This window comes from Prinia subflava, chromosome 3 (assembly GCF_021018805.1).
Source record: "Prinia subflava isolate CZ2003 ecotype Zambia chromosome 3, Cam_Psub_1.2, whole genome shotgun sequence".
Taxonomy (NCBI): domain Eukaryota; kingdom Metazoa; phylum Chordata; class Aves; order Passeriformes; family Cisticolidae; genus Prinia; species Prinia subflava.
The window spans coordinates 68060246-68195360 of record NC_086249.1 but is presented as its reverse complement, the minus strand read 5'-3'; the positions used below and the strand labels follow the sequence as shown (position 1 = coordinate 68195360).

General features: G+C 41.1%; 4 protein-coding genes across 5 annotated transcripts; 3 read left to right on the top strand and 1 right to left on the bottom strand.

The window, feature by feature from the left end:
• The first annotated feature begins 33700 nt into the window (after positions 1-33700).
• On the top strand, positions 33701-37656 carry LOC134548043 (G-protein coupled receptor 183-like). The gene is made up of 2 exons (XM_063392353.1): positions 33701-33824; positions 34907-37656. Exon 2 carries the CDS (start codon positions 34940-34942, stop codon positions 36014-36016), a length of 1077 nt encoding a protein of 358 aa, XP_063248423.1. The 5' UTR covers positions 33701-33824; positions 34907-34939; the 3' UTR covers positions 36017-37656.
• Positions 37657-42572: 4916 nt separating this feature from the next.
• On the bottom strand, positions 42573-130850 carry UBAC2 (UBA domain containing 2). The gene is made up of 9 exons (XM_063392352.1): positions 130677-130850; positions 120990-121117; positions 117698-117817; positions 117154-117260; positions 73415-73538; positions 71507-71554; positions 60524-60769; positions 47315-47437; positions 42573-45166 (listed from the first exon to the last, which is right to left on the bottom strand). Exons 1-9 carry the CDS (start codon positions 130705-130707, stop codon positions 45059-45061), a joined length of 1035 nt encoding a protein of 344 aa, XP_063248422.1. The 5' UTR covers positions 130708-130850; the 3' UTR covers positions 42573-45058.
• Positions 80629-91226, top strand: LOC134548646 (G-protein coupled receptor 183-like). The gene is made up of 2 exons (XM_063393544.1): positions 80629-80714; positions 88224-91226. Coding segments are annotated over exons 1-2 (1107 nt in total). The 5' UTR covers positions 80629-80712; the 3' UTR covers positions 89329-91226.
• GPR18 (G protein-coupled receptor 18) lies at positions 110938-116198 on the top strand. 2 transcript variants are annotated; one of them, XM_063393542.1, is made up of 3 exons: positions 110938-111213; positions 113525-113653; positions 114548-116198. In XM_063393542.1, exon 3 carries the CDS (start codon positions 114592-114594, stop codon positions 115555-115557), a length of 966 nt encoding a protein of 321 aa, XP_063249612.1. In that variant the 5' UTR covers positions 110938-111213; positions 113525-113653; positions 114548-114591; the 3' UTR covers positions 115558-116198. The 2 variants fall into 2 exon arrangements, with proteins under 2 accessions (XP_063249612.1, XP_063249613.1); XM_063393543.1 differs by lacking the exon at positions 113525-113653.
• Positions 130851-135115: the final 4265 nt, after the last annotated feature.

The following is a 135115-nucleotide window of genomic DNA, read 5'->3' as shown; positions in this document are numbered from 1 at the left end:
TCTGGGGTGATCCTGCCTGAGCACGGAGGTCGGACCGGATGTCCCACTGCGGTTCCGTCCAACCTGTCCCGTTCAGTGATCCTGTGAATGTCCACAGGTGATAGGTAGGAATGGTGCTCAGCTGCCATTTGGGGCCCCCGCACCTGGGCAGTCAATCCCAGCAAAGCCTGGGTCCACTGATCCCCGTCAGGCTGCACTGGCTTCATGCCTGTCCTGCAGTCCTTGCTTTTCGAAAAATAAATTTTGTCTTTTCAAAAAAATATATTTTTTAAAAATAAATTTTGTCTGGGTTGGGTGTTTTTGTGTGGTTTTTCTTAATTCTCAAGGGTTTCGCTGGGAGGAGGGAACTGCTATGCCCAGACCCTCTTACCAACACCCTTAAATTCCCAATAGTTTTCAGTTCAAGAGTTCCTAAGTGAGGAAGGGGTTATTAGAATATCATTTCAAAGCACTGAAACAAAACAAGAGCTTCTTCTGGATGCAGCAGAATGTGGTTCTCATTGGAAGAGGCGGTGGGGGGGAGAGTGAGGCTCTTTTCTTTTTACAAAAATATGAAAAAAATCATGCAAAATATAATCTCTTCAAAGTAGAAAATCCAGTCTTTATTCCTCACTTGTCTTCCCATTGGCTCTTGTGGGGAATTAATGACGACACAGCTAGGCAGGGAGCAGTCACCCCTGAAGGCTGGATGGTCAAGGAGGCAGGATGGCCTCTAGACTGAGGTGTCTCATGTGTGAGCATGGCATGATGCTGCCCATACCAGAACCCAGAGCAAACAACATCTCTGTCTGGTTTTGGTCTTTTTAATTCTCATGGGGTTTCAGGTTTTTAATTCTTATGGGTGGACAACTCTTCACGGTTTTCAAACCAAATTCTCAGGGTGAGTCATACTGCTGGCTGAGCAGAGCTGGGGAGGAGGCAGGCAGGTGGACAGACAGACACACAGATGTTGGCTGAGGTGGCTGTCCATCGCAGCTGAGCGTTCAGAACAATCCGTGTCCCCACTCTCTCCACATCACCAATGGCTGCTGTAGCACTGACAAAAATCTATTGAAAGTAATCCCCACCAAAAAAACCCACCCTGTAAGAGATGCAGACATAAAAAGTCTCTTTTGATAATGTAGGAGAAGACATTGCCCAGATAATCATTTTACTTTTCCCTGCTTCCTAAAGCATTCCATCAGTTTGGGTTTGTGCAGCTTGAGAAACTCCAAACACCCTGTCATGAAAAACTATTTTTGTAAATGCTGCAGCATTTCCACTAATTGCCTTGGTTCTCACAGGATCTCTTATTTCAGTTTTGCTTTTTATTACAGGCTTGGGGGAAACACAATCCTACAGTAGCCAACCTGTCTAGGGCAGGATGAGGGTTCAGGTGGGTCAATTCACACAGCATCTGACCAGATACAGGGTTGAGCATCTAAACTCAAGAGCACATAATATACCTTAAGTAAGGTTATTTTAATATTTTTAATGAATTTTCAACATTACACAAACCATTCTTCAAGTTTGAGATGAATGCATGTTAATTTATAGCATATACATTAGATATTTTTGAACTCTCCATATATTTCAAATATAAGTTGTTCATCTACCTTTCTCATTCCAATTCCTACTTGTCTCATCCTGTAGATATCCTAAGAGCACAATTATAAGATCAAGCCTTATGACAAGCACAGCTGGAGAAGAAATCCCAGTTCCCTCTTTTTATTTAAAATTACTCATCGTTAAGATAATCAGGTTGTAAATGACCCAAGTTCAGTTTCTTTTCTGCCACAAGGGAGTTCAAACATATCTCCCATTTCCCAGGTTAATATTCCAAGCAAATTACTTTTGTGGGCCTAATTCCATCCCTTCACATGAGAGAATATTTAAAAGCCTTTGCCCATCTAGTCCTCCTCTTCCTTGAGAACGCTCTGAAAGCTGTGCCGTGAGTAGGAGTTGTGGTGTGTGCATAGATGCTTTGTGATCTGCTTAGATCTCTGCTCTTGCTCTGCCTTCGTGACTGCAAAACCTGCTGACTCAGAGCTATTTTAAGGACTGCTCTGTCAGTTGGTCCAAACAGGATTGCTGTGGATGTGGTGCCATATACTATGATGCTGTCTCCTCATTGCTCTGCAAAGGTGATATGGAAAAACAGTTTGTAGTCTGTTATTCTGGAACAACTACAACCATGGGTTACAGTCCCAGGAATGGCCGTGGTCCTTGAGATCCAGTTTGACGCTGGGCAAAACCCATCCTCTCTAATTTAATGAGAAAGTCAGTGGGAACTTGCTTGATAATTTGTCTTGAATTTCCCTGCTACGAGTTTTATAGCTATAGGTTACAGTTCAAGAGGTGTGGTTTTAGTACTGGAAGAACAAGTATCATAGGTTTACCATCAGAAATTTCAAGGTTGTGCAAGAATGTGAAATAAAATGCAAGAAAAAATACTGTTGCAGAGACTAATGAACCAACAGAAGACAATGCAAAAAGCGCATTCTGGTTTTTGTCTTGGTAAATTATTGTCATAAGAAAATACCAAGATAAGAATACAGAGCAGTTGGAAACTTCTGGGGACATAAGTGTCACTCCTTGAAAAGTGTTACCACTTCTTTTTATCAGAAAGTGTTGTGAATAACTTTTGCTGTTCTTGTGGTGGTTCTCCCATTTTGCTGCTCACGTCTGGGCTCCAAGGGGTGCCTTCTTCATCTGAGTATTTATAGTTCCCACAGTTTAACTCTTCATTGCAGAAACAAAGTCCTAAAAGTCCCTCATATCCTATAGCTCAGTGTTTAATGCCTTCTCCTAGCACATTCCCTCCTTTGCTTGAGTGCCTTAGCAGCCAAGCTGTGAGGCTGTTCCACTTGCTGCGGAACAAATAGTCCTTGCTGTGGCAGGTGCAAGCACACAGTTGTTTCCCCCACTACAGGTTACAGTTCTACTCCAATTTTAGTGCCAGAAGGCAAAATAATGCTATGTTGAGTAATGTTTAGGGTGCTAACTGGATACAACTAATGTCCATTTTGCTGCTAATTGTTGTTTCAACTTCTATTTTTTTTTTTTAACTTTAATATAAACTATCTGTTTGCAGCCTGGAACCCAAAGCTCCCCTAGCAACTAAAATACAGAGTTTTGTAAATAAATGCATTCTTTTTCTCTCCCAAGGCAACCAGCACTAACAATGACAAATTTCATATTTGTCGTTCATATTTTGGGGGGAAATCCTGTGCTATTAAGAAGCCCCTACACTGGTAGGTTGGCCATTTTTCTATAAAATGAGAAGCAATGGTGAAGACTTCATCAGGGCTTGTTGGCATGCGAGGTGTGCTTCTCCTTCAGGTCCATGTAGAGCCACAGACTCTCAGGAAAAACGTGTCCTTTCGAACAGAAGCCACAACATTACCTGAGTAAACAAGGCAGTGTTCTGAGTAGTCACAAGGTGTGTAGAAACTCATCTGGTTGTGCCACTGCTGATTTTGTTTGGCTTTTATGACTTGCAAGTCTGGTTTTGTGGCACTTTTTTTTTTTTTAATCTGTGTTCAGGCATTAGATTCAGCACTTCCTGTGATTTTATGGCCAATTTCAAATTAATATTTAACATAAATCCTTTCAGGCTTTTGATATGCTATGGAGGCCTATGTCCTTTTTCCCTCTGTTGCACGGGGCACTAGAAATATGCAATCAGTCCAATGCCTAACTCTCTAAGTTAAAAAGAGAAAGGAGTGACTGAATAAGACAGGCAAAGAAGAGCTCTGTCAGGTAAAAACAGCTAATGAATTACATCTAGAAAGAAAACGCTGAGACAATTACAGTATATTTAAAGCTAAATTCAGCTCAGCTGACTCCTTTGCCTGAACAACGGGGTAGGGCCTTTGGAGAAATGAGTGCCAAGAGGGACGTGGTGATGCCTTGCAGCCAACACAAGCCAGACTCCTCTGGGAGGGAGAGGGGACACGTGGTGCCAGCCAGAGCAGCCTGCACTCTCTGGGCCTTGGGAGCAGCTACGTTTATAGCACGTTTCAGCTGTTGCTGTTGGTAAGGTTTCTGTGAGGCCCCTGGTGAGTTTTAAACCAGCACTAAAGGAAGTGTGGGAACATTGCTGCCTGCCTGGCTCACATCTCCTGTGTTTGGAGCAGGTCTGGTTCAGGCTGCACCAATTAGTGTGTAAAAATATAACACCATTAACATCAGTATGAATTACAGAGACTAAAAAGAAACAAACCCTTATACTGTAATATGTGTGTGGGTAAAACAAAGGGAAATGCTTTCTTTTTATACTCTGTGACCCCCAAATCAGCTGAGCTGGTTACCTGTTCAGCAGTGAGCATGGTCAAGTAATAGTTTTACTGTCAGCTTAAATGCATAGGCTTATTTAAATTTTCAAGCTTAAATCTCTCATAGTGATCACTGATTTCTATCAACTGGGAAAAGGAGAAACTGCTGTAGATTTTTTTTGCTCCAAGAAGAGACTGCTCAGGATCTTTGACAAGAGTTAAACTAGATATTTTTGGGAAAATAATTTTAAAAATATTATAATCTATTTGTAGCTCATAAATGGGAACACACAGAGACCATCTGCTTATTACCAGTTAATCTGTAGTCACATTTCTGAAGTGTTCTGTCCTTGCCCTGTATTCTCCCATAGCATGACAATAATTACCCTTGTAATCAGCCACAGTCATTGATAAATGTCTTTACCCAAGGCCAGTTCCTGGTGGTGAATTGTGCACTTCAGATTGTGAGAAGCCTTCTGGAACAGCACAATAAAGGCTGCAGAGCTGATTTGAGATGCATCTAGTGGAAATCTAGACATGAAGGCATTGAGGCAGTTAAATCCTTCTGAGACTCCTATTTTACCACTAGTTTCAATTGAGAGTTATGTTCTAAATTAGGAGCTGAGTATTCAAGTACATTGAGTTTGCACTGTGCTCCTTAGGTCTTAATTTCAGTCCTTGAATTTTGTGAACGGTATGATGGGTATTTATAGAAAAAATATTTGTAGCAATGATTTCCCCCCACCAGTGCTGCAGGAATTGCTTTGCCACATGTCTGGCACTGCCTGTTATTCAAGTCTCTAACAAGGACTATATAGGACTCCATAAGAAGCATTGTTTAGAAAGGGAGTTTCTCAATAATCCCTTCTGTTCCTGGAATTTTATGCTCTGAAGTATGAGAAAGTGATCTGTTGTAACTTTTAAGCTTGCTTTATCCATGTGATCTAAGTGAACTATGACTATTCTCCTGAAAGACTTAAGCTTTTTTAGATTTCAAGGTATTTTGGTCTTAGGTATAAAATAGTGTAATTACCTTGTTAAATACATTATGAATTATATATGAAAAGTTTGTTTGTTTTTTCCAGATCTGGAGATTCTGAATTTCATCTCCTACTCCTAGTATTGAAAAAAGGGGTAGATGGCAGAGCCCGATTTCCCTACTTTGCATCACCATAATTCTTATAACTACTCCTTACACTAACCTGTTTTAGGAAAAACATCAGCCCTGGTATTTGTCAGGCTCTGAGAAACATTACTATCAAAATAAAAAAAAAATCCTGAGCTGACTAAAATTGTTCTTTAATAAACGAGATTTTCAAATAGTGAAGAAAGCAGGACTGGGGTAAAGCAATGCTGGAGTGACAGTGACAGTGATACCCCCTGGGATCAAAACCTTGTCTTGAAATAAATCCATGGCAACCAGCAGCTAAAATGATGTATAGGTTATCTTAAATGACATCAGGCATCAGGCTGGTACCCTATAGAGATGTTACAGAAACATCTATGAAATGCTTTTGTCCTGCCAGGGAGTTGCAGTGGTGACAGCTCTGTGGGACTGTTGTACTACATGAATTGGTGGGTGGCACTGCAAACATTCTCCTGAGGATCCCCTTGGTGGGAAGGTGGCCTGGGCAGTCCCGTGGCCAGGCCAGCCTGCCGCCAGGTTTTCAACATTTGGAACACTCACCTGGGCTCAGCCCCTGCCTGCAAACACTGGGCTACATGACTGATTCCTGCCTCTCACACTGGGGTCAAAGCAAGCGATGCATGGCAGGAGGTGACTGAAAAGGTCATGAAACAAGCAGCTGTCAACTGGTGACTTGTGCTGGGAGGCAGTAGGCAAGTAACCTTGCTCCATTTTATGGTAGTCCTTCACCTGCAAATGCCCACTGTGAGTGAAATTGCCTGGGCGGGTGCTGTCCTTTATCAATTTCACTCTCAGCAGGCTCTGCAGGTGAAGCATTTCATTGTGGGAGTTGGATTCTGCTTTCTCCTTGACAGCCTGAAATAGAAAGTGGAGAAAGGAAAGTAACTAATAAGCGGAGAAAAGCAAAAGCAAGACAGAGAACCACAAAAAGCAGGATGTGTGTTAAATGGCAATGGTAATGCACTGCAACCAGCCCTTTAAATTGGGGAGAATTTGACACTGGAAGGCATTTTGCTTAGGTCTTGTAAGCTTGGCACTTAGAAGTAAAAGAAGTGAAAGGACATTGCAATTAGAAGCAAAAAATTATGGTGAATAATATTATGTTTAAAATACCATGTAAGATGATGTGGGTAGAACTAAAAGGTAATTTTCTTGATCATCAGCCTAGCAGAGAATTTTTGTGGCTGTTTCTGGGGGAAATCCAGGCAAATTTTTTTTTCTCGCTTTTGTGAATTCTGCATTTCAGATTTATATGCCTTGGTTTTTTTGTGGATTTTGCTAAGGTTTGTTTGTTGCCCTTTCTTAAGACAATGTGTGTGACCTTCAGTGTTGCTGGTTTCCTGAAGTCACTTTCCTTGGCTTCAGAGAGAAATTCAGCAGCTAAGATGAGAACTGCAAAATCAGTATCTGCATCTGAACAACTGACTGCCTGTTACAGGGGAAAGAAGTGCATTGGTTCAGGGATGGGGATGGCAACACAACTTTGAAGTTCCCAGACACATCTTTTTTCCAGTCAGTTACATCCTATGGCTTACTGGGAGAGGGGCACAGCCCAGAGACAAAGCATTTGAGCCAGTTCCTGGCTCCTAGTGGAATTGCTTGCAAGAGACGATTGCAGAGCCACAAGCATCCTTCTTTAACTGCAGTGAGCTTGTACCTTGAACTAGATCCCTGAGTGCAGCAGGGAACATGGGAAAGTGGTGCCTGTAACTCCTGTAGGATACACCCAACAGCATTGGAAACTGTCCTAGATATGTGTTCAGGAGGCAATTACAATGTGTAGCCCATCCCCGAAGTTTTGTGGATAAAGAGCAGCTTTTGCTGGAGTGACATGAGGCGTGTGCAACTGTACCTGGTGGCTTGTGGTTTGCTGCTGGTTAATGTGGGAAAACTGGATGAGAGGCTGCTGCTGCTGAGGAAGGTAATCTGAGTGGAAAAGATCACAAATCAGCAGAACTCTTGAGTTTCAGGAGAGGAGCGAGCAGAAGCAGTGGACTAATGAACTTAAACCAGTAGACTTCAACACACTCAAAGAATTGGTGAATGCAGTCTTGTGGAAAGGAATTTTAATGGGAAAGGGAGCCCTGGAGGACTCTCGGCTCCTAAAAGAGGCGCTGAAGACGAGATGAAAAACTGCTCTGATGCAGGAGGCTCCCGGCAGGAATGGGGCGAGGCCAGTGTGACCACCTAGGAAGATGACCTTCAAAATGACAGTCAAAAAGATGGTATAAAAGGTGGCTTGCAGACAAGCAGTGCAAGGAAGGCTTCTGACGCTGTCCCATGTAACACTGTGATGGATAAACTACAGGGATGTCATCTTCATTAAACTATTGCAGAGTGGGGCAAAAGGAGGCAAGGGATCAGCCAAGTATGTGCAAGACAGAAGAGGAAGAAAGATGTGGGGAGAGAAGGTGGTACAAAATGGAGTAACTTTGTTTCCTCTAAGAATAACAAAATAATGTCCAGACAAAAAACTTAGCACAATATTACAGAATCTAGTGTTGTAGTTTCATGCAAATGCCTTTGCCTTCTCAACAAGGTGTGTGACTGTAAACAGAACAGGATTTGCTGGATCAGTCAATACAAACTTGCCCTAACCAGACAAAAATATTAAGATCCTTTGCATGATGGTTTTTGTTTTTCCAAGTGAGGGAGAAAACAAAGCAAACCTACTGCAACTCCTCCCATAATTCCCTTTTATATTTTAGAGGGTGGCGTCTCTAAGCACCCAAATTTGAATGATTAGAAACAACCAAGAGGTGCATTTTTCTACTGGGTATACTGCAAGAGGTGGTTTTGCCAGCTCCCACACATAAACTGGTTTAATAAGGTTATGCAGCCTCATTTGCAAATAAACTTCTTTCTGAGGTGCCCTCATTACCCTTTTCAAAGTGATGTGTTAAGAGTGCTTAGATATTTCAGGGGAAAGAGTGCATCAGGAGAGGTAGGTCCTCCTATAGATTTTTGTATAAGTTCTCTGCTGAGATAATTTTTACAGCACTACATGCTTTAAAATTTTTTTGTAAATACATCTCTGTCAATAACTGGATGGAGGTTAGTGTAAAAATTAAATTAGCAGTCAATGAGATTAGGATGTCAAAAAATGAGGTAAAACACCAGTTACAGGAATTATTATCTCTGCTATTCTGTATTACGAATTCATTGTAAATCAGAGGAATGCTGAAAATTTTGAATTACATGCTGATTTATGTCTTCCATATCTCACCAAAGATAATAAGATTATGTAAAATACAGATAAATGCAAAACTGCCTCTTCAATTTATGATTGGTGGGAAGAAATTTGACCAGATGGTGAAAAAATCTATGCATGTTATTTACATAGGAAAGAGACAAATTCTTGGGAAGTTCTGGTGAAATGAAGATAGCTCTCTCAGTGACCTTTTCTCTCCGGAAATTACAGTACATTCTCTGGGAGGTTTACTTAACATGGGATGTATGGGTCACTGTGCAAATAGGCAGGAGCAGAAAACACAGACTGTAATGAAAAGTATCACACCTGACATGAATTTGCTAGCAATGCAAATCTCAGGATACCTGTAATGAAAATCATCTCTAAACACTCCTACATGGTGGGTAGGTCTGAAAAGGTTTTGTGGCATTGCTCAGGTGTTTGTTTGCCGTTCTTGGCTTTGGATGAGCAGGAATACAGAGCAGTGCTACAGAGAAAATGGAAAGTAACACAACCCAAAATCTGTCAACACCAAGAATTTTGCAAGTCAGCTTTCTTCTTCAGTTTCAATGGTCTCCTAAATAGCATGACTTTGCAACATGTAGAACAGTTATACTCCTAGATTAAAAGAAAAGAAAATTTAAGTGTGGAAAGGGTAAATTCTATTGTGGTATTACATGGTGCTGTAGATGTATTCACAGATACTGAAACTAGGTGCACTGGCCAGTATGTTGTATGTTAGATGCTTGACAACACTGTTTCAGCAACGTTTGGCTTCTATACTGTTCCTCCTTCAGGTAAATGAGTAAGTGCAGAGTGGTAGTCTGGCAGGCTGATAATGCATTTGACACAGCAATCTATGGATTCATATGGATTGTAAGATCTCCTGGTACTGTATTTGTGTCTGAAGCATGTTGAATGCTTCAGGAGTTTTGCAAGCCAAGAAAAAAAAAGAAAGAGTAATCTGTGTTGACTTGGCCTGCCAAAAATGGTGAATCTAGAAGCAATTACAGAAAATCAACACCTTGGGTGTGGTGCGAAAAGCTTCACGAAGGACACAATTGTATTTGTGTGATCTGGCTGAATGGAAAATACATGCAGCTGAATATGCAGCCTCATTGATTCCGGTTGGGTGACATGTTTGGATTGGAGCAGGTTGTCTATGTAGTGTTGCATTGATTGTTTGCAACTTCTCCTAAAAGTCCATCCATGCTAGTGAAGTAGGCAGTACCTACCCTGCTGACTTTACGTTAAGAAATGAGATTGTAGAAATGTTGGTTGGACGGCACCCTGAAGATTGCCCCACTTGAAGCAGGACTACCACCACTGTTAGGTCAGCTGTGCCTTTGTGCAGCCAAGTAGTGAAAACTCTCCAGGAACTGCCACCACTTCCCTGGAGCATCTGGTAAAGAAAGCTTTCTTAATAGCAAGCCTGAGCCTCCCCACCTGCCATGTGTACCTGTTGCCCCTTGTTACATTCTCTGAAACCACCAAGAATCTGGATCGGTTATCTTTGTACCTCCTTTTCAGGCAGACGTAAGCTGCTGTTGCATCACCATTCGGGCTCCCTTTCACTGGGAAAAACAAGCCCAACTCCCCTGCTCCTCATGCTGCATCTGCACTCCAGACACTGGATCACTGCGGCACCCTTTAGTTGGATCTTTCCAGTTTATTTCACATTCCCCTTGAGACAAGAGTCCCAAATCTGGATGTTGTACTCCACCTGCAGACTTACCAGTGCCGTGCAGATATCCACTTCAATCTGCTGGCCACCCTTCTCCCAGCACTTTGATTATGCAATCTGCAGTTAGTATTTGCAATAAGATCAAATTCTAGTCTCATACTCCTCTTGTCACCCACCACAGTCCCTAGGTCCTTTAAAGTGGAGCTGTTACTTCACAGCTTGAGGTTATTCTGTACCACACACAGAACTTTCTAATGTCTCCTTGTTGAACTTCATAGGATTGCTGAGATTTCTCCTGTGGTAGAGGAACATAGTTCTTGCACTTGCTCTTCTAATTTTTCACATTTTTAGAGAATACTGGTAACGCAGCAACATAGCTCCAGGCACTACCAACTCTTTCAGTTGCTCAGAGCCCCCAGAAGTCTCTTAGCTCCTCTCAGTGACACAACGTACCTTGATCTCACAGGGACACTGAAAATCTATTTTCTTTACTTTCTTGATTTCCCACACCCACCTTCATTTTTCTTAAGCCTCACATATTCATCTTCTTTCATTTCTTTTTTTTATCTAGATGGCTTTTTCCTGAATGGTGCCCACTTCTCTGTGTCACTAGCAAGGAGTATTAGTGCTGAGGGTCCCAGACAAGAGCAGCTCCTATGGGTGGGGGAGTGCCATGGCCATGGCCCACTGTCCTCTCTCCTGCTCTTTGCTCCCTCACTGAGCCAAATAACAAAGCATTTGTTCCTGACAAGTAGATGGGGATGAATTGGCAAGGAGCCCGGATTCCTTATAACTTAATCTCTGTCTACTCAGCTGTAAGTAAAGAGAGTTTTGTCTCAAATGAGCATGATTTCTTTGGCTTTCCCACCAAATATTTGCTCACTGACATATTTTTATTCTCACACTGTTTTCCCGAGAGAAGAAATGGGTAGTTAGATTTCCAGCTACTGTGAAAAATGATCTGCGGGTAAGGGAGGATGGATGAGAGGCCATTCACTAAAAGGCAGGTTACTTCTGATGAACATATTGTGCCAATTACAAGGTTTTTTTGTCTATATAAAATGCTTTCCTACTTCAAATAGTATAACAGAAGGAATTCAAGGCATAGAGGAGCATGGTCTTCCATTTACTCCAAGGAATTCATGTTGAGCTAGATGAGTTGAGGAATTCACACTGAATGACTATGAAGTTTCATGGTAGGCTGCTCTGAGGAGTTTTGGAGAGTACCTAGAATTTTTACTGCATTGTAAAGCCCATTTTGTTAGGAATGGACAAAATTAAATTAAAAAATTAAATTAAGCTGTCAAGTGACATCATATTTCAACGTGCAAGAAGTCATACTCATATTCCTTTACCTAGAATATGGCAACAAAACTTTAAACATACATAACCTCTTTCTTCGTCAGACCAAGTGCAAACAGTTGTTTAGTTTTTCTCTCTTGATCCTCTTTTTCAGTTCTTACAGGACTGGGAGAAGGAATGGGCAAATGTAACTCCTGCAGAAGCTACAGGTGGGATGTAGCCCAAAATCCACCCCGGAACATGAGATGTCTTCCCTCTTCCACAGCTTCCCACTTTTTTGAATAAATTGCTGAGTGAAGGGGTAAGCATTGGCTGGCAGTGAGTAATTGGCAGGTATGAACATTCTACTACCTGCCATCAAGCCAAGCCTGAAGTCAGGAACGTAATCATACAAGTATATCAGATATTCCCAATGTGTCCTGAAAGGTTCCCAGCAAAGGCAATAGTTTCCATTTTACCTGCCTTATAAGATTCAATCTTCCCTTGCCAAGAACAGAGAGCTCCCAATAGACCCATCCTAGGTAATGAGTGAGAACAACTGTAAAAGGAGTCAGGCTTTGAACTCCTGTTGGCTCCACCAGGAGCCTGGTTTCTCCCAGAGAGGAGTGATATATTTTGGTCAGGAGTTGATTCAGGAATGAAGGGGAGGACTGCATGGGGCACTGAGGGCTGGCAGGAGAACGGGAGAAGCTGGCTCCATTCCTGGGACTGCATGTTTTTCCTGTGTGTAGCAGGAAACCTTTGATGTAAATTATCTGTGTGTCCCAGGGCTGAGAGCAGAGGGCACCTTACAAAGTGAAGATCAGGTGCTGGTGCTGCAGGTAGGCAGATAGCAAAGACCCAACCCCAGAGGGCACCCACCATCTCTTGCTGCTGCTAGTCAGGGCTATATTTAGAAGCTTTGGTTAATGAGTAAAAGATATATGAGGAAATAGCTGCTACTTCTGTGCATAGCAATGGTGCTTGGTGGCACTCCTGAGGCCAAGAAGCCACGCCTGAGGCTGTCATGCTCACTTGGTGAGCATGGGCTCCTTGAGTGCTGTGCCCTGGCTGTTCCCTGCTCCAGCACTGCTCTCCTCCACTGCCTCGGCAGCCCCAGCAGAAGGAGAAGGTTTCCCCAGCCAGAGAGCCACCACCCTGCTTTAACCTCGGCGGTGCCCGATCGGAGCGGAGCAGCCGTGCGTGTCCACCCCATGCTACCAAACAAAAGGCTGCCAACCCACTCCGGGCCTTGGGCTGGCCCCTGAAGTGGCTGCTGAACGCTCCCTCACTGCCACTTGATAAGCTTTGGTGCTTTGCAATTCCCCTTTCCAATTACTGGCCCTGCTCTCGGTGCTGGCTGGGCCTGGTGTGTGCCAACAGCCAGGCAGTGACGCAGGGACTGCGGGACTTAGGGTGGAAAGAGACGGGAGAAAAGGTGAGCCAGAGCAGGGACTTGCATCAATCACTGGGAGGGCATCATCTCACAGCTGCCTTTTGCAGAAGCCCTTGGAGGCACCTGCTCAAATAAGGATGGAGTCATCTGGATGAGCCATGTAGAAGCAGCCCTTGTAAGTGTGGGGACAGGGACTTGGTGAGTATCCAGGCAAGGGATGTCGTGGCAAGTGGATGTTGAGGCCAGGTGACACACAGATATCTTTCTGAAGTGGCTTGGGTATAACTGATCATTTTAAAGGCATGGAAACAGAGAGGGTGAGCCCTGCTACCCTTTATCTGCATTGCCATATTGCTAAAAGGAGCTTGGGGGAATTGTCCATATAAATCTAAATGTTCAACAGTTAAATACCAACACTGCTATTGGAGGTATTGTGGGTTTGATGTTTTCCCTTATCGTAGGCACATTGTAATTTCTATAACATCCATGTAAAGTGACCTGAAGCTCCAGAACTGACCTTCTGTGACTCTGAGTCAACAAATAGTGATCCTGCCGTCATCAGCTATCTGCTGGCTCACTTCACAGAGGCACTGACATAAAGCAGTGTGCCCAGTGAGGATGTCTGGTGGAAATTCTGGCTGGCATAAGATTGGAATCCTCCTCTCATCTCCTCCTGAAGCAGGTAGAGCACTGCTCTGTGCCAGACATCCCTATGGCACATTTTGTACCTGAGACTGCTCTGCAAGTAGGACAAATCATGGTGGAGCTCATGCAGCCAGAGTTGCTCACAAGGGATGGATGAGCAACCTGTGGAATGCAGAGGGAAAAAGTGGGGAGTTAGCATCTTCATTTCCCCACTTCCCCAAATTCCCTTTTCCTGGGAGCTGGGCTGCTCACCCAGGCTGGCACTGAGGTTTTATTGGTGTGAGATTGGAATCCAGGTGAGACTGCCACTGCAGGAACTGCTCTTCACAATTAGCTGAGAAGACAGGTCTCCAGAGGGACAAAGGGCTTCTCACCAGGAGAAAGAGCTCTCAAAGTGTCAGCTCAAAAGCAAATCCTAAATTGAGAACAAAGAGACTGCTGATACTGCTGGATGGGTTATGATTTTTAATACTCTAAAGACATAAATTTCTGAAAAGACTTTTTATTAAAAAAAAACAACACAAAAAACCACAAGTGTGAGCAAATCATGAAGATCCAGTCTTGGCCTAGAAAGAAAAGAGGTAACATGCATGGCCCAACAACAATCCTAAAATCCCTGTGGCAAGCAATAATCTTGAAAAAGCCAGTGCAAGCTATGTTTTCAATTTATAAATTAAATGTGTTTAAAATTTATGAACTTTGACTGCATGAGTAACTACTTCATTAGACTTTAGGGCTGCATGTTTCCTTGGCTTTTTTCACGGTAAAGTAAAACACATTTCTAATAAACATGGAAAGAGATTCCAAGCTAGAGTTACTACTTTTATGTAAAGGACCCTCCAGACTCATTAAAAAAGTTTACCACCTAAATAAAGCAAGCACATTGTAATTCTTTAACTCATAAAGTTGGTAATATACACAGAATATTAGGCTACTCTTACATGTACACCGCTTGGTATCGATGAATGACATGCAATAAGGGGTTTACTGTGAGGAAATTAGCATATAAAACTATGTTTGGGTAAGCCTTAGACTGAAAGACGAACTCGAGGAACAAGAGGAGGTAAGTTGGGCTCTGCTCTGATTTGCTGAATAAGCATGGAAAGGTATATACAGATACTGAGCCAAAGCTGTAGCTGTAACCAAAATCACTCTGTTTCTCCTAGTTTATATCAACTGTTTAGTCCCTTTTGGCAGTCAGTGGTGGAAATAGGGATGGAGGTGCAGGGGTGTCTGCACCATGCATTGGCCCACAACACAAGGCTGTGGCTCAAACCTCTGACACCATGCGCTTCCCTTTCCCAGCACTTGTGCATCCACAGCTGGAGTTTTGGGAGTTCTGCCTCAAGGGAATGTGAAAAATCTGGAAAGATCCAGCTAAGGGCTGCCACCCACGGTCCAGTGTCTGGAGTGCAGATGCAACGAGAGAGAGGTGGAAGGAGCTGGGCTTGTTTTTCCCAGTGAAGGGAAACCCAAAGCAGGTCTGCTTGAAGAGCAGGTACAAAAAGGACAAATCCAAACCCTTCTTGGTTATGTCAGGGGACTTAATAAGGGGCAGCAGGCACATGTGGCAGATAGAGATGTTCAGCTTAGCTTTTTCCATCAGATGCTCCAGAGAGTGCTGGTGGCTCCTTGCTTGGAGGCTTTTTATGACTTAGCTAGATAAGGCTAATTTAATGGTATAGTGATTGTGGTAATCCTGTTCTGACAGAAGATTAGACTGAGCTCCAGCAGTCTCATGCAACCAACATTTCTGTGATTCTGTGATTCTTTTTCCCAGAGCAACAGAGAAGCATGTCCCAAACCATCAGCCAGCTCACCTGGTCAGAAGGAGAGGGCACCTCTGCCAGATGCCATCTCCTGAGGGCTGGTCTCAGCCAAGCACTTACAATTAGTCCATGCTGGGGTTCAGAACCAGGATTGCAAACAAACCTGTCAGCCTTAGCTAGCCAGCATCTTAAAGTCATTAATATCTGACTTCCATATGGTTGTGCTTTGCAGTAGTCACAGCTTGTCGTGATTGCGGGGAGAGGTGAATTTTTCCAGGGGGATGTGGGCAGGCCAATCAATGATCAGGTTTTGTGCTGAGACTTGGATTGGCCACTCGGAGGTTTGGACACGCCTCTGAGGACACAAAGAGTTAAAAGCAGGACTCTGGGGGGTTCGGTCTCTTTTAGGTTCCGGTTTCAGCAGAGGAACATCTCTTCTCCCCTGCCCGTAAGCTGGGGCCCCGGGAGAAGAAGAGAAGAGATAAGCTTTGAGTTGAGCTGGCCCCATCCAGGCTAGAGGGGTAGAAAACTGTGGAAGTGCCTTCCTTCCTCCCCCCTCTCCCAGAGAAAGTGCCCAGCTGCCTGAGAGTTGCCGAGCCTGGGAGTGCCTGAGCCTGCAGCCCTGCCGAGAGCTAGAAACTCTTAACCCTTTCTTGGCAGAAAGAAACTTTTCTTAGACATTGATTCTCATGACTGGTAGTTTCAGAAGAGAGAGAGAAACAGCCTGGGACCGAGATGATAAAGCACGATTGAAAAGAACCCGATGGGGAGGGAATTGAAGAAGAGTGGCTTCTGAGCTGGACTTTTCTTGCATAATGTTAGCCATAGACTGAACTCAAGCCTCCTTTGAACATAAACTGCATTTGGGTGGATACAGCTGCCTTTGCTTTTGCTACAGTGACTGGCACTTTAAGAGTAGAGCGAGCAAAGAAGAGAGGGGGAGGGTGTGGTGGTGCCCTCAGAGGAGACCTGCTCTTGGAACCCTCGGCCCCAGGGGAAAAATAGAGAAAGCTCAGCATGCAAGCATCCTTAAAAGAGCCCTATATGCAGCTTCAATCCATGGACAGTGGTGAGAGCACTAGACATGGAAAAGAGAGTGTCACCCTGGCAGACTTCTCCAGGCGGTGCCACGGGTGACATGGAAACACATAAGGGGTGGACCCGTGTTTTCTGAGGAGCAGTCTGTGGTGCGAGAGAGACTCCTCTCTCCCTTGCTGAATTGAAGATTAGGGTGTTTTTTGGGTTTTTTGTTTTGAGTGGTAATTGTTTGATTTAAAACCCAAAGGTTTGGTCTACAGAGAGTAATGTGTGGAGAGGTGGAAACTGGGAGAAGAGAAAAAATGTTCTAAGAAGTTTTTTATTTCTGTCTCTGTGTGTGTTTAAGAGTTTTCTGTCTCTGTTCTTATGTAATGTAATAAAGTTTTGGTTTTTTTGTTTTCAAGATTTAAGCCTGCTCTGCTCTGTTCCTGATCACATCCCACAGTAGTTTTTAAGGAAAAAACATATATTCATGGGTGCATTAACATCTGGCCAGTGCTAACCCATGACACAGCTCAATGTACTTGTGCATGTCAAAGTAGCACACTGGCAGAATCTTGGGTCTTCAAAACTCATCTTTCAGCAAGAAGTCACTATATTTTCAAGTCCAGTGGTGAAAAATCCCTCATCGACTTTTACTCTGCTTCAGCAGACACTTTGGCCTTTATGTGAAGCCTTGTATGTGTAATTTGCACTCAGTTCTTCTCCTGCATTGGAATTAGTCAAATAAGAATCACAGGCTTAGCTTATTCTGCTTAAAACTCTCCTCTACAGAAACCCTTTCCTGGCTGTCCTTAGGAAAGTGTCCTCGGCCCTTCCACAGTCTCAAAGCTGACACAACCAGTTCTCGCCCTACCTCACAGTTTCTCTCCTTTTAGGCTACAGGGGTGCTGAAAATAACACTGGAAATCTCACTTCACAGTTTCTTGCATGACAGCAGGCTACAGAAACCACCCAAAAAGGGCACCTTTTCCTGAGCCAACTCACATGTTTGCAAAAAGGGTGGGGTTGCTGTGCAAACAGACTTGTTCCCTCTCTGATTACTTTGATACTAAGACCATATGGGCCTCCGAGCTGGTACCCAGTCCCTGGAGCTTTTGTTTGTGGATATTGCATGTTCCTTTGGAAAAAAAAACCAAAACCAAACCCCAATGATTTTACTAAGTGAAACAAGCAGGTACAGTAGTGCTGCATATGGTGCTAGTAAAATTGTAATAGTGAAAGTTGGCAAGAGTCAAGCAGCCTTTGTATTAATTCTCTGGAGCTTCAGGTAGAGCCTAATGTAATTACTTGCTTTACTTTGTAGCATTTTAAGAGAGAAGTGTGTATTTTAAAAAGTTATATTTTCAAATAAAGGGGCCAGGTCTGGAGAAGACAAAGTGCCTGATTCTGGTCCCTCTGAATTCAATAGCAAAACTCCCATTGACTTAAATCAAAGCAGGATTATGTCCCAAATCTCAGAAATAACAGCAAACAGACCTGTGCAGTTTTTTTAATTCACTGTCCAGTCTACCAGTTTGTAACTTTTTCCTATTTTTTTTATCCACTTAAGTTCCAGAAGGTTTATCTGTCCTCAGCTCCAGTGTCTGCATCTGAATATTAGACCTGATTTTTTTTTTACATAAAGACAGCTACTTTGCAGACATCTCAGTGTAAGTGGGTGAGTACAGAGATCCTGAATCTCACACACACAAATACAGTGTTTCTTCATTCAAGAAACAATTGTGTCATGCTTTTCATAGACTAATAGAATATCCTGAGTTGGATAGGACCCACAAAGATCATAGAGGCCAACTCCTGACGCTGCTCAGGACAACCCCAAGAATCACACCAGGTGTATGAGAGCAATGTCCAAATGCTCCTTGGATTCTGTCAGGCTGGTGCTGTGACCTCTTCCCCAGAGAGCCCATTCTGGTGTTCAACCACTCCCTGGGTGAAAAAATCTTCCTAAAACCTAACCCAAACCTGCCCTGACACAGCTTCATTCCATTCCCTTGAGTTCTGTCACTGGTCATCAGTGGGAAGAGATCAGTGCCCCTCTGCTTCCCCTTGTGAAAAAGTTGTAGACCACAAAAATGTCCGTTATTTCAAAATTCCCCAATTTGCCAAAATGCCACAAATTTAATTTTCCTTGGTAGATCCAAAAGCCCTAAACACTGAAGTCATTGACATTTCACCAAGAAGAATAAAGTGTTTGAGTGATTGCTGGGAGAAGCTTTTGATTTTTTCTGTTTATTTTTGTGATCAGTTGAAGCATTAACTAGGATTAACTTTCTTGTTGATAGCAAGGTCATGATCTTTAGAACCTAACTCTAATTAATTGAATTCTGTCATTCTATGTTGTTTTCAAACTCTCATCAAAAGTTAGGCAAGGCTGGGTTAGGTCTTATCAGCAGCCTAACCCAAGCTGCAATTGATAATATTAGTAGAGACTGACCATTTGATCACCAAATTAGAAAATAACATGGATCTATTTCTTTTATTTCTTGGGTTTGGTATGTAACATATCAAGACAGCACTGGTGGGAACCATTTTTAACTTGTATGTCCAAAATCATCTTACTGTACATTTTTTTCTTTAACTAGCTTGTCATTTAAAACTTTTTCCACAGTGCCTGCTTTCTGGGTACATGTATGTCTTCCCGATTTTCACTTAATGCCTGAATAACAAGGCTGAAATGCACCAAGATCCTTGCTCTGCCTAAATGTTGGCCTAAGAATTAGTCCTCAGATCCCCCTCTACAATGAATGGTACATGAAGGAGCCTTCCATGGCCATCTGGTGCCAAACAGGCTTCTAGCAGCTGCAGTTCACCTTCTCCTATGGTTCCTATGAGAAATGGATTTTCCAGCACCTCGGCTTGCCCTGTGTTTTCTATTCAAGTGTTTATGGTCTTTAATCAGCACCTAACTTGCCTGTACTGGAGTTTATCCCATAGTTATAGTGGGGTTTTCCTTAGGGCTTCTCCTGGCCTGCTTTCAATCTCTAGGGTCACATGCTTCCAGAGTGAGATGGAAAGCACATGTTATTAAATGGACAAAACCCTCAGTAAAGCTGCACTGGCTTTTGGTAATTTCAGTCCAGTGAACCACAGGGCTTATGATTGAGGTTTTCTTATTGATTCTCTACAGCCTCTGTGGGAGATCCCCTTATAACATGAGGGAGTGTTCTGAGCTTGAGGTGGCACCTGCTCCAGCTGGGACTGGTGGAACCTTCACCTGCCTTGTCTTTGCGTGCCCTATCTACTGAGACCTCCCCCACACCTTAGGAAATGCATCGGCATTGACTCTGGGTGTGACATCTGAGGCTCTGCCACATCACATGGGCTCTAACGACAGATGACACCTTTAAAAGCCAAAACCCCTTAGGTGTCCTCCAGGAACCAGGGCCTCACTGCTCTCAGGGTGTTTTGCTCCCTCCCATTGGTTTCTTTCTTCCCTCTTCTCCACACTTGGCCTTGTGTAAGGAGGACTATCTCTGAAAACAAATTAAACTGCAGCACGTACACCAGTGCCCTTAATTTTACTAGGAAGCAATAGTCACTCCCCTGACGTGTGCCAAGGAGCTGCTGGCAAGCTGGAAGGCTGCACAAGTCCTTGGGACTGCCTGTACAAAAACAAGTTGTGATGATGTGCCTGCAAAAACTTGTGAATATGCTTTGGGAACGTGGAAATTCCTGCTGGTCCCTGGGGTTCAGACAAGTAGAATAGGGGGACATAAGAGTACAAAAATACCCTGCAGCAGCATCCTCCCAGCCAAGCCTTCCACACTGCAGGGCCCTGAACCTCTTTCTGCCTCTCCTCCTGCAAGCCCTGACAGCTGAGTAAGTGTCTGGTAAATAGGAACTTGGTGACCTTTCTACACGGATATATGTAGTATATGAAGTATAGTATATACATATATCTATGTAGTGATAGGACAAGGAGCAATGGCTTTAAACTGAGAGAGGGCAGGTTTGGATTAAATATCAAGAAGAAATTCCTCACTGTGGGGGTGGTGGGACACTAGAACTATCCCCAGAAAAGCTGTGGATGCCCCATCCCTGGAAGTGTTCACACCAGTTTGGATGGGGCCTTGAGCAATCCGGTGTAGCAGAACATGTCCCTTCCCATGGCAGAAAGATGACCTTTAAGGTTCTTTTCATCCCAAACCATTGTGATTCATTCAGTGCTGTTTTACACGCTGCAAAGGGGAAGGATTTGCCTCTACCCGAGGTGCCCACCAGCATTACGGTATCTGCATACAGTGGCAACATCAAGTCAAAACACTTCTGTCAAACCCTTACAGCACAAGGAAAATACATTTTTCTATGGAAAATTTCATGGGAAGAGCTCCTGTGGGCATCACCCTCACAGCCCTGCAGGATGTTGGCTTTCATGAGGAAAGATGTATTATAGTGGCTCCACTGTATTGGCCAGGTTTTGCTCCCTGACACTGCACACACATTACCTTCCACTGGCCAAAAATCACCAGCTCTCCTTGTGTGGTATTTCCCAGTCCAGTGCAGGGCTTTAGGTCCAGGTTCCCCCCAAAAGCAGTGTCACCAGAGCAGCAGCTTGGCAGAGGGTGCAAGTGTGGAAAGTGAGAGTGAGTTTGCTTAATGTCAGTGGTGATTGCTGGCGGCATTTCTGCCAGCTAAATATGGGGGTAGCCACTAAAAACAAATCCTGAAACCGCTGAAATTGGGGGGGGTTTGTCTGGTTTCTAACAGGAGCCATAATTGCCAGCATCAGCTCTGAATAATTTCACGCTAAGTAAAGACGTGCAACAGTCCAAGGTTTGAGAACACGAGTTAGCCCAGAACTTTTTCTCAGTTTTGCTTTGAGGTAAGTTGGTGATTCAGAGCGAAACCTGGCTAAAACCATGATGGTTACTTACTGTTACAAACGCATATTATATAATTGGCTTTTCGCACATATTAAAATGAATATCCCATGTGTTATGTTGGGAAGTTATACTTTATTCATATAGTTTCTTTCAGTAATATGATAAATGTAGTTTTTAGGTTATAGAACAATAGTAAAATAGAAATTATGTTATGTAAAGATGCTTTTGCAATTAGCTCTAGAAATAGAGAAAATAACCAAACAACTTTTTCACAGTATCCTAGCTTGATAAGAGATCGCAGCAATGGCAGCTGCAAAAGGCTCTGAGAAAAGATTTATGACATAGTTCTGTGACCTAACAGTGCCATGAGAAGATCAGATTTATGAATGGAAAGGAGAAAGAGAAGATTGAGGTTAAACAGGAACACCTACGATTTGAAAAGAATGCTTGAATCATATATGTAATGTATGAATATTCAACACGCTAGTGTTTTTAAGGGATGAGTCTTTTGTTAAACCCCCATGGTAAATCGCATGTGAGGGTACCCAGGTGCCTGTAAAAGAATACTTTTGTTCGTATTGTCTCCTGATTGTCTATTTGGATTTTTTATTAAACTTTTAAAATTTTTACTAAGTGAACCTCGTTTTTCACACTTACTTTTAAACATTATCTTAACCAGGAACATTTGAGGCAGGTAAATGAGAGCTCTCTGTGCCCAAAGAGGCTGAAGTTCACTTCAGGCAAGAGAGCAAACAACCAAAGAAGGACATCGGGGAAGCTCTAAGGGAATCGTAGGTATTTCCCTCAGGCAAGTTTAACACCTCATTTTCTTAAATGTCTTTAATTCATACACACTGAGAAGTAAAGATTTTAAACCGAAGATTTTGGTGCAGCAGCTCCCACAGAGCCTGGCTGTGGCTGACACCCCATTTCTGCCCACATCCTCGCTGTTGGGTGGAGGTGAGGAAATGCGAAGTCGTGTTTGATGGAGCTGCTGGTGGGGGACACTCGGCACTGAAGCTTTTGGAAAAAAAAACAGCTTCCAAGCGCTGTGGTAGGGAAGGTTTTGCATAGGACGCTGAGCGCCTTAAAAAAAAAAAAAAAAAAAAAAAAAAAAAAAAAAAAAAAGGCGTTTTCCATCTGATTTCTCTCTCCGTCCTTTACGTGAATGGGCTGTTCTGCCTCCGTCCCCTTGCACAAACCTTTCCCGCGTTCTCCAAGGCACGACGGCTGCAGGCGCCTGCCGGTGCCGGTGAGGGCCGGGCGGGGCCGCTCGCTCGTAGTGACGGTGACCTCTAGTGGAGGAGGGCCCGCTCCCTCGGCCACCGACCCCAGGGCTGCCACCACCAACGCAGCCGAGGAAATGACGGTGGAAGCAAAATGGACTCTGGGTCTCGACTTTCTGCACCCAGGTGCGCAGACACCGCGTCCCTGTAATGTGTGGTAGGTATTTAGTGAGTGTCTTTCCCTAATGTTTTAAGCCTGCTTTCCAGGACAGTGGGCAGCAGATTTCACCTCCAGGTATCCTAAAAAATTGCATCTGAGGTTTAAAATCTATTTTTGCCGTGTGTCCTTTTTCCTAATTTCTTGTTGTAAATTCTTGTCTTAAATCAACATTTCCTTGGCATCTCTGGAGAGGATGTGGTTCGGGGCTCAGAAGTTGAGTTCCTCCTGGGACTGGTGGGAACCGTGTCCCCTCCCTGCTCCCGAGAGGCCCAGAAAGGGAAGAGAGTCACCTCCTTCTCCTGCACTTCTTCCTGCTTCTGTCCAGCACCCTGCTGGTGCTTTCACACAAGACCAGACCCTTGGGCAAAACCAAGGGTCTGGTCTGGGCCAGTGAGCTGGTGTACTCAGCCTCATCTCCTGTCTGGGCATCCAGGGGTGAGAAACCAGTGCCATGTGCCCCTGTCCCATCAACATCTTCCACTCAGGGCAAGGAGGTTTCCTGCCTGCCAGGCCAGCTGCCTCACCTCAGCAGCCCCTGTGGTCCCAATGGTGCTGCATGGAGCAATGCCTGAGCTGGCTTTTGCCGCGCTCCATCTGCACCAAGCGGGGCTGTGCTGACTTGTCTCACACCCACAGGTGATCTGGGATGACACATTTTCCCCCCTTACAAAAATCACTTTTCTCCCCTTGAATGTGGGGGGTTTTCACCAACTCCTCATCCTGCCTTGGCTGCGCAGGGCGGGTTCTGTCATGAGCCCCATACAAGGCTTCACAACTGATGTGCAGCAGCAATCCTGCAAAGATGAGAGCAACCACTTCCTCCCTCCACCACCTCTGTGAATCCACAGCAGGACCTGCAGACAGCTGTGCACACCCTCCTCAGCTCAAGCCTGGAGAAACGTCCACCATCAGAAATTCAAAAGTCACTCTCAGCGCTTCTTCCCTGCTGGACCGTGTACACACAGGAGTGACAGCAAAGTGCCTTTTTCCATATGGCCTCTGGAGCATCTTATATTGGGAGCACAGCACCACTATGGCTTTGGTAGGCTGTGGTTCCTTCCTGTGCTTCCTGGAAGCCCTGGAGGTGGCTTCAGCCTGCTCAGGTGCCAAGGCTCTGCAGGTACTCTGCACCCTCAGGAGGGCAGAGAAAGTTAAACACCACCTGAGAAAGGGGAATTTGCACCTTGGCAAGCTCCCTTATTCCAGTAGGACTGTCCCATCCCACTGTGGCATTGCCCCATGCCACCCATCTCCTTACCAGCAGGTAGGACAGCACCTCTCACCCAGCTGCATAGAGGCATGTTAGAGAAGGTCTACTTGGAGGAAACAATCCTTAACATTTAGATTGGTCTAAGGACATGGTTTGCCCCCTCTTGAGCTGAGCGGCTCAGCAGACATCCATTTAACCTGCCCTCTGGACCCAGTCTCCAGGGGCCCAGCAGAGAGCATGATCTGTCTGCTCAGGGTTATTGCTTTCACAGTAGCCCACACTCCGTGCATAAATTTGCATCTAGTTAGCAGCTGCTTAGTGGACCTTACTCAAGGGTCATAATGGGGTACCTTTCTTTTACCTCAGACTGGTTTCTGATAAAAACTGGGTCATCCAAGTGGTAAGCACTGTCAAGCTAATACATTTCACAAGACCTTCTCCTTTCACAAGAACTCCGTGTGAAGGTACCCGAGCCCTTGGCCCAGCCAGCCACAGGGAATCTACCCACAGATATTCTCCACCTCAAAGGACAGGATGAAGACACTCACATCTCAAGAAGAAAATGTGTCCCTGAGCATAAAACCACCTTCCCCCTCATCCTCACTTCAGTCAGCCACTACAAACATTACAAATATTAATCACATTGTCAATACATATCACACCAGAAAAAGTGTTTGTGGTTTTTAAGTAACGGGTCAGCCATACAAATCACATATTTGGAACAACTGTCTGCAAAATAAAAAGCATGCAAGCAGTGAAACTGAGAATGATTCAGGTGTTGGGTGATCCAGCAGCACAAAGCCAGTGGGCAAATGGCCACCCGTGTTGGTGAGTCTGGCTTCAAGCCTGGCTGCTGAGGTGGGTCACCGTGCGTGCAGAGCCTGGAAGTGAAGCACAGATTTGGCTGGTGAGGCGTGGTGAGGCAGTGGGAGCTGAGTGGTGGGAAGCAACGGGAGCCCTGCCTGCCTTTGGCAGGATGGCAGGACTGGCTTCCAGTGGGCCTCCCTCTGGCAGCGAGGCTGGCATGGCTGTGGCCAGACCTTTTGTTCCCTGTTACCAGAAAGAGCTGAAGGCAGAAACTGCTTTTTCACCTCGAGGCATTCTGTCTGCCAGCCACAGCCAGGCTATTAATTCATGAACCAAATGTGGGTGGGGAGTCTTGCATATCCTTATCTACACCTTCCGAGGAGTTATCAAAGTCAAGCAAGTGAAACTACACGGTCTCCATTTCTAGTAAATAACTAATTGTACTCTTCATAGGGGCTGCATTTAAATCAAATTAGAATGATCACCCTATTGTCCTAGAGCACTTGCATGCATTAAAAAAAACACAACCAAAAAAAAAAAAGAAAAAAAATAACCCAACCAAAAAGAAAATCCCACCAAGACCACTGCAAAGAGGTGCCTTTGCTCTGTTTGTGAATTGTGTAATTAATGGTCAAAGCCAACTGAAGTAGTCAGATGACTACCACACTGGAGAGATGGGAAATTACTGGTCTCCCTCAAATTCCCCCCAGGTCTTGAAAAAAAAAAAATCCCCTTTTTTTCTTGCCCTTTTAGAAATATTCTTCCTTATTCCCATTTTCTATCAGCCAAGCTTTAACTCATTCTGACACCAACCATTTGCAGCCACAGCAGTCACTTCCCCTCCGAGCAGGGTCATTCACATGGTTATAGGGAGCCAGGGGTTGAAGGCACATTTAGGAAGAGCGCTGAATTCCTGCTTGCCTGAGGGTAGCCAGCAGTAGATGATGTGATACCAGGAGTGCTGCATGTGATGGTCCTAAAGCACCAGCAGCACTGCTGTAAGAGCTGGGTAAGGAAGGAGACCTGCTCCCACACTTGAAAATGATTTTGAAGTAGCAGGATTTTAGACATCTTTGAGCTCACACTCTGATCATGGGTGTGAAGAACGAAACACTTCTCTCTGACTGCACATCTCAAGATTACACGTTTTAACAAAACCAAAGTGCCTGGATTGCTGCAGACAATTAGTGCTAGTGGAGAACCAAACAACAACAACAGATTAAAAAATAATCAGAAACTTGTTTCCACAACATGCAAACATCACAAGCAAAATACTAGGGGAATAACAAATGAATTATTTTAACAACCCCTGGATATTTCCAGCATGGCTCACAGGCAAGGTCCCTCTTTGGGATTTCTGATTTCATGATGCTGAACCACACAACTGCAATTCGTAAAAGCACCAATCTATACTATTTAATTCCCTGTCTCAAATCCCTGTTCATGAGATGCAAATCATTCCTCTGCGTCTCATGGCAGAGATAAAATCTGTGCAAAAGCTAGGGTGGTGAGCAGTGGATGCTTTGCCCCTGATGGAGGGGAATTATCCCTGCCTCTGCCTTGGAAGTGCCGGGGCTTCCCACTTGTGCAAAGGCTTCCCAATAGGAAGGAGCTTAGAGCCATGGGGACTTAAAAGCCAAATTTTTTCCCTCTGTGCTGAGGTCAGGCAAGGGCCTCTTTTGGCTTGGCTGAGCTGTGGCTCATGGCTTTGTAGGGTGGCTGAATGGGATGCTGAGCAGGCTCTACTTTTATGTGTAAAGGAGGGGGTTTGTTGTTTCATAGAAGCATCTTCCCTTAAGCTAAGATCTGATTCTAGTTTTTCTTAAAAAAAGCTTTGTTTCAAGGCAAATTTTCTATATCTCCCATGTACATAAAAACTCCCCCAAAGATGCAAATAGCTTGTACCATTTTTTTTTTCTAGTTTTTATGGAGTCCTTAGAAGTCTCTCCACTTGCAATTATGCTGACAGACCAAACTCCTCATGATCACAAATCATTTAAAGCATTAAGCATGAAATGTAGCTACAGAACAGCCCAGAGACTCAAGTGTTTTCAATAAGCATTAGCAGCTAAAATGTTGCAGTCTCCATGAATATATTACAAGTGAGTGAAACCCCAAGATGCAAAATTTCCTCTATGAAGAAATAATTTGGAAAATATATTCCCAGGCGTGTAAGGAAGGAGACCAACCTCAACTTTGACTCAGGAGACAAGACTGGAGAAGCAAAGGCATGTTATAAACACATTAAAACAATATTTAGCCAACAGATCTTGAAAACTATTATTTAAGGTGGAAAGGATCTGTCTGGTCTTAGAAGTAAGCCCTAAAAAGTAAAATTTGATGGCTACAAAATAAATTCTTCTATATAATCCAGACCTTTTCAGCATATCCATCCCATTGAATGCTTAAGTTTAAGTCAATCTGCTTTATGCAGTACATTTTCTTATGTAGACACAAACAGCAAAGAGAAAAGGAGCAGAAGGTGTGGAGGGTTTGGTGAAGTCCCTTGCCTATTGCAAGTGGAATTCAGGGGAGAAGATCTGCTAGGGAAGGGAGCTGCAGAGAAATGTAAACCCAGGCCCTGCACAGGAGAAAAAGCAACACCAAAGAGCCACATAGAAATCTGGCCCTATAAACTGAGACCTTCCTTTAGGAGTGCCTGTCCCAAGCCATCCCAGGTCCCGTGCAGACACACAGCACATGCAGGGGTGTGTGACAGCCTTTGGCTGGGTGACTGCTGACAGCTTCCTCCTGGGACTGCACCCTGCTCATGCTCGGCACCGCGTGGGCCTCTCTGAGGGTGAATCATTTTTGTGATGCTAACAGATTTGTCTTTTTTCTCTGCCTTCACTGAGTCTAGGCAACAATAGCCACAAAAGCCAGACTTCACTCTGGCCACCACTGGTGAGGGAGGCTTTTGTTAAGAAAGGTTTTAATTAATAAATGTTTTTATTCCGCAGCGAGCTGGTCCCACCCTCTCCCAAAAGCCACAGGATTCTGCAGGAATAGGAGGAGGTGGAAACACACAGAGGTGCTGAGTGCTTGGGGCTGGCTCTGCACCTGTTACCAGCACCCTTTGAGCAAGCAAGAACAAACTGCTCTGAAAAAAATCAAATGCCGAGATCTCCAACTATTCACTGCTCACCTGACTTCTCTGAGGTTTCCTTTCCCACAATAAAGCACAGAGCACCCTGCTCTCTTACATGCAAGTGCTGGGTAGATAAATCAGCAGACAAAGCTGGGGCATTGAGGTGGGTTGAAAAGTGCATAGGCAGGCCCAGAGGGTGATGATCAGCAGGACAGGTTCTAGATGGAGGCCAGTTCCTCACTGTATGCCCCAGGGGTCAATACTGGCTCCAGTCCCGTTCAACATGCTCATTAATGACACGGACAGAGTGGCAGAGGGCAACTCCAGAACATTTGCTGGTGACACCAAGCTGGGCAGAGTGGCTGATATGCCACCCTGCTGCCATCCACAGGGACCCTCCTGGGCTGGAGAAATGGGCTGGCAGGAATTTCATCAAGTTCAGTGAGGAGAAATGCAAAATCCTGCACGTACAGAAGAACACCCCAGGCACCAGTACAGGCTGGGGGCCAGCTGGAAAGCAGCTCTGCAGAGGAAAGGACCTCAGGATCCTGGAGGACACCAAGCTGAACACAAGGCACCAGTGTGCCCCTGTGGCAAAGAAGGCCAATGGCATCCTGGGGACCCTTAGGCAGAGTGTTGCCAGCAGGTTTGGGGAGATGATCCTTGTTCTTTGCTCAGCACTGGTGAGGCCACACTTGAAGTCCTGGGTTTGGTTCTGGGCTCCTCTGTACACAGAGACATAGACATACTAGAGAGAGTCCAGCAGAGAGACACAAAGATGATGAGGCGACTGGAGCATCTCTCCTGAGAAGAAAGGCTGAGAGTTGTGACTGTTCAGCCTGGAGAAGAGAAGGCTTGGGAGATCTCACTGATATGTATAAATTACTGCAGGAAGGGTGCAAGCAGGACAGAGCCAGGCTCTGTGTAGTGGTGTCCAACAACAGGACCAGAGGCCACCTGAAACACAGGAGGATCTGTCTGAACATCTGTCTGACATAATTTCACAGTGAGGGCAACTGAGCACTGGCACAGTTGCCCAGACATGTTGTGTCTTGAAGATATTCAGATGTCTCAACACAGTCCTGGGCAGTCAGGTCTGGGTGTCTGCTTTAGCAGTGTGGGCGGATCAGCTGCCCCTCAGAGGCCCCATCCAACCTTCCACTCTGGGATTCTCTGAGGCATTGGTGCATGGAACAGAGTACCCCATGGAAACACTCACAAGGATGCTAATTTTTGCCATAGGATTTACCTGGTATGTGTTAAACATGGCCAAAACCTGGTCATAATGTGGCCTAAACATTGACTGCAAAGAATAAATGGAAAAGACTCACAAGTCACAAAAATATGAGGGTGCCCTGCCAAAGGAAATTGTTGTATGGGATTGTAGAGATCCAGACTGAATTAAGATGTGCATTTTTGGCACTTTCTCTATCACGAACACTCATTTCTGTGTTTCGTGATGATCTTCTGCGTCAGTTGTTTTTGCTCATGTTGTAGCTGTACGTTATGAATTTGTGTGAGCACATGTAGTATTTGTGGCCCTGGCATAAGAAAAAACAGATAAAAATAGGACCTCGGTTCTCCAAACTTGTTTTATGATTGAGTTTTTTTTAATGAGTATTTAAACATTGTTTTTAACCACAGAAATCAGATACCAAGAAAACTTTCATCTTATTCCTGCAAAAGCAAAATGGAGTTTCTAAGTCATAGCACAGCGTGGGAGAAAGTGTGTTTCATCTGGAGGAAGTTATTTCAGAATGTGAATTTCATTGGTATTTCTCCTGCTAAGGTGCCCTGACCCTCTTGACTAAGAGCTGCCCCTGTTAGCACAGCTACCCCCTCTCTGCAGCCAGGCTTAATGAAGGCACAGGCACATGGAAATAGTGATGGTTGTGTGGCCCACACACGGGCCTCATGGCCACATTTTGGGACTGGAGTCAAGGGAATGTGGAAGGAAGCAGCTCCCAAAACTGCTGCCATCTTGTGCTCCAGTGCTCGGGATGTTGAAATGAGCTGTGCCACCCTCTGGCTGTTGTGACTTGGTGCTGCACCATCATTTCCAGAGCTGGTGCTGCGTGTGCAAAAAAAAATCAGTCATATCATGCAGAAGCAGATTTCAGCTGCTTTGTTATTCAGTGTTTCCCACTTAGATTTAGGTTTCAAACACATCGAAACTCCAGTAATTGTTTTCTTCAGATTTTTATCACAAATTGGTAGGAATCTTCAGATTTTTGTTCCTCTACAGCTCCCATCATATCAAGTTAAAGCCTCTAAAACATTGTCCTGCCCATGTAGATGCTGTTGTTGAATGGACAGATGAATGTCAAAATCAGAGATTCTCTTAATTTCTGCTCTACTGCCAGATGAGTAATGGTGATCTGGGATGCAGGGGCTGGTCTGTGGAAAATCCCTGCCTGTTGCATCAAAACTGAAAGCACCTGGAGATTTTTGTGTCTACACGCAAAGCTTCCTGAAAATGTTTTGCACTAGAAGAGAGAAAAGGTAACCAAAGCCAATGGGGAAAGCAAAAAGGGAGACGTGATGATGATACAATGGAAAGAAGAGGCACAAACTTCCTGCTGTCTCTCTGTGAAGGGGCTGTTACCTCATTTGTTGTGCTGCCTTGCCCTCAGAAAGTCCAGCTCCAAATCATCTCTCAACTCTGGGAAATCCCACCAGATGTAAACAACCACCTGAGGGTGGCTTTGCACCCGCAGAAGCAGCCCTGGAGGAAGAGCAGTGATGGATCTGCCAGCACATGCGGGGCACGTGCCTGCAGGTGAGGCTTTTTCTGAGCTTTCCTCACCGGCCGCAGCCACCATCACGGCTGGACCCAGCTGGCGACCTCAAGGACCTGATCCCAGGGGAGCTGCAGCCTGGCTTTTCTGCTGGGCTGGGAAGCAACATCCATGGCAACGCCTCCAGCAGCAAAAGGAGGCTGCAGGGAGCCTTCAGGGGATGGCAGAGAGTTGTGTGCCCTGAGGATGATGTGAGAAGAGCCAGAGTGACTCTGGAGTGCATGTGGTGGCTGACAGGCAGGGACTTGGCTGGAGATATGCCATGGTTAAGGGCCGTGATGCACATTTCAGGAGAGAGACCCTCCATGCCAAGTGTTTGCACAGGAGTCCCCCAGGAGGTGTTCCCTGTGCCCTGGCTGGGCCCCCGGCAGCAGGGACACCCAGGACAGCAGGTCCTGCTCACCCTGGGATAGATACCTGGGCTGTGGGACTCCACTTGTTCCCTACCAAGCCCAAGGAAGTGTATTTATGCAAACATGGACACAACAGAAAAAAGCCTAGACCCAACTTTGAAGTGGAACCTCACTCCTCAAATCCCACACTACATTCCACTGGGTTCAGTAAAGGGCAGTATCTCTTAAATTAGATGGCTGCAAACTAGGGTAGACAAGCCTTCTCTACCCTGTCCGAGGGGAGATCCCACTTCAGCTCATCCAGAGTTGCAGAGGCAGGGAGTGGATCCCCACAGCTGGGCAGAGGAGCTCCTCAGTCCTTGCCCCATCCGAAGGGCCTTGCCTGCTGTGCAGCGTGGGGCGGTGCAGCCGTGCTGGGCTTGCTGGAGCCGTGCAAGCGGGTGGAGCTGGGCTGCACTCCTGTAGCACAGCACCTGCTGCACACAGGGCAGGAGCGTGTTTTGCACAAAAGAAGAAGCCACTTCCTTTGTTCTGCACTGCAAAAAGAAAAATAAAATCAGGCAAAGGGCATTGCTTTCCCTCTGTCTTATTCCCAAGGCCCTGGGCACAGTTGTCACCCTGGACGTGGCTGTCACCCAGAACTTTGGGCTCTTCCATCTGTTTTCGAGGCTGGTGATGCCACTTGGGTCATCTCCCTCTTGTGCACAGGGCTGAGACCCCTCCGTTATCCAGGCCCCCCTTTGACACAGCGGCGGTGCTTCCCGCTGCCCTGGGCTCCCATGACAAGTCCTCCATCCCCAGGCAGGGGCATCAGCACCTGATTCCCCTTCTGGGGTCTGCAGCTCTCTTTTCTGTGCTTGAGCGCAGAGCCCAGGGGACGGCAAGGCTTCTACAAAGGGCCTGTTTGGCTGCTCGGAAAAGCCCCGGGCATAAATTTGCATCACAAACCTCCCCGTCCATCCCTGCCAAGCGCTGGTTCCGAGCGGTCCGAGGCCCCTGGATGGAAACAAATGGCATTTTGCTGAGCTCCATCCAAATGTATTTCCTCGACGGTGTCAATTTGTGGAGATAGAACTCTCACGTGAGAGACTGTAAAGAGGGTGGAAGGGAGCTTTGCCCCGTCCGTGCCACAGGGAGCCCCGAATCAATGTGAGCAGTGCTTGTTTCGGCTGCAGCTCTTTGTCGTGCACTGCTTTAGGGAGATGAAAGGATAGTCCTGGATCCACTTGCTGATGTGGAGTCAGGATTTCTGTAGAGGTAACGCTTGTCTAATGTTGAATGTTTTCACCGTCATGATGAAACAGCTCAAGAACATTTTAGCCCCACACAAGTCTGATTAGCCTGACAGATGTGCAAGTAAAAAATCCCTATTTTACTAGGAAATATTTTTAATAATTTACTCAGCAGCTATTGTTATTAGCAGACCTTTCCCTCCATGTAATATAAACCCTCGAGCAACAGAAGTATCTCCATTAACAGTTAGCCAATTTTCACTATTACTCGTGCTAGGTACCTTCAACTTCTAGTAAATTCATGACAATAATGTGTAATTTCTGTACAAATGACTCACAGTACACGAGTACACAGATTAGTACTGAGTTTAATGTTACTGTTTTAAAACATTAAACATATTATGCAATTAAATAATTAGTTGAGCTTTACTGACCCAGAGGGAAATATGTAAGTTTAGCTTAACTGTAATCTTAACCTTTGTATTTCTTGGCTTTGGTTTTTCAGTAGCATCCTGAACACCCTGTGATGGGAATTTCCTGGTTTATCAGGAATTTTTTCGAGGGATAAAACCAGACACCAGCAAGATCACCACCACCACCACAAAAAAGCCCCAAACCCTAGAACCACTTAAAAAGGCATAAAAATTCCTCTTGGGATTTGAAAACCCTAGTGGTCTCCAGTAAAAAAGTCACCATGGGGAAGGCCATCATGCTGGTCTCAGGGCAGGCTGTGCTTCTGCAAACGCTTTGGGAAGTGCTGGGAAGGCAAGTACTCTCCGTGCTGTATGACACACACATACAGAGCTGAGGGATAAATCACAGCCCTCCACTGCTCAGCACTCCGTGGGCACAGAGCCTGCCGTGAGAGGTCCAGCTGGGACAAGGGGCTTTGCCCCACTTTCACCACACAAGATACCATCTTAATAACAAAAATGTTTTTCAGCTAAGGGCAAATTGTTTCATTCAGCTCAGTCTCTGCCCTAAGAAGCCATGCCTGGTGATATCTGTGTGTGGGTGTGAAAGGCAAATCTGGGTTTCACCACAGGCGCAGCATGGCTTGCACTGGCCACAGGCACAATAAGCTCCTCTGAAGATTTGCCACAACTTTATTATAAAAGCTGCTGTGGTCCGATCGCGCTGCCGCGGCCGTGTGTGTATGCCCGGGGTGAGCACTCTGGACCGCACGTGAACCAGAGCTGAGTTGTTTTCATCGTTCAGTTGCATTTTGCATCCTTGCAGAAGTTTTCAGAGTAAAACCCGAAGTCGGGTTAGATGTCGGGAGCGATTGCCGCGCAGGTAGAGTCATTTATCTTCTCCAGCACAGCCACTACTGAGAATATCCCCCGCGGCGGCAGTGTGCCTCTCACACACCGAAAAAAAAAAAAAAAAAAAAAAAAAAGCCCCACCCAGTACGAACTTAGTTTTACAAAACCTAAGAAAAAAAACCCCCAACAACAAAAACCAGCAAACAAAAAAACCCCCAAACCTCACGACGCTTTCATAATATGAGCGAATCCTGGGAGGCGCTCACACAGCCGAGGAGCCCGAGTGCGGGCAGGAGGCTCCGCGCCCGCCGCTCCCAAAAGTCGAGCGAGAGGAGGAGGAGGAGGAGGAGGAAGAGGAGGAAGAGAAGAAGGCGGCGGCACCGCTTCTCTCAGGTTGGAGCTCCCGATCTCCCTTTCGTGCGTGTGGGTTTTAGCATCCCAACCCCTCGGGGTCCGGGCTGCCCGGAACGAGAGGCAGCGCAGCGCCCGTCCTGCCCCGTCCCGCTCCGTCCCGTCTCGTCCTGCCCGGTCCTGCCCCGTTCTGCCCCGTTCTGTCCCGTCCTGCCCGGTCCTGCCCCGTCCTGCCCCGTCCTGCCCGGTCCTGCCCCGTCCCGTCCGTGCGGCGGTGCTCGGAGCGGAGCCCGGCGGGAGTGCGGCGAGCGGCGGGCGGGGGCGCGTCCCGGGAGCTGCTGCGGCCCCGCAGCCGAGGGGACACCGCTGTCACCAGGCATGAGCGCGGGCCCCGTGCCCAAAGCGGGGCGAGCGGCGGGAGGGAGCGCGGGGAGCGGGGGTTCGGTGCCGGGGTTTTCCCAGCTCCCCGACTGGACGAGCACTGGGCACGCGATTTTTGGGGAAGGTTGGGGTTTTTTTATGGAAGGCCAGGTTTTTCCTCTCTGAATTTCTTCGGTTTTGTTCCTGCTTTGGTCCCGCCCAAGGGTTGCAAAGGTGCTCCTCAGCACTTTTGCCCGCTGGTCCTTCAACCCTCCCGGTCCCCAGCTCCTCCAATTTTCGGGCATTTTCTCAATGAAGCTCCCCATTCCCCTCACAGTAATGAGTAAATGACATCATTGCCACCAGATGAGTTTGGGATCTTCCTTGTGTGACAGGCAAATCCCCCTCACAGTAATGAGTAAATGACATCATTGCCACCAGATGAGTTTGGGACCTTCCTTGTGTGACAGGCAAATCCTCCTTCCAGCAACTCCAGTCCTTTCTCGTTGATTGGATTTGCGAAAAAAACCACCAAAATTAAGAGGAGCTCATGATAAGAAAAGGAGAATGAGTCACAGGCACTTTTGAGGTGCTCTCACCAAAATCTCAAGAGAAGCTTTTTTCCAAATGACTCAAGCTGTGTGCTGCTGAGGGCAGTGGCTGGAGGAGGGCTCAGGGCTTTTGCTTTGTGATGAGGGCCAGCTCTAAGGGTGCCGCTCCTGTTATCAATAAGCTGCAAGTTTCATGTCTGTTCTTATTCCAAGGGAGACAGCAAGAGCTTGTGAGGCACTGTGGAAATGGCTCTTGTGGAGGATGCGATCCTGCCCACCAACCTCACCTCCAGCAACCAGAGCAGCTGCAATGTGCACAACCACCTCTTCTCAACCAAAGTCATCTTCTCCCTTTTCTACATCATCCTGCTGGTGTTCGGTGCCTGTGGGAATGTCCTGGCCCTCTGTATCACCTTCCAGCGCAGGAAGAAGAAACTCAACTCCACCGACCTCTACCTGGTGAACCTGGCCCTCTCCGATGCCCTCTTCACCCTGGCACTCCCGGGCAGGATCGCCTACTACATCCTGGAGTCTGACTGGCCCTTTGGGGACTGGTTCTGCCGGATCACAGCTTTCATTTTCTACATGAACACCTATGTGAGCATCTACTTCATGACCTGTGTGAGCGTGGACCGCTACGTTGCCGTGGTGCGCACCAAGCACCCTGGCAGGGTTCGGAAGATGAGCCGTGCCAGGGGCATCTGTGTCTTCATCTGGTCCTTGGTGTTCCTGCAGACAGCCCTGCTGCTGCTGCGGCCCATGACGCGAAGGATGGGAGACAAGCTGACATGCATGGAGTACTTCAACTTCGAGGAGATCCCCAGTCTGCCCTACCTGCTCCTGGTGGCCTGCGTGCTTGGCTTCTTCCTGCCTGTGGGCATCATCTTGGTGTGCTATGTGAGGATCAACCTCAAGCTCTGCCAGACAGCCAAGGAGAACCCGCTGACAGTCAAGAACGGGCACCACCACCGGGCCTTCACTGTCATCCTGGTGGTGCTACTGGCTGTCCTGCTCTGCTTCAGTCCCTACCACCTCAACATTGTCCAGTTCATGGTCAGGAAGATCCTCTACCAGCCATCCTGCCGTGAGCAGCAAGCCTTCAAGATGTCCCTGCAAGTCACTGTGGCGTTCATGAACTTCAACTGCTGCATTGACCCCATCATCTACTTCTTTGCCTTCCGGGGCTACAAGCGGAGGCTGCTCCGCATCTTCAGGAACAGCGGCTCCCTGGCCACGTCCTCCACTGCCAAGACCCCCTCGGAGAGCAACAGCAACAGCCACAGCCACAGCCACAGCCAGCCGCCTGGCTCTGTCTCTGTCTAGCAGCACAAGCCCCTCCCTTTTGCCCTGGCCTGTGACTTATGGACCATCCCTGATGGCAGGAGGGGGAGTCGAGCTGCAGCACCAGCACCTTCTACAGGCTCCATCGCTCCCCTGCCTGGAGCCAGGGACTCTGGCAAAGCCAACCCGGCAAGGACAAAGCCTTGCCTGGCTCTGCATGCCTGACTCTGTGCTCTGCGCTGCCTGGAGCATAGGGAGGCACCTTTTTATCCCAGCCCCAGAGGAGGCAGCTCGAGCAGCTGCTCTGGCTGGCAAACCCAGCTGGAGGCTCCCCAGCACTGCACTTCACCTCTATCCCATGCCTGTCCACACCCCTCTGGGGCTGGGGTGTGCTGGTAACCACCATGGATGTCCCTCTGCCCCATTCCCCTGCACTGCCCCTGCAGCAGCACTATGGCAGCCTCCCTGCAGGCCTCAGGGCAGACAGCATGGACGAGATGGACTCAGGGCATTTCAGGGAAAGGCTGGGCTGTTATTTGCATGGCCTCCTTCTCCACACCAACAAACAGCGGCTCTGCTCTCTGCCTGCCCCAGCATCCCACTCCTGCACCTGGGCTCTGCATGGGGCAAGCAGTAAGTGTGGGGCGTGTGGGAGATGCTGGAAAAGCCCTCTCCCAAGGAAGAGCTGTGAGGATGTGAATTTGTAGAGCTCCTGGATGTGCTGTTGCCCACATTCAGCATTTGGGTGACTGCTTCTTCCCCAGGGTGCCCTTCCTCACACCTGACAGCACTGCAGTCACCCTGGGACCCGCTGCTGGGAAGGGCATCATGGGGATGGCCTGGATCCCAGCCCAGCTCTAAGGCTGCAAACCTGCCCTGGATGTACTCATGGGACAAACCTTCCCCTTAGCCCTTAATTTGAAGGGAGTAGAGAAACAGGGACAAGAACTGAGGGTGGCCTTATGTGACCTTGACTGACCTTGAAGCTGGTGCCCTGAGGAGTCCTGGAGCCTTGCTAAGGGAGGTTACTTGTGACTATTGCCGGAGTGAGAGGAGGAGCCCTGGGACATCAGGTTCCTGCTGAGGTTTGTGCCTCAGATGAGGAGAGAGTTGGCAGGAGCCTCCTCAGCTCTTTGCTGAAATCACTAGACTGTGATAAAAAACCCACACATAGGATTTCACAGTTCCTGGCATGTCTAGCCTTTTGTTTGAAGTTGGAAAGGACAGACACATACAGAGACACAAAAAGGAAAAAAAAGCTGCTTATTTTACTGAAAAGTATACCTGGAAAAGCTTCATGAACAGATGCTTTTGATTAATACAAATCATTCTTTAAGGTAATAACCTTTTTTATGCCTAGAAAGTTAATAATAGTCACTTGCAGTCCTTCATTGTTTTAAATGCATACGAATGAGCTTTTGGATAGCAATGGTTTTACTTATGGTATGGGTCTGAAGGCTGAAGGCATGCTGAAGGCTGACTAAGAGGGATGCCTAAAATAACTCAGGTGGGAAACAGGCTCCAGTAGGTCCTTTCTGGAAGCTGAACTCTCCTCAAAGCAGGTTTATCCTCAATGCTGACCTGCAGAGAGCCTTTGTCCTGAAAAGCATATTACAGTGGACAAGAAAGAGCTGGGATGCAATAATATGAGGATATCTGTGGTCTGAACACCATTGAAGGAGTCTGGCAGTTGGTATACAGTCACATTGCCACATTAATATGTCTGGGAAGTGATGGCTGGAAGGGAATCTCTGCATCACCTCATCCAGTAGCCCACCCCAAGCAGGACTGTGGTTGGCACAATGTCAGGCTGGACATAGCTTCATCCAGACAAGGCTTGGAAACTCCAGGCAAGGAGTGTCCTCTTGCTGAGGTGACAATTCCCACTCTGCACTGCCCTCTGGATTTCCCCACTGTGGAGTGTGAACCTCCCCATCCACAGCTGGTGGCTGTTGCCCCTAACATCACTTACTCATGCTATGAAGAGCTTGGCTCTGCCTCTTTGTAACTCTAATTCCATAGGACTGTGTTGGGGGCTGCCCGTGGTTCACAGCTATTGGTTTCCATGTGAACACCAGAGCAGGGGTCTGCAGCAGTGGCCAACCCTCCTACTCAAGATCAAGACATTGAGAAGTTTTGCCAAGCTGCAGCCCACAGCTGAGAGAAAGCCAATCTATGACCAAGCCTGCTCAGGAAAAGGTGGAGTATAAACATAACCTCGTTTGCTCCTTATTGGACTCTGTTTTTCTAGAAGTTCTTTATTCAAAGGTACCTCCACCTCTTGCCACCAGTAGGAGCCTTTGGAGTAGGAAACAGCTGAAGAGTTGGGTGTAGTGCTGCAAAATGCAGGAGGGATCTGGCCCTCCTCCTCTGGATGGGCACTAGCCTGGGCTGTTTTCCTTTTGAAAGTACCAATCCGGGGACAGCAGGCAATTAGCTGGAGCTGAGGGAACATCCATGAGATGGAGAAGGAAGAGACTTGGGCAGAGTGGGTCAAGAGGAATCCAGGCAAAGAGAACTCTAAAGAACCCCAGCCTGCCGGCCTGCGGGTGCTCCCTGTGTGCTTGAAAAAGGAGCATTTCCCTAAAACTGAAGAGAAAGCATACACAGCATTCTGTCTAGAGGCACAGTGACATTTTCCTGGACTTTGCCGTTCACCTGTTCGGTCCAAGCTCCTCGCACGATTCTTGCTGTACCCCGCTGGCCCAGCAGCCACCGCGCGTTTTGCCCCACCAGCGATCCCTTGGAACCACAGAAGCACAGAATCATTGAACTTGGAAAGGACGTCTTGAGGCCATTGAGACCAGCCATTAACCCAGCGCTGCCGAGCCAGCGCTAGGCCCCGTCCCCAAGTGCAGCACCTGCACGTCTTTTAAACCCTCTGCGCCGGCTCCGCTCGCCCGCCGCTCCCGCCTCGGCCCCGCAGCCCCGGCTGGGGGTACCGGGCCAGAGGGAGCCCCCGGGGCCTCCGGGCGAGAGGGGCAGCGCCAGTTCCCGCCGAGAGAGGGAGTCGGAACCTTAGCTCCGTGTTAAAAAGACGCCCACGAATGTAAGAAGACGACGACGGGCGAGGCCGGTGCTTCCCCCACGCGTCTGCTGCGCGCAGGAACGTGGCGCCTTCGTACGCCGGTGGCGGTGGCTGTGTGGGGAGCACAGGACAGCACGCTGGGACCCAGGGGTTCCGTGCAGAGCTGTAGCTGCACAGCATGCAGGTAACCCTTGCTTTGCTGCAGCCTATCGCTGCTGGACTGTCTTCTAGGAAGAGAAGATTGCACTTTTATCTGAGGGCAGAGAGTACACTTTGTGGACACACAACAACAGGTAATATGTGCACAGATATAGGACATAGTATATAGTATATACTGTCTGCTCAAAAGAATATCCTGGGCTGCACCAAAAGCAGCATGACCAGCAGATCAAGGGAGATGATTTTGTCCCTATATTTAACTTTGGCGAGATCCCACCTGGAATACTGCATCTGGGGTCCCCAGTACAGGAACAACATGGACCTGTTGGAGCAAGTCCAGAAGAGGGCCACCAAGATAATCCAGCACCTCTCCTTTGAGACAGGATGAGAGACTTGGGGTTGTTCAGGCTGGAGAGGGATCCAGGGACACCCTAGAGCACTGAAAAGTACCTCAAACCTCCAAGGCAGCTGGAGAGGGACTTTTGACAAGGGCCTGTTTTGACAAGAGCCTGTAGTGACAGGACAAGGGGGGAATGTCTTCTTACTGAGAGAGGGCAGGTTTAGATGAGATATTAGGACAAAGTTCTTTACAGGGTAGACACTGGAACAGGTTGCCCAGAGAAGCTGTGGATGACCCATCCCTGGCAGTGTTCAAGGGCTGGGCTGAATGGAGCTTTGAGCAAACTGGTCTAGTGAAAAGTGTCCTTGCCCATGGCAGGGGGGCTGGACAGAGCTCCAACAGAACAGCTTTTTTCCCTTAGCAGTGGTTCCCAGCTTACACACGTCTTCAGTCTGTGCTTCAAAGTGTCCTGAACTGAAATTATTGCATGTGATATATAACATTTGTAAGCCAGTAAAATATTGTAATGTAATAATACACATATCTACTAAAAATAAAAGCTTCTCATGGCCAAGTAACAAGCCCTAGTGTGATTGATCAGGCCAGGAGATGTGGGCAGCTGTTTCCTCCTCAGAGGTGCACATGTGCTTCTGCCCCCTGCCAAGCAAATGACCAGAAGCAGTGAGGGGCAAGCACAAGCCTTCAATCCACTTCCCTCACACGGGTGGTGTGCTCTCGTGGAACACAGAATAATAAATCACCTTCCGTGGGAAAAGCTTTAGGACCTGCGAGGAGTTGTTTCCTTTCTGGAGGAGGTTTCTCCCCAGCTGGCATGGAGAGGTGCCAGGAGAAGTCAGGTTGGCAGGAGTAACTGATTTGGAAGCCAGAAGCATCTGCATTCTCACATATGAGTGGCTCCAGCGTTTGCTGCACTGCCCAGCTGCTGGGATTACACTGCTTGCTCTCTTGCCACATGTACCACCTGCAAAACTGACCAAATAAAATGTGAGGATTCCCTATCACACAACCTTAAAAAAAAAAAAAAAATTAAAAAGTGGATTTTCAGTACAAGATTAGCCACAACCTTGCAAATTTTAATTTTCCACATGAAATCCTGCGAATTCTTTTAAAACTGAACTAAGTGCAATGCAACACTGTCCCCTTTCTCTCAGCAGGTCTTATCTTTCTGTCCGCAGTTCTACTCTGCTCCTCTTTCCTAAACTCTCTGGGTTTGCTCAGTTCCACCTGCCTCATCTCTCTCAAGTCCTTTCCTTTGCTAAACTTAGGTGACACAGTCCCTAGCTATCCTCAGTCAAAAGGTCAGATCCTGCTTTCAGTTCAGCCATGATCCTGGAATTTTTCTCCAATTTTTGCAGTACGTATATTTCTGCTTTCTCCACTGCAATCATTCAGGTTTAGAAACAGCCCCCTACAAACAGGTATGAGTTAAACTAGCTTCTCCTTCCTGTTAAAACTCTCCTTTGGAAAACAAACCATGACAGCTGAACTACCAAAGTGTTGAGATTCTCAACAGTCACACCCATTTGTCTGGTTGTAACATTCCTCTGCTCCCACCACTGGTGTCTCACCTCATATTTGCACCAAACACTGTAGGAAGCACACACCCTCTCTGAGTTTCAGAGTGCACTTTCTGAGGTGAAAGAATCCCCTTACATATGGAAACAGGAGGAATGTAATCCTACTAAAAATTAAACCAGTATTTTTAAAGTAAATGCACACACATTTTACATACATACATAAATATGCATGTGTGCATATATATAAACATACAGTGTTTCTGTGTTTATGTGACTCTGCTAGTAAAACAGTTCATTTCTTCAAAACATGCTCATTTATATAAAATACTGATTGCTGTGGCCACAGTAATCAGAGAAAGCTGATCTTACGTAAGTTTTTCTTGTGAAAGAATACACAAGAATTTAGTTGCACTTTTGTATCAAATCCCTCTCTTAGTTCAAACGACTGCTGTGCATTTATTCATCCAAAACCAGATGCAGTTCCCTCATAGCATGGCAGTTGTAGGTTGGAGTGTTTCTAAAGCTTGGTGCCTTTGCAACTGCACAGATATTCCAAATACACACATTTGAGGGGGGTGGGTGGGGGGTGTCTTTGAATACAGACTTTTAATTTTCTTTAACAAACTCTTAGCTCCACTTAAATTCATTGAGCCAATATATAAATAATCTCACGCTCTGTATATATACACAAGCATACACACACATATGCATATATATAAATCATATATATATATATACACATACAAACAGGAGAGTCAAAAATGCTGCCCTTTGCCCAGTACCTTGCAGTAAGTTTTTCTCGCTCGTTCCACTGTTCCAGACAAAAATAACAAGACCTTTTCTCCACCACATATTCCAAAAGGCACTGCTAAGTGCTAGACAGCACAGGCTGGTGCACAACAGTCCCTGTGCTTGCTCAGTAACAGGCAGCCCTTAACACTTGTTTCGAGGGAGGAAAATGGTTTTGGTAGGTCTTGAGACCAACCAATCTCCATCTTGGCAAAAAGCTGAGGCTTGAGAACCTGAGGCTGGTGGCTTATCAGGTAGATTGGCACAATATCAACCTCACTGTGGGTGTATTTCAAGGTATCACATAACTATCTAGGAAAGTCTCCCAATAAGTTACTCCAGTGCTGTCTCACAAGATGACATTCCAGTCTAGTAGGGGAATTTTCACAGCAGCAATTACTTTTTCAAAACACCAGATCTTGGCTTTACTAGAACTAGAGTGAATTTTCTAGACTTGAAATCCAATACATGGAAAAGTATTCTGCCTTCTTCATGCTGCCCAAAAAATATGGCTTGTGTCCCACGCAGATTAGAAACTGTGATGAGACATTCAAAACTGTGTCAGACAAACCCAGCGTAGGTTGTGAACACGCTCCTCACATTCCCAGAAGTAGTTAATGAAAATTTCACCATCAAGTGGAAACTGAGTTGTTTTCTAGCTTTAATGTGTGAATCTTTCTTCTATAGTTCTTGCATGAAACAGGAACTGTTTTCAGCAGCATCTCAGACCCCTTCTTTTACCACTTCTTCTTTTTTTTTTTTTTTTTTTTTTTTTAATTGGAAATTACAACCCTGGGAGCATTTTGAACACAAACTTTTCTCACAATCAAGTGGAGTTTTCAACTGACATCACCAAGACCTGCATTTTACCCCTTAGGTTTAACCATGTTTTGCAGAACGCCCAGTAAAATGGGATTTCCCAGGCAACCATGACATTTGAATACCCTCTGTACAGGCAACAGTAAGAAAGGATTTAGACTTGAAAAGTACCCACTTACATACCCCATATGCCACTCAATATGTTTTAAAATTCCAAGGAATAAATACTTTTTGTGCTTGTCCCTACCAGTAGGGCAATGTCTGAAAAGGGTGTATTTATTTACTCTGGGACAGGTGGACTTTTATTTCCTACAGACAAAATTTGATTTCTGAAGTAATTTACCAATTTTTATTGCTACTTTTGGTTAAAATATTTGTGAAGGAAGAATCAGTATGTTTCAAAATTAAAACGTGTGCTTGTTTCAAAACATTTAAATAGTCTGCATATACAAATTATGGCAGGACTTCTTTTTCTTACATGTAACCTTTGCTTTCCAAGACATCAGGTTTCCAGAATTCCCTGGGTACAGAAATGTCTGTGGTCTACACACACACATAGCTTCAGCTTCACACAAATAAAACCTTTCATTAAAAAGCAGACCCTCCCTAAATAATATGATCATAGAAACAAGCCAAGCCCTGAAGGAGATTGATCAAAACCCAAAAAAACACATTTTCATTCCAAAACCCCGTTACTTCACCCACTGCAAAATACCAAAGAAATACATACAGAACACTGACTTAATTAAAAACTATGTCATGTGCTGAAAGCTGCACAAATTTGATGCCATTTCTAGATAAGGACTTGTATGCCCAAAGGACTTTTTTCAGTTGTATTAGTCAATTAAAAAAGAAACAGAGAAGTATCTCTCTCCCCCCAAAAATCTTGTCCTGTAATTTCCTGGTACGTTTTCCAGGCTAGGGGAGACTGCACAGATCTGTGCTGTGGTACACAGTGTTCATCTGGATTTCCAAAACATCCCCTATGCACCTGTTATTGCCTCTGTTACGCCTCTTATGACCTATACCTTATTCTAAATGTATGTGTGTATTAAATATGCCTGTGTGTATAGAAATAGACACAAATGCACGTGCTGCACACACACGAGTACACACAGAAACATACGTGAAATGCGTACGATACGTGTGTAGATTGGTTTCACAGAGCTGCACTCTGGAATCTTCTATTCCTTCAGACTGCTTTTATAGGAATGTCTCCCTCTCTGCACCCCACCTCCTGCAACTCCTCAGGTGCTAATACTGAGCACTTCCAACAGTCAAGCCAAGCAAGCTGATTCAGGAATCAACCTGAACTCCAAACCCAGCATGGCACAAACAACTTGGCACTTCTGTCCTGCTGCCTCCTGCGCCAGCCTGGATCATCCCCAATGATAGTGCTCCAGCCTGTGGTCAACACTGAGTTGCTTCAGACAGTGAGGATTCAGCAAATGCAGGGCCATCCTCATCTCTGACAATAGAAAACTAGAATTATATGTAGGAAAGTTTGCTTTTTGTCCTTTAAAGACAGTATGCAGCCAGCTCAAAAAAAATGAAAGCAGCACATAGGACACTGCACACATCCATTGTTACAGAAGTTATCTTTGAGTTAGCCATGGAAGTCATCCACATCATTCCAGTCCTGATCTTATTGCATCATTTGATTCACCTTTATTGCTTCCAGTGAGTATCTTCATGACCCGTATTTGAACAGCAATTCACTCCGTTTGTAAAAATTCAAATTTACAGTGGTCACTTGCCATAGCTCACCATACACACATGAATTTTCTCTCATCCTATCTGTCTACTATGTGCAGAATGACAACTTTTCTTCAAAAAGGAATTTGAGAAATAAAATATTACAGGCATTAATAAAACTTTGCAAAGAATGACATAATAGTCCCATAACCCTTTATTGAGTTGAAAATTAAGTGATCTTCAAACCTCTTATTACTGTAATAAAAAAATCAAGTACTGTAAAATAACATGTAAGCTAGAGAAATTAGACTTGTAAAGGAAGAAAATACGATTTTTCTTGACAGGTAAATCTAGCTGTTGGAGCTGTTGGAGCATTTTTTTCTAGTCGTTAAGTCTGATAACATCTAACAAGGATTTACAAGAAAAACCCCACCTACTTTATTTAAAAATAAATTTAGGTGATATTCAGTAACAAGTAGAAACTAAAGTTACTTTGGGAAGGATAACCAGACTAGAAACCACCAAGTGATCCGAAGGCTTGGGAACAGTTTGCCTCAGTTCTCAGCATCACTCTGAGTCACCCGTCCTGTGGAGCCGCTTCTCCCTTCTGATGCTCTTGCAGGGCCGACCTTGGTGAGTCTGCCCAGCAGGTGGCTTTGATCCTCTCCCAGGCGTGAACAAACCCATTGGGTGAAGTTCCTTCACACAGAAAACCATCAGTGCTGCAGTAGAAAATTAGTGGCTACATTTAAGTCATTATTTGAAGCCCTCAGAGCTTCTAGAGCATCTCCTCTGGAAAACCCCATTTCCATAAGTCGTGCGACCTGGAAAAGAAAGGAAGGAACACCACTTTAAAACTGGAGTTTTATTCCCACTGTGTGCACATTAGTCAATAATGTCAGAAATCACTTTTCCACTGATCAAAGAACTATCTAGGACAGTGTGCTTCATAAGATTGCCACAGAGATGACCACTTTCTGCCACTTAATTCAATGCTGATTGCAGAAAATGCCACACCTCCAAATTTAGTGGCTGGTCCAGTTTTGAAAGAAGAGCAAAATCCAAAGTCTGGTACCAACATGACAGGTGCAGTCTGACCTGGGAGCTTGCTGCTCTCAACAAGAACAGGATCTCAAGAAACCAATGCTGACCAAAATAGAGAATTACAGAGCAGATGAGAAAACCTATCCAGAATGAATCTTTAGCTCTTTTCCTTGAAAAGATCTACTTCTCCAGAGGGCATAAAAATCCCCCTCAAAACTATTCATTCTGGGTGGTGGTGGTTTTTTAATAAACCTTAAAGTTAATCCTAAAGTAGAGGCAGTACAGTACTTTAACTGGTTTAGTAAAACTCTTGGAGGGCTTCTACATATACTCAAAAGAGCTTTTTTTTTCCCAAAAATTTCTGCAAAGCAAAAATCAATGACACCTGATGGAAGAATTAAATGGAAAAGGGCACATCAAGATAGTGATTTTGTTAAATAAATAACAACTTGATCAGCCGTCTTTATAATATCTTGTACTTGACATCTAACATTTGCTCTGTGTTAACAGATATTCAAAGCACCACGTGTAAAAAGACAATGCATGCACAACCAAATTTAAATTATGGTTAAATACTAATTTAAAGAACATTTAAAATCTACAATCTCACTTTGTTATGACTGAAAGTCACAATATAACTCATTTACTTTTATAATTAATGTTTTTGAAGTGAAAAAACAGGGTGTGAGACGGCAGGGAATGGCATGTAAAAGTAACTGTGGCCACTGGCAGCAGCATTCCTCAGCAACAAAGCATTCCTCATCCTGCTTCCAAGGGCCTTATGACCAGACACCACAACTCCTGAACCTGGAAGTCCTGGGCTACAGAAGCTGTCAGAGAGCTACTGCTGCTCCTCCTCTGCTTGCAGTGAGCCTGCAGCAGCAGAGTGAAGCAGGAATGGCTACACACATCTTGAGAAAAATCTTCCCAGGGTGCAAGACCAATGTGCAGCACTAGCACTGAAAGTATTTTTTAAAAGAAGTTGCCATCAAAAGCAGCTTTTCTTTCCTCTAAGACACCTCCAGAACTTTCAGTATTTTTAGTCATCTCTGCTTTGGTGACTTACTGAGAAGTATACAACTGCCAAGTTTTGCCCAGAGGTGTGGGTCCTCCTTTTCTTAACACATCACTACAACACATTTGAGAACAGCTACCTTGGTTGTCAAAACATCAACCTTACAACCCAGAGCCACATTTTTTCACCTTCTTGTAGGGAGAGAAACAAATTGTTATTTTCAACACTTCTGCAACAACAGTTTAGGTCCAAACTCGATTTTGTAATGTGTAACTCTTATTTTTCATCTTAGATTGTGGGGTTTTTTATGAGAAAAAGGGCAGGTAGTGGAATAAAAGCTAACCACAGAAACACACTTCAGAAGTGAAGTTTCTATTGCAGTTGCCATGAATCCTAACTTTAGGAAATGGTGGATGAAATGGCAACGTTTCAATTTGCATAAATATTCATCAAGCAACACGGGGAATAATAACAACAAAAATCTCTTCATCTGAGCGTATTTTAGCCACAGGAAATAAACCAAGCTCCAGGAAACAGGGTGTGAAAAATATGGGATGTTAATTAATAAATAATTAACAATCAAATAATTAAATAATGAAATTTATTTATCATTCTTCTTTCTTTGAAACATTTATTTTATCACATTTGAATAGTTACCACTACTGACACCATCAACATCTTTAAATACAAAGTACAAGCAGTAACACATAAAAGTAGAAACTCCCAAGTAGCTCTGTAACTCTGGTTTGGATGGTAATGACACTACACTGTCTCTCTATTGCGACCATTACCTTATATTCTAATTTTTGCTGCTATAGAAACCATTAGAAAACTGTGTAAACAGATGATAAAAAATAAGTAGAGATTAATCCCTAACAGTTTTTAATGCCATTTTAAAATAGAAAGTGTTTACCTGCTCTTCAGAAACCTCAGTAGGTGGAGGTATGCCTTGTTCAGACGGGTGATGATCTTGATAATTCGCATTATGTCTATGACGTAAAGGAGGAAACAGTCTGTTCCAGTTAATCATCCCACCCTGAAAGCAGACACTACTGTCAGTGTTTGCAAAAAGAACTACAAACATTTTAAACAAAAAGATCATCCGTGCCACACAACATGAAAGCAGATGTTTAAGTAAAATATTTTAAACAACATAAACTGCTGTAGTCTCCTGTGAAGCAAAAATGGGACTCGTTACTGCTTTACTAGTTAATTGAAATAATCACTGCAAACTAAGGAAAAATGCTAACAGAAGGAGGAAAGGGTGTCTCAGATCCATTGGGATAGATCTGGTTTAGTACAGTACTAGGTTTCTTTACTAACAGGGGTTTGCCTGGCAGGAGATGCAACAGCAGGTATTGCAAGCACTTTACAAACTTGCTGCTGAACTGAATGAGAGAAAAAGAGTACAAGAAATGAGTGAGGGGAAAAAGCAAAAGGGGCTTCTCAGTGCATCAGTAAAACCACATCAGGAAACTAAGAATAAATCCAACCTTCAAGACACCTGGGACTTCCATGCAAGTGACTACTTCTGTGACACTGGTGTGACTTGCAGACCCACCACATTTACCTAACTTCCGTGTTTTAAATATTGTTGCAAATCCTGGCCATGTTCCAGTGCCAAAACATCTTGTAACTACATAATAATAATGCAAATACACAGCAGTAACACAGGTATGGTGCAAATCACAGAACTGAAACTTCCTCTTAACAACCAAGCTTCAACTCTGGTAAGAGTAAGACATTTGGAACATAAAGAAGAAATACTAAAATATGAGCTTTATAATTGTCCAGAAATAATCAATCCTCATTTCACTAGTTAAACTGATATTTTTAGGGGTTTTGTATCACACAAGGCCCATAGATCCTGTGAGCAGGTACGAGCAAACCCCAATCTCTCTTTTCTATAGTTTGCTGAAACATCTTTTTTAGTCTGTGTTGTCCTTTCCCTCCTCCCCTGCTCTCCCTGTTACTATGGAGAAGATCTCCCTCCCTTTCTGTATATATAGGACATGGCCTTCCTTCCTCTAGTTGCTCTATTTTAGTTCTATAACGTTGTTTCTCAGAAAGCCTTCCTCTTACAAAAGTTTTTTCTTTTCTTCTCAGAGTGCTCTTCCTGCCTTTATGTACCCTTAGAGGATTAAACCCTCTCTGCTCAATCAGATCAGCAACAGCTAAATGTACTCCCAGACCACAAAAAAAAAAAAAAAAAAAAAATTAGCATTCTTGCCCCTTCCTTGCTGTCCAGAGGAGACCCAACCAGCCCAGACACCACAGGGGGCAGTACAATGGCACACTTAAAAAAGCATTTGAAGAGTAATGTGACTTGAAACATCAGCTTGATAAATATTCTAGTCCCTTCTATACTAGAGTACATTTTTCCCTGTGAAGATGTGAAATAGCCAGAAGCCATGACCCATTTTCAAGACATAGATTCCACTGTTAGTGAATTTGAATTAAAAAAAAGGTGTCCACATTTCCCATACTGTATAAAATATTTGCTTAATATTCATGAGGTTTTGACCAAAGAATTCTGTGTAAGTCTCATTTTAGTCAAACAGCACAGCATAGTAAAAAGGAGAACTGGTTTGGAGAGTAAGCCTAAGGAGAAAGAGGGATCTCAGATCTTCTACTGACACCACTGCACTACCTTGTGGTCTTAGGAAATCGCATTCTGTACTTCCCCACCTATAATTTCCCGTAACTCAGAATTACGTTGAGTTTTAATTCATGAACTTCGAATTTCTCACAGTCTATTAAGCTCTACAGAGAGCCTGCACTAATGCTGCTTCACCTGTTTTTATTATTTAGAGATGATTTGAGGAGGAGAAAGTAAAGCTGCCACAAGTCAATCACATTGGATTGGTAAGAATACCAACAGGACTATGACACATTCCTTAGAAGCACCGTAAGTCATACACAATAATGTATATCAAATATAAAATCTACAATACACATTAATTTACCTGTATCTCAGTGTATCTGAAGACAGAAATATTATAGACATATATAGACAGTACCTTTCCAGCAGTGCCCTGAGCTTCAACACTGAGCTGCCTGTTCCGGTTTGGTTTTGCATCCTCCCTGTCCTGTGCACTCTCACCTAACACTACAGACACACTTGTCTACTTCTTTAACTTAAGCCTACAATACACTTTGCATTATCATACACAGAATTCATTATTTTCAATAAGAACTGCAGTTTCCTTACAAGTATAAATATTTAGTTTAGAAGGTTTACAGCAGATAACAGATGTTGACTGAAGCATTCAGAAGAGTTTCACATGAAGACCCATTCCCAGAGAAAACATACTAGATAAATTAGATCAAAATAGAGTATTTCAATTACCTTTGGAAACTGTGATAAACAAAATCTATCATTTTTTAACTATATTAATGAGGGGAAAATATCCAAAATTTAATGGTATGTGAACACTGATGGTTCGGATTAACGCCAATATTGTGGTCCACTTCTCATCTGTGTAGTACTTTAAACTGCACCAAAACCAGGTGCATTAGGATCCTTTATCTTAACTGCACGAAAATTGTTTCCCTTCCCAGTCTTGCTTCTAATTAGATGACACACATCCTTGGGAATGGTAATGTGGTCAGTCTCATAAAGGTAAGGAAAAATGTGGGAAGTGCAGCTAATGTCTTAAATCCACAGAAAACAGAGATCAAGGCTATGGATTTACAGTATGGATAGTGGCTGTACAAAAACCTTCAGATAACCTTAACTATCACAGCAGAAATACATGAAGATGTTTTAAACTGAGCCATACCAAGCACCAAATAATGTCTTAACATTAAGTACATATCACAAATTCCAGTTAAAAAAATGCACAGGAGATTTCCAGACCAATATTCATTCTAATCTCACAGAATTTATTTTGCAGACATCCCCTTCATAATTTTATGATCATTTCTGTACTGCAGTGGTTTCACAGTGTGCTACCAGACTTACTTGAGAGAAGTCAGGAAGATTTCACATGAAGATATCCAGTCTGATTAATTTATCTAAGTGATGCTTCTAAACTATCTGAGACTCCCTCCTGGGGAATCAGCAAACTATATTTAAGCATTTCACATTATACTTGACCCTCAGCACCAGCACCCAACAGCACAGAGGAGCTCACACCAATCTCCTCACTCTCCACAGAAACCTTTTCTCAGATAACAGAGCTCTCTGGAGTGGTCCAAAACAATAAGCAGTGGGGATGCTCCAGGGTCCACTTCTTAAGCTCCTTTCCTGAGCAGCACTTTCAGTGACAAGTGTGTGCCAGTCTAATCCCTTTGGTGAAATCCAGGCAGTTTTTCTGTGATTCCAGTTGGCAGTTTGTTATAAAATGAATTAAGTTTAACACTACATGGTTTGGGGGCTGAGACATAACATGACTCAGGACTAGGTAGGGAAGATGCCTTAAACCTCTTACATCCAGAGCTAGATTCTACAACTGAGACTGAGTAGATTCTACAACAGAGATTCTACAACTGGGATATCTTGCACTGAGATTATCTCAGGCAATGTTTTTCTTGGTCTTGATCTTTGGTGTCAGGGAGCAGCCAGTACGAGTGTATTGCTAAAGAATGAGCAGCACTGAAAAATTCTAGACTATGATTCATAAAAATGCTGGGCACAATTTGGTGCCTGGGCCCTTATGTCAGTTCACAACTTAGACTTTGACATGTTGTCAGGAAAAAGACTTAACAAAAGCACTACTTCATTAATTATTTAACTAGCAGGGTGATAAGACAAATCAAAGAAAGGCCTATAAGCCTTTCTTTCCCCTTTAATCCTATGCTGTAATTTTTTAGAAAAAGTCAGAAGTTTCCTTTGCTTTAGCAGCACAGACTGGGTGAATCAGTTGATTTTAAGTTCTTTGTTGCTGCCTGATAGGAGACAAACATACCAAGGAAGTAATTTTACTGGTCTCTAATAAATCACTATTGGAAATGGGTTAGGAGAACACTGGAGATGTTGGAATTTCCGTTACAGGAAGACAACAAACTCGTCACAAGTTTAGATGACTAAAGAATGAGATTTAAGAATGGATTGGACTAAAGAAATGGGAAGATAGCAGCTCCTCATTACAGAAAAGGTTTTAAGGAAATGCCATATTGATGATTTACTCCTGGACAGCTGCCAAGGCTTTACATACAGAAACTGTGCCTTCTGAGGTCACATCCTTGATTTTTTTCTTTTTCATTTGGGTTGTTTTTTTCTTTTAGTGGTGCCTGGGACAATTCTGTTTACAAGAAAGAAGTATCCTCCTTTCCTACAAAATAAGGAAGAAATATCTAGAGCTAGCAAATGTCTCTGAGTGTTCAGCCTGCTAAAACCCTAGTTATGCCATTTCTTTTCAGATAATCTCCTTCTTCTCTGTTTGAAAAACAGCTCAACCTGTTTCCCACATACACATCTGCCATGGCATATTTTGTAAAAACACTTTGTATCCAAAGCTTGACAAATAGAAGTGTTGTACTATGGACAATTAACAAATAGCCAGTTATGTTGCTTTCAGATATGCACATATTTTAATTAGATTAATTTCAAAAGCAATTAAAGAAAAGGCTTTATAAAAATCCTCTTGAAAATGATGCATGTAGTTAAGATATTTTGATAATGTTATCTCCTGTACATGGTTAATGCCAACATGTCATCTATTTGCACAAACAGGAAGAACCTCCTGATATGTCCTGTTCACCTTTTTGCAACATAACCACAGTGAAAAAAAGAAAGAGGAAATTGCTTTGCATTTCACCTTTTAAAGTTACATTTGTAAAATCTTCCCCTCTGTATAGAAGCCTTTACTTGATAAAGGCATAAATATTGTCTTACTTTCTTTCATAGAAAGCTTCATTAAAAATTTACTGAAAACAAGAAACATTGACTTGCTTTTCTGGCATAAATCTTTCAACAATGTATTTACTCCAAAGTCCACATACTGATGATATAAACAAACAAACAAACAGCATAGCCTTGGATGACATGATATCTGCTGCTCTAAACATTGCATAAGAGAGAAAAATGTGAAATTTCCAGTACAGTTAGTCAAAGTCTAGCCTGCCTCTTTTTGTGAGGATAAAACTCTTCTGGTTTTGGTTGTTTGGGGAGACTTTTTTTGTGTTTTGTTTTCCTCTTACTTTAATAACTTCCCCCTTTTAAAAGGGGGTAGAAACATAACAGTATTAATGTTGTAAGCATTGTTCTTAACAACAGAAAGAATTTTTCACCAAGTAAAGCAATCTAGCAATTTCTAATGGTATTCTAATTTCCTGGAAATTTATCCTACAGACAAATCTCTTCAGCCAAAAGGCTCTGTCTCCAGCTCTTAGTTTCTGCATCCTGAACTTTGATGCCTGCATTGTCCCTGAGGAGCTCATGTGTCTCACAAGTTCAGAAATCCACATGTGGTCTTTTCTGAAGCCTGATCAGCTATTTCCTTTGAAATCTAGAAGGAACACCTTAATCTGGCTTCTGAAGCTGCCTGAGAGACAATGGAAGGGATTTCAGCACTGGCATGACACTGGGAATGTCTGGTGTTCCAAATGCTGAAGGCAGGTCCACCAGCATGAGCAATGGGGATATGTCCTTCAGGAAGTAACTTTAGCACTGTTTTAGACATTTTGCAAAAAAACAGAGCCAGTTTTAATCCTCATCCCATGGCTCTTTGGATGTGGACTGGTGACACTGAACTGGTATTAAAGCATGATGATTAGACAGATAATTCTACACCCACCTCCTGTGCAAAAAACTTTTCAAAGAGTAATAAGAAATAAGTAGAGATTGGAACCAAAGTGAGAAATCACTTTTAAAATTGTTTTGATTTGACAAGCTGAGACAATGAACTCTTGCCACAAAGGAAACTCAAATCTAAATCCTCCAAAATACTACATAAGAATATTTCATAGTATATAAAAGGCTAGTCTGTGATGACACAGGGAAAAAAACAGATCAGCATCCCATTCTGGGATGTGAAGGTTCAAGTTCTGTCTTAGGCTGCAAACAGGATTAGGTTCTGTTTATTAACATCTCAAAGTCAATACACAAGGTGTCATATGCAACACTTTGCACCCATAGCACCTCTTCAGGTATCTGTCCTGATTTCAGCTGGGATAGAATTCATTTCTTCTCAGTAGCTGGTAGTGCTGTGTTTTGGATTCAGTATAATGTTGGTAACACACCGATATTTTGGGTTTGCTAAGCTGTATTTATCTTAAGTCAAGGACTATTTTTTGTGTGTCATGCTCTGCCAGTGAGGAGGTACACAAAAAAAGAGGCTGGAATATTGCACAGCTGGGACAGGTGAACTGAACTGGACAAAAGGATATCCCACACCATAGAGCACTATGTCCAGTATATAAACTGTGTGAGTTAACCAAAAGGAGGGTTGATCCAGGCTAGGGAATGGACCTCTATCAGCTCGTGGTGAGCAACTGCATTGTGCATCACGTGATTGTGGGGTTTTAAAAATTTATTATTATTACTACTACTACTACTATAATATTTTTCTTTGTTTCAATTATTACACTGTTCTTATCTCAACCTAGTTTTGATTCTCCTTGCCACTCCACCAGGGTGGCAGGGGGAGGTGAGAGTGGCTGTGTGGTGCCTTAGCTGCAGCCACCACAGCAGCACATTAAAGGCACAAGGGCTGGAACCAGCTCGCAGTTGCTATGTGTGAGTATCAGAGTTTAAACCACAAAACCTGAATATTAAGGAGGACCATGTACAATCCGAACTACAGGCTTCTGTTTCACTACATACTATAGAAAATGGCACTCTAGAAGAAGAAATGGCCCATCAAGACTCTCTCAGCGCAGACTGGAAAAACAACAGAAGCAGACCTGGAATGCAATAACTGACTGCCCCCAAAACAGATGTCTTATTTGCCCCATGTTCATTAGAAATGAAGGGACAGATACACCTAAAAAGCCCCTGCCTTCTGTAAACAGGACCTGATCCAACAACAGTGAAATAAATACTCTGTAAAAGTCTGGGGTGATTTGTTACGTCATAAGCTTTTTTATAAGAAATTGCCTCTAGTCAAATTGCCAGAGGAAGGGAATATAGATCAATCACATAAAAGAATAAAAATATTCTACTTCCCAAACAATTTATTTGCTTTGAAATAAAATAGTGTTTTGCTTTAGAAAGTTGTCCAACCACTGCTTCTCTAGGGAAGATGATTACAAATATTAAACCAAATTCAAAGGCTATAGCTCAAAAGCTGAGTCAAAATGGAAGAGAATTTCATAATTCCAGTCCAAGAGAAAAAAGCATTGTTCAATATAGGAGCAGGGTGCTACCAATGACTAGGAGATAGAGAAAGTCAATCTTGTGATTGTGACAGCTGGCTGTTAATGAGACACACTCAGCTTATTCTAATTGTACTAGTATCTGTTGGCTCTAGTTTCTGTCAGCTTGTGGAATTGACAGCTTCCATTAAAAAGATAGAAATCTGAAGTTTCTGTGGTAGTCTGTAGAGGAAATAGTCATAAATTGTTCATTACCCAGATCAGAACTCTGGAAATTCAACATTTTTAATTTCACACCTAGAATCCATGAAAGAAGTTATACAGCAAAATAATCCAGAATGTCTAAATAGCAGTGGGTTATCAGTTGCTGTAAATACATTATTGAAATGAAACAGTTAAAAATCAGAGTTCAGGCTTGCCAACATCAGTAGTAGCATATGCAGTTTCTACATCCAATAAACTCTTGAAATAAATCCAAGTTTTCCACAAAGAAAATAGTATTAAACAATTACAGAGAATAAACACGGCTTGAAAATGCCAAAAGAGCACAAAAAAGCAAAAGATGAGTTTAAGACACACAGGTCTGAAGGAAAAGATATTGTTTACAAAAATTGAAGCTGTCTGCTATTCCAAAATGTGTCCACATGTTTAGAGTGGCATGCAGAGGAAGCAAAGAGTGATGGAATACTGAGTCTAAATTTAGCCACAGTGATTACTGCTGCAGCATACAAGCTTCATTCATGGGCTGAAATGCATCTGTAAATCACTCAGGGGTTAACACAATTCTTTAAAACAATGACATCAAATCCTGTGCACACATATCCCATGAGTCTAGCCACAAAAGCTTTCTTATCCTGTTGGTGCCTTACATATCACTGTCTTTGGAGCTTATGGAAGTGTTGCTAAAGGCAGCTTCTATTCAAATATGTCACAAAACCCCAAAGAAGCTTTAGTAGCACAGACTGATTGGAATGGAAACCTAATTAGAGAAAAGATTTGGTGTGACCTTTGACTGAGAGTCTCACCTATTTATTCAGGTAAAGCAGTCTGGTAGTTTCCTTCCTGACAATGATACATACTTTTGTGGAACAAAATGGAAAAGCTGCTTCCATCCAAAGTCCTGGCTGTGAGAGCAAGGGGTTTTGTGGACTTGGCAATGTATAAAGGTTGCAGAAGGTCCCTTCATGGTTCAACACATCTGTTTGAAGGACTTCTTGTTGGTACTCAAACTTGTGAAGTTATTCAAGAAGACTTCATTGAAGTGCTACCTCAGTGTCAGTAGGGGAGCTAAAAAATATGCCCAGGTCTAGTTCTTCACTTTGAAAAAGTAGAATTGGACTGTCCAGGAGTATATTCGCTGGGGGATTTCTTTTCTACCACCATGAATGAGGATAACATTCCTGAGAAAGAATTCTTGAGCAGGAAAATCTTTGCGCCAATCATCTATTTTTTCCCAAGGTCAGGAGTTTATTGCTTGGATATAACCAGAAGGTAAATTACCAATCTAGTCTCACAGGCCTTAGCTGACAAAATATGAAACTCGCAAATTGCTCAGGATATGAGGCTCCCCATAACAATAAAGACACTCAGTGTGCCTACCCACAGAATATCTCTCCTGTGTCCTGAGAGAGCACAGGAGAAAGACATCTAATGAATGAACAATTAGAGGAAGTCCCTTTGTTATAGAAGTCTGGTCTTTGCAAGCAGCAGAATCTCATATATGATGAAGATGAGATCTACATATGAGATACCAAATGGTATGAATCTAAGGAGAATCTGGCCTCAGTGAAAATGAACGGCAGCTGGAAGAGAAGAACAAAAAGACAGAGAGAAAAGACAATGTAAGCTTGAAGTGGCCAATAGGGTAGAAAGAGAGGGAGTGAAATTAAGATTTTCATAGATGGCTGTAGGCTTGTGACAGTCTGGAGTAACCTGGTGAAGCTCTTCCCTGATCCAAGACACTTAAGAGAAGCCAAGAAGAAGGCAATACGATGTCTTTAACATGCTCAGCAAAAATGCTCTGCAGATACAAACCCCACTTTTTCAAGATGAAGGGACTGAGGTTGATACACTGTTGTCCCGACTGGGCACAGGGAGGAATGCTCCAAGAAGTTGTATTTAGTGCCAACAGAAGGTGCTCCCCACCTTTATGCAATCTTCCACCACCTTCCAAATAACAGTCTGTTGTGACATCAGAGTAGCCAATGCCACCTAGGCAAGGAATCTTCCCTATCTATTTGCAATTTGGTTCTCTGCAAGCCTCCCTTCAAGGTTCTCAATGGGAAGTGAAAGTCAAGTTGACTCCCTGATACTCACACTGGTGCACAGATGCAGCAATTGCTTCCCTTTTCCCACCAGGGTTTTATTTGGGTTACAGAGAGATAAACTTTAGAAAAATGCTGAGAAATAAAAGAGATCTAGAAATAGAAACATCAGGAGAGGAAGACCAAAATTTTTATCAATATTACAGTATCCAAAAGATAAAAGAGCACATGATTACTGGTGGTCAGACATGATGGGAGAAAACTTCCCCCAAAGTGAAGAAGCATTTTATATAGGAGCAAATACAAAGTATGGGAAACGAGAGATGAAGGTAAAGAGGTGATGAAAATGTGGGAGGAAAATGGCACAGTGGGGGATGAAAATGTGACAGTGATGTAAAGGGGAACAGAAGATCAGATAACAGAAAAAAAAGAAAACCAGTACAAACTATTTACAAAATAGGATAGACAAAAGAGTGTGAAAGAAAAGAACTAAGAAAGCGAAGGTTTAAAAGCAGCAACAAAATGGCAAGCTGGTATTTTTAGGGAATCAATACATATGGCACACATTTTATTCTACTGCCTTTATAGGTGAATGTAGATGATGCTAAGTAATTGATTTGGGACAAGATTGTCATTTCTCAGCAATATCCACAGGAGGAATCACAGTAAGATCTAGAAAGTTTTCTAGATAAACACTACCATGTGTTTCAGGGCTGTATCCACAGCAACTAGAAACCAACACAAAACCAGTCACCATTTAACCACACTCCCCTGAGAAACTATCAAAGTAACAGTTTCTAGCAACATACTCAGACACAGTGCCCACTGAATACTTGAGAGCTAAAATGAGGTACATCGAGTAATGAACTTGGTGGGTTTATTTTCAAATTCTACCACACACTCAATCTACTCATTGAAGTCATGGGTGTTTGACAACCCAGCACTCACACACACAGTTCCATGCTTCAGGTTTCTCCAGACCAGAAGATTGCAGCTAGAAAAAGACTAGGAAGGGTAAAGCTCAAAGAATTGCCAGCAAAGAAATTCTGGGGTGACTGTTCTTTGCTTTTCCTTTTTTGTAGAAAGCATCCAAAGTGAATTCTGCTTTGGATAAAGGACTTAGTGAACAGCAGGGAAAAAAAATTATTTACATCTCAGTATCATAGAGGTACACTATAAACAACTTTTGAGAAAGGCTTTTCCCCCAGTTTCTTCCCACCCCATTTTCTAATTTTTTTTTTTAATTTAAACTTTTTATCTTGGTTTGCATAACCTCTCAGGCTCACATTCTTCAGAATTTCTTGTGAAGACTCAAAGAATAAACTTATTACAAAAAGCATCTATTTAAGAGAGGGGCCTCCCTTATGAGAGTCTGCCAACATTGCCCAGACAATGGAGCCTTATGAAAAGCATTGATCTTCTCCTTTGATAATGCTACCAACATCCAGGGAAACTGCATTTTCTCATTTCTCAAACAGATGAACTGAAGAGTAAAGGAGTGGGAGGAATGAGCAGAGCACCTTCTCAAGGAGCAGCTGAATGAAATTGTTGCACTATGCCATAGAGAAGAAAGTTAAAGTTCACCTCCCTCAACAAGCAAAGTGGAAAGTGTGAGAAAAAATGTCAGTTTATCTCACCTATGGCACACTACCTACAGACAGCATATTGGGACTTCAGAAGTCCACACATCATTTACCCAGAATATAATTCAAAGACCTATCTGATGACTGACATGTACTTCACAGCTTTTATTATTTGCAATTTCACAAAAAAACTGTCTAAGAAACTGATCTGCATTCTTTATAGCTTCACTCCCACAGGTAAAATTATCATCTAAATTCCTTTCATCTGCAGCATGATCTGTTCCACTCTTGTCTTCAAATTGCTGCATTACCTTCCTGCATTTTTAAAGGCAAAAAACCTGTCCAAGTACAGCAATCCAGAAAATGGTTTTCAATTTTTCAAGTATTATTTTGAGATTGAAAATAGCCTGTTTTTCATTTTTACCACTACAACGCCACATTTGTGAGTTATGCTTTTTCCGATTTAGCTGATGACCAGTAAATTCTGTGAGTGAGTCATTAAAAACACCAGGTGGATCAAAAGCTTTCATGACACACCTTTTCTGAACAGCCTCTATGAAACATCCATACATTGATCCTATCGCCTTCTGATCACTGGTTTCACAGATTAGCACTACCAGTTAAATAAATGCTGTGCTCAAGTTAAAGGCTAAACATGAAGGTAACTTGAAAGTGTTTCAGCAGCTTATAAAGGGAAGCATCTTACTGATGTTCAAACAGTGTTCCTGCATTTTAGTCAAACCTCTCCACCTTTTTAAAGAATTCTATTTGAAGTCAAACATGAAAAGACACTTTTCCACTTTCATTGTTCATAGCCTAGGGAAAGGACAAGATGAGAAGAAAATGTTATCAACAGATCTTTTATCATTTACCATTCTGAACTTATTTACCACCTTTAGTAATTAAAGCTATATTAGAAAGACTGTCCTTCATAACTGGAAATGGCTTCTTTCTCACATCTGAAGAAACCCAGCCACAGTCTTCCCAGCTGCTTGTAGCCCAACGTACAGTTTCAGTTCATTTTCTAGTACAATGGCAACATTTAAGAATTGAGTAATTTCTAGTTCATTTCTCATGTTAAAACTGATTAGTGTTTGAATAGGAATAGAGAAAGTAGAATAGAAGTTTCTGCTTGAGGAATAATTTCATCATATTGAAATGTTAAGGAATCAAGAAAAACAGAATGATGTTATCAGGGACTGGAAACAAAGATTCATACTCCAGTTTCAGGCCAAAGCTTTATGCCATCACACCTCTAATTCTGGGAATGCATTAAGGGTAACTCAACTATACCTGTTTGTACTACACTAGCCCAAACACAAGAACTTGTGTATCACTACAGAGCTATGTTTCAGGCAAAGAAAACTCAGTGAAGACAGTGAACACATCTAAGATACAGGAATTGAGACACCATTTGCCTTATTTTGCTGCTCTATAACACAAAGTCTGAGAATATTGGGATTTGTTGGCTGGTATAAAACAGAGAAAATAAAAAGACTCTGCCATTCTGTTCAATGAGGAAATAAATTAAGAGGATTAAACATGCCAAATAGAAAATCACTTGTTGTTTACCTCTGTAAGCTGGAGAATTTAGTTTCTGCCCTTAAGAAACAACTATACACCTACAAACAAAGGAATTCCATAGTAAAATTTCAACCTCTCTGAAAATGCTGCTAACCAGATAGATACTCAGAAGAGTAAGGGGCATTTCATTAAAGACCACGAAGAAGCAATCACTTTACCTTTCAGCCTCATTTTTTGTGACAAAATGCCAGGAGTACTGATAGCCCCCCAAGACTGTCTTACATTCTACTCACATCTTGTGAAGCAGTTTTAACATATAAAGCTATGTAAATCACTTAAATGGCTATCAGCAGTACAACAGCATATGAAAGACTGATGGAGAAAAACTTAAAAATGCATTACTTTTAAGAAACAGGAACAATGCAAGATCTGTGAACCAAAAAAAGTGTATTTCTTATAACAATATAATCCCTACAGAATGTGTAGCAATACCTGCTGCTGTCTTTGCCGCCTCATTTGGGCAACCTGAGACATCATGATCTGCCGATCCAGTAACTCCATTCTCTGCTGCCTCTGGATGTCAACCGTTGCTCCCATTCCCACTCGAACTTCATTTGTTGGCTCCGCAGATGAGAAGACTGGTTCAAGAGTCCAAGAAAATACCTTTGCTACCCACCTGGGTACACAAAGAATTCGATGAACTTTCAAGATACTGCTACTGTAGCAAATCCCAGAAATCTAAAATCAAAAACAAAGTGTTAAAAAAATCCTGAAAATCAAAAAACTTAAATACACCACATTTACTTTGAATTTGGCTGCAGGTAACAGTTGGTCTTTCTGGTTTTTAAAGCACTTTTACTCTATTTACTCACAGTTCTCGGTCGGGAATCAAAGAACGAACAGGGGATTTCTTTACTTCCCTACAACTACAAACTTGCTTTCTAAAATCTGTGTGGAGCATTGCCTGTGACTCATAAAGTTGCTTGGGGTTTTTTGTTTGCTTCGGAATTTGAGCCCAAACCAAGTGACCCTTTCTAAAACTGGTCAAAATTAAAATAAAATTTTAATTTCTAGTAAAAGAGCTGGTCAGGGCATGCTGTATGCTGACATGAGAAGACTAAGACTGCTCTTGAGGATGCTGAAGCACTCTAAAAACTCCTTCAAAAAAACCCAAACCCCCTTTTCTGTCCCACCACCCAAGTCTCTCCTTCTAGTAAAAATAAAAGCAAACCAGCAAAACTGAAGTTAAATTTAAGACTATGCACACACTAATTACAAAAGAAGCTCATCTACCTTACAGGAGGGGAAAAAACCATTTAAAAACCAATTAAAACCCCATCACTAAAAACTGTGATACTGAAAAACCCAGTTTTTGAGGCCCTTCTCCTACCCATAAAAAAAGAACACATTCCCTGTGTTTGTGCTTGCCTTGGGGCTTCATTTCATTTTGGATTCCACAGGAGAAAAAGAAATCCATGTACCCCATAAATGGATTTACAGTCATCACTCAGCCATTATTTTGAATGCCATTTTGAAGCCACAGCACTTGAGCCCAAAGTGGTCCCATCTGCATTCTGCTTTATGACACATTTCAGCATTTGTGATTCTTTATTGTCTGTTATGCCACAAGAATTACACTGTCACAGCACATTGAAATGAACAGGAAGAGATCTGAACCTCAAAAAATCTGTAAACATACCCCAGAAATGAAATTATGCCAAAATCAGTGTAGAAACTCTGCATTAAAAGAATTTATTTATTTATTTGGGGCTATTTATTGTATCTCACTGACATTTATATAAAGGTTCTAAATGCATTGCTGAGTATACCAAGGGAGACAGTATAGGAAAAAGCCACATTCTTGAAGAGGGGGGATATTTTTCAGATTATTAACAAGGTTATTGTTAAATATACAATGACGTAGCGAGACTTTTAGCAAAAACACATTCTGCTTTTGGAAACAATGACTTTTGTTTTATTCTACTTTCATTTTATGACTCAGGGTTGGATCTAACACCAAGCATGGGCTGTCTTTCTAAAATGAGAAAGAACAGTTTTAAACTACTCTTAACTTCAGTCTTTCGGTCATGCTACCAGAAAGGAAGTAAATGTTATAAAGGCCATAATCACATCAGACTGAAGGCTGCCTCTAATAAAAATTTTCTGTATTCAAGGAAAGGTCCTAACTGGACAGGGCACTGTAACAGAAGATTTCTCATGAACTCAGATATTCTTTCCACAGCTCTAGTGAAACTGTTCCAGATGACTGTAAACTCATGACTAAAACCTGTGCACATCAACTGGAGACTGAGATATAGCTATAATCACCAAAGAATAAGAGGAAGAAAATTCATATCACTTCTGCAATTCCCCTGGTTTTGGTATGTACTATTTGAGGTGTCTGCCTAGCAAGAAGGTCCCTCAGAAGCTAACACCCTGGTCCTGAGGGAATCAGGTAAATAGGCCCCTCACTCAAGGAAATCTAGATTGCACAGTACCTGAGAAAGCAGTTTTTGGGGAGTGAGAACTACTAAACCAGATTGCAAATATTACATACACATTTAATCTGATGTTTTCTTCAATGCAAAATGCACAAGCAGCACCAGAGCCTACAAAGTATCTTCCTTCCTCACACCTTGTTAGATGTAGGTAGTATCATCAGGCTATGGAGCCAGGACCCCTCTTTTGTTCTAGGGATTCGGCACCCCTGATCGTACAGGTGTTAACTAGGCAGGGAAAGAAGTGCCACTCAAAATACCTTGTCCAACGTCACACTAGCATTCTCTCACTTCTTTCAAATGTCCCTCCTAGATAACGACCTCTGGTCTCTCTTACCGCCTTTGAAAAGGTCTACTGTTTTCAAAAATCTTGCATGGGCTCAAAAAGTCACAAGAACAAAGCAAAACAAGTGGTGATAGGAAAATCTACATCTCCCTGAGTCTATGACAAATCTTGACACGTGTTTGAACATAATAACCACAAACAGAACCATTATTTATCAAGTCAAGATCGAAAACAGAGCAATGAGATAACAGCACCCTATCTTTGGTGACAGTACTTTGGAACTTGTTTGTTGCAGAACGGAAGACATACTGCAAGCACCAATTAGCAGCTGCATCAGTAAAAGCATTTTTGTATTTTTCTTAGCAGAGATGGCTAAGCTGGGCACAGAATTATTTATGTTGGAAAAGACCTTTAAGATCATCAAGTCCAGTTGTTAACCCAGTACTGCCCAGTCCACTATGTCCTTAAGTGCCACATCTACATGTCTTTTAAAAACCTATCGAGATGGTGACTCAACCTCTTTCTGCCCTGGGCAGCCTGTTCCAGTGCTTGAGGAACCTTTTGGTGAGTAATTTTTCCTAATATTCAATCAAAACCTTCCCTGGCACAACTTAAAGGACATTTCCATTTTTCTTACTTGGAAAAAGAGACTGACCCTCATCTCATCACAATCTCCTTTTAGGTAGTTGTAGAGAGCAAGTGATTCCAGAGCACTCAATCAGAAGAAAAGGCTTTATAAGGCTAAAATTTTATGGACATGCTAAAATGAAGAGCTATTATATGGAAGTATAAGAAACTTTAAAACACTGTGGTCAGTCGTAACAAATTTTCAATAAGTTTCAAGTAGTGAGGACGAGATAGCTATTTCCATATTTCCAATAAGCCCAGAATGGAGACACTTGTAGTTAAAAAAGGTCTTGTGATTCAGTCTGGCTCAGTGTCATACTCTCATCTTAATGTCAAGTATTTCCAAAGAACTTCCTCTGTAGCTGGTTCATATGCAGAACTTGATAGATATAATTTTAAAAAACAGAAGCTTTGACAAAGTATAAAGCAACTTTTTACACTGCTTTTGTTACTGACATTGAGTGAATTTCTAGTGTTTAAGATTGCAAAGCAACGCTGTTTATTCAATAAAGATAAGATAATCTCATTATATTCCAACTTCAGCACTGTACATCAGATTAAAGGGCTACTTCCCTAAAACAGAGGAGCCTCCCCTGTATTTTAGCCTCCAAAAGACACCACAAAAAGATGTTGTGGTTATGTTCACACTGTTAAAATGGATAATTTGTGCCTGGCAACATAAGGTACATCCTTATTTGTGTTAGTCACAGCATCATCCACCATATTGTATGTGGCACAGTGCTAAGAAGAGGAAATGGAGGATCCTGGAAACTCTCTGGAACACTGCAGAATAAAAGTGTGCTTATGTATTTTCAGTTTCTTAATACTGTGGCTTACTACTGGTTCTTCACATGAAGTTTTCTAACCTCCTCCTGCCCCCATACAAAGCCTAACTTACCCTCCCCTTCCCTCATGTCCTTCCAAAGTTGTACATTTCTAAGAAAAAAGAAGTAGCTGTAGTTTCTCTGTACATTAGGTAAACCAAACATGGAAGCTCGCCAGTATTTTATACTGTAAAGACACATATGCTCCACAAGTAGCTGGAGTAGTACTTAAAATTTAAATATTTCAATTCACTGTATGATTAACACCAAAAAAGGAAATCAAACAGAAAAAAAGTAAACAGACTGGTGTAGAAAATGATGCTGAAATTTATTTTAACAGAACTTGACATCAAATACTCAATTATTTTCTTTCGAAAAATGTAAATATATTTATCATATGTATTCAACACTTGGCTATTTTCAGATACCAACAAATGAAACACAAATAGTTTCCTTAAGGCGAAGTGACATTTTTATACCTATTTTATCTGCTGAATCCTTAGTATGTTCTGAATTCTATACAACTAGAGTCAAAACATGGGTTAAAGTTTGTGTCAGGATTCTGTATTTATCTTCATTAGAGAAAGCATTTATCAACAAAGAGGGATTGTGTGAAAACCATCCAAGAAACAAAACTACCAAACAAATTAACTGACTACACACTTATTCTCAACTCCTGTTACAGTTCTAACAGGTTATTCTGTTTGGGTTTCCTTTTTGGAAATTGTTGCAAATACTATAAACAGCCTCTTGCAAGAGAGAAAAATACCTTGAGAGAAAAATAAGATTATAGTGATATTAAAATATTTCTCTTCAATTTTATTTCCCATGGATTTGGCTCATAAACTTTCCAGATACCTTGAAACTATTTTTCTTCAGAGTTCATCAGTGCTTCATTGGTCAGACGGAATCATTATCAGCTAAAAAACATTGTGTATGTGCAAGCATTACTGTACTGCCGTTTCAGCACAGTACAGCTAGTCTTAACTTGTACTTCTGTCCTAAGCATAGGTTCCCTTGATCTCTGCCAGCATTGTGTAGGTGATGATTATCATGTTGTTAACTAAATCTGTTTAATTAAAAGATCCGGATTTGATTCACCTGACCCAACACAGACATCTATAATTTAAAAGCCTACTTATGAGTTGGTTGTTTAAAATTGGTGTCATAGTCAACAGAGAGAAATGGGAACTCTTAGGATGTAATTCATCCTTTGGCAGATGTCTCCAAAGTACACACACAGCTGAATTGCTCTCATGGATTCCCTCTCTGAAAAAGGGAAATATTGCTGCCAAAAAACCAAATGTTGATGGAACAACCTAATTCCTAGTGAAACAGTTGTTATAGTTGACCAAATAGACCATATTTTGGACACAGAAACTCTTCTTCAGATCTAAGAGAGAAATTTAGAAGTTAAATACAAACTGAAAACCAATATCCATTTTTCTACAGAAGCCACAGATATTACAAAGTACCTTATGAACATTAACTTTTCCTGCCCTTTCTCACTATTTTCTCCTTCCCGAGTTGGAAACATCTGTATTTCCCTCCTCCCCAGACAATTACAACCTCACTGCCAAACCACCATCCCCTATACTCCAGATGAACCAACTCCTTTTCTTCTCAGATGCATTAACTGAGGCAGGAAAAAGTGCTGGTGGCTTAGTCAGTTGTCATGTGTTCACATCTTGATGTGAGCAAGGTGTCAAAGCTCCCACCACAGCGGGTACTAAGTCAGTAAAGCCAGTAGAACATACTGACACTCATCTCAGATAAGTCACTTAAAATCACTCAGCTGAACACTGAGAATTGTCCAGACACAAATACTTCCCGTTAGTTTTGGGCAGGATTCAGCACATGAGTTAATGCACAAGTGCTACATGTACATTTGCATCTGTCCCGAAGTTAGCAGACAGACAGACAATGCTTCTTTTTCATTTTCCAATCTTTGTTCCTCTATTGCCTTTCCATTTCTTTCTCAGGTCACGCACTTCACAAGCTATGCACTGCTGAGGTTGCAGCTGGAGTACTTAGTTCAGTTCTGTGCTCCATGGCACAGGAGACGTGGACTTGCTGCAGCAAGTCCAATGCAAGGCCACAAAGATGATCAAAGGACTGGGAGTATCTTCCACATGAGGAGAGGCTGACAAAAGTGGGACTGTTTGGCCAGGACAAGAGAAGGCTCAGGGGATTTGATCAAAGTAAAGAAGTGCCTGAAAGGAAATAAGAGGACAAAACCAGGCTTTTCAGTGGTTCCCAGTGACAGGAAAAGAAGCAACGGGCACAAACTGAAACATGGGTGGCTCCCTTTGAGGATCAAGGGAACACTTTTTCACTGAGAGGTTGATTGAACACTAGCACAGGTTGCCCAGGGAGGTGGTAAGTCTCCATCCTTGGAGATACTCAGAAGCCATCAGAACACGGTCCTGGGGCAAGCTGCACTGGGTGGCCCTGCCTGAGTGGGGAGGCTGGACCAGATGTTACCTCAGTGAATTAGGAAAGGGGAATCACATCAGTTACACACAAAACACAGTTTTACTTAGGTATGTAAATTAGCACAGGCAGAATTTTTAATAAGTGAGCAGTCTCACTGATATTAGCAATACTACTGATACTTATGCTGTTAACACCAATGTCAAATATTCAGAAATTAACTAGATCCAACATTTAACTAAAAATTACCTGAATTCACTAACAATCACAGTTACAAAGAGCTAAAAAAATCACTTTGACAAAAGTCCTACATGAGACTAAAAGTGGATGACTGAAGGATATTCAGACTAACCGGAGGATGAAGGATAATGCACAGCAGGACATGAACGTGGAGGTAACTGCATACATCAACAGACTCTGACCAAAGAGTCTCTTTAAGAAAGCACATATTTAATACTAATTTAAAGTATGTTGAAGAGATTATATTTTAAATGTGGAGTAATACAAATGCTTCTGCATTCCCTTCAAAACATTTTTTAAAACAACAAAGAATTCAGCATGAATTGTTCAAAATCACTTAAAAAATATGAAAAGGAAGAAAAACAACAACAAAAAAATCAATGATTCCAAGGTCTGATCAGGTATTAACTATATAATGCTATTTTTAAGACAAGAACTAAAACAATGAAAGTCTGGTTTAATTCTCTTGCTCCCCAAAAAAATCACATTTTACCCTATAAATGTTCCAAAGGACATGAATTCACTATACAATAACACCTCAGCTGAATGAATAACTAACAGAAAGAAAGGATAAAGTTCTTAACAAACAGAACTCAAAAGTACAATTCAAGTACACTTGGGAGCCTTTAACAGCAGATACCAGTAGCCTATGTAAAACTAAATTAGCCCTTTCAAAATTATGAATAATAACTCATGTAATCAAAAAACCAGAACTGAAACATGCACTCAACACTGTCTGAAATTTCTGTCTTAACATTAAACTGTTAAATACGATCTCTAAATTACAGATTCTCTACATTTTCCAATATCTAGATATAAAATCACAACTTTTCATTCCCTCTGAGAAAAGTAAATTGTGTAGCACAGTAACAATGCAGAAAACTGTTGCATTGGGCTTACTGAAATCTCCAAGTCAAGCAGGGGTTTAGAAACTTCTCAGTTTCAGTTTCCTAAAGTTTGAACTGCACTCTACACAAATCCAAGGCAGCTCACAGGAGACTTGGTGGTTCCAAATTTTGAACTTTATGCAGTGCAGGTAATTTGCAAACAAATAAAAAACCAACACGAGGTAAGAAGAAAGGCTACAACACTAAAATCACAGAAAGGGTCTGAAAGATACCTTCCCCTATCAAACTTAGCCCTAAGCTACTCAGAAAACCCATGGTATGTGATGTCTAATGACAACATTATCCTAGAATGTGGAGGGAACTGCATGTCTTCGAGGGACATGTCTTCTGCTGGTCACCAACCTGAGCTTACTTCTTCAAGCAGGTGAGCTCTAGCTATGACTGAGCCTTGACACACCTCTCAAATTTCAATCCTACAAAAGTATAGCATGGAAAAATGCAAAGTGGGAATCCAAGAGATTTTAAAGGGGCGGGGAAAAAAAAGGGAGAGAAGATGTATACATCCAATGAAACATGAATTCCACTTCCTAAGGTGTTTTGACTATTTTAAAGAAAAGAAATAGTGAAGAAACTGTTTCAAGCCTTCACTAAACTGAGTGATATGCACTACATGGAAGCACTTCTGTAAACAACTACAGAATTTAGGGCATCTCTCATATGTTTCCTAACTTTGTGACACAAACCCCAAAAAACTCTTATCATAAGAAACAAATTTGTCTGTATGTAGCAGGCATCATATATTCCTGGCAAAAAAAATCCCAAGAAATTAAATTAGTCTTATCAATCATAAGAAGACTACAGATTACCGATTGCATCAGATTTGTGAATTTCTTTACAGTCTACTTCTTAAATTCTCCCTTCCATGTTTTATACAATATACCAGCAACTGACACACCAAAAGTACAATAACTGATTGTCCAGTTTCATGTGGACAGTAAAGAGAGCCTTTAAGAGTGTATCCCTGTGCTGGTTTAAAATTAGATCCAGCAAGATATGCCTTATCACAAAGACAGACACAGCAGACCTTTTGTATACCAATAACAAAACATGAGTTGTAATTTCTGTACCTGAGAAAAATTCATCATCAAAACTACAAATTGTCAAAAATTCCCTATCACCAGGCACATTACATCAATGCCTACCTCCACACATAGACTCATACACGTATTTCTGTAATGATGGCACACTTCAAACCCCAGAAAACAAGAACTCAAGGCAGTACAGTTCCCAGTACCTCTATACCCTGCCTGGAATTCACACAGAAGTTTAATGATACTAGCAAGGATGTAACTGGAAAGTCAGATCCCATTTAGTCATATTCAAATATAGACTGTGAGGATTTAAATAAACCTAAACCAGGAACACAGTGAAGACAAAGTGGAAACTGACAACTTAGAAATTGTCGGTGCCATCCATTTTAATATTCGACATAAGCAGAAGTGCAACAAAAGCTAAATTACAGAACAGCATCATAATACACTCAATATGAGTGCTTAAGTGATCTTCAGTGCTGAAAATACAGTGAAGTGTCTACCAGGCAATGAACTAGTGACTAAATATGACACCTATCTGACTTGGTGTTCGTGCCTTTACTCATCCTTTTTGTACAAATACCTAAAAATTTGAGTCCACAAAGGTAGTAAGCTAAAAAAAGTCAAGAGTAGTAAGAATTACATAACACAGGCTGTCAGAATGACTTAACATCAATTTGACAATCTATTTCCATAATTGTACATAGACATATGTTATCAACCAACCACACTTGTAGTGCTAAAAGGCACCTTTATAGTGTTGCATATCCTTCTTCAGATTATTTAATATACCATGAAACTTTATTCCTTTATCAAGCTTTCCCAAAATATGCCAAATTATAATTTCTAATAGAGGAGAAAAAGAGACTTCTTTATCACAGAAGTGTGGCAGATATGTTATGCAAAAAAAAAAAAAAAAAACAAAAACAAAACCAACAACAACAACAACAAAAAAAACCCACAAAAAAAACAAAAAAAAGAAAAAAAAAACAAACCACCAAAGAACAACAAAAAAAAACACAACCAAAAAACAAAAAAGCTGAAAATCCTAACATGAATTTCTTTTCAAATTGCAGCACTTATTACAAAGAGTGGTAGAGTGCAGCTCTCTGCTTGCTGCAGAAAAAAGCTGAGACTGAAAACATATCATCATTGATGATGACTTAATTCATGCTGACTGAAGCAATATGAAAACTTGAAATGGTTTTTTAGCCTTCCTGTGACACAGAGGTAACTCAATTTAATCCTATAGATTTACACCTAAGTAAAATATGCTGTCAACCTGAAATTTTTTTTAAAAGCTCATTTATAAAAAAGTTTACTAAGAAAGTTGACCAAGTTTCATTATATAGAAGAATAAAACTTTATATAGATGGGTTAAAATAAGAACTGCATAATGTATTATGATAAAAAAATTGATCTACTCTTTATATGTCTGTATAATCAAGTATACACAGAGCTTCGGTCATCAGGAAAGAGGGAGTTAAAATGCCTTTCCATTTCTTTCCTTTCCTTCCCTCTCTAATGAACACCTGTTTGAAAGGAAGGGCTATTAAAAGAGCCAGCAGAGTAACAGGAAGGGCAGTGCATTTGGAGGAAGTCACAGATCCTTCAGTGGGCACAGGGGCTTGGGCTGATCTCCAGGGGAGATAGATTCTGGTTTGTTAGTTGCACTGCTTTCATCGGTATTTATAGCAAGATCAAATCATGAACAGATGTCACTTTTTGCTGCTCCATCACTCCTGTTATTAGTTATCCTAGAAACTCAGAATATTTTGCAGCAGTCAATGCAAACGGTAGAGAGGAAACTACTAAGTTGTAGCAGCATTTCCCTCTGAGCTCAACCCAAATTCAAATTAGTAGGTTCTGTACAGCAAGGGCATAATTTGAGTTCTCCATCAACTTAATAATGAGCTCTTTTGGAAATGGCACTCCCACTGTTGAAAAAGTTTACAGGTTTTTGGGCCAAGGAATCAGTCTGAGCTCCTAATTTCTAAGCCTGTAAAATTCAACAAGCTTATCAGTATCTAACCATCTGAAAGGTTTAGCACAATCTGTTTCAGCACTAAGTGCCTTAGTACCAAGAACAGAGTCAGAACGGAACAAGACAGATCACACCTCCTTTATCTGACTGATGTGATGAACGTGATTTTGTGCCCTTACTGCCATTGTCATTGTGAGAAACAGCTAAACTACAGATCTCCTAGGAGAATAGCAAAGCATGAAAAACCCTCACAGCAAAGTTATTAAAACCTGAGTTTTGCAATCAAAGCTTAAGCCTTGATGAAAACTGGAAAAACCAAGCCAAATCTGGGGTTTCTACCGTTTCCTCAATAATCTCATTTATAGTTGTGGGTGTAACAGCTATATCCCTGGCAACAAAATTAATTTTATGCAGGGAGCAGTGGCACCCTGCAAATATTAACCACCAATTTTGTTGTCTGTCAGTTTATCACCAGCTAGTCAGTGCTTTACATATTTGGAAGTTGAAGAGGAAAACTTCCTACTTATCAACACAGAATGTTACTTAGTAATTTCTGTTCTTTTTGAGTACAAATATACTGTGCTGATCACATACATAACAGAGTGTTTTAAGCAACACATGATTTTTGTAACAGTAAGACTTACCAATCCACTTAAGGCTAAAATCCAGATGTAGGAACCAGAGGTTAAGAGCTAGAAGACAAGAGCAGGGATTTAAATTTTTATTTTACAAAGTTGTTGCTATATGAACCACTACGTTGCAATATGATTACAGGTTATGCACTCATCATGACAATGGAAGACGTCAGACTCTTACCTCTATTAAAATTCAGTTTAACATTAAAAAAAGAAAGTATTCCAGAAGCAGCAAGGGGAAAAAACACAGGGATCCAACAATTGTTCTTCTTCTACAGAACAATACATTTTATTTTCATATAGCTTACTAAGTGTAACAGGATGTCAGTTATAGGCAGCGCAGAAAAACAGGTCTGAAAGACAGACTGAAGCAAAGGAAATGACTCAGCAGCAACAGGAGAAGTTCCAAGCAGGCAGGCACTCCAAGTGAAGCTCTCAAACACGCAGTCATGGGCAGACTAAACACGAGCATCAAAATTACAGAAACAAAGTTCTTACCCGGGGACATATTTGCTGACATGAAGTCACAGAAATAAGTCAGCGTGAATTTTTTTAAAAATCCTTATAAGCCAACATGGCAGCCCATTGTTTCTAGCAAAGTATGTGACCAATCATCTGGAGAAGGTTATTAGCAACTGGAAAAATGGACTGAAAATGTTTACTAGAATGTTTCTGCATGATGCTGACTGAATGAGAACACCTTCCCTCTACATTTCCGACTATGGAAAGGGTAAGTTGAGATAAGGGCAGAGTTTACAGATGAGGAGAAGGCAAATGAGTCTTCCCTCAGCCTCTGTGTGATGGCAACAACTGTTTGGCACTCAGCAGGGAGAGACCCCGCAGAGATACGGGGCTCAGTGACAGCACTGATCTGCACTGGAGGTGCTGTGTGTACGAAAGCAAAAGGCAAAACAGGTCACACGTTATCACGGCTTTCCCAAAGACTGCAATAATAGTGGAACTGATGAGTTCAGAAGAGAGGAAACAAGAATTCTAAAAGATCAAGAAAATAAGGTGCTGGAGCAGAAAGCGAAGGAAACCAAAGGCTGAACAAGAAAGAGGATGAATGAAATGTTCACATGAAGCTCAAGTCAATATTCTGAAACTGACTACTTATTCTAAAATACTCTCTACCACATTTCACATGACTATGGTGTTTTCCCCATTGCCAGTGCCAGAGATGCTTTTGAATCTCTAGAATATATGAAGTAAACCTAATTTCTCATAAATTTGCTCATCTCCTGTTTCATTCAAGTGGTGACACAAGTGTCCATTCATTTCTAGGCTGCTGGGTTTGGGGGATTTTAATTGTTTTTTGAATAATTACTGGCTTTCTATATCAAGTAGCTATATTTTTCCATTCATATTTCACAAAATACTACATGATATTGCAGTGCTCCATGTTTCAGTATTCTAAATTACCTGTCACGTAGTAATGCATGATATACAAATAGATTAATTTATATAAAAGTGAAATTCAGCCAAAACCTTGATCATTTACTAACGGTCTTACCACAGAAAAATACTGTATTCTACAGCTTTGTTTGAACTCTAATAGGCAAGGGAAAAATAAGCAAATTCAGGAATACAAGCCAACTAGAAAGCTGAAAGACAAAAATGCTTTAGGGATCAGGTTCCATTTGAATCTCTTTTTGTCTAATTCATTTTACCGACCAAAAAAATCAGCTGCAGAATTGTCTATTATATTTTCCCATGTAAGACAAGGGAAGAACAGATCACTTGCTCACCACTTCACTACTAGAAACATGTATCTCTATGTTTTAGCTGAGGGATAGTGACTAGCTAAATGTATGCTGAATCATGCACATGGAAGCATCAAAACTCATAGACAAACACAAATACTAACTACTACATTATTAGTTTATTAAAAGATGAACAAGCAAGTACATACCATACCTGTAAACCCAGTATGTAGACCAGAGACTTGTTTGTGATAGAAAAGTGGCCCAATACTTGTGTCACCTGCACTCTTGGAATGGAGGAATAAAATGGAACAAACAGCGCAAACACAGGACCTAAGCTGCAAAAAGAAAGATACAGATGGTTATAAGAATGATACTAGCAACACTAGTGTCAAACAATCAAAAGGGGTTAATTTTAAGCATAACAATACATAACATTACATAACAATAAAAATGTTACACCACCTTGCAAACAAAGGTCTCCCTTAGGAACCAGCACTAGATAACCTGTGGCATTCTAGGTAACAGATTCATTAGCAAATAAGAACAAGTGACAAAAAGTATTTTATTTCCAAATGTTTAGGACTGGAGGCAGAAGAGAAGGCAACATATTTCATCTAATAGCAGATTCTTTCTATAAAGCACAGCACACAACAAAAACAGCAATAATTTCCTGCATCAGAAAAAAACTTCCATAATTCCAATGGAAAAATGGTAAGGATTTTACCTTTCCCAAAAGGTTACGGAAACCACTTCACTTATGAAGCTAAGATGCTGGTATTTAGCCAGACTTAAGGTGTTAGAGGATTGCCAACAGAGTGCAGTATCTAAGATGGGAATACTGTCATTTTAACGTCACTTTGCCAGTGACTTCCATGGCCCTACAAATAAAACTTCCCTTAGGGTCCTCATCTTAATCACAACACAAGGTGGTTTTTAAGTTTTTAAAGCATCACTGGAAGGAGATTCATAGAATCTGACTTCAAGCCCTTTGTAAAATGACCAGATGCCTAATCTGATCTTGTGAACAAGAACCAGTGCATTTCATTCAGACACCAAATTTTGCATGTAATACTTAATATACAAACAAAATAAATCTGTATAAATGGACATAACATATTCTTGAAATAAACTGAAGTTATTTAAGTTCTAAGAGTCTAAATGTTATAAGAAAGCAACATACAAAAATTATTCTTTATCTGAAGTTATTCCACTGTAGACAATATTCACTGAATAAATCAGGTTTTGTAAGTGAAGACAGAAGAAAACCAAAGAAAAATATATTTTCTCTTCTTAGAATAGTAATTTTAAACTATTTCTTTCTACTCTGACCAAGTTGACTGAGAAAATACCAAAATTGTGGCATGCTTTTCAGGTTTTATTGATCCTGTGATAAACAGTGACTCAGACACAGATTTCACATGCAAGAGTGTACTCAATCATAAGACGGGAAAGTACAAAAAGGAATTTCCCAAGACTGAAAGTGCACTTTAAAAAGAGATGGGAGAATACCAACAGGTTCCCTAAATGCTAGTATTCACCATTTATGTCAACAGAGACCACAGAAAGCACCATCCCAGTTCAGAGTAGTGATTGGCTTAATTCAAAGTCCAGTGTCTGAGACTGCTCAGTACCCAACAACACAGCAGAGGTGGAGGAAACTTAGTCATGAGCCTTTTCTCCTAAAACAGTAAGTTCATAGGCATCACAGAGGTATGCTCCTAAAGGCATCAGTGTTTGGTTTTTAGACAGAGTTCACATCTAATATAAACAGGTATTACACCAATATCCATTCAGATATCTTTTTTTTAACTGTCAAAACTGGTGCCCTTCAAAATGCTCTGTGAAACTCAATAGTACAGGCAGCTCCACATTGTGAAAATTAATTCCGATTACTTTAAACTTTCACCCTCAACTTTCGTTATATAATTCTGTACTTTGAAAATTTCCCTTAATGTTTTCTGTTGCCTTCAGTTCTTTCAATAGTTTACTTTTGCCTGTTTTAGAATATCTATATGGGGATAATGCTTATCTACAGCAGGTCTGTCAGAGAAGTTATCCACACAGCAGTCCTAGAATATGGCTGACACAGTAAAGTACAACAAAAGGATGGTTAAGGAAAATGTGGACCCACTGATAAAAAAGTGAGCCTGTTGACAAAGGACAAGAAAAAAGCCAGGGAACTCAGTGGTTTTTTTGGGTGAGTTTTCACTGGTTAGTTCTGCCCTCAGGCCTTGCAGGTCTCTGAACCTCCTGTGGGACTGGAGCAACACCTGCTGTAAAGGAAGACACTTTGGAGGCTCTTGAGCCCAACTGATCATCCAGGAGGCAAAAGGACCAGATAGGTTGTACCCCAGGGTTCTGAGGGAGCTGGCCAATGCTATGTCACTGAACCATCTCAGTGATTAGGGCAGGTTCCTGATGACTGGTTAATTGCAAATGTCAGACCCATCTTCAAGGAGGGCAAGAAGAAGATCCATGTATCTACAAGCCTCACCTCTATCCCTGGGAAAGTTACAGAGCAAAGCTTCTAGAAGCCATTGCCACTTACATGATGGACAAGGCAGCTGCTAATATCCCATATGGATTTACCAAGAGCGGCTCTGGTGCTGTGGATAAGGAAGGGGAAGATGGCAAATGTTGTACACTCAGATTTCAGGATGGCCTTTGACTTGGTTTCCTCTTCAGCCCTTAAAAAAAAGCAGGGAAGATAGGTATTGTATAAGCAGATTTGAGGGAATCTGCCTGCATTGCTGGACTCAACAGGTTCTGATCAGCAGCACCAACTTTAATGGCAACCGCTTACTTGCAGCTTCCCTCAGGGATCCATACTAGGATGAACACTATTTATTGTCTTTATTAAACCTGGATGACAGGACACAGTGCACTGCTAATAAGCTAATGAGTGAAATCAAATTGGAGGGAGCAGTCAATACTTTGGAGAGCAGGACCACAGTCAGCTATTCCTTGATGGACTTGAGAAAAGAGCTGACATTAGGAATGTAAGGGAGTTCAACAGAAGTAACTGGAGTCTTCCATCTGGGTTGAAACAACCTTGAGCAGTGGCATAGAATGGCTAGAAAACAGATTTGCAGATAAGGAGCTGGAGAATCCTTTGTGTGTTAGTCAGCCTTTGAGTGTCACTTTATCCTTGCAGGAAAGCAAAATTCCATACAGGGCAGCATTAGAAGTGTGTTATCATCAGGCCAGGAGAAGTAATTGCTCAGCACTTCCGAGCCTGAACCTAAATCACTGTGTCCACTTTTGGGCTTCGTGCTTCATGAAAGGTATTAATATACTGGAGCAAATCAAGATGGGGTAATGATGGTTCAGTGTTTTACCAGGCTGCCCAGAGCTACAATCTCCATCCCCAGAGATACACACAGCCCAAAATAACCTGTTCTTGTTGGACATGTTTTGAACCCAAGGTTGAACTACATGACTGACAGAGATCCTGTCAAACCCAAGCTACCCTATTGTTCCACGAATAATCAAAGCCTTACTCCTGAAGCTCATGATCACTGGAGGAATTTCTGTTCCAGTATTTCACTCGACAGGTACAAACACCCATCCACATACTGTAAATAAAAGGACTGGCTCTTAACTCTTTTAGTTATGTTAATTAGTTGTTTAGTAGCATGTATCAGATTCAACATCTACAAGAGGAAAACATATTCTTATTGAAGAACTAATGTTTTCTTTTTCTTCACTTCTTTCTTATCCTCTTGTTTCTGCTTTCCCTCTCATCTCTTTTAGTCGCCTTTCCTGCGCTTTCTCTCTTGCAGAGACCTTTGCCCCAGCTCTTCGTTCATTATACTATGAGAATATCAGGAACATCCTTTCATGTGCCATGATTAACTTCTCCTAGAAATCTGTGGTATCTGTGTGCAAAGAAGGACTATAGACACAAGCATATTCTGACTCTGAACTGAGTTTTTGCCCACTTCATATTTAGGAAGTTAATTTTAGTCATGTGCATTAGAAAATGAAATTTTCAAACAAACCAGAAAACTCTAAAACCTGAAAACTGAATTCTAGAGTTTGAACATTCCACATGGATACCATGTCCATCCCAAAGATGTATTGTTGTAGCCATCTCTACAATAATTACATCCTCATTTTGAAGGGCATGTTAAATTTCAATATTTGAAGTGAAACAGAAACACAGTGACCAGATGGGAACATTCCAGATCATATGAATTGATGAGATTGATTTTGTACAAAGAAAAAAGACATATAGAAACAATATCCTTGAAAAAAAAAATCAGAGATGTAAAAATTACTGTCAGAGAAGAAAAAAATAAGGGGCAGGTATATCTTATAAGAGAAATGCACTATTTAAAGTCTAAAATAGAGACTATTAAATGAAGATTAAAATCAAGCATTAGCACTAACAAATATATGCACAAAACAGAGGGAAAATGGTTCTAAAATGCATGAACTAACGGTTAGAAAACTAAATAAATGTAGCTTCTGCAAAATACTTGCTGTTGTCCATAGAAGTTCTGTGGGATTAAGTTTGCAGAAATAACCTATTTTATTTAGAATGACTCACTACACATACTGCCTGCGGTGATGTGTTTTTCTTCATTCAAGTTCTTCAAAAAACCATTAAACTGACAAAATTCACAACCATGTATTTTTTGGGGGACTAAAAATATCACTTATGAAAACAGCTGCAGATAATACAGGCACGCAAACAGTGCACTTGCAATTCAAGTTACAAAGTAATTTCAGTGACCTGCGTTTCTACAGTCAGTCTAAACACTGCCATATTACAGATAAGATGACGGCCTTTATTCTGAACATGCTGAATATTCACAATAAAATTCCTTAAAATTAAGTAACTCTGTGGAATGTGACCACCCTTGATGGTTGTGTTCCTCTACCTGCTGGAGCCCTGGACTCAAAGGGCCCATCTACTGCACCCAACCCTTTCACTACAGATGAGCAGAACATCCCATTGCCTGAGGTCTCTCAATAGCAGCAAAACCATTAGCAAAACCATTACCCAATACTCACGAGTTAATGCCAATATTTTACAGGAAAGCAGCAAGAATGTAGAGAAAAAATTTAAAAATGCATCTGGAGGTGAAAAGAAAGGTTCCTCCTGTCCATGAATATGCAGTTCATTAAAATTTGAGACTAACCATCTAACCAACACTTCACAATCCCCTCATGAAGGCAGAAGACACCTATCCTAAAGTAAACTTCAGTTTTTAATGCCAAGACTATCCAACAATATATTTTGTAACCTGCTGGGTTCTGTGTTACTCACCTTGCCTGCCAAAAGCTGAACATGGTTTGCGCATATATGGTAAACACAAATGTATGTCTGCACATATGTGGTAAATAAAAACACCTTCTGACACACAGCAATTTTTTCATTTACATGTTCAAATCCTGGAACAGTCAAACAGAATATTGGACCAACAGCAGCTGTATTAGAACAGAAAACAAACCGCTAGAAGAATAAACAGTGAGTGAAAGAATGCAACCTATTACCATTAGCTGTACCATTTAGCGCAAGCATTTAGCATCACATCATGCTAGGCTGGACTGGTAGCTAATACACCAGAGTGACTCAAAGGGTACAGTCTAGTACTGTATCTTAATCAAAGGAAGGCAATATTTTATCAGATCAAAGCAGGAAACACATATTGGCATTGTTTTATAATGGTAACACAATTCTGAAACAAACATTTCTTTTACTAAGAAGCTGGGGTACTAATGTCAGCCCTTGAGCAAAGACATGTCTGCGTATCTCAGAATTTCCCATTTCTACAGCATATTTTAGGTGCTGGACAGGGAACCACACTGTGGTACTACTTTGCGTACATATGAAGCAAGTTCCCTGTGCAATTTCCCTCTAAACAGTCCTGAATTCTCATTACCTCATTTAAAGTGATTTTACTCTCGGACGAAGCTGAATAATTAAAAAAAAAATCAAAAACAAGTAGGGAAAAATGCAGAATAAGTTACCAATTAACTTTGGTAAGTTCTCCCAAAGACCTTCTGAATGTGATGTTGGAAGATGAATGCTCCATTAAGACTAAGGAGCTGAAAGCCCTAGACAGAGCCCTTCAGCTCTTTGGCATCTAAGGGGAATCAAGTCATGTGTACAGTGGGAATTCAACACCAGAAAAATCAGCGTACAGTGTCAACCAAGTGCTCCAAGTAGGTAAAAAAGGAGCTCACATTGCCTTATGTTCTGCTATAGCAAAAACATTTCTTATAATACAAAGTAACTTTGCCATTAGATCTGCATTTATTTGAGGCTTTCTCATGAGATGGACATGTAGAGATCCTACCTTTCTACACACCTTCACCTCTACAATGTCAGCCAACACCTGTGCTGTGAACACAGCCCTAACATTTCTAAAGAGGCATCCTACAATCAGCATGGGTTGGACCTGCCAAAAATAGCCCTATCATGCCTTGTTGGTTGTTTAAAATCAGGCCACTAAATGAGGTCATGACACAGTCCTTTGCAGTCATGAATGATCAGTATCAGTCTCTGGGGAAAATCCCAGGTAACTCTCAACCACAGCCTCTAACAGCAAACGAAAGGATTTTCCATCTATCTCTGATCTCCAAAATCCTCTTAACAAACACACAATTTAACTCCTACATTAAAAGTTCTTCACGTAGAAACAAGGTTATTTCAGGTACAAATGGGTTAACCCACAATTTGACATCCCACTCCCTTCCTACTCCCTAGCCACTCACTCTTGTCAATATTATTTTAGGGGAATCAGATTTGTGCTTTAGAAGCTTTTTATCTTTCATGTACTTACCTTACATTTTTCATTATTAACATTATTGTTACTATTATTATCATTGTCACTGCTTAAAATGTAATAAACAGCTTACAAAGGCAGACATTCTTACTAATCTCCTCAAGTCCCAGAGTTCTTTAACTCCTTCATATATTTTTGAAAGGCATTTCTGTAAATCCTCATCATTATGATACTAAAACCATGCTGGGAATGTCCACGGGCGCATATGGGTATGTCTCACTTTTGAGGTTTCCTCATGCTGCATCAGATCTCATCGGTAAGAAGTTTTAAAGCATGTACTAACCACTCTGCTTTTTGCTGTAAACTAGGGTATTTTTAAATGCAGATGGCATATAAACAAAGTTTTTCACGTATGAGGGATTTTAGTTGGTCAACAATTAGTCAAGTAAACCTCTGGGTAAAGTCCCTTCTGCAAAAGTCAGTAATGCGTAACTTGGGGGGGGGGGAGGTGGAAGTGTTTCTAATTACATTCTTTGAGCAGACTAATTGTAAAACAATCAAAAATAGATGCTTTCACATCCCATAAAACAGCAGCAAATCAAGACCGGCATACAAACAGGCTGGGTTTTTTTTAAGCACTTGAAAAAACCCTACCCCTCCCACAAAAGACTCACGTAATCACTCTTGAGAACAATGTGCAAGAGTAAACCTTCCCAGTCAAGCCATCCTGTTAATGCCCTTAACTGCCTAGAGGATCCAAGAAGCTACAGAGATGTAAGTACCGAAAAAAACTTTTTGCTTTTTTCCTTTACCACTGACCAACAGCAAACAATTCCAAAAATATTCCCTTTTTTGCATTATACTGGATATTTTCATTTGGTATTAAGGATAAATGATCTTTGTATGGGAAAGGCCCATGGAAAAAATTCTCTGATATTTTATATTCCCATATTAATCTGCTGTTAGTTAGTTTCCACTTAAAGGAACTGCTGATCTATAGCATCAACAAGTTACTCCAACCCTTTTCTTACAATACAGCCTTCTGACAATCACAGGGAAACATTTCATACTGCCTTAACTGAGATAATTTTTAGCAACACTAATTTAAATTATACTAATGCAAAAGTAACTACTGTAGAAGTAGCAAGGAAAGCACTGAAACTGTAAAATCACTGAACCTCACAGAATAATAGTAAGAGAGAGCCTTAAAACAAATCCATACTGTGGTTGTGAATGCACAGCCTGCTCTAATCACATGCGTTCCTTGTCTATGAAAACAGTGTTTATTATCAGCTCGAAAACTCCTCACTCTTCTCATGTCTGAATATTGCAACTAAGCATTTTAAGAATTCAAAGCTTTATGAGCTAATTCCTCTTTTAACTTCTAGTGCACACTAATTTCAAGGTTTTTAGGAGGCTTTCTTCTTCTGAATTGCAAAGACCAAGCATCTTTCTCCTTATTACTGATCTTTGTGCCACAAAGCTGAAGAAATATTACAAGTGGTATGATTTTTATATACCTTCCCAATTTAAAAAGATACATTTTTCCTGTTATTCTGGCAAAACAAGACAGACTGTTCAACTCTGAGCAGAGAATACAAGAACTCTGTCTAACGTCAGGCTGCTCCTGAAAAGACAAGGGGATTGAAAATTTACCTGGCAATTAGTCTTTAAGAGCTCAAATCTCATTCATTTTTTGTCAAAAGACTCAGGAGCATGTATAGAAAATAATAAACTTAATACAGAAGTTGTAATTTGAAGCTGTAAACCCTAAAATTAAATACTATACCTGTATGGGTTTCATATAACTCAGAAAAAATGCCCAAACTCAAAAAGGTGTGCATGTCTTCTAGCACTAAAATACAAATCCTCATTTGACTACGTTTTTCTTCTGCTGGGAAGAATGTCATTTTCAGTGGCTCACACTTTTATTTTGCTTATTTGCTCTAGTTTTAGGCTCTCTCCTTTTTACATTTAGTATACTTAAGCAAGCAAACTGAAGAGAAGTTAATCACCTTAGCATCAGCAGACCTCTTCACATTAGTATGTGTTTTTGGCAGATATTATTTATGTTAGATAGTTCTCACTTTTTATAGAACAGATCACCCTTGTAAAGAGAGATCCAACAGATTAGAGCAGGGCGTACCCTTCAAATGACTTCCACTTTTTCTTTAAAAATTTGTGCAACACTTCAACTCAACTCCTTTTATTTCCTTCTCCCTTACTGTAGTTTCTATTATTTTTCAGCACCAAATATAACTGTCATACAACAACTGTCATGCAAAATCTATAGTAATAGACCAAAGCAGGACCATAAAGATCCCACAGACTTGTGCACTTGCATATTCTGTTAAGCAGCTAAAGAATGCTCTAATTCTTTATAGCCACTATTAAGACAATTTAATTAATGAAATACATATTTGGGATTCTCTGATGTGTGCATTGCAAATTTGGGGTTACTGTGCCAACAAATTTGGATCTACACCAAAGAGGGATAAAAGCACTAGCCTAGAAACTCACCAAAATTAGCTGTGAGTTGTGACCTGAGGACTCCATCCTCAGGTCATCAGGCTGACTCACAGGACTTTGAAACACAAAACTCAACAGCTTTTGAAAAAAATCTTAACATAAAGCACTAGAAGCATACGAGTGTTAAAGTATTAGAAAGAAAGAGGAAGCTTTAAGTCATGCCCGTCTGTGCCTGTCTCTCGCCTCAGCTTCTATTAAACAAAGTGCAGTCCCCAGCTGCCAGTCCATACACCCTATTATGTACCTTAGGTATATGTTCTTTCTATTTTGACAAAGCATTCTACTACGCAACTTTTTAATATTAAATATTTTAATATTTAATATTAATACAAAACAACACTCTTTTTAATACTCGTAACTTAGATGAATCAAGACTTTTTCTCAAACAGAGGAAACGCTCTACAATAAAGATCACCCATTCGGTAAAATAGAGATATAAACAGTAAATATGACTGGTCAACAGAAAAAAATAATTTTGAGATTAAGGAAAAAATTAAACCTACAAAAACACAACACTGTATATTTTGCATCTTCTACTGTTCTAAAACAATGTAAGACCTACACAGATTTTATCTATAGAGGACTGTAAGATCAGTGAATCTTGCAGGGAAGAGAAGTCTCTTTCCTGACCACTCCTTTAAAATAATTTATACTCTTTATGAATAGAAAAACAACATTAACCCCCAACATGACTTGTTAAAGAAATATTGTCCATCTCACAGTGATTAAACCATACTATGTATAGAGAGCCAGGAGAGATCTTTCTATCCAAGAATATAATTGGTATCCTTAAATTAGCAACTGGACCAGGGACAAATGGACCAGGGATTCATCTTCAAAGAATAAAAATTATGAAGAGACACAGAAAAATCACGTTAGATTACAATACACAGTAAAAGCCTTCTACATGTCCGCTGTTCTGCAGAAAAGACAGATGGTGCTCCTCAGCAAAAGCAGGAGATGAGAACAAGAAGAAATTTCATTTAGCATATGGAGAGAGCTTTGCACCACTGCTTGCACACAACCCCAACTCAGGTAATCTAAGGTGTAACACTGCAAATGCTGGCTAACAGCTTAAGTCTATGCTGCTTAACAGTTACATGTATGTAATATTATGATACTACATATAAAGCTCATCATACATGAACACGTCTATGAATCAGAGCTTTGGATTACACTGTACTTCCAGACTGGAGTCACCATCCTGTTCATCAAACCCCTTTTGCTGGGGGGATTAAACACAAAACAAATGTATAAACATAAAACAAACGACTAATGCCAGCCAAATGTTTTCACCCAACATAAATCTACACAAGCTGTTTTTCCTTCTTTGTTGAGATTACAATATTGGTTTAGAAAGGCACCTGCACAGATTTCAGACATGCTAGATTTTGTAAGCAGCTTGCCATTGTGCGGTGAATTTTTTCCCCAGATGGATGCTATTGCTGTGAAACATCAAGAAGCACAGAGAACAGACTAGCAGCTGCCTAGCTAACAAATCTCGAGAGGTAATTGACTAAAGGAATTTGCTGGTCAGAAACCAAACATAGGGTGAAGACTTGTAAATGGCAAGGGGAAGAATAATATAGAACAATCTGCACTGGTTGCAAGCCTGGGCATTGTATTTAACAGTAAAATAATTTTAAACTCTCCCAGGCATAACGTCCTCCCAGGTCATAGCAGAGTGCAATGGCCATGCCCTTACACTGGAGATACCTTAAGATAGGGTGAATCACAGGATCATTTCACCTTGTGGTGAAATATTTGAGAAGTTTACCTCAAATTGCCCAAACCATGAGATTGTGTAAAGGTAAAGGGACTCAATGAAAACAGCAATTGCATATCAATTTTAGAGATATTTAAGTAAGAGACACACACTTTCTTTAACAGGGATGTTGACTGACTAAAGACCAGAGTACAAATGGGTAATTTGTTTTCTCTTCAGAGAAATTTTGTCTTCTCTCCAAACAACAGCATCTTAGAAAGTCTGCTTTAAATGAAAAGTTACTAGAATTCATATACAATAACTAAAATAATATAATCTAAACTATACAAAAGATTACATTAAGTGAGTAAGGGGTCTGTGCCACTGAGTGTTTAGAGACTCAGAAAATGTGAAAACCTGAACAACCCTCTTTACAATACAGATATACAGACAGGGAATTTTCAGTACTTTATACCTTAACATTTTGGCATGTAACTTTAAGAAAAAAACCTCTGGTACTGTTTTCTAAAATTATTTAATTGGTAAGGGAAATTAATATTATCTTTCTTCCATGTATATACTTCTAAGTAGTATCACTAATAAACCTGGAAAGCCACCGGAAGGGTCTTTAATCCAACAACGTAGGAGAGCAAAAGTTTTAGTAGGGATTCTAGAGGGTAAATTCATTGGTGCATCTGGATTTCAGACAGTAAATGGCCATGTTCTCATGAGCTATTCAGGCACACAGCTTATTAAAACAGGGTCATGTCCAGCTAGTCTGAGGCTTGCAGCAGTAAGGATGTAAAATTCTCCATTTATTCTCCAACAATGCAAAACTCACAAAAAGTACTCCAAAAATGTCCTTTTTTTAGATACATTCTGTAGAGGATGTCATATGCTGTATGTATAAGAGGTGTCACTCAGGATTGCTGCCAAGAAATAAACAGCAACCTGACATAAGGAATGGGATTTTTTTAAAATGTCTTATCTTAATAGCCTAGACATCTTTCAGGAAGAAAACATTATTTTTAATGAAGCCCTCTCCAAGATTGCCAAGAAAATGTGAAATATTTGCTGAGGTGAATGGAGCTCATCCAACAACAGTTAGAGTTCAGAAGTACAAAGAAGTTACCACAGCTTGGGTGATGCACAGTGTGGTGGATGGTATCAACTTTATTATCTGTTTGGGCCACAAACCAGATAAAATCTCTCTTTTATAATCAGGTGCTGTAGCACCTAAACACCTTGGTGACTCTCAAAAATGCCCATACATACCAACAGGTAGAGAAAACACTAATACTCATCTACAGCATTGTAAAATGTGTTCCCTGCGTTAACAGTCAAAATATTTTGGTGATAACAGAGGATCAAAAAGAATACTTTTTGGCCCTTGGGCTGACTCCCACAGCAGGCAGAAGAGCCTGCCAAAGAGCACAGTTTGGCTGACTGCACACTGCCCTGAAGACCCATCCATGAGCTGTGCTCCTCCAGCTTTCTCCTCATCCATTTGTGGCCAGTTTGTCCTGCCATGGAACTGCTCCCAATATGTATCCATGCTAGCACCGTGTGTCATGTGGATAGACACAAACACTGTCTCAACTAAGACTCTTTCTCCATATAGCCACAGTTACATGTGAAGATGAACATCCTATTTGGAACAAGTTCTAGATTAATTTATTGCATTAAAGTTCCAATTTCACACACAAAATTAGGTAACATGTGATTTATAAAATTCTAATCTTGATGTAAAAACAACATATTTTACTGAATATAGCTTTTTTCCTATTAGTTCAATGTGTTTGTAAATTAGATATTACTACATTTTACAAATGTCTATAGAAAGACATATGAATGGATGTGGCAATTATGTGCAGTATTTTTGAACCAAAACTATTACAAGTTTAAAGCAAAAATAAAATCATGCACTTAATATGCTGTAGCTAGTTACTGCAATTGAATTGTTTATCACAAATCTTAGATTGTCCTTTCCAAAATATGCTGACAAATTATTTTACCTAAATTTCAAGAAAAAGATTAATATAAGATAGACGTGATGCTCAGAGTGTGAACAAGAATTAGAAGCATTTAAATATGAGAAACAAAATACTTCACTGACTCATATACAGGTGCCTACACAAACCCACATCATTTGATGCAAACAGTAGCCTGTTACACTTAGGTAAAACAAAAGCCATCCTAAACACTTCTACAAAGGAAAAGATGAGAGGAAATCATACCAGAACTATCCTCAGGGTAATAATTACTGTATTAATCAATCACTTAACACACTAACACCAAGACAGCAGGAACAATGCGGAATTAACTAATATAAAATTACTGACATTCTTGAATCTGCACTACAGCTGGAATTGTTATTTACCAGATTAGTTCCTTTATTTAAGGCACAGAATTCCCACTTCAGATTTGACATACAACCCTGAACACAGTATTCCCATCTCTTGACAGACAGTACTTACTTCACAAATATCTAAGAATAAGAACATTGTACACCTATCAGTCAGAAATCACTCACCTGTCTTCCCTCCTGTCTATGGAATGCAGCAAACACAGACTTAATGTACTACCTGGAAGTCAAATTTCTACCTTAAACATGTAATGTAACTAATTTACATATTTTAATACACATCATCCACTACCTGCAGGTTTACCATTTACAGAGAACCATTAATGGTAAACACCCTGAAATAAGGAGGACAATCTCCTCAAATCATGAAAGAAAATACTAATTTTAATGCTTCCACAAGTTAATAAAAGGATAATGAATGCTTTCTAAAATGTGTGGTTTAAATCCCTTAAAACTGAGAGGTATTTCCCAGAAAGACATTTTGGAAGTGCAACAGGCTACAGTTCTTTGTAAATATTGTGTATTGAATGACAGATCCTCAGAAATAACATAGACATGTTAATTAAAAGTACAAGACAGACTTAAAATTCCAGTTGCAACAGTTTTTATCTTCAGGTAGTATTCTTTGTTAAAACAGAAGCAATCTTGTTTTGATTGCTGTTTAAATTCATAAATGGTGTCTCTAAGAGGCACCCTTTTGTGGAACAGCTGCCCAAGGAGTAACATGAGATGCTGCATCGTTCCTGAGTTTCATTCTTACACTATACAACTGCCAGGTAACACAGACCTAGGAAATGTTTGCACTGTGAGCAGTATCAACAGGACGGGATTCTTTCCATTTCTGAAATTCTGCTGGATCATTTTAAAATATTTTTAAGCCCTCCAAATCACTGCCACTTTGCAACTTTTCTATGCTACTTATGACTACAGATGTAACAATTTCTAAAATGTATTAAATTGACAAAATGTAAAATAGTTCACCTGCACTTCCCCTCTTTAACAGGGTCAATAAACAGTGATTAAAGTAGTAGTCTTAAGAATTTATGTATGTAACAATATTTGAATTAGATTTCAAAAGCCAATTCTTAAAACTAGAATTAAACAAGTTATTATGGTTGGAATCTATGATCTTAAGGGTCTTTTCCTACCTAAATGAATCTATGATTCTAGTATAATGTCAATATGATAAGAAGAGAAAAAAAGTTTCTCTAAACAAGTTAAAGCATCACTTTGTGAATTGTTAGGAATAAAAATTCCCTTAAAATTAAATAAAATGCATTTAAAACATTTTGTCTGCTTGTCTGATCTCTAGAGATTTTATTTGATGTTTTATCGTGTGGTTTCTTCAGACTCTTTTTCCCTCTCAGTTTGCTTTAAACAGTCTCCCACCTCCTGAGCATCTATAGACTACACTTTCCAAATATATTACATCCATGGTTCATTACATTGGCCCCGTCTGATTTTCTTTATTAAAGAAGCAATTGGGATCAAAACAGAAAAGCCAAAAGGCACCATTTGTTTGTTTGTTTTCAGAGAGAGTCCTAAAGTATTTTACTGCAGCAGTGAAGTCTCATTTCATTTTTAGTCCTATTTTGCAACAGAGGCTGTCCACTGTTATGTAGAAGTAGTTTATCTACATTTCTTACAAAATGTTCCCTTTTGTTGTTTTGTTTTTTCATGTTAGGTCTACTGAGCTTCCTGCAACAACAGTGGTTGCAGAAATGGATCCTTTCACAGCCTCTGAGACCAACATTTCCACCTGTGACTTATACGAGCACAAAGACACTGCGCGGGTATTACTGTCTGTCTTCTACGGCTCCATCTTGATTCTTGGGGTGCTTGGAAACACCATTGCCCTCACCGTCATTTTTAAAAACAGAAAGAAGATCAACTCCACTACCCTCTATTCAACAAATCTCGTCTTCTCCGACCTGCTGTTCTGCATTGCCTTGCCAACCAGGATAGCCTACTACGGCCTGGGATTTCACTGGCCCTTTGGAGAAGCGCTGTGTCGAATCACCGCGCTCCTGTTCTACATCAACACCTACGCAGGTGTAAACTTCATGACGTGCCTGAGCATTGACAGGTTCTTCGCTGTTGTCCACCCCTTCCGATACAAGATCAGAAGGATTAAATATGCCAAGGGCATTTGTGTCTTTGTCTGGTTTCTTGTGTTCAGTCAAACTTTCCCATTACTTATACAGTCCATGTCACAGGAAGAAAATGAAAGGACTACATGTATGGAATATCCAAACTTTGAGAAAATAGAACATCTACCGCTTATACTTCTTGCTGCCTGTTTAATAGGGTACCTTATTCCCCTGGGGATTATTCTATTTTGCTACTCTCAAATCAGCTGCAAACTTTTTCAAACAGCCAAGGAAAACCCACTGACTGAAAAATCAGGGATAAATAAAAAAGCCATCAATACAATCATATTTGTAATTATAGTGTTCGTTATCTGCTTTACTCCTTATCATGTTGCAATCATACAACACATGATTAAGAAACTTCAGCAAGAACCCTTGTGCACCGAAAAGAAAATTTTCCAGAAGTCACTCCATTATACTGTATTTCTGATGAATTTTAACTGCTGCCTAGATCCTTTCATCTATTTCTTTGCATGCAAAGGATACAAGAGAACTGTACTGAAAATACTGAGACGACAAGTGAGTGTATCAATTTCAAGTGCTGCCAGGTCCCATCATGAAGAAAGCTCACGTGATGCAGGAGAAACACAAATGACGGTACTTGCTAAATCTCCCAATGGAAAGCTACCTGAAAAATAAAGTCTGTAGTACACCACAGCGGACCAAGCCTAAAAATGCAGGGTGCACAGCAAAAACTCTTAGTGCTCCCCTACAGTAGCTTAAGTAAAATTCTGTTTCTCAGGATGTCAGGGAATCAAGGAGTGATGGACTGAAAAAGGTTTGTCACAGAACAGCAGGAAAATTCAGCATTATAATCTTCTTGCTGTATCCTACTGACTGATCTCTTATTTTTTTCCAGGAAATATGCACTATTGTGAATGTTTAGATTCCATGCTGCACATACATGTGCCTGGATGTTACTAACTCAAGCAGAGTCAAATCACAGTTTGGATTGAGTACAAATATAGCTTACAATTCAGACCAACTACAACCAGAACATCTGAAAATTTCAAGACTTCTAGCTGAGCTCCAATTACAGCAATGGTTTTGTTTGCCCAGTCACACAAACAGAGGAATTAAAATTTTGAGATAAAATGGAAAACTTCTTTGCTCATTTGACTAGGACAAGTCCTTAGTTTATAGCTCTTTGTAGGTGAAACCGCATTTACAATATTTGGAGCACAAATGCCTTATTGGACAATTCACATAGAAAACATTGTCAAATACAGCACATGAAAAGGTAATGAACTGTTTGGTTCTCCCCAACACTGAACGTCTCCTGTATGTTAAATCACTCATCTTCACAAGGTGTATTATCGCTTTATTCCCTTTCCTAAAGGGAAACTTTCCTTTCTAGTGTGTATTGTAAAAAGTCTCTCTCTCTACTCCTGTTGTATATAGATTATTTATAAACAAAATTTGAAGCAAGAGACTGTAACATGAAAACTGCACCATTTCAGTTAAAAACAGTGATACAGTGTTCTTCAGAACTTCTGCAGAAGTCAGACGTGGACACAAGACAAATGCTTTAGAAACCTGAATAAATGTTCATAGTTGAGACCACCAAAAAGTAAATTAAAGGATTAATTTTGATGGTGTGAGATGACTACCTCTCTTTAAGCACTGTTTACCTGAGAGATCAATAAATGAGACCAGCAGAACTGGCTGGGAAAGAACAAGTTTTCCCATCACACCTTCTGTATATACAGCGTATCTGGGATCCCTTCAGGCATGCTGAAATTGGCTCAGGAAATACACCGAATGACTTAAACACATCCTGCTGGAATCAGCTCAATACCAGCTGAGAATCCAGGATGTAAGCCCTGGGTTCCTGCTGATGTGCCCTTCCGTCACATTTCAGTTTCCTTCCCTACTTTATTCCTGGCCCCTCTATCCTTTCTTTAGTGTTCTATCTTATTAATATGCCTCCACTGGCCAACACAACTTGGTAACTCAACCAGGAGGTTGTGATGGAAAATCAAAGAGTGCCTGATAATCATCAGTAAAAGCTATGCCAGATGTCAGAAGAAAGGTCATTTATTTCAGCTGTATCTCTCTGACATTGAGGCTGTAGTAGAAGTCAAACAAACACATTACATTTGTCATCTTTGAAATTCCTTCTTTCCTCAGATGTTGACCTCTGTCCATCTGCAAACACAGAAGGATCATATCTGAAGAGCAGTACGGAAACATTAAATTAAGAATTACTTTATATGGCAAAGAAACCACAAAACCCCCTATATTCCATACCACTTTGCCAAAATTGAGTTCTGATTTTAAAATACTAATTCTCTCTTTTCTAATTCTAAAAGACACTATGCAGCTTCAGAAAAGCAGCGCAAGAAGAAAAACTTTTATCAAAAGAAGTTCTACTTAATTCTGTATGTTCTAGCGGTTCTGTTCTTGTCAGCTTTTTTAATAAACTATTTTAAAATATTATTTAAGAATGCGTTCCTATTGAATTAAGCAAATGGTAACCAGATAAAATCACAGACAGATCACTCATGAATACCTAGAAGTGGTAGAAATAAAATATAAGTATTGTTAACATCTCACTAGTACAAGCTTATTTTATTCTACTAATGTCTAGGCTTTTTTGGGGTTCTAGTATGCCTTTCATCTGTGACTGTAAAATCTTAAAGACAAGAAGCTATTTTTATATTTGTCTGTAAAATATAACTTAAATGTATATTAAAACACCACATACTGCAGGTAGCTACACTCTTTTAAGTTGAAACAACATGAATATTTCTACTGAACATCTTTCTCTATCCCCACATTAGCAATTATGTCATTTTCAATATTGGATTTTGTTTCTGAATCACATCAGCATTCCCAAACAGCTAACTTTACATCAAAATATTGCTCTAGCGTGAGTCCAGTTAGATATAGGTTTGAGAAAAGCTACTTTTTTCTCATTTTTTAAATGTTTCACAGATGCTGAAGAAAGCAATAAGAACCTTTAAAAGCCAAGATAAGCTTAGTTTCCTGATAAAGGTCCTACAAGCACTGACATACAGATGGACAATGACAACTCATATCTGTGGCAGCTGATGCTACTCCTTGTCAGGATGCACTCGCAGCTCAAGCACACTTGTGTCAATGAGGAGACTCTTCTGTCATCTGCCCAAAGTAGCAGTAGGGGATTCACTTGGCTAGGGACACTGCACTGAAGCAAAACTTTGAGAGAGCATCTGTCCTGTTCCTTGTACCAGCTGTGGCAAGGGCTGGCAGCCATCACCAGAGAGACGGTAACAACCTGCTGCGTGGGATCAAAAGAGAACAGCGAGAGTGGAAATTTACAGCTGTTCTCAAACAACTGGTTTCCTCCATGATGCCCTTATCCAACTTGCGGTTTGAAGTAGTGTGAGCTTTGCAAGAAAAAATAAGCTTTTTCTTTGGGGAAAGCTTTTCATACATTCTAAGCAATGTTCCTTTCTGTGTGAATGGTTGGTAAATGGTCACAGATCTGGGACTCTTTCATGCTTTTCACATACAAATAAAGCAGCTGACAAGTAGCAGGTTCAAACAGCTTGCTCATTGTGAGGATCTGACTGGAGCATTTCAGAAAAACTGGGTCTCTATTTGGAGGGTGAAGTCTAGTCAAGATCTTGAAACACATGTTCTTGAAAAAGACAACAGAATATCTTTGATTTCTACACTTTGGCGTGTCATGCTAGGTGGTTGCTAAGAGGATTCCAACTATGTGGAGTCCCAGTTCCAGTACTAACACTGCATGCCCACATCTCTCTCAAATCTTACCTAGTAGGGAATGTGACTGAGCATATAAGAAGTAAAAATTATGATGGTAGCCAAATGGTACATTTTGGCTGTTTCTATCCAAGTCCAGAAAAGAAAGCTGGACAGACATCTACTATCAAACATATGATCAAGTAAAGGTGCACCATGTGAAAAATCCCAAAACATACACACTTCCAGCAGAAGAGCATCTAGAGTACCTTCATCTTTTCTTTCGCTGAGAACACAACACTAAACAGTAATACTGCAAGTACCCTCAGCTGCCTTGGACTCTAAGGTACTGAAAACTAATTGAAACTGTGGATATAAAGAAGGCAGTCTCCTGTGGCTTACGGTGCCAGCAGAAGAGGACAGGTATTTCTCAGGGGATTGCTGTCTGACTGTGTGGTCTGTGGCTCTGAAAGCTACATAGATGAGGCATTTGTAAGCAGAACGGTCATCTAGCAAAAGACAGGGACAGCAACTGTATGAAGTTGTAAACATGCTACTACAAATAACACAGTTCTTGAAAGTGGTTAGTGGCTCCTCTTAAATCAGCAAACTCACAAACTCATCAGTGTAAAAAAAAAAGGAAGATTTTGAGCTCTTTTAAATAGATAGTCCATTTAAGACTAACATTGTTCTGAAACTTAAAAGCTTTTAGGTAAGCAAGGAATGAAGAGACTCCAATAAAACGATGAGACAGCCTGACACATAGGAAAAATAAATAGTATGCTGCTGAAGAGAAAGAGAAGAAAAGCTTTGCCTTATATTACCACTTCTGGAGGAACTGAAAAGCAGTGACATACTCTGTTCTCTTTTATCACCACGTCTGTGGTACAAAGCAGAGGAACAACTGAAGATAAACTAAGGTTTGTATTCAGCAGTATCCCACTGTGCTGGCTCAATACAGAGCCAGTGTGTCAACAGACACACAAATTACTTGAAAAACAAATTCATCTGAGTGCAATATTTCCTAATACAGTCTTGGCTAATCTGCAGTCTGATGCCACAGACTAAGACTGTGGTACAAAACAAATACAAAAAACCCTGCCAGTCTGTAACCCTTCTCTGAAGAAAAACGGGAATTACTGTTTGTGTAGTAAATGCTAAGATATATTTCCTCAAATTTTTTCTCCTCAGAATACTCCCTTGCCTTCCTGCAATGTCTAACTTTGGACTTCCTGAGGCAGATGTCTCATCTTTGCACACGACAGGCCTCAATCAATGTTTTCTTCCATCAGCCTGTCTGGTCCCTTTTTGAACTCAAATAAAATGTCTGTGACTGCAGTGTTTTGCAGCAAGAAGTTGCACAGAATAACTACCCATGGTGTCTGGAGCCATTTTTGTTCACTTGTGACACCTGTTAGTTTCATCTGAAGTGCCTTGCTTTTTGTACCAGAAACAAGTGAACATGGTGACTCACTATTTACCCTGCCCCCAGTACTTGTGATTTTACAGACCTGCATCAAATCACCTTCCTTCAAGTTATCTTGTCTCTTCTCCTGTGAACAGTCAGATAAAAGCTGTTCCTGTGAACAGTCAGATAAAAGCTGTTCACAACTTCTTTCAAACTCTAAAGGAAGGAAAGAAGGCAAGTGTAAATACAGGATGGGAATCCAGCTGGGTTTGAGCTATGTGGCAGAAGAGAACAGGGTATTTCTATACACACAACAGCACACTGATCTATTTTTCCTACCATATTAGCATAAAGGTTCTCTAAACTAGGATCTTGCCACATGACTGACAAATTTGGATAATCTTGCTCCAAGATACTAAATAAGGAAGAACTGGACCTCAATGGGTTGGAAAAATGGACTCACACAAACCTCATGAAGTTCAGCCACCCAAATGCAGAACTGAGCTACAATAACCCCACACAACAGTGGAGGCTGGGCATCGCCTGGTTAGAAAGCAGATTGGCAAAAAAGTGTGAGTTCCTGGTGGACAAGTTAAAGAAGAGTTAATAGTGTGACCTTACAGCCAAACATGTATGGGATTGTGTTAAAAAGAATCTTCCCCTTTGATTCAGTACTTCTGCGATCATGCCTGGAATTCCATACTAAGTTTTGGGTTTCCTAGTACAAGAAAGATACTTGGCATACTGGAAGAAGCCCAGCGGAGCGCCACCAAAAATGTGGAAGGGACTTACAGCACATGTTACCTGAGGAGAGGCAGAGAAAACCGAGCTGGTTCAGACTGAGAGATGTTATTAGTGCTACTGCTATCTGCAACTGCCTAATGGGGAGGGATACAGAAAAGATGGCAACACCCAGTAACAGGCACAAGTTGCATCAAGGAACAGTTAGACATTAGGGAGCGTTTTTTCATCATGAGGTAAGTCAGACATTGGGAAAGGTTGCACAGAAAGCCTTTGAAATTTCCATCCTTAAAGATATTCCAAACCTGATTTAACACAGCCCTGGTGAAATTGGTACTTCCAGGGCTGGGCAACATAACCCCCAGTGGCTCCTTTCAACCTGCATTCTTTTATGACCAGCAAATTGGTCCAAGTTAGACAGGAAAGCAACATGAAACTCCATGGCCTTGCACTGAAACTAGCAAATTACATAACTTTAAAATCTTCTGGTACTGTCCTCTACTTACGCCCCTATGAAAATGCTGTCATTAGCATCCTCCTAAAATAAAAGTCAAGACATGGCATAGATTTCTTTTCACAAAACTGCATTCATTTTTCCTCACTGCAGAAGTATGAATTTCTCCTCTTCCTCTTTTGTTTTCCTCAGTTGTGACAGATGTTGTGCAAAGGGCTAAACTATAAAAATAAAGTTTTGCACCTGTTGGAAGGCAATATTGTGGTTATCCTATACCCCCAGAAAAGCATGCATTGTCTTATACCATGCAAAGGAGAGCTGTGTTCCTCCTTTTAATCAGCTAAGCCTAGCAGTTTCATCCTTCCTGTGGCATGTAACTTTCGAGGGAAGTTGTGGTTAGTTTAGCTCCAAGGCAGCCTACTTTAAATATAGAGATGCTGAAGACTGATTATTCTCAACTCACCAGTCTGAAGAGCCATCAGATAGTGTTTTATTGGCAACTTCTGATTCTATGGGACCAAGTGCTAGACATCTTAGTATCACAGTTCTGAAGTATGGAAAGTTACAGCAACTGTGTCTAGAAGTAACAGTGACAGATTGTTGTCCTCAGTGGGACAAGGAAAGATGAAGCTCCCCAGCCAGCTGCATGTGTGAGGCACTTTTGACAAAAAGGGGCAACTGAAGTTTCCTTACCAGTAATCAGACTATAAAGATAATTCTGGGTCAATTCTATTTTTTTTTGTCTTTTAAAAAATCAATACAGTGTATTCTTAATGCCAGCTATTCAAAACAGCCTGAACACTCACCAGAACCTTACTTCATACAATCAGATGGGGGCAAATCAACTATTTTAAATGCATAAGGAATAGCTACCAGGATAATCCAGTCATCTGAAATTATTGACATAATAGATTACATTATAATAATTTCATTAAGCAAAGGTGTTTTGCACTTTAACTCCTTTTAAGCCAAAAGCTAGAACAGAAGCTCTAAAACTAACATACTCAGATGCCAGCCTCAAAACTAATCACAAACACCAGGGGTGACTGCAAGATGAGCAGCTCACAACTCCAGGTACAGCCTGGGCACTTCTGCCCCTCCTTGCTGCTCTCCTGCACAACTTCAGCTGTTCAGCCAGCACCCACATCCCAGGCCCTTGGCCATACCCAAGAGCACAGGGAGAGCTGCCCACCACTGGCAAACCTAGAGACCAAGCTCATGGCTGAGAGCAACCAGCTGAGGATCACTGCAGATGGAGAGCCCAGGGTCAGGGAAATGCCTCCTCACGCCTGAATTGGTTTTATTGCCTCCACAAAAGTTCTCTCTACATTTCCTCCACTGCATGAGGAAGCTGAACTTGGAAAAATTAATTCCTCTGGCTACAGCCCTGCCTTCCTAATAGTGTGGCTGCTGGTGGTGTGGAGGCACTTAACTGTACAGCTAAGCATCTTTATTCAAGCAGTCAAGCATGACTGCCATCACAATCCCCTTGCAGCGCTCCTTGTGGTGCAGCTTGCAAATTCCTGCTGAAATTAAGTGATTAATGATCGGATTTGTAATTTTAAAATGCTAACAAAAAAATTTTTAGAACAGGCATCAATAAAGAGTTCGTACCATAATGTATTTTAACTACGGATGAAGTCTCATTTTCATACGGTCCAGATAAGGTCTTCATAACACGAAAAGGAAAAAAATTTCTAAGAAATTTGATTCTAATGCTCTTTCAATAAGTGCCACTTTCTAGTCCCAAACAAAAACAGGAAAGAAGTGTGCCTCACTGGCCGCAGACTTGTGGGTAGAAAAGGGTTTTGCCACTCTTTTCATAGTGTTACTCAACTTTGTAAACATGTCAAAAAAAAGGTCTAAGCGACTAAGAACCAAGACTTATACTCCATTTCATCTGATGATACAACACAACTGCTCACAACAGGATTCCTCCATACACAGGATGCTGACAGCACTGGGCTGGGAAGAATGTCAGGGTATACCAGCAAGACACACCAAGAATTGCAGAGCACCTCAGAAATATAAAGAAAATTTTGTTTAAGTGACCTTTGTTTAGAACAGCAACACTTCAGTTGATAAGAAAACATAAAACCAGATGTACTTTGAACCAAAATGTTGGCAGTTGCAGAAATAACCTTATAAACACCAATTTACCTACCATAGCAGACAGCAGTGGAAGACTATTTTGTGAAGAGGCAGTGACCCACATAACTATTGACAGAGGTGCAGGCATCTGTATCATGCATGCTACATGATCACTACTTAATCAAATGCACCTAACCAATAGTATAATTAATCACTGTATGCACAGTCAATACATAACTCTCCAATGTGTAGTCAATGCACACTTATAATTAAGTATATGTGTATAATGTAATGTCTCATTCATATGAATTATTATATGCAACAGTTTTGTAACTACAGCTTTATTAATGATATAAGAGTGTATATTGTTCAAGGGGTCTTGAAAGCTCTGTCCTTACTCCCTGCTGGTTTCTCTCAGTGACTGATCAATCTGTACTGAGAAGACCCCGGAGGAGGACAAGTGATGTCAGAGCTGGTGAACCTCACCACAAACAGGATCTGCCCCTGACCCGAGGTCCAGCCAGTGCTGTAACATCTCATTGTTCCCAGCACTGGAAAGGAGGTAGAATTTCATAACTTTCTATCAGCTTTTCTAGGCTATTAACAAACAGTTATCTGCCTTGCAAGTGTTTGTGCTTTTCTTACAGGGATCCAGTCCTTTCCTTGGTGCAAAAGACCTTCTCAGTATTTTATTTATCATCTTTCCAACTGTAAATACCAGGAGGATAAAGGATGAGTTGTAATTCTTTTTGTCCAAAAAGTGTTATCAAATCAAAAAGACCAAAGCCACTAAGTTAAAAAAACATAAATAAATTAATTTTTGTTACAAGCAAAGTGAAAAAACAAAGTAATGATAAGGCTTTGTAGGGAATAAAAAAGGAATAAAAACATAAGCAAATTACTAGAAAACCAAACAGTGAGTGATCTTAAACTCACTGAGAGAGAACCAAGCAGCACTCCCTCTGAGAAAAACTGTAATCAAGCAGTGGTTGTAAGAAAACAAGGAATTATAATATGAACTTGATGAACTTGAAAAAATTTCCACCTTTTATGGTGTAGGGATGGCACAAAACACAAAAATAAAACCATCAATTAGTGCTACATGAACTTGGGAAAAAATGGCTAAAATTTTTAGCAATTCCTGTGCTTCATATGTAAGAGCTTAAATACTGGTGTCAAAAAAATCATAAACACCTCAGAAGCTAAATATACTTGTGTTTTATTTGTTCAAAACAAACTGGTGAAAGAAAAAAATCCTTAAATATAAAAATTTAGATTTTACTATTTGAGAACTCTTATCTGTGTTTCCCAAAAAAACCCACTTGCTGGTCTTTGGGAGCAACATGAAGCAAATGAAATACTGTGGGCAACATCACTATTTGCTCTCCCCACTTGGTTTCAGTTTTAAGCTTTTAATACTTTTCAATAAGCAGAGATTGCCAGCAGAGTGGTTAAAATTCTCTTCAAATTAATGTTTTCCACTCCTAATATCTGCCTCTCTCTTACAAAAACTGTCTTTACGGAGAAACAATTTCTGACTAAAACTTCAGGTTTTTCTTTTAAGTATGTTATTGCAGAAAAACAATGTCTACTTTTATTTTTTAAAGTTTTGTTGAAATACAAAAGATAGCAATTTATCTTTTCCCTTCTTTCAATTTTTTTTAATAAGTTCAAAATGGTGGGACATTGTGCAACTCTCAGTAGCAGCATCTTCCCACTCTGGCCAACTCAACCCAAACTTAATTTCCATTTCTGTTGGCTTACGCATAACAAGAAAAAAAAAAAAAAAATCGAAACTGTCTCACCAAAGCACATTTCTTTCTAATCTGAGATTACTACCCTGGTTTTAACAAACGCTAGATCACTCAGAAAGATGCAATATCTCATCACAATATGCCTATTGAGGAGTTTCTTTATAACAACTACTGCTTCTAATAGCCCTTGTTTAAAATTATCCAGTGCAGAAATCCAATTACAGCTCATTTATCTTCAAAAAGAGTTAAGACAGCTGGCATTATTTAGCCAGGTTGGCAGAGACATGTAATGTTTACCTCCATAAGCTGCTTACAGAGTACTGACCACAGAGATTAACCCTGCTGCAGGGCAGACCAGTTTCCAATCAGAATAATTAGTTCTCAGATCTCTAACCATGCTTGGTACTTTCCACTTAAATGCAACTAAACAGTAAGTGTGAAAGTGGTGAGTGCCTGCAATTACAAATGCCACTCAATACTCTGAATTTTAAAAGTACAGCTCATTTCAGTAAAGCCCATCAAAGATGTATCATCTTGCTTCCAGACATATTCAATCATTGGTGATTTGTTTTTTACTTTTTGTCAAATTACCTCCCACTGCTTTCATCCTCTAAATACTGTTACTGAACATGAGTGTGCCTATCTGAGAGGCGCAATAGCAGATAGACTTCACATCCCAACTGCAAGGCAGAGGAAAGTATCCTAATTAATGTGAAAATCAAGCATTGTCACATTTCAAGATCACCCTCAAAATCTTCAGCAGATCTTGACATCAATTTAAAAAAACACCTGATTATGCATTTGTTATTACTTCTGATATCTTGAATGGCAGAACTTTTTATAGGGCACAGCTTCTGGACAATAATGACTCCTTTTAAAATTACTAGAATTGGGGCTGGTGATACACCACAGAGAACCCCAGGTCAGAGGTTATGGTCTTCTGCCCTATTTACTCTCATCCTCTGTCAGGGGTTACGGACTATGTGGCAATGCATGCCTTAACCTCAGGCACCCAAAGCTGGGCTGATGTAATCAACTGTCAATCTTGTGGTACAGAGCAATGGAAAGTCCTCCTGTTCTACCTTGCAGCTACATGTTTCCATCATTTTCCTTGCTCTAGTGTTGGCACGCGTCCACCCCAGAAGTGAGCCAGTTTAAAAATTTAAGCTGGTGGGAAATGATCCCTGAAAAAACATAAGTGTATCTATGTTTTGTTTTCAAACATTATCTCCTGATAACCACTGCCTGTAAGAACGCAGATGACTCGTGCTGCAAGTGGTAGATAGGAAAGTGCAGGTGAGAGCCAATTGGTTGCTCTGCAAGCAGCAGCCTACACCTCAACCAGCTCAACCCTGCTAAAAACCTGCACTTTCAGGAGGTGAAACCAAGCCACATGTGCTTGTCCTTGCTGCCTCCTGTGCAGAGGAGTGAAGAACACGGCTGGGAGCCATGGTTATGGCTTGAATGAGTCTGCTGAATGGGAGTCAGAGCCTTCCGTTCAGGTGCCTCAGACTCTCTTACACTGACCAAGTGTCACTTTGCATTTGATAATGGGTATTTGTTGTCTACCATTCCTCTGTCTCTTCTGCCCCACGTGTTAAGATCTTCCTGCTTCCCTCAAAGTCTAAATATGTCTGGTCTCATTTTCTGATCCTATGCCCTTACTTTTCAGCTCTTTTCACAATCACTCCTATATTAAGTAGAAATTACTTTAAATGAGTCCCTGCTATACATATTTGGTGCAAGAGGGTTTTGGTTTGGGTTTTTTTTTTTGGGTTTTGGTTGGTTGGTTGGTTAGGTTTTTTTGTGGTTTTTTTTTTTTTTTTTTAATGGGATAAATCAGTCACAGTCTGGGAGTGCATTGCTTAAGCACTTAAGGACAAAGACATTTCAGTTTAATGCCAGAAAGATGGACTCTTGATTGTCTACTCCCCTTGTTGTTGAACATAGCGTGGAAGGATTGAAACACATCCTATCTTTGCCATTTGCTTATCTCAAATTTCTGACACACAGAAGGAATTCAGAAGTAGATGTGAAGATACAGATATGCATACAGATAGTACATCCCTGTCTCCAGTTATAAGCAAGATATCCTTTTTTTTCCTTCGAATGGATATTTGCAGGAACATTCACTGGGATTATTGCAAATACTCGCTTCTTTTAACCATAACCCCAAAAAAATTACTTGAAGAAGGAACGTAGTGATTCCACTGAGGGGCCCCAGCCTTGTGTTTGCCCTGAGCTCCCTGGTCACCTGAGTCTGCTGTTTACTACAACAGTCTGTATGGAGACTGTTATTGCACTGAAGAAGTAAGAAACACTCCTGAACAACCTTTAGAAATATAAAAAGAAAAAAGTCCAGGAGGTAAAGATATGCCCCAGTTCTAAAAAAAGAAAGGTTTAAATGAAACATCAGCAGGTTGACTTTCTGACAAGTGATACAGGAGTGTGGGATGAATTCTGAGAAGAATCTTAGAAAAGAGGAAAAGCACAGGATGTTCTACTGTTTCAGCTACACAGGCTTCAATCATCTTTCAAACCTGTGGCAGAGCACACAATGACCAAAACACTATCAGAAGGTGAAAAAAGCTGGTGGCACAGGCTCAAAGAGCTGTAGGGTGAGGAAAGACTGCACCAAACGAACATCTCACTAAGAAAAAGGATCATTAAGTGAAGGCAAAACAAACAAAACCGCCTCTTGTGAAGCCCTTGCTAAAACCCCTGGTGACAAGAAACAGAAAAGCACAGAGATTACTGCTGAGTATCCCTTTATGGAACTGATTTTATTTTCTTAAGACTACAAGACACAGAAACAAGAAGACAAAAAAACTGAACAAAAGTTTTAAAATTGAGAAACAGGTTTTGTCTCATACCAATGGGAAATCAGCTCATTTGCAAACTGCAAGGAAGTAAGTGCTGCTTCTTGACTGTTTCTCACTTAAGGATGTAGTGGACATGCCTTACCAAGCCCAAAAGCTATTCCCAGGACAGAAAAAAATACAAAAATCAAAGAAGTAGATGTGGTGTGACTGCATTGTTAGCTGACATAGTCCTGAACAAAAGCTCCCTCTCAGATGGAATGCTATCATCACAACTAATTCATCTACATCCTGACCAATCTGTCTGTATTCTCAGAAAACTGGAAAAGGTGTCCACATGTCTGACTGGTTCCAGAACAGAGGAAAACATTTTAAAAACAGCTCTGAGAAACCGTCTCAGATTACCTGCTCATGACACACCCAACTTAAGCACTGAAAATCCCACTCAGTAGTTTGTCCATACATAATGTCAGTTCCACCAAATGATCAATATCCCTAAACAAAGCAGGAGGGTGATGTGTCACCCTTCATGCCTGTGTAATACCCCATGGGACTGTACCTTTTGTGAGGCACTCTACTGAATCAAGGAGAGCAGGCAACTTCATTCAAGATAAGCACCTACTTCAAGAGGCCCTCCAGACATACATAACCTCAAAAGTGGAACCTTATACTGGGAATTAGCCAACTTGTAATGGAGATTAGCTTTTAACTCTGAATCTATTCTATGTTTTTACTCTGCAAACTTCTTGCCTTAGAGAAAACACATTTGATAAGTAATGATCCAAGATCTGAGATGTTACACACCTGAATTTCAAGAGTTATAATTTAATTGACTTGCTTTTCAATATTATTAGTTTCATAGCTGTTCTTACTTCACCTGAGAAATATTTTCAAAGCATGCAGACGCTATCTGAACTTAATGGCTCCTGTAACTTCACCTCTTCAATATTTCTGGAGTAAAGGAAGTGCAGAGAAGCACCTGGGTAGCATCAGTCTCCCAGAACCCTTTGCATGGAAAATTGTGGCTGTGCTGGGGAGGGAGAGATGGGCACCACACACGAATGAGAACTGTGGCCTTTCCTACCATCTCCTGATATCTGATCCTCCACTGCACTATGAGCTCCAACATTTCAGCACAGAAATCCTGCTTCTCTCCACCCTGCTGATCCCACAAATGGCCCAGATCATCCAGTCCACACTTCACTATGTGTCGAAGAGGGATGAAGAGGGTCTTCACTCCCAGCTCCCATCTGATACAAACATTAAATTATCTTATTAGGATCTGTATTTAGCATAATAGTTGGGTAGAGTGGAGCCAAAGGATGGCAATTAATGTTGACCTACGTGGCAAAGCACACAAGTTATTTTTGCCTCATTTGTTATGACCTATTTTCATGGTAGACACAATAAGTTGGAGCTAAATACAGAATGTGACTCATATATCCCCTGTTCAAGATTTTAAGCATAATTCTGTAGAACAGTTGAGTTATTGGCTACTCCTCAGTCCTCTTCTACAACAAATATTATTGGTAAATGTTGTGCTATTTTTTGGCTGAGCCCTTTTTTTAACTAGTTTTAGATTCTTGGTAAAAAAAATCAAACTCCTAACTGCATTATGATAAGGATATTGTAGGATTATGATAAGGATAACAGACATCGTAATATATCTTCAAAGGCTGAAGACTAGTAAAGGAAGGTTTTAATATTTATCTTATTCACACAGTTTGGCTTACTTCACAATACTTGAACATTAAAATGTTTCCCACCATTTTAGGGCTTTTTGGTCAAAAGACCATTCACACCTCCTTGTGATTCAAGGCTATAGTTCCACTTTTCCAGTGATTAAGTACTGTAAGCCACAAGTTGCTGGCAGGAAACTCTTTAGCTTGTTCATGATAAAACAGAAACAAAATAGAAAAGCTGTAGCAGAGAAGTGATTTCTTTGCAAAACAAACTTCCGCATTAGGACCACCATATAACCCTTTTTCTTAACTACAGACCAAGGTATTTGAAGCAAAGTGATGACAAAAAAAAAGGGAGTATTCAGTAAGCATAAAATAGAAGCAAAGAAGAAATTTTAAAAGATCTTGTTACATATGCAGAAAGTCTTCAAGGTTGTTTAACTCTGAAAAAAACATTTTTATTTCTAAATTCTTTAGCGAACCAATGGCAGTACTTTTTTTACCAACTGTACACACTGTCTTCTGTTTCATGTACATTTGTTTTTTAGTCTCAGTCATACAACTGTACCTTCTCAGATACCACTGAACTTAATGAATCAATTTCTTTTCATTACTTTGGTAAATCAAGAGGAGTTTCTTTACAGCATCAGCCACTGCAAGACCTCCTTTGTGAAACTGCCTCATTACCCTCTTCATCCATCCTAGGAGAGCAATCATACCACCACTCTATTTTGGAAAAGGCTACAACAGGCAGAATATCTCCTCACACTAACGATGTCTCCAGCCGCTCTGAAGAACTATTCATTCATTTTTCTTCCTTCGTCCTCCCCTGAAATCAAATAATTAACTGCCCTACAAATAGAGGGAGAGGGAAGAGATACATAGAACATCACTGGAATGGAAGCAGTTCATTCAGTGATAGAGGAGGATACCTCTTATATGAAAATATATCAGATCCTTGAAACAAAAATGTAGCAATCTATGCTTGCAGCTGAACTTCTACAGATAGGAGACAACTGATGTTTCTAGGATGCAATGACTCCTTTAAGCTTGTTTCCCTTCAGATCAAATGACAGAGGGCACTGTAGTGAGCCAATTTGCAAACAATAGCTGAAATGATAACTTGTACAGAATTGTCTGGCACCGACATCTACAATTAGATGCAGGATTTCCTTTTAAAGTCCAAAGGGACTTCCACATCCCTGTCTTTCTTTACGATGGTTGAACATGAGGAACAAACAAGGTGTTCCTAACTCCGGAAAGAGGAAGAGAAGAGGGGGGAAAATACCCCCAAGCTGCCAGTAAAGACAGAAAGAAAACTTGATCATGCCCATGTGGACTGAAAATAACCTCCAAAGGTCAACTGCTTAACTAAAAAGGAGGCCCCTATTCCCACATAGAAAAGAAGGCATTGTTTATTCTCATGAAATAATTTAATCATAAAACTTTCAGAACACTCCCGAAAAATGGAATGCTGTGCACAGAAAGTCACAGCATTTGTGTCTTATTTTGATAAAGACATATCAGACATATAAAACAAAAAAAATCACGAAGAGGGTAGCTTAAGAAACACGGAGATGCTTAATTTCTATTGTTAGTTTTTATCCTTGTGCTATATAACAAAGCCAAAAGAAGAATGGTAAATGTTATTTCCAGTCTTTCTTCTCTTCCTCCACTAGGTGTCCTCTAATTCTTCACTTTTTAAGGGTAAATTCAGACTCTGCACAGTAAGAAAGTCTTTGCTTGCAATTCATTCTCAGAACTGTATCTTTATGTACAAACAGAAATGCAAAGAGGCGACCTGTATGAAATGTAACTATTTAAGCAATAAGAGAATTTGCAGTTCCACAACTATGGAAAAAATGATAGCTTCCATGTCATGTGGTATGTCCCTTCCATAGGAGAGACAAAGTGGCTTTCACTCTTTACAATCAGTTTTCCTGAAAAACTGGCTAAGTAGTGCAGGTGCATAAAGGAATGAACCCTTCAGCCATTTCTGCTGTTCCAAAGATGAGTTGCCATGCTTGCTAAAGATCCGCAGGTGGCAGCATTGATGCAGTAATTAGTCCTCACCACAGCAGAGGTCAAAACCATTTCACCAAACTGTTTCTTATTTGAGAAAGTTTTCCAAATTTTCATTTCCATTTTCCAGAGTCAGAGATCTTAACATCAGGCAGTACAAACACTGGCCCAGAAACAGCTGGGCAGTAAAGAGAAGCCAGATCCAGGATCTCTACTGCAAGACACTGTGTTAATCCACTCCCTCAATAAGTGTGACAGGTTAGGCCCCATTACCTTGGAAATAAACTACATCATCTAGACAGTAATGACTGCTGTGAACCGTGGGCTGCTGGTACAGTTCTTATGGTTACCTCCTTATGCTGCCAAATTTGAAAGAAGAAGGAATACAGAGATGTCTAACATCCTGCCACCTTTACTGCACTCTCTTCTCTCACTGCTCCTTGTTCAAAACAAGCTTTGCACTCCCTCTCGTTTCTGCTATTTGGGTAAGTGATATGAATTTGGTGGGCCTGATCATCATACAGCACACAGCTCAGTTACAAGCAAATGAAGGCAATGTCCCAGATGTTCTAAGACTAAAATGAAAAAGCATTGACAGGCAGTATGATTTGGAGGCAAAGGATGAAAGTGGCAGAGAACATGGAATACAGAAGTCCCAGTTCAGTTTGACTGCTCCATCATATCTGAAGGCCACCTTTACCAACACAATGTCTACATAAGGAAAACAGCTGCTTAATTTACTGAACTTCAGATTTATGCCCTGACTTACTCTCATAAGACCTCTTGTCATGATGAAGCTCAGGATTCTCAGCTCCTTCCCTTTAGTGTGTGTGTGTGTGTGTAAAATAGATATTGTTTTTGTAGCTGAACAGCTGGCTGGGAAATACAGAGTCCTCTGACTGGACTCAGCTCCATACCTGAAAAGACAGTGACTCTGAAATCACCTGCCCGCAGCCAGCTCTGCTGTCCACCGCAGCCAGCTCAGAGCACAAGCTGGCCTTCTCCTGGTGCTCTGGTGCACTGAGCACACTCACACTCAGCTGCTCTTTCATTTCCCTACAAGGGCAATGCTGAGCCTACACACAAAGCAAATCTGCCCAGCACAGCTCCTTACAACAGATTTACTGCTGTGCCACACTGGGCTGCTCTGTCCCAGTCTGGATTATGCCAGCCCCTTTATCCTCCTGATGCTCCTTCTCTTGCCATCTAAACTCCACCTCAGCACACCAAGCTTCACAACCCCAAGACACTGCTGCTTGTTCACCTGCGCCAGGGACAGGTGGCACAGGCAGAACAGCACCAGAAGACTGTCACTTCCACAAAGCAAGCTACCTGCCAGGGCTGGGTAACATACTGTAAGGCACCCTTGAATTTCAAGTGCTTATTCTAATTCACAAAGCCCACTCTCACTTCAGATACTTTTGATTAAACCCTTCACCACTCTGCTAAAGCCTATGTAGCAATTTTTAATTGTTTAATTTCTGATAACATATACTTGGGCTTGTTACTCACAGAGCTTGTCCAAACTCCTGAACTCTGGAGGAGTCAGAACAACTCTCCCTACTCCTGCACTTGACATCATCAAAGGAATCCGAGTACATGCAGCTCCAAATAAAGGCATTTCTTTTGAAACCGTAACTCTGTTCCTGGGAGACATACCAAATTTTAGAACAATACTTCTTATGCACCTGAGACCTTTAAGAGCATTTTAATAGTAAAAACATCACATACCACATGCTTAGTAAGGAAAATATTGGAAAAAAAATCTCTCCTAGACACTTCCAAACTGGAACAACTAACTAGTTCCTGACAATGCCGATTTAAAAAAAGAAAATAAAATAGTTGAGCATTCATGCAGGTTTTAAAAAACTGTGAAATATCTGTTATGAGAAATGTGTACTTTTTGAACTTAAAAAGCTGCCTCCCAACAAAACAGAACACAGGAAGGCAGAGCAGACCCAATAGTTTAAGAAATTTACCAAAGGCAATGGGGGTTCATCAACAAGCATGGAGCTGTGTTGGTATTTGCCATGAGCTAATATTAGACTATGGACACTCTCAGATTGCTGGTGTGTAAAAGACCTCTGTCTCTAGTCCACTCCCCCACTGTCATAGACATCTCAAAGGTGCAACTTTAATTTTAATTAATTTTTGAAGTATTGCTTCTTCAAAAGGCTGACTGACAGTGATAAACAGATGAACTACTGGCCAGATGCACTGTATATTTTTAGGTTTTTTAGTGACACAGGGTGTGTCCTGACTGTAAGAAAGATGAAGCAGAGGAGTGGGGGGAAGGGAGGAGGGGTAGGAAAAAAACCCAAACAAACCCAGAAGAATCATGGAATGTTGATTTTTTTTTAAAGGGAAAAAAACCAGCTCCTTCCTCAAACCATACTGTGTACTAGCAAAACAGGGAAGAGAAAGCAAAATATGACAGTAAATAAAATATGACAGGTACAGCTAACCAGGCTGCAGTTAACTTAAGCTGCTCCCTTTTCCATTTCTTCAGCTCTGCGGTGCACTGCATTTATACCCCCTCAGACAGACGAGTGGGAGAGGAGAGACAGCTATGCCATGACGCAGCCTCTGAGTAACACACAGAGCAAAACTGGAAACAAGTGCAGTAACTTTATTCATTCAGCACCATGACAACTTCTAACCAGTGGTTTATTCTTAAGTATTCAGTATGGTGAACACAGTATGGGAATAAAAAATGAAGCCCACTTTTCATCAAGGTTGAGAACAGTAACCCAAAACTGCACGTGAACTCACCCACACCAGCAAGCCAATAAGTTAACAAACTGTCATGGGAGAGTGGCTTCCTGCACCACTTGGTGCAGTGAACCATGCAAGAAGCTTCAGTTCTTTCTTTTCAATAGATCCAAAAGCTGGAAAGTTTGAAAGGAGAAGAGGAACATAAGCTCAAGCCAGCTCCCTACCAAACTGAGGCAGAGGGTAATCCTTCTGTTCCACTGTGTGCAGAACGTCTCTGTATCAGCTGGACAAAGCTTACATTATACAGTAAGTGAACAGGAAAACAGAATTTTCTCTACCATGACCAAACCACTGAAAGACCCAGCAGTACATTAATTCTGCAAAAGCAACAGCATGAAGGCAATCTCTTCGGTGCCGCACTTCGAGGTTGTTGCAAATGATCAAACTCATTTCTTCTGAGGCTTACTGTCAGCTAGTGAAGGCACCATAACAGATCACATGCACTCACATGAAGTACACTGGCTTAGCTTTTAACTACTTAAAACCAGCGTTAGCACAACATAATGCAACTAAAATTACCTTGTCTACTGCTCGAACTTCAGAATAGCAAAACAAGACCCCGGATGGAACCGAGCATTTAATTCAGCAGAAGCTGGAGCAGAGGAAGTACTCACCCATCTGAGGGAAACCAATGCAAGGCACTAATTTCTAACAGCAAAGAAACAACAAAGGAAGTAAAAATAGAGCCAGGTGCTTCCTAGAGCAGAAACCAAAGTAACAGGGGTATGTGGCACTGCAGAGCAGCCCACTGCCTCTTGCAAACCACAGGCAGTGCAACTTTCGACTTAGTGTTCATCTCTAAATGCTTCTCACCCTGCAGCTGCAGCCAGCTGAGCACCTAGACAAGGAGTATGCAACTGCTGGTACTGCAGACACCTCTTTTCAGCCTACTGCTGCCAAACAGAGCTACCCCTCCATGCCTGGAGGAAAGGCCTGCCAGCCTACAAGCAGCGGGGAGGTTTGGCTGCCTCTTCTCCACCAGGAAGGCTGTGAAAAGCCTGAGTGAAAGCAGAACACAGCCTGACATGCTCCAGCAAACCAGATGGATGGCTAACCTGCCAGCAAACTCAACTGGCCTGCTGTTAGCCACCTATGTAAACTGTGGGATTTGATTCCAGCTGCCCTCAACAAGGCATGACCCCCCCTTGCAGGGTCAAAACATCAGCCACCCTCAAGACAAAAAGACAACAGGTCACACTTCCCACCCTTCCCCAAGAAGGCAACAAGCCAAGAGACAACTTACAGCATATAGGTTCTCTGATCCCAAACTCAACATCTGCCTGCTTTCCATTGAACCCAGAATCACTTTTGTACTTCCTGTTTTGCTAAGGGAGGCACTGGCTGTACAATCGCCTGTTTCGACATATTCACACTGCAGTTCAGCTTGGAAGGTGCCTCCACACTTCTGTATTTTTTCCCAAAATAAAGTACTCTTGCCTAGGAGAGTTCAAAAGCCTGGCTCTTCTCTTCCAGAAGATACACATATGGCACTGAATTTCACTGAGCTTTCACTGAACAGTTGAAAACAGTGCTTTGTTCTGCTGAATCATGCTCTGGAGTTGCTTTAGTAATGATAAACCCACTGAAGAGTTTTCAGCACTGGTTAGTCCTTTTAAGATACTCCTTAGTCCTAAAATATTAAGCACTTTTAAACAGATGTATATTTCTCTGTGGTGATCTGGCTAGGATTTGCACTCATTTAAAGCCACTCACTGCATTTAAAAGGCCTTTGGAATAATCACAAAAGAACAAGTTTCATATTAGTTCACCTAAACAGAAAAAACCCTAAATATTTAAAGGTAATCTACACACCAAAAATCCTATCTAGGTCCCTCCCTCTAATTACTTTAACCATCAGACTGACCTATGCAGACATGCTAACACAAACCCATTTAGCTGAGATAAATTACACAACTCCAGTAGAGAGGGGCCTCTTTTCCCAGCAGTTATCTTGAGCACCAAGTGAGGATCACCTACCTGCATTAGTTTTACAGTCAGTGAAGAAAGATGTTCCCACAAACAAACCTGATTCTGGCTATTTCTGAACTGCAGGTCTTTGTTGCTTCTGACACCAAGTGAACATCCTGCCAAGTTCTTGATGACATGTCAGGTGGAGACCAAAACATTAGTGCTCCCCTACTCAACACAGAGCTCTCTGCTACCGCCTCCCAAAGCTGCCAGTCAGAGACCTGAAGCATCAAGCACTCTCAGAGAACATGGAATGAGCTCCTTCTCTGAATGGCCTTTCAAAAAAGTGCATCTGTTTTCAAGTTGACAAAGAGGAAACATAGGAAATTAGTCTTCCTTATCTATAATCCTTTGTGAATACTCCCATCCCACCTACGATGTCTGTCTGCCGTGACACAGCTGAGAGATTTTACTCCATTTTTATACAGGCTAAAACCTCTTTTCATACAGCATTTTTCAGCAAAGCTCTCAAATAAGCATGTTATTTATTTAGACAGCAAATAAAATATACAAGTATTGCTGCTGTGTTAATAAAATGTTGTAAGTACAAGCATAATCAAAGTTGTGTATTCAAGTGAATCAAACTTCTCATTTCAAATGCAGTGACTTTCTGTCACTTTCAGACTGACTACTATCCAAGGCAATATAAATAAAATGGGGATTTCCACAAAAATTCCACCAGACTATGCTCTACTGAAAACACATTTACACTGTGTTTATTAGAAACTTATGCATAATCAAGATGTGTATTCTTGAAGATACCTTTTTATGGAAACTTTGATATAAAATATGCTTTAATTATACCACAAACACTTAAAAGTTGAAAAGATACATAGTACAACAGCTCAGTCTGACCACACTGGAAATATTATAAAAGTTTGACTGTTGAAAGATAATAGAAACACCAGTTCACAGCCACCACTCCTATGTGAAATAGTAACTTTTAAGTATGACCAATAAAAGAGCTCAGAACTAGTGAGATTACGTCATTGTTTCCTGCCTGTGAAAAGGAGCTATTTTAGCTGAGTGAAGCTGAGCAAAGAAGAGGAAGTCTAAACCTTCTACAGATTTGGGGGCCATGAAAGAAGCATCTCTGAAGAAATTTTGTTGAACACAAAAGGTGAGTAACAATCCCTTATGCCATGCTAACAGAGTAACTTGGATGTTCATACATGTTGCTAAGAGACTTCTTTGTTCAGAAGCCAAAGATGGGCATTAATTCTAGAACTAATGAAAAGATATTTAATTTTTCAATGCACTTTCAAAATATCAGCAGCATTCTATGAATAACATTTAAAGAAAAAATACTGCATTTGTAAAAGCTTAGTACCATAAATACTGCTGTTGAGGATTTTAACAAAAATTTTAAAAGTATGCGATAAATAAAAAAATTGGTAAGTACATTTATCACTAAAAGAAATATGTTTGTTTCCATGAAACTAAAACCAGGAGATTGTGTTACTTGGTGTCTCTGTGCTCCACTGAAAGCCGTGCTCTCCCTGGGAAAATGCAAGCAAGTATAAGGGACACACAAAGTAAAAAGGGGGATTGGGAAGAGAGATACACTTATGGTCCTTTAAATGGAACCTCTGCTACCTAACTCGCATTAAGAATCTGGAGGAAAAGATGTAATCCTGATTTTGCTGTGAACGTTTTGTTCTTGTACAGAGAACCTAGCTGGCTTTCACAATTCACATTAGACATTCAGAATGTCAGTTATCATTAAAAAATTAGAATTCTGAGACAAACAACAGAGGAATCATTCAGAATTAACAGACAAGTCTTCCAGAAACCAGTGACTCCAGGGGCTCTTCAGCAAGTGCTTTAATCAATACCAGTAAGTAAATGTTCCCATTATGAAAAATGGCAACTAGGGCAAAACCATCCACCCAGAGACACCCAAAGATCTGCCTGGGATGACCTGGAGATATCAACCTGAACTCCATGCAGACAAGTACTGATGAAAAAGCAAAATATCTCCAATTATGTATAAATATATGAGACAGGTAACTCATCCTTTTTAAAAATCTCAGTATTTCTTACCTACTTTTATTGTATTTTAGGCTCTTAAAAATTAACTGGCATGCACTTAAACTCACAAAGTTGGGAAATAGTGTCTCCAACAATCAAGTAAAAAAAAAAAAAAAAAAAAAAACCACCAAAATCCAACAAACCCTTTTTGTTACAGCAGGTCCATTCTTTGATATATCTCAAAACTGTCACAAACTTGAAATAACCAGCAAACAAGGCATGGAAAGAAGATCACACCAGATTTAACTTCTTCCCTTCCCATGAACACCAAGCTACTGGTTATTTCAAAAACATGACCTGACCAGAAACAATTACAGTCACTGCAAATCCAAAGGAGACGAGCAAAACCAAAACTAAAATCCATTATGTTTCTTAATATTCAAGTGAATTCTTCCACCTTATACATTACTAGTCAATCCACCTGCCAAATCACTCAGGATATTAAGCTTGGTAATTCTGCACTGTCGTACACAATAACTAGCAAGGGAGAAAAAAAAAAAAACAGAACAAAAGGGAAAAAAACTTACAATGTGCAAGGGCAGGGGGAGGTGTGGCTATTAAGCAACATTTGGACAATTTTGTGCAGCAGTAGTGAAAGTGGAACAATGTGCCAGATAATATTTTAACTATGCTGTTAGTACATGTGCAACATTTTAAAACATATATCATCTAACCTTCAATCGGGTTTGCTAGCATTCTTTAATTCTTTATTTTTTCCTATTTTTAGAGTTCTTCACATAATCAGGAATTTGGGAGGCATTTATACAGATGCCCTCCCAACCTCTTTTTTGCATTACATACATAGCTTTTTTCATACAAAACACAAATTCTGTTGTATGTTCTAATGTCTTCACCTGAGCAAAAAAAACACCTTTTTTGTTTTGTACAGCTGAAAAAAAGACCTTGAAGTTAAGTGTTAAATACTTGTGTGCATAACTTTTTAATATATCTGTAAACTGGAGAATTGTAAGAAAATTAGAAGCCCAAACTCCATATTTCAAGGCAGAAACTAGCCTATATAAGACTTAACAAGCCATATTTAAGTCAGTTATTCCATGGGTACTCTTCTCAAAAAGCAGCTGGTATTTGCCAGTGTCAGACCAGCATGCCAGATTAACAAACACTGGTTCAATCCCCTATGCATTCCTGTAGCACTGAGAAAGTATTTGGTAACATTACAGAGAAAGCATTAACCAGATGGGCAGTAACAATAAACCTGTTTTTTAATGCATTCTTCACTTCTGTAGATAAATCACACAGAAGCTATGCACCCTTCTGCTCTTGAGAACAGTTCTGGTGCCTAACAGATACTGCAGAACTTCCTTGGCTTGTTTGTCACAAGTGGGAAGATCTGACAAACAACTGACTTGTTTCTCCTCCTCCTCCTCCTCTTCACAAAGCTGCCACAGGACTGGGTAAAAGGCCAGACAAGAGGAACCCTCCCACATAAAGTCATGAAACCGTGACCACAGCAAGAGCCAGCAAAGGGCTGGGGTGAGGGCTAAACAAAGCACTCATGCAAACACCAGGTAAGGGTTGCCATCCTCATGGGCTCCAGAGCAAACCAGGGATCCTCTCCTTCAGCTCTCATCACCTCAGCCTGCACAGTGACATTTCAGATGCCCAATTCCTATGACCAAGAAGCTGGATGAAGGAACATAACTCTGCTCTGGGGTAGCTGGCTACCAGACAGCAACTTTTCCCCACAAACAAATACCGTTCCCATATGGCCTGGCTGGAGACTTGCTGCTTCGCTTCTTTTTACTTTTTTAAACAGGAAGTCTATTAATCTATTCATTTTATTTGTATGTTGAGTGGGTGGTTCTGATGCCCTGGGATTAAACACTGTATTAGAAGCTATGTAGATACTCAGCTTTAAAGTGTCTTTTATAAGCAAGTACCTGTTCCTTTGGGAATTAAATAGGTCCTACACAGATAAAAGGTAAAGTCAATACTCTTTTACATATCCAAATTCCACTACATGCCATGCTGACTTGTTTCTATTCAAACTAGTTTTAGTCAAGAATTTTTTAACAGACAGCTAATATTTCTAAAGAAATATTTTCTTTAGAAAGTAGCTCTCGTAGTTCAAATACAACTATTTCAATCTAATAATCAGTTACTCATGCACACCTGAAATGTCAATCTTGACTTTTTGATTCCTTATATTAAAAGGCCCCTTAAGTAATTAAAATATTTATTAAAACATGCTTATAAATACTATTTTCCCAAGTCTGACAATACATATATTTCCCTCAGAGAATGATAATACATTTGCAGTCAGAAAAAGCAACAAAGCTAGCACACTTCAGAGCTAAACAAGTTTCATCACTAAATACCATTCTAAAACAATCTTCCTGTTTGTTTTTAACGTTTCATTTTATTTGACTGAGAATAACTTCCCATATTATATCTTATTTTAGGGTATTTATGGAGTGCAACAACTATTCCTAAGTTCAATTAAATTATGATGCCAGAAAATCCCCACCCAGAAGAATACAAGATTGCATCACTGGTCTTCTACAGCTTTGTGTTCACAGTGGGATTGTTGGTGAATGCCACTGCACTATGGGTGTTCAGCTGCACTACCAAGAAGAGAACAACTATAACTGTATACATGATGAATGTCGCATTACTTGACCTATTTTTTATATTTTCCTTGCCTTTTCGGCTAATCTACCATGGGACAGACACGTGGCCTTTTGGAGACACATTCTGCCGGATCCTCGGGGCTTTCACCGTGTTTTATCCAGCCATTGCTCTGTGGCTGCTCACTTTTATCAGCGTAGACAGATTTATGGCTATTGTCCAGCCCAAACATGTCAAAGAACTAAAAAATACAAAAAAAGCTGTGCTGGCTTGCACTGGAATCTGGATAATGACCCTCTCAACAACATCCCCACTGGTGTTTTTACGATCTGATCCAGACCAAGCCTCAAATTTCACCACCTGCATGAAAATGCTTGATATCATCCATTTAAAGGAAGTAAATACATTGAACTTTTGTCGCCTAATTTTTTTCTTTTTGATCCCCTTGTTTATAATGATAGGGTGTTACCTAGTCATTATTTATAATTTTATTCATGGCAAGACTTCCAAACTGAAGCCTAAGGCCAAGGAGAGATCCATAAGAATTATAGTTACTCTGATTGCTCAGGTACTCATCTGCTTCGTACCCTTCCACATTTGCTTTGCCTTCCTGATGTTGCAAGATGAAAATACAACTTACAATCCCTGGGCAGCCTTTACAACCTTTCTCATGAATCTCAGTACATGCTTGGATATTATACTGTACTACATTGTTTCCAAACAATTCCAGGCAAGAGTCATCAGCGTGATCCTTTATCGCAATTACCTTCGAAGCGTGCGCAGGAAAAGTTTTCGAACTGGAAGTGTAAGATCACTCAATAATATGAACAGTGAGATGATATAAAAAGAGAAAAAATGTCAGAGGACTTTCACAATGTAAACAAGTGATTCTTTTTCCAAATTCTAGCACTTGGCTACACAGAAGAATGTTCTATACCCAAAGGTTATACAACAGATGTATTTGTTGTATTGTAAATATGACAGAAGCAGAATAATAATTGTCCCTATTTTATTTGCTCAACATCTTTTGTTGTTTCACCTGAAATGAACTAAAACCTAGATTCGGTGTTAAGCTTTCCAATGCTTTTATCACCTCAAATGACTATGAATATTGTCAGATGTGAAAGTGACTATTAATATAATAAAGGAAACAACACTGAAGAATTATGATGCAATGCATATATTAATTTTTTATATTTGTATAGTCAAATGCTCTTGAAACTACTGTATATCCCACACTTCTAAAATTAACCTCATTCTCTCAAGATCAAATCCATTATGACATAATGAGAAGGCATACATAGGTAAAATTTATATTTTACTTACTTACAAACCACTTTGATGCAGATTTCTTTGTAACTGACTACATTCTGCAGTCATAAAAATATCATCAAAGGGTACAGTGGTCAAACTGTTCATTATCTACCTGTGGGTGTGATGTACACATTTATAAAACCTTACTTTTGCACAAAGTATTCTTTTTACTCATAGGAAAATATGAATTTCTCCAGACACATTAGCAGCCTATGTCCTAGCAACAAACTCTAGGTAACAAACACAAGCAACTGCAGTAGCTATTCAAGCTTCAACTTCTTTTGAATAATCACACACTACAAAAAATGTATCTCTATAATATCAAACACATGATTTTTGTCTCTTATAAATCAGTCTTTAGATACTTTCAACAGTTGCTCTGGAAAAGTAGAAATAAAAAAGAAGTCTATTATGGTGTTTAATATTAAAAATCTTACTCCAAGAGCTTTTATTATTACCTCAGAGTGTGCAAGACATGGAAATTCAAGTCTCTGTGATCTCACCTGCCAGAAGTTTAACTACAAAGAATTGCAAGCTCTGTGGTTCTACTCTAATATGCGTATCTTTTATTAAGTGCAGAAATCTCAAATATAGCTTATGCAAAACTGAACCACTGAACACCTTAAAGCTGTAAGAACTTCAGCTGCAAGCACAAAATGGAGTAACAAGCTCTGGTACTCAATCAATATGAAAAGCATATGCATTTAAAAGTGAACATAAAGCACATGACTTACAGTTCTGATGCCTTTCTGATTTAAGACCGAAATCTGCACAGCCTGATTCTAGTTTTTACTAATTGAATGGATCCAAACAATTTAGACTGAACAAATACAGAAATAATTTGTGCGCTGCAAGCCATGTTGCAATAATGTTAACAGAGGAAATGAGACTAACAGATTGGAAAGTAATCATCATGCGGATAAATTATAAATTAAACACATATCATAGCTAAGAAATAAATGCTTGAAATTACAATAGTTGTGCCAAGGACCGTTACATTTCAGTTCAAAAAACGATTAAATTAATTTGAAGTGTTACATGAAGAAAATATTTTTAAAATAAAATCTTCAGAAAAGAATCCCTTGAAACTGTATCTAAAATAAGCAATTCATTAAAAGCTACTTACAAACCAGAAGGCAAACTGTTGATGGTGATGCCAAATATATACTGAGTGATTTCTACAAGGAGAAGATCAAACAAAGCTGAGAGAATCCAAGCGCCCAGTAAAAAAGACTGGAAAGAAAAAGGTTAATTTGAATCAATTCAACAGTTTCAAAATAAGGTTTTGATATACCTCTAAATATAAGAAAAAATAAGAAAACCTCTATACTGGCTCAATTAAGACAAATTCAATCTTTAACACAATGTAATTCCAGGTCTACTTGTCTAGATACTGAAGAATCAAGAGTAAGATTGTTTCCAAAATTAAATTCAATGGGTCTGATATCTTACAACTGATACAGTTGCAAACAGCAATTGGAATAATCCATCTACTCTAAGATATTTTCAATATAAATTTAAATTTATTAAAACCAAATTATCTTTAAAACCCTTTAACATATACTTCTATACAATACACTAGAAATAAAACTGCAGTATTCACCCAAGAGTACAGGACTAAACTGTATAGAAAAGTTTCTATTAAAAAACACCTCAAAACTGGAACTTACTGAAAATTTTCTGCTGCCATATCTTCTTTCAAATATTCTAAAGTTGTAAATAAGCAGACTGCTGCAGAATGTGTCTTTCAAATCAAGACATATTGTTCTTCCACATACAAGTCTCCAAACCTGGAAGGTTAATGACCATACAGCAAGGTAAGCCACTCTTCTTCAAGGAAATTCTTTACAGAATTTGTGCTCAGAAGGAATGCAATACTGGAGTCAGATAACAGGAATGCAGAACAGTTAACAAGGGAAATACAGAGAGAGTAGCATGTTATGGAGAGTTCAAGAAGTCTCTTTAAAATGTTTTCAAGGCAGATGTCTAACTGTTAAAATAAATAAACAATTGAAATTAAATCAAATACACTTTTAGGTTCCTAGTTTACACTTACAAATAAAAGTGTAAATCACAACCCCAGTGAATTTAGAATTATGAAAAAAAAATTTTTGATGCAACCTCTAGATCTAAACTAGTACCGTGCAATTGTTCTAAGAAGGTCTAATCAGATCAGCTTCCTCAGAACCATGTCAAGTTGAGCCTTGAACATCTCTAAGGACAGAAACTGTTCCTCTGTTCCATCAGTCTTACAGTAAAAACCTTTTACTTTAAATTGAATTTCTTGTATTTCAATTCATGCCCATTGCTTCTTGTCCTTTCACTGGGCCTGGCTCTGCCTTTTTTGCTCCCTCACATTAGGTATTTTCACACACAGGTAAGATCTACCCTAAACCTTCTCTTCCCCAGGTTAAACAATCCCAGCTCTCTCAGCCTCTCCTCATATACCAAATGTTCCAGCCCCTGACCAGCCTGGTGGCTCTTCACTGGATTCTCTGGAACATGTCAAGGTCAATTTTGTACTCAGGAGTCCAGCACAAGGGACAACACTTCAGACTGCTTTCACTGAGACTGAACAGAGGTGATCATCACCCAGGCCTCCTTGTGAGGCTCTTCCTAATGCAGCCCGGGGTGCTGTTGGGCTGCACTAGGAAGCCACAATGCCACATTGCTGGTTCATGTTCAATTTAAGCTGCCACCAGGACCCCCAGGGCTTTTCTTGTAAAGTGATTTCCAGCTGCTCAGCCCACAGCCTGTACTGGTTCATGGTGTTACTCTTCTCTGCTGCAGGAGTTTGCATTTGCCTTTACTGAACTAAGGTTCCTATTGACCCTTTCCTCCTGCTCTAAGTGGCTGCAGAACTAACAGGTGTAACAACTACAAATCCAAGTCTTACACACCCACAGGCTTTTTGAGAGAATGTCCATGGTATGAATGAAGACACTAAACAGCATTGGCCCCAATCCACTTCACTCACCTTTCCCACTATCCCATGTCAGCATGCACAATTTTAAACCCCAGCCTGAGTACCACCCCTCGTGAAGCCGAGACTGGCAGGACTCTGGCCTTGTAGCTGAGTATTTCATGACATGCACTAACTGAGCAGCCCTCACACAGACTGTGAAAGGCTTCTGGCTTTACTGCTCTTTGCTTTAGCCAGCTTGAAAAAGACACAGATATGACGTAATGAAAGATGTAATAAGATCTTTTACACACAGCATCTTCACTGCTCTTGAGGGCCCTCTGTATGGACACAAGGATCTTTTCATTTTGAACAGCACATATTTTGCCATCCAAATCAAATGTACTCTTCTTGAAATGTTCACTTTAATTTGTGTGCTCTCTACCAGCTTTAAGAAATGTTAAAATCCATCATCCAAAATGTTTGTTCAGCCCCTGAAAAAATTCCTTTCTATTAAACACACCCTTGCAGGTGAATTTATTCTAAACTAATTTTCTTTTAAGAGTTCTCATTTGAATACTAGCACCAGACAGGAGTTAAACAATCCCCTCTCTGATCTCAGAGGTACTCAGGGATATAGTATATAGCTTGCTCCAAAGGCTGTGGCAATAAGTGAAACAATCTCATGAAATAAAAATTCCAAACTCACAAATTCCCCAAAGCACCACAATAAAAGTGTCATAGCTTTTACAGATACTTGCAAGTGTTTATGGTTCAGATATAGTAGAGATGTTTTCTTTGAATAAAATGCAGCTACTACTGTTTTGCAGCAGATCAAATGGAAAGAGAGAATTCCTCTGAACACAAATTGCAAAGCAAACAAATAAATCTCAAACTCACAATTTCCATTTTAAATTGGAATAGTTTCTCAGACCTTTTCATTCCCCTCTCCAAACACCTGCCTGTAACATTTTTAGAAGGTAGACATCATTTATGTATTTTCACTGCACAGCATCAGCAAGACACTTGGAAAATACGAGTAGTGTTCTTGTAGAGCTGTAATTTATTATTACAATAAAGCTTTTGCTCTTGACAAGAAAGATTACAGAGTGCAATAGCACAGAGCATCACTAGCTAGGTCTAATAATCTTTTAAAGCTTACAGGCTACAGCTGGCATCCTCAAAGACGCTAAGTTGAATACATATCTTTTATTTGATGCAACTATAAAATCTGTGGGACAAAATAAACACAGAGGCATTTGCTGACCCTTCTCTATTGAGCAGTAGTTTGCAACTTCCAAAAATTAAAAAACATCCCAAAACCAATACCCACAGAACTTACCTAATCACTTTTAAGTACATTTCAATATTTAGAGCTGATATGACAGGATTCTTTATTAAATTTAAAATAAAACCTTACAAGATATAATACCTAAAAGATAGAGTATCTTAGTTTGAAACAGGAATGAATAAGAAATTAACCAATTCAGCCAATTACTGAAGAGCATGACAAACTCTCTGATCACCTAGAATTTTCAATTTAGAAGCAGCAGTCCTATTCAACAGGCAAAGTTTAGTTTTCCACAAGTAACTACAACAGTTAGTTAGAGAATGAAAGTTATGGCCTCCTTTGTTAAAATAAATAATTTATAATCAGTATGCCTAATCAAAATAGCCCTCTTCAGCCTCAAAAATTAGGCACAATAACATACTGATATTCATATCAAAATATTTGTATTATTAAATGGGTTAAGTTGCACTTCATTTACAGCAAGTTTCCAAATGCTAATGCCTGAAAGGAAAAACAACAAACCAAGTAATTTCCCAGACAAGAAAAAGAAGTGAAAAGCTATGTTCTTTATTTCAGATCAGGTTTTTTTTCTCAGATCAGTTGTTTTCCAAAAAGTAGCATGCTGGGATGACATAGAAAAAAGTAAGAACAAGCTGGTCACAGCAGTGAACAAAGGGAGAGAACCAGAGGACAAATAGACTGTAGGGAAAAATCACATGGAAGACCACAGTTTGCAGTCTCTTTTCAAACAAAGTGAACAGGCTCTTACCTGAAAATCCTCTTTTACAGCTTGTAGGTTATATGTAAAGAACTTCTGATAATGTTGGAAGAGCAGAGTCAACAGAATCGAGATGGCACTTGGGACTAGTAACAAACTCTTTGACAAAGGCGCTTTATCTTAAAGACAAAACAAATAAACAATCAAATCATTTTAGAGAAAAGTCTTTCACATTCAGAAAGTGACATATTTAAACACGTGACCGGAAGACATAACAGCAGTGACACTACCTTGACTTTTTCAGCTCAACAACTTCCCAAGTTCTCAAAAATTTGCAAATAGATGGGAAGAACACACTAATCAAAGGAAATGTTTAAAGATACTAATGACAGTTAAATATTAATGAAACATTTTGTCTCCAACATTGTCTCATGAAATTGGCTACAATTAAACCTAAGTTCTTTGCACCTACAGACGTCATGTCCTCCTATACTGCCCTTCTAAGGTTCAATCACATTTCAGGAAATAAAATAATCACTCTTTTTTTCAACCAAAATATACATGTACATCTAGTTAAATACTTCTATTTCCTTTGCGTTATGGATTAAGATTAGCTTTTTCTTAGAGGCTATGAAGCAGGAACCATGGGAATAAGTGGATTTTTTCACCACTGCACTTGGATCCACCACTCAAGGAAACATATTTAAGTAAATTCACATGATATTCATCTTCCTTCCATTCAATCATTACAATTATTTATAAAGAAATTACTAGATCGAGATATTTGTGATTTCAGAACTTCTTTCCCTCTAGGGACATGAATTTCAGAAAGGACTTCCAGAAGAAAGCAAGCAAAGAACAGTGAAATCTGCAATACACATTTCACATTCCCTAAAATCTGCCAAGTAGAATGTCCAGCAGGAGCATAGCCAGCAATGCACCCTAACCTGTTGGTGCAGTAGATGCAATAAAACAAACTCTTGCCAAACAACTCAAGCCAACAAAGATACTCTGAAATATTATTTATTTTATGAGTTTTCTCCTTTTCACATTTGCAACCTGAATCACATTTTCTTCCTTTCCAAACACCTCAGCTATGGCACAGAATCCATTTATTTTCAGACAACTGTTTTTGCAGGGCACTACAAAATCCATAGCTCTGTTGTCATTCTCCTTAATATAATAAAAGGAGCAATGAAATTACTTTAAAAGTACTAATGGGGAATAAAGAACAAGAGCACAGGAGGAACAAAACTGCATGAAACAATAAACATTTACTACACTTACATTTATATTTACTACTTGTCCAGATTAAAGTGAATACCATGAACGATTTTTTCAACATTTGCTGCACATTAGAACAGTGAACTGCTCGAAAAAGCAGATGGCAATAGGCACCAAAGAGATCTTAATTATGGCACAATCCCATCGCCATCGAAAATACGGCTCTTGCTACATAGTCTAGGCATGATCTCCATCCAAGCATTAACTGATGACATCAAGAATTACTTTGATGGGCAGTGTTAGCTGTTTGCCACCTTGAAGTCTGCAGTCTTCTGATGTTCACCATGTGAAGAAAACACCTCTATGTATATCATAATGAAAACTTGTAAAACTAGTATTTCAGTCTACACCCATACCTTTTCAGTTCATTATTCAAACATGCAGTTTCCATTTAAGCAAGTATAGCCTTGAAGAATCATCTTTTTATAGAAATTAGGCAGTGACTTGGATTGACACAGGTTGATGTTTCTATGCTAAATATAAGATCTACTTTTACGATTGTATGAGACACCCGGGCAGAAACTCTGGCTGATTCTTTCCTTAAATCCAAGAAAACTGTCCATATTTCAATCTAGTATCTTTCTTTGGCTTTTTTTTTTTCTTTCTTTTTTCTGTCCAAAAAAAAGTCTATACTCTTTAGACATCCATTTTTAAAAATCATTCATTCCTCTGATTCAGTTGGGCTTTTCAAAACCAACTGAAGCCATCAGAGTACTCTACAATACTGGGAAGAAAAAAGAAGCTGGAGCTCCCTGAAAGCTACTATGTAGCCAATGCATACACATATTCACTTGAAACCTCAAGCAATACACCATCAGTTAACTTAGTTAAATTAACATTTCTAAATGTGAAAAGGTCAATTTTATAATCAGGATACAGATTTTTGATACTTGTAAGTACAGTGTAATTCAGAAGAATTGTAGTAAGTCACAACAGTAAACATTTCTGAACCAAAGTTTGATAAAAATTGTTATTTTACTATCAAATGCATTTACATTATTTCATGAATTTTAAGAATTTTCACAAGAACTAATTAATTCTACAAAACTCTTTACATAAGGATCACTTCACCACTGACACACACAACAATGAAGTCTCTAGATATCCCACTGTGACTATATTTTTCTGTACAGATTTACTATGTAGATTTTACTGCAACTTTTTTATTGTTAAATCATTTTTACATTACAGGTAATATACACTTGAAATACTTTATCCTATCAAGTTAATTCCTAATTTGAATGCTTTCAAAAATAACCAACCAACAGAACCTTATGTTTCTTTCAAAAGTGTGAACACACATTTTTATTAAGAGCCTCCTTTTAGCTTTCAGCTTAGACATTTTAAACCCTGATACAGAGTAAAAGTACTTATTATTAGACTTGTCACCAAGTGAAAAACCACAGAAGCAACTAACCCATAAATCTGACTGTCACCCACAGGGAACATCACGTGAGTGATGGAAACTTGTACTCTCCAGCTTCTCATAATGTCATCATAGTTGAGTTTGCTCTTGTCTGGTGAACTTGAAAAATATAACAATGCATCCTCTGAAATTCTTTTTCCAAGTGTTTCACTGCACAGCGTAGCAGTTTACTTTATCCCTCCACAGCATATAGATCCTTCTCAAGGACTGCTGTGGGGTCACGGGGAAGGAGCAACCTTCCCCCCGCTGTGGAATGCCTCAACCATGTCAGATCAAAAATGACAAACAATACCAGAGTTTGCACAATAGGGCATTCTGACATCCAAGTCAAATTCCTTACTTACAATGCAAAGGTAACATATAGAAAGCAGTATTTTAATCCAATTAATGTGCAACCATGTGTGAGATGGAAATAGTTACCACAAACCTACTAGGGCAGCAGTCAGGTGGCAGCACCAGTGCAAATGTGTACAAGAAGGAGAAAACACAGTGTCTTTATACCACACAGAGAAAGAAGAATGGAAGGATAAGCTCTCATTTTGACCTTGAAAGTTAAAATATATCAAATACTGTCTTCAAAGATCTTGGAATAAATTTGCAATCCCAAAGTGCTCCTTACGTGGCATTTCTTTAAAAAAAGATGACATGAAAAGAACTGCACAAGGACACACTGGTGAGCAAAGCAGGAAAAAGGGACAAGTTTATTTACAAATCTCTATTTTATACATTTCTTATGGCGACCGTGGATTGGAGGGTGGAATTCCACCTCTCAAACCATATTGATCAAGCTGACTGTCAATCAACTTCCTCCTCCCACCTAAAAACTTTTAAACAACAAACAACAGTTTGCAAAACATGGCCATTGTTTATAGTACAAACTGTGATAAAGTAAAACTTCTGACTCCAATATGAAGAACAGTACAGAAGGCTTAGAAAAGTCTTCAAAACCAGGGCGACAAAGAGGCAGTTTTAGCACTGATGCTGCAACACATCTACTGAGCATGCACCTAAGTACACAGAGAAATTTTGTTAATAACCAGCAGAATATGCCCATGCTATGATAAAGAGCAAGGAATTAGCTTTCACTACAGATCTTTGCTTCTTCCTGGTGCAATCGAGAAGTTCCTCCCCACAAAACTGCCCTCAAAATCTCATGGGCAAGTGTCAAAACCTTCATGCCACCAACTGTGCAATGCAAAGCTGATCCTAAAATGAGACATAAATGAGAAAACCACTTCCAAGCCTCCACATTCCATCCCTGCACTTACTACAAAGCCCACAGATCCTCTTCAACAACCTACCACTCTGCTGGTTGCCAGTGCCTCTTCCAAAGTACAGAGGGTGAAGGATACAAGCGTCCATCTGTCACAAACTGAGGGGGAGGTTTAGGGCACAACTACCAAGTCGGCGTCAGAAATCACCATTGTACTAATGGCAAGAATGGGAAGCTACATGCAACAGCTACAGTTCTTGAAATTATTTCCTGTCCCTGCCTGTTCACTACTCACAGGTGAAGAGACAGCAGATGGGCATGGCAAAACAGGCAGCCAGACCAAACTACTGTTGCAGAAGAGATTTTGTAGGAACAGCTTCCCCCCTCTGAACTGCTATTCCAGGCTCAAGACTCAGGTGTTGACTTGGGAATGAATCTCACTGCCATCTGATGTGAAGTGATGAGCCAGCTGATGAGCAGTGGCTGCAGAAGCTCAAATTAGCTCAGGGCAATTTCTGTGGGGAAAAGCCCTACTGAGCTTACACCACAGCTGCAGACAAAACATGCTGTGTAACAACTCTTTTCTTTCCACTATCATCCGCAGCTTTCCCAAACCCAGCTGCTATAAGGCAGGCACATCACTTTCAAACAGAAAATTAACTGCTGGGGTCTACTAAAATGGCATGAAATACCCACAAACCAGTTTTAAATGGTTATATGTAGCAACACGGAATTTAGATGGTGGTTGCTGCTGCCTTTCCCCAATAAGCATCTCTTCTGGAAAAGCCGCTTGGGCAGGCACTCAGGCAAAGCAGTCAGGCCCACACACCACACACACCACACCAGCTCAGCAAAGAGAGGTAAGAAGGGCCTTCTGTATGGTAAGTTCCAGCAAAGGCTTGTTACCTCCAGCATGCCAAAGGGATCAGGGACAGAAGACCAAGATCAAGGTGTGCACAAGGTTAAGTAGGGGGTCAGGAGCCAATGGTCTGAGGGCAAGGGGCAGTACAAGGGCAGGGCAAAGACCTATACGGGACATGGGGGCAGGCCACCAGGGATACCACACCAATGGGGAAACAGGGAAAGGAGAAACCACGAGAACTGGGGACATATGGGGAAAGCAAAACTGGGGTAGATCAAGGTAGTGTTGCAGGGCACCATGGGAGAAGTCTTTTCTTTCAGCCTAGGGAGGGGAAACTCTATGGTATATTCTTCCAGGGCAAAGCCCTAGGTGTTTCCCTGAGGGGTTCAAAGGTTTCCAGACTTATACACAAGATCTGTGAATTAAACCATAACTGATACACATCTGAATGCGCAGTACTTCCCAAATGCACTTCTGGAATCTTCATTCTGGGGGGGTTGTTCTTCCTGCATTAAACCAACACGTAGATATTTTAATCTGTTTTATTCCAAGATCTGTCCAAGAACCAGCAGTGGACTCACCAACTAGCAGTGACGTTTGTTTGCAAGTGAAAATAGTAAGAGTATCATTGCAGGAATAGTTTTTCACCAACTGCTTCTAAATTCAATCCAGAAGCTGAGAGGTGAATAATATTAGTACTAAGAAAGTTAATAGAGAAACCTGTGATCATGCTTTAAATCTATTTTTTAAAGACACAGGTAAGACTGTAATCATACCACTTGCTTATACATTTACTGTTTAGAAAACTGCTGGGTGTAGCCTAGGTCACAAAGTATTAAAAAAAGGAGATATAAAAAGAATAATTAAAAAAAAAAAAAAAAAAGAAAACCTTTGTTTCTAAAAGCAACACTTGAAATAGAAACTGAATCAGGTTGAAAGTAACAAAAATATTCACCCCATTCTGCAAACTTTTCTTCCACTGGAGAGCCATGTTACCATACTACTTTTAGTATACACTGTAAGAAATATCAGGTAGGGCTACACCACAAGAATATACAGAGATCCCCATACGAGCCTGAAATGAAATGAGCTAGCTCTGCAGAAGCAGAATAACCACAGTTTTGTGGCCTTCAATGCTAAGCTGCTCCCAGGGCTCAAGCTAACCAGGCTGCACTGTGGTATGCTGATGTACAAAGCTAATTTGCTTTCCCATATAGTACTGTATTGTATAACACTGTTATGTACAAAACTCTTATGTATTCAGTACATGCTTCATTTTCCCTTCAGTCACACCACAAAGCATTAATTTACATAGCTTTATTATTTTCCCGACGCCTCTGCACAACAGAGTTCAGTCCTGCCAGTTATGCAAGCAGAGGAGCACAGAGATCCCTTCTTGCCTTGGGGGATTTTAACAAATTGCTAGCACTGCACTACAAGGTTCACAGAGGTAAAAGCCTAAGTTGCACTAGCAAGTTCAAAGGATTCTCCTTGCTCCCACTACAAGAAATAGCTTGTGTGCAGTAGTCAAAGTAGTCAAATATTTTCCAGATGTAACAAGTGTATATGCTTTAAAAGATGGACTCAAGTTTTACCTTAATAACTCTTAGCAAGCTTTCCCACTAGGCTCCCGTGTGCTACATTAATGACATGAAGAACATTGGGAGGGGATATTACAATGTCTGCAGAAAGGCTTTGTGTTGGTCTAACTGGTTTGAAGTGTTGGTAAGGCCTTTGTGTCTTATAATGGAAAGCCTTCCTGTGTACTATACTTTGCTCCTGGGACGCAGCCTCTTGGCAAACTAAGTACACTACAGTAAAGCAAACAGCCAGGCCATTCACACACTCATGCGAGCCTTTGCAGAACTGCTCAAGTATTTCAGCAGCGTTGCTCACAGGACCAGAGCTGCCAGCAGACTGCAACACAAGCAACCAGCCTGGGTTTGGCATCACAGCACACCTCTCAAGCACACCTAAAGCCAGGTGCTGCCAGGATGCCCCCTGAGAACACTGCAATGCTCTTTGACAAGTCAGCTCAACTGAGCTGGTGTTCTGACAAGCCATTTGCATATGTCTGTGCTGTGTCTCCAACTAGTACCCAGAGCCACTGGCTCTTTCTCCAGAGCATACCAGCTCATCCATTATTCCGGATAACAGAACACAGTTTCCACAGCAAGGGCTGTCTTTGTCCTTTTAAAAGGTGATGTCCTTTGTTTCTTGGCTTCCCTATCTCATAGTTGTACCATGTACCAGGTATGTTTGTTTTTACATTTATATCTCCTCATCCTAACATTTTAGGTGCTAATCAGTCTGTCAGAGATGGCACAGCAGGCTGTAGGAGCCTTCAGTGTGACGTGGCACAATCATTGCTATTGCTGCTAAACCAGGTGTCCATTTAATTTATTCAGGGTCACTGATACACGTCCCACTATCCACCAACACTGCCTTCTGCCAGAGGTTCCCAAGCCCCAGGGGCAGAACACACACATATGGTTCCCTGGTGCAACGTCAGGCACCAATTCATTAACTACCTGAACCATCAGATTCTGTGCAGCAGTGGCAGAATCCCACACACCTGCTGCTACTGCAGCAACGTCTGCTACACACACACAGAAACAAGCCTGAGGACACAGGGACACCTGAAGCAGTTGTGCCCTAGGTGAGCATATGTCACTGCACCCGAATCCATGCCTCTACTGGAGTTTCTCAGTGCACCTGTACCAGCCAAGCTTTATTGTAAAAAACACTTTAGGTCAACAGGTAAGTTCAGTAAGAATGTATGTTGCATTCAGTTTTGAGAAGGAAAAAAAAATGTACAACACTGGGTATGAAGCTGTGTCAGGGAAGGTTTAGGTTAGAAAAGTTATTTATCTAAAGAGTAACCAGGCACTGGAACACTTCCCCAGTGAAGTGATCACACACCAGCCTGACAGAGTTCAAGAAGCTTTTGGACAATGCTCTCAGGCACATGGTGTGATTCTTGGGCTGTCCTGTGCAGGGCTAGAAGTTGATTGACTTGATAATCCTTGTGGGTCTTTTCCAGATCAGGATATTCTATAATTCTATGATTTTCTTTCTGCAGAATGACATACTGTCTACGGTTTTTTCCAACCACAAATATGTTTCTTATGACAACCACTTCCCACTCATCCTTCTGATGGACTAAACCTGGAAAAACTTGTAAATACTGACCATGACTTTCCGCCCATTCAGTCTAACAAGGATACTTTTCCTCCTACATTCTTTCTCATAGAATTGTACACATGCCATTGAAAGGTCTCTCTACAGTATCTATTGGAGGGCACAGGGAGGGATGAAAAATCGGGAGCTGCTAATAAAGATAGAATATTATCAGATCCATCTGAAAAAACACTCTTCTCTTCTTTGGATTCCTCATACGAAATACAGCTACAACTAACATCCCTTTTAAAATGCCAGAATTACTACCCCCTAGTCAGAGGGTGCTTTCACACTTGAACAGATTTCACAGAATCACAGAATCAATTAAGTTGGAAAAGACCTCTGAGATCATCAAGTCCAACCTGTGACCAAACACCATCTTGTCAACAAGACCATGGCACTGAGTGCCACATTCCAGCCCTTTCTTAAACACCTCCAGGGACAGTGACTCCACCACCTCCTCGGGCAGCCCATTCCAATATCTAATTATCCCTCCTGTAAAGAAATTCCTCCCAATGTCCAACCTGAACCTCCCCTAGTACAGCTTGAGGCTAAGTCCTCTCATCTTGTCCCATCACTGGTGACCTGGGAGAAGAGGCCAACCCCACTTTGCTTCCTTTCAGGTACTTATAAAGAGTGGTAAAATCATCCCTGAACCTCCTTTTCTCCAAGCAAAACAATCCCAGCTCCCTCACCCACTCCTGATAGGACATTCATTCCAGATACTTCATCAGCTCCCTTGCCCTTTTCTAGACATGCTACAGCACCCCAATGTCCTTCCTAAATTGAGGGGCACAGAACTGAACACAGTATTCAAGGTGTGGCCTCACCAGTGCTGAGTACAGAGGGACAATCCCTGGTCCTGCTGGCCACACTATTGCTGACATAGACCAGGATGCCACTGGCCTTCTTGGCCACCTGGGCACACTGACTCATGTTCAGCTGGCTGTCAACCAGCACCAGGCCGTTTTCCTCCAGGCAGTTTTCCAGCCACTCTTCTCCAGATCTGTAGTGCTGCCTGGAGTGGTTGCGACTCAAGTGCAGGACCCAGCACTTGACCTTTCTGAACTCATCCTGTTGGGTCTCAGCCCATGATCGGGCCTGTTCAGAAACCTCTGCAGAGCCCTCCTGCCCTTCAGCAGGCGGACACTCCCATCCATTTTGTATGGAGCACGCAGTTAGTCAGCAAAGCTTTGACTTAGCATTTGTCCTCGCCTGCTCTTAGGACTGGGGTGCCCAAGTCCACACGGCAGGCAGGTCAGCTCCTCACTGCCGCTTCCAGACGCTGCAGATTCTGTGTCCTGTAAACAAGCTCAGGGCCAATCCTAGATACCTGCGAAGTCAGCTCAGGTAGCACCGGGACATGAAATTATTTACATTGCTGTGCATAAAAATAAAGCTAAGAAGAGCTAGGGGCACGTTAGTCCTTACGTTTGCCTTATCAAGAAACTGGTTTTAAAAACTAAGTTTAATTTCACATTAAGAAAATAAGGGGTTTTGCTTTTTCTGATACGTATCTTGGCATAGAGCTCTATTTCGATGTATGGAAATACATGTAAGCATACAGAGACACAGACACACACGGACACACAACGGCAGATATACACACACAGACACATACACAGACACACCCGCGGCTCCTCCCGCCGTCACGTAGTTTAAAAGTCCAGCCAAGAAGGGACCGAAGCCAGCGGCTCCCCCGGGGCCGGCTGCCGCCCGCGCTCCCACCCCTGCCCGCCGCCCTCCCCGGAGCGCGGCGGCGCCGGTACTCACAGAACCCGTTGGAGCCGGTGCTGGTGAACATGGCAGCGGCGCGGCCCGGCCCGGCCCGGCCGGCGGGCGCGGCTGGCGGAGCCCCCGAGCTCGGGCAGCCCCTGAAGAGCCGCGGCGGGCCGGGGCCGGGGCTGGGGACGGCTAAGGCGGCCGCGATGGGCCAAACGCCGCCGCCAGGCGACCGGGCGGCGCCCCCTGCCGGGCCCGCCGGGCAGGCGGGGGAGCGCGGGCGGCGCTTCGGCGTGCGTGTGTTATCTGTAATTACTCCTGTCTTCACAAGGGTGAAGAACTTCTTTCCACTGAGGGTGGCAGAGCACCGGGACAGGCTGCCCAGGGAGGGCGTGGGGTCTCCCTCTCTGCAGACATTCAAAACCCACTGGACACATTCCTGTGTCACCTGCGCCAGGTGACCTTGCCTTGGCTGGGGCATTGGCCTAAACGATCTCCAGAAGCCACTTCCAGCCCTACCTATTCTGTGATTTCGTGATTCAACACGATTTAAATTTTAAATTTGTAGGTGCCTCGAGGAAGCCTGACTGTTACCCTTTGGAAAACTCTTGCCCTCGAGGCTCACCCTAATGTGGGGAGTGCAGCAGGTGAATGTCTCATTAGGAGCCGTGGGTAAGCTGTCATTACAGCGAACGGAGACAGAGCCAATACAGGCAGCAGAGTCGGGAGAGCTTCTCAGGTGGCCAAATGACGGTGTCTGCTTCTGGATCAAACTAATTACTCCCCAGGCTCCACCAAGGGACAGCACTGAACAGATCACCACGAGCTCTAATGGCACATCAGACTCCAGCTCTCTAACAGCATGGTAGGCACCATGAGATGAGCCAATTCCTGATTTCATAGGAGATACTGTATCATAAATCTGAAACTATTAGGGCACCAAATTTTGCTGTCATTTTCAAAGAAAATGTAGAAATCAGACTTTACTGAAATAAGTCTTGCTAGGTATTTATAAAGGTGACAGTGCTTTGCAGCACAAGGTGTGTGTGCTTTGTGTTCGTGTGGTGATGGAACTGTGTGCCTCAAAGTCACATTTACCAGACTGCAGTACAACACTGAAAACAAATGCCACTCTGGAACTGTAAAATGTGACTTGTCAGCTAGGTAACAATATCTAAGTAGGCAACCAATAATAATAAAAAATAGGTAAGTCATCTATTTCTTATATTCCATAAATTTTAGAATATACCATAAAAATGCATTTTAATATTTGCATTCAAATGCAACTATTAGCTAGCACTCAGAAATGCTGAGTTCCTGAATCTTTGTAAACATAATCTCTTAAACACTGCCAAGGGGACATAAAAAGACCTTATGCTTTGGTCCACAAAGACTTCAGCTATGATCAGCACATCAGCATGTATTTTTAAAATGGCCAATTTCCAGAACTAACTTCAGATTTCTGTTGCTCGTTTGTCCTCTCTGTACAAGGCCTGCATCAGGTGGGATTGGGACTCGCAATCCGCTCACAGAGCAGGAGGTATGTCTAAACCAGTCAGGAGGAAGAGACAAAGAGATAGCACATTGGAAATCCTGACTTATCCCAAGCTGAGGTTCTTTCCTCCGAAAAGAATCTAAATTGGATTCACAGCATGAAACCTATGGTGTACTTTGTGTCTTTGGCTACAGACAACAAGCTTACTCTCTGCTGTTAAAGCACAGCTGGAAGAAATTATTTGCTACAGAAATTTTCCTTCTTTCTTTCAAATGCAAATGACTCTGGCTGCTGTATGCTACATATGCAAACTCTGTCTTCCCAGTGCACTGCTGAATGTCTGTAACCACACAAAAGTGACAGGCAACCCTCATTTCTAAGGAATGGAAGGTAAAGAAGGAGGTGCGAAGCCTGCAAAGCTTGTAATAGTTCCAGTGTGAAACTTCTTTGGGAAAAGCTTGGGTATCTCCTGAAGTTTTAGGGATCTAATGAGGATCCTTATTGAATTAATTACCATTTTGAACTTTTTTGACTAACCTCCACTTAAAGTAATTAAGCCTTTTTGTGGATCTGGCTTTAGTATAGGTGAGGATAAAACCTGAAAACTTTTCCAGTATTGCCTGTGTAATAGGCTTAGGAATGTTGTTTCAGTGCTGAAGATAAAGCTTGCTTTTATTTCTTTTCACAGTCTCACATAATTGAGTGACAGAGCAATCATTATTTAGAAGTTTAGAGTCCTAAGGGCCAAGACCTAGTGTTTTCCTGTCTTATAGGCTCTGTTTTGAAGTTTTCTCAAGATTGATGTCCTGCAAGGTAATCATATTAGAGGGATTCTCCTCTGCAACGTCAGGCACTGGAATTGGATTCAAGTCATAATCACTGAACATACTAGAGACTTAGGCATGTATTCCACTGAATGAGGATGCATTTGGGAAATGTTTAAGGGCCATTTTGAAAGCAGCTCTGTGGACTTGTTATCATTTACAGATACAGCAAACCCGAATGAGTAGCAATAGCTGGCAAGCTTCTCCCAACAGCAAACCAAAACCCTTGCAGATTTGTCAGAACTGCTGGAATACAGGGAGATGGCTCTCAATTTGTTTGCTGCTATCTTATAAATATCTATAGATATCTTACGCTGTCCCTTGTTTTAAAAAACAAAATTATTATGTCAATATTTCTGGGATTAGAGCAGATGAGATCCACTGTATTTCTTTGAGAAAACTGCACACCTCTTGCTAATAATTATAGTTTCACATACTGATTGAATAGTAGAAGAAATGTAGTTTTTGCCCTCAGATACAGTGCCAAGCAGAGAAGTATTTTTATCACAACACTTTTGCTGTCAACTGGTTGTGTATCATAAGAATTAAGCAAATTATTTGCATTATTTAAGTATACAGTGTTGACTACTTTGGAGTTAAATGAAATCATCAGTCCTCATGCTTGCCTTGGAACATATCCCAGAATAGGAAGGCTAGCACTTATCTACTAATCTACTCAGAGCAAGCTTAGAAGGCTTTGACACTGCTCAAATGTCAGCTTGAATATCTCCCATTTGTTTATTACATCTAGTTAGTGGGGTCAACGTGGTATGGTCAAAAGAAAGTTATTTGAATTTCCTGCTCAAAAGAAAATCCCAGGAGACTGGAATTAAATTTCTACTATTTTCTAACATGATTTCAAGGTTGCTTTCTTCTCTGAACTTGTGATGTTTCTGAAGCAACTCTTAATTACTAATTAATCTCCAACAGTCAGATGCTCCTCTGGCACAGAGAATGAAGGACAGCAGCAGAGTAAAACAGGGTGGAAATGTAACACCTCGCTTAGGAATTTTCTGACTAAACTCATTGCAGGTTAATGATGCTGCAGGTTAGTTGCAAGTGTTCTCTGTCTCTTTGACGTCTAGGGTTTCCATGGCATTCATAGTAGCTCTTGCAGTTATTAAAATTACCTGAAATACTAACAGATACATAAAGAGAGGTTAATGCTAAATTTAATGATTTCAGTAACTTCTCCCTACAGTTTCTAACCTTCGTGTTCAGATACAGAAGATGTTAAGAAGAACAGCTGTGCAATACACATACCCTGCAGAGGAAAATTCAGCAGCAGTGCAGCTTGCTGATAGCAGCTTGCATAGGAACAGGAGGCTGGACAGAAGACAGAGACTCACTGGGCTGAAATCAGACTGATTTGACCTGTACCTTTCCAAAATTAGTGAATTTCTCTCACTCCTTCAGAAGTGAACAAAAATTTATACTGCAGCAGACCTGCTGTCCTCTTAAACTCCAGTGTGATCATTTTATTACATAGTTTCAGGGGTTTTTTACTGTAGCTAGAAGACACAGAACATTTCCTAGCTTAGTTCTTTCCATGTACAGCTGGTAGGCTTACAGTTGATAAGGAGCAATAGAGCGACTGAAGGAGTATTGGGCTTTGTCAGTTATTTTGGCAATTGATTTTGCATCACACTATTATAAAAAATTTAGAATACTCAAACATGTTCCATTCGTTTTGGTTCTTGCAAAGCTTAAAATGCCATGTTAAACCTGAACACCATGTCAATGTCTGGTAACGTGAATGTGAGCAGCTATTGCTTCAGTAACTCAAACACATCAGTGTCTTGTTTTTCAGCTGGATGGCAGGCAATGACAGTCCAGTGCCAGTTTAAGGTACTGGCTTATCTGGAGCTGAGCCACATGCACTTTTACACTGCACATCCTAACCAACACTTCCCTTTTAACCATTGCTCACATGATCCTAAGCACTGGCACCAAATGCACCCAGCTTTTGGCACCTCTGTGTTCAAGGTGCAGCACCAAGAACTTGATCAGCAGCTTGGTCTCTAAGTACTTGTAAAATACTGCCTAAAGGTACTTAAATTCCGTGTCACATTTATTTTGGATAAATTTATTTCAATAAAGGTTGAGATCCTGTGAAAAACAAGAACATATGGCAGGCATAACCAGGAACCAGATCCTAATACAAACATATT

Excerpts from the sequence above, each read along its gene's own strand:
- LOC134548043 (XM_063392353.1), top strand. The coding sequence starts at position 34,940 with ATGGCTCTTGTGGAGGATGCGATCCTGCCCACCAACCTCACCTCCAGC.
- GPR18 (XM_063393543.1), top strand. The coding sequence starts at position 114,592 with ATGATGCCAGAAAATCCCCACCCAGAAGAATACAAGATTGCATCACTG.
- UBAC2 (XM_063392352.1), bottom strand. The coding sequence starts at position 130,707 with ATGTTCACCAGCACCGGCTCCAACGGGTTCT. Across the intron at positions 117,261-117,697 it reads ATGGCAGCAGAAAATTTTCA|TCTTTTTTACTGGGCGCTTG; the intron begins GTAAGTTCCAGT and ends TTTTCTTTCCAG. Across the intron at positions 45,167-47,314 it reads CTGAGGTTTCTGAAGAGCAG|GTCGCACGACTTATGGAAAT; the intron begins GTAAACACTTTC and ends TTTCTTTTCCAG.